The following is a 140,704-nucleotide window of genomic DNA, read 5'->3' on the forward strand; positions in this document are numbered from 1 at the left end:
AATCCCTTAAATAGATCATAGGAGCAGCCTCCTTTTGATTATTTGAACTAGTGTAATAAGTGGCCATATTTGTATTATCTCAACAAATTTCTGCAACAATGTTCGTCTCAAATTAGATGTTTACTGTTGGAGCTGAAAATGAAGATTAATATTGATTTCCAGGCTTCAAGCCATCAATAATTACAAATTTCTTACATATGTAGTTAATTCCTAAACCAGAATCCATGAAAAGTACACAAAGAAGGAGCAATTCATCAAAACAAATTTGAACAAACCGATGAAATAAAGCCACTAATATCCATTATCATGAAAAGAAGATTGTACTAGTGGCTTAAGGAATTCATAATCTGAAGCTTATAATTATAAATCCTTGTATGCATGATTATGAAATGTACATACATGATCAAAAGAAAGAAAATACTTTTTGTATACATCAGGAAAGAGAAAATATCCAAAAACTGTATTAAAAAAAACGTTTCCTTACTTAATTCGAGCCCACAAGACTGATACTTCTTCATTAATCTTATTTCTTCATCAACTGAACAAAATTAAAACAGGAAACAAACCCAGAAATCCCCTTAAGACATAATACTTAAGAAAAATCAAAGAGATAAGAAACAAAGAGAAAACCCTAAACAAAGACAAATCTATAATCTGTAAGCAAATCCTAAGGGGTTTAGAAAAATTTTTAAAAAAAAAGTTAAGTTTACATTCTTATGATCATCTTCATCATCAGAAAATATATAAATAAATAAGAGCTATTCACGAGCAGCAAGCAAAGATAATGAAGAAGAAGTCAAGAAAATAAGAATAAAAAATTACCTGGAAACAAGCAACAGTTGTGGGTGTTGTGGGGAACACAAAAGTTTGAAGACACCACCAGATCCGCTGATAACACAATCTTCACAAAACAAATCGCTTTCTGATCCCAAGAACCCAGTACAAAAACAACGACACAACACTTCACTTTTCATTGAAAATATTGCTCATAATACTACAACAAAAACAACATAAAAGAAGAAGAAAAACAAGAGCTTTTTACTGTGTGTGTGTGTTTTTGTTTTTGGGTTCCAAGAACAAGCTAATTAAGTGATAATAACAGCAACAATAATTGAATTTTCACTTTTGATCTTCTTTTCTAATCATTTATTCTCTTTCCATCAATTCCCACGTGAAAGATTCACACGAACACAGTTCTTGCTTTCTCTGAAAGAGAGTGATGATAAAGTTCCTCTCTTTTGAAAGACTTTTCACTTTTTTAAGTATTTTTCTGGTTCCTGCTCCAAACCCAGTAGCAGTTTGAACTAGTGGTTGCTCAAGTTTCTTCTTCTTCTTCTTCTTCTCCTCCTTCTTCCTTAGTGTTGTTAGCTGATGATTTGTTTGTGGTGATGAAGAGATATGTTTGGTTAAGAGATCAATCTTCTAACCACCAGTTGGTGGACCTAAAACCCTCTCTTAAACCTCCTCTTCTTCTTTAGTCTAAAACAAACTTTCTCCCTCTACGGCTTCGCTGTCTCTTTCACCATACTCAACTCAAAACTCAAAAGCTTCATGGTCATAGAAGGTCTGGTTCTTCTGTTTTGGTTTTGGTTTTGGTTTTGCCTGCAATGCAATATCCACCATAAAACTTTTTTTCTTTTTTTCTTTTTTTTTTTTTCTTTGATTACTTTATTTTTTTTATATTGTTGTTTTAAATATTAAAGGCGCACCAGCCACATTAGGTGCCCATATCACTGTTTTGTCTTTTTCTTCTAACTAATAATTGATCTCATTTTGACCCCTTATCTTTCCTCAAATTTTTTCCTAACAATTTTCTTTTTTCCTCTTAATTGTCCATTATTATCATAATAATCTCACATTAATTTTAGTACATATTTCTAAAAAGTAAAAATATAAATATTTTATAAGAAAATATAATATTAAAGCTAATTTATTTATGGTACTTAGGCAGTGTTTGGTTAAGGAACATAAATATTATTTTTGGTAATCTATTTTTTATTATTTATATTATTTTATTTATTTTATCAGATAATAAAAATTTTTAATAATCTTCTATTAGTAACAGGTAATATAAAAAATAATCTTATTAACACATTTACCTTAAATATTAAAAAATTACTACGGTAATATTGATTTTATTATAATTATATCATTACTTATTAATTTTTTAAGACAAAAATTACCTCATTTTCAATTAATATAATAAGTAACAAGAAGAATATTTTAGAATGATTATATCAAAGATATTTAAGTAAAATAATATTTTTGTGTTCTCTTATTAACTCTAATCAAATACAGTAATTATTTATACCTATTAATTTTTACTAAATATTATTATATAGTAATAATTTAAATTTAATAGTCTTTTAAGTACTCTATATTTATGGTAATCTTTAATTTTTTATAATAAAATATTATCCAAATTAAATACACCCTTAGTACAGTTAAATTTAACTAACTATGATTGTTTTAAAATTTTTAAAAATAACTCATTCTTTTTACCTTTAATGTGAAAAGTCAAAGTTTCTCACATTAAGCATGAAAAAAATTTATTTCATGGTGATAAGTATTGTTTATAAATAATGAGACAAATTGTAAAAGTTATATATAAAATATGTATAAAAACTCTCGAATACAACCCGATATGGTTTAAATTTTTTATTACTGCAGCATTAGTATCTATTGATTTGACTATGTATACAAATTCATCTATTCATTCTATAACACATCAATTTCGATGAAAACGTTTGTATAAAAAATTTGTATATTTAATAACATTTAATTTTTAAATATCATGGACATTTAAGAGAAAATCCGTCTATCAAATTATCGTATATATTTAGCTTAATTTTCCATTATGACGAAATTTGTTGTTCGATAAAAGAGCAATAATAACTTAATATGTTAAACATATTATATTTATTTTAATAAATTTAAAATTTTAGAAAAAAAAAAAAGTAATGGGTGAAAAATTGTGTTGGGGTGATTTGGTGATTGATTAGAAATATAGGATTGGAAGGTAATAACTGGCCTAACCCACTAAAATGACACTAATAATGTGATATTCTTTTCCAGGAAAAATTAATGATTTTACCTTTATTTTTCTTTTCATTTTCATCCTTTTAAAGGCCTTATGCATTTGCTAAAGTGGCTATGTGAGTGGAGGTTAAGATTCCAAATGCAGGCTCACTTTTTTGAAATAGTCATGACTTTTAGGTGATGCTGAATAAAAAATGAAAATTGAAATTTATTTGGTATTTATATAAATTTAAAATAAATAATAATGATAATATCTCATTATTTAATTGGAATAATATGTGTAAGTTGGATTCCCATGCATTCATACAAGGTTGAATCCGAACGGAATTGGTTCGGTCTCAAAAGGTGATTCGTTTCAATTCGACTTATCTTGAATTCGTTTAACTCAAATTTAAATTATGTTTAAGTCAAGAGGGTTGGTTTGATTTTAAAATCGAGTTAAACTCAAGTTAAAGAAAGTTTGTTTGATTTTATTCACGAGTTTGAGAATAGTTCTATTTAGTTTAAACTTGACTCATAACTTAATTTGAATTATGTTAACAATTATCAAAACGACATTTTTTATCCATTGTTAGGTAAAACATATTATTTTGTCAATGAATTACAAAATCAAACCACAATCTAAGCTATAAAGTAAAATCATGAACTCAAAATTGAATTGAGTTGAACTATATTTTATTTGATTTGAACTTGTGCTATATTTAATTTTGACTTATTAAACTTAAATCAAATTATTTTTTATAAGAATTAAACTTAAGTTAGAGGGTATTCAGACTCAATTTGATTCAAATCTATCCCTACATTCATATACAGGGTTAGGTGGTCGGGGTGGATTTGAATAAGGGTATGCTCAAGTACGAGTTGAATGAGTAGGAAATAGCTCAAATTTAACTTTGTTTAAGCTTAATATAATTTGGTTTCAATTCAAGTTGCAAGTCAAATACCATAAAAGTATTAAAAGGAGTAGCCCATTCCTCCCAATACCACATCACAAAATTTTATGCGGTAGCCTAGTTATAAATAAATTTCAGATAGCTCAAATTAAGTCATATTGTTATTGGATGGGGATTAAAGTATTAAAAGGAGTAGGTCCATTTTGAGGTCATTCTATAAGTAAAAAACTTATAAATAAATTAAGAGTAAATAAAAAAAGTATAATTATTAATTAATAATGAAGACTAGTAAAACTATCATATTTTTATTACTAATTTCAAACTAACCCAAATATTAAAGCAATAAATAAGTTGAAGCATGACACACACTCAAAATTTTTAAGTTCCAATTGTATTTATCATTTCTTAACTAGACAAATAATATTATAATTAAATAAAGGGCATTACAGTATTTATATGATAAATTTTGGGTGTATTTGTTAGTATTTGAAACCTGCGGAGGAAAAATGAAAAAAATCAAAGAAATGGTTTGCCTGCTAACCATTACCAACCCCATTGGCTGAAATTTTAAGCAAGGGGGGTGAGAGTAATTTAATGGAAATGAAGGGGCAACGGAAAATGGCTTGAGAGGTGGCACGCGGCTTGACGTAGGGGCTTAATGTATACGTTTGCAGAGACGGACACGTGGCCTTGAGTTTCGTGAAAAGGCAATCTAATGAAAGTAGATTGATAAACTGAGATTATGATTAGGTGATAGGCGTGAAATCCCAAGATTGAATCTCAGACGTACGATTATATCTGTCGTTTCTGATCTACTCTGGTCTGCTGACAAGCCTGTATCTTTTACTTTTAACTTTGTTCTATTTATTAATTAATTAATAGCTACTTTTCCAAGTAGGGACCGGAGATTGTGCCTGTGGTTCTTGAGCCTGAACATCTGTCAAAGAGCAATTATATTTGTATAATTTGTGTATAAATAATAATAATAATAATATATTATTATTTAATTAAATAATTAAAATTTAAAAATAATATAATATCAAATTATATTTATATAAAATTATGAATAAAAATATACATATAATTTTACTGCTTATAAAATAATTTTTTATTGAAGTTTTTTCCATAAAAACTTAGCTAATAATGAAAATAAAAGAGACCAATAAATAAATGAATTAGCTTGAGTAGCTAAAATGATTTTAGAATTAAGCCATGGGGCCTTAATTGGATTATCAATTGTAGGCATGATGTGGTTGGTGTCCAACTTCCTTCCATCGCAAATTAATAATATCTTGATTTTATTATTAAGGTTGACAGACTTTTATGTGTTTTGATGTGTCAAAATTAGTATAATGAACGTAATGAATTAACAAAGTTAAATGGAAATGATTACGATTTTATCTTTGTTTAAACAACGTTGAATTATTTAAACAAAAATGATTTTTATATATCATAAATAAATAAAATATCAAAAAATAAAACTAAAAAACAGAGAAAACATTAAAAAGAGAAAGATATCATCAAAAAAGCACTATAGAAAATAATCATTTATTGGGAAATTGCTACTAAAAAATCAAAACCTTACGAGAAAAATATAATTTTTCAAAACTTAAACTTATGAGAAATTGTTAATTTTTAAGATTTAAAGAAAAAATAAGATAAAATTTTATTTTTTTAGTATTACTGATTCAATAACAATTTTACTCTTAAAACTAACAAATTTTGTTAACTTTAATAGCATATGAATAGGTATTTAGGTTGTATTTATCACTATCCTATGATATACCAAACGTATCATATAATACGATATAGATAGAAAATAATATATATCATGAAGTGTATTAAATTAATATGATATAATAGTCGTATTATAGAAGACAATCATATCTTATGATATAATACATATTACTGATATAGATTGATATACTTTTTAAATAAAATTATGATATAATAAAAATATATATAAAAAATCTTAAATTTTGAAAGAAGTTTATAATATTTTCTAAATTATAATATGTTAATATATTATTATATTATATTATTTTTTAAATATTATATTATATAATATAAAAAATTAAAATTTTAATATATAATAAGATACATAAGTTGAGTATTATATAAGAAAGATTTGAAAATTTTGGAATGAACAAAACTGGAATAAGTCTTTTGGCTAAAAAGGTAAATTACTTGAGATGGCGATTGGCCTCACCAAATCAGCATAGCTTTGGCGACGGTGAGACTGTCGAAAATGAGTGTAGTCAAATATCATCATCGTAAGTAGTGATTTTCTTCCAAACAAGAATCGTTGTTTATTTTAATATGGCAATCAATATAATAATTTGGTAAAATACATTTCATTTAAATATTTCTTCTATTGGATAAAGTGTAGGGTAAGAAATGATGCAAGATCATTACTCATTTTATAAGGGTTAAAAAAACATGCATTATTTACATATAATAACTTCATATTTTATCCAATGTTCTTGCCCCATGTTTCATGCCAATCGATTTAATTATTACTTTATTATAAAACTATGTTAATGGTAGCTTGTGTGACATCTCTTCAAAGGAATATTATATTATATTATTTTAATTATTAAATTTAATAGTGACAAGAGCTTACCCCAACAAGTAAAATACTTCTATTCCATATATAAATGTTTCGTGTTAATAGATTTCATCGAATTGTATTTGACTTTGTATATGAATTCGGTTTGATCATATCTTTTTTCTTTTTTGTGATTCAATAATCTTATATCAATAGTTATTTTTTCTTTTTTTATTTAAAAAAGAAAATAATATTTATACTTTTTTTTAAAGTAATACTATGTGTATATGTTTTTAGTATATAAATAATATGTCATTATATGATTGAGATTACTTTATCTTTGTTATAGTACTGTTTCTTATTTACGTGCTTTGGGACAGGGAACGTGAGTTAGAATCCTTCCAATAAGAGATGACGGTGGCAATTAGGGTTTAGAGTTTGATTCAAAATTATTTAATCACATAATGACACATTACTTGTATATATCAATTATGTATATACAGTTTATTGATTTTTAAACAATATTAAATGTTAGGGTAAATCTTTTGTTACATTTCCCTATCCAAATTATTTTAACTTTTTAGTATGTATTATAACAAACTTAGGGTATATATTTTGATAAAGATTATTTTTTTTGTTAACAATATACTTTTCCTTTAGTCAAACTATTCATTTAAAGTTGAACTAATCATACCGAATAAATAGAACTTCAAATTTAGTGATTGACTTTACAGTTGTATCAAGTAAATTAAGAGTTTGATTTCGATATATATTTTAAATCAATGCTTTCTTGTTGGGGCATCCCTACATTTGTCATCTAAGCTATCATTTAGAGCAATAAAGGATAATATAGTAAAGTAATACAAATTTTGGGTGTATTTGTCACTATCTAAAAGCTTTGAGTGTATTAGTACTATCCTCAAACCATTGGGAAGAAATTGTCATTAACCTTAAATATTTTATGCAATTATTTATTAAAAAAAAATTAATAAACTCAAAATACATCATCGGTTCATTGAAGCAAGATTTTCTTGTTGAGTTGACAAGTAAGCGGAAAATTCTATAATATTAATAGTCGACGAGGTATCGACACGTTGCATTTGCAATTATTGAAATTATCTTAATTTGAAAGGCCAACGGACTTATCCTCGCCCAACCAACGTTGCTTTATAAAGTTTTTACATGTTAATTTTAAAATTTTTATTTATTTATTTATAAATAATTAAATATTATTATTTTAAAAATTAAATTATTATTTTATATATAATATTAAAAATAAATTAAAATTTTATTTTTTTAAATTATTAAAATTAATAATTTTCTTTTTTAATAGAGATTTTTAAAACTTATATTTTCTCCATAAGATTCAGTTTCAATATCTAATCACTTTTTTCAATGTCTTAGCTAATTGTCTTTCTGTTTTAATGGTTCTCTTTTTCTTTGATGATTTATCTCAATAAAACTCTAACTTTTTTGGTGTCATATCACATCGTCTAAAAAAAAGAATCATCAAAAAAGAGAAATGGTTGATGATAGTGTTAAAGACAGTGATTAGATATTAAAAAAAAAATTGAAGAAAAAAATATAATTTTTTAAAATTTAATTTAAAGAAAAAATTATCAATTTTTAAGATTTAAAAAAAAAATACGATAAAATTTTAAAGTTTAGAAATTTTACAACTTCAACTATAAATGGATAAATACGGTTTTTAAAATTAAATAATGCATACTTTGGTGGGACAAAGTCCTTTCGCCAATTTGAAATACTAATTTATCCTTGTGACCAAGCGGGCCCTCTTCTAGCTTTAAAAAATTAGACCATTAGTAAATACAATGAATTCCGGAGCTCCAAATCCAAGACTGGATGTGTAAGCACTGACGTGGCTGGGTCCCATTGGATAATGGTTGTGGGAACCACAAGGAGGAAAGTTTCTTGTTTTCGCGTGTAGTTGTGATGTGTGTGCATATTTTGTTTGGTTGATAGATTCCATTATCACCGCAATGTTTAATCAAATCACTAAAAATCCCTCTATATCTTTTGGATGACAGAAACCCCCTTCTCATTTAGTTTTATGTGTTAAACAAATTCTAATAGATAACAATAAAATTATATATATATATATATATATATATATATATATTATGAATATATAAAATAAATATATAAATAATATTTTTATATATATATATTTTTTATTTAGTTATAATTTATATACATAGAATTACTTGGCGAATAAATATGTTTTAGTGGTGAATCCATAAGCGGGAAATGTTTGTTATTTTAGAAACTATGTGGATACTTTTATTATTCCATCAAATCTTATAGGGTTGATGGGGTAATTCAAATTACAAAGACTCTTTGGCACTCTCGACACTTGTGATCTCTCTTTTAACCTAACCTTAATTTTGACTTTCACTATAATGCATAAAAAACCAAACATGGTGCTCGTCTATGAATCCTAAGTTTGGTTTGTGTCAGCTTCCTATTTATTCTTTATTTGAAATTTTGTTTAATTAGAGAGTGAAAGTCTATTCAAAATTAAAATAGTAATTTATTTGAATTGAATGAAATTTATTAGAAATGACAACGAGACAAATAGGGTTGAACATTTTAATCTTTATCTTTATTCTCATTTTTATTTCTGTACTTGTCTTTGTTCCTGTTTTCATAGAGGAAACTTTTCTTCGCCCCTGTCTCATACTTGATACAGGAAAGATTGAGAATCTCCATCCTTTTCAAGTAAAAACAAATTATATTATCTCCCCTCTTTATACACTTGGGGAGCATTCTCCATACTTTCTCCTCTCCCTCCCTACTAGAAAAATAAATAATATTTATTAAATGTTATGACATATTTATAAAAATTTAAAACTTTTAAAAGTAATTTAATGTATAAGAATTTAAGAAATATATAGGTTAATGGATAAGTCAGGAAGTAGATTGGTCGAAAATATAATTATTCTCGTCTTTGTCTTATCCCTTACTGTAGGGATTTTAGTTGTCTTTGTCCCGATCTCTATTTTTACCGGAAAATCTTCTCTTCGTTTAGAGAAGGACGAGTCAAAGACTTGATTTTATTGACCGAATATAAACATGTTTTCATGATTAAAAAAAAAAATATATAACTTATAAGGCTACGTATGTATATCATATACAGTATAACATATATGTATTAGCTGATTATACATACATTCCTTACGTATAAAACTTTCACCAATTCATGTGAGGAAATTCAAGTTCTATAAAAGCTCCATATCCTTGCAAGTACCATATCCATAGTTCCTCAAAATACAGTCCCCTTCATTAATTGCTTTAACAAGGACCACACACACAGCACAATAAAAACTCGTGGGCCTCTCAAAAAGCTGCATTCAAACTTACCATAGCCAACAACCATTGAACAAAGCCATCAGGCCATCTTTCTATCAGAGTTGGAGTCATTGTCCCCCCAGTGTACTTAAAAAACGCACACACACATTAACTCATGTCTTCTATCAATTCAATAAGGCTGACTTTCATGCACCATCAATTTAACTTTGCACGAGAAAAATTATTGTTCACAGAGAGTAATTGTTTCTCAGTGATCGAAGGAGGACAGAATTTCATCAATAACTTGCTCTGCTTTCTCTTGCTGTATAAAAAAATGTCCATCCTGGATTATGACTACTTCAATAACTTGCTCAAATTTACATGGCCATGGCGAGTTGGTAGTACAAGGTTCCAGGGAAACCAGTTGTGTAGAAGTTGTTAGCAGAGAATTGAAGGTCTTCAATGTGTAGTGCTTTTACTCTATCTGGCCTGAAGAGGCAAAGGTACCAAGCAAGTTAAGCCACCCAGTCATGCATGACCCACCACAAATGCCTTTAGTGCTCACCACCAACCAAAGTATGCGTAAAAAGTTGTAAAATTAATGCTGTGGGGATCTTAAGATTGCATATTGAAAACGTGTTCTTATGTGGCCAAATCAACAATGCTTCTGATTCCCAGACTGTGTTTCATGCAACAATGTCATAATTGTAGTTTGATGCTAAGTTAACACTATAATGGAACTCAGATCAGGTTTGGCGAGAAAGCTAAAAAAGCAGAGTTATAGAGAAAACGATGAAAGAACACCAGCCTTTACACTGATATATCTTTTCCTGATCTTCTCCAAGCTGGAGAACTGTATAAGATGTGATGCGGGGTTCCATGGCAATCTGGGTCACCATAGCCTTACATATCTGGGACAACACCATGAAAACCATGTTCAGCCAAGTGATTAATTTGGTAATCCCAGCAAGACCAAAGTTGAGGAAAGCCATGAATGAGAAGAACAAGAGGACCTTGGCCTTGCTTCGACATGTGCATCTGTTACGCTGACAAAACTCTTTCTCAGTCAAGGTCGTATATGTGACTTCTAAGGACAATGCGTATAAGCATTACTTTAGTCCGCAGGTCGAAGTAGAGACCCTCGGGGAGGACAAAGTTTCTTCTGAAAACCACAAACAGGAAACGAAGACCATAATCTATCAAACATGATATGTTTGCTTCTTTTTTTTTTAATCACTTCTTTCAGTATTCGCAAGTATAATATCACATCGGGATCATAACAACACCAATCAAGCCAACACAACACCACTGGTCAAGCCACCAACTATCGAAGGCAGCTGTACATCTAACTCAAACTTCGTTCACTATAAATTGATAACTAGGAAAATTGTTAGAAAGTTTTTCAAATATGGGTTAACATTAATTATAATTTTGGTTTAGTTAAAAATAAGTAATTAAATAATCTAATAAAAGTTTACAGGTGAATTACATGTGATTAATAAAGATAATTCAATATACTTCACAAGTTATGGTTCAGATCGATAATTCAATATGAGTTTTTTTTTTGTTATTAAATATTTGATGAGATGATACAATATTCTCTTATATATTGGATAGATACTCTCTCTGAAATCCTAACACAACAATATTACTAATTGAAAGTTTTCGTTCAAAAAGGTATAGAAGAAGTCTTTGACATTAAATTTATTAATTAAACCTTAACACAATAACATTAACATTACCCATGTGGTATCTGATCTTACAATTATAGTCCTTAATTAGCTCTAACCACTTTCTTTATCGTATGTTCAACTCTTTTTGGATAAATAAGTCTTGCATGCTCCTATGATAAGTGTAAATATTACTTTTAACTCTATAAATATAGTGTCGTTAGATTTTTAATATGAATACTATAACTGTTAACTCCAAATCATGTACCAGATATTAAATCTTATAGTCATCTAATTGATAAGAAGTATGTGCAATCACCTTCATATTCTTGTGTTTTTTCATATTCTTACACTTGAATCTATCTAAATTCAATGTATATCATGTTGGTGCAAACTCGATTATCAATAACATTCATATTCCATTAATGTTAATCTTTATATACTTTATGTCACTGATAGAGGTGATTGCTTCTTTCTAATTTTTAATTATATTTTTGGGGGTTGCTATTACTTATTTTTAGTAGGTTGAGCCAATGCCAACATAGAGAATCTTAAGAGATGATAATTTTGGACCACCATTTCTAACAAATAAAGTAAAAAGCTAAAGTAAACTTCTCATTTTTCATATGAAGTTGTGCATGGTTAGTAGTTCATGGGTGAACTAGTTATTACAAATGGCAAAATTCAATAATGGGTCAATGGTCTTAGACCAACAAATAAAGTAAAAAGCTAAAGTAAAGTTCTCATTTTTCATAAGAAGTTGTGCATAGTTAGTAGTTCATAGGTAAACTAGTTATTACAAATGACAAAATTTAGTAATGGATCAATGGTCCCCTGAAGTTAACCTTTTCTTTCAAACATTTTTATCATTATATTCAAAAGCACTTTCTGGTAATATTATCGTTTTAGTTTCTAATTTGACCATTATATTGTATTAAAATTTAACGATATATGGGTTGGTCTTAGAACAACTTAGTGGGCTGCAGCAAGCCCGCTTATTAAAGCTAATTAATCGTGTCTTTTAACATATAAAAATTCAAGTATAAGCCTTTAAAAGGTAGTTTAAGTGACAATGAAAAAATTTTAAGTATAAAAGAGTAAGAGTTTGAATCTGCTTTGACGACATTTCAAAATTTTTAACTCTTGACTTATTTAATTTAGTGGTTATAGGGCTAATAATTGACTTTGAAGTTTTATCTATTTGGTATAATTGGATTCATCCGGAAAGGGCAATCTGACTTAAGTAAGGTTTTGTAACCTAGTCTGCAAGCTAAGTTAGACTTCCATTATATAGTCTGGTCTCGGACCGACTTAGTGGGCCGTGGATTGGCCTGTTTATTGACATATATGGGCGAGTTTTAATGGACAAATCAAGCCCAATCCAATACCCGAATTCCCACCTCGTATAAAACGTGCGAGGATTTAGAGGTTTCAAGTCCTTCACTTTCTGGTTTTCCAGACTCAAGGATGGGAAAGAACAAGAAAAACAGAGAAGGAGGCGAAAAGAGCGAGCACAGTCCTTTCACTGTGTTCGTGAATAACTTGCCTTACTCCTTCACCAATTCTCAGGTACTTTTTTAGCGTAATTATTGACCTGTTTGGTTCCCGAGAAAGCTCATCATGTTCTCATTAACATTTTGTCAATCGTGATTTAGTTGGGTTCGTTTTGTTATGCTTTAAAAGCCTGAACACAGCTTTGAATGTTGCGCATGGCAATTTTTTTTTAAACATTGTCTGGTTTTGTTTGTTCATGTTGTTGCTTGGCTAGAAGAGACTTTCAGCGATGTTGGACCAATCCCGAGATGCTTTATGGTTACAAAGAAAGGTAAGTAGATGTAGACCTGTACGTGCATTTACCATTTGGTTGTAATTCAGAACTGTGAGTGTGAGCTTCAATTTGTAAACATAATGTGAAAATTCTTACTTTAGGAGCTTGATAGTAGATTATTTGAAATAACTGCGTTTTTTTGCTATTAATTGTAGCCTTTTAGAACACCAATTAACTCCAAAGTGTTGCTTCTATTTATTTTTATTTTAATAGTAATAATTAGAGTTGCTAGGCAAATTTCAGTTCTAATAATAATGAGGAGATTTTTCTTCTGAGGTAATATTTTAAACTCTGCATTAGGTTTAGTGATGGGGTGATGGAATAGGGGATAACAATTGGTGTTTTCTAAGGTGTGTAAAATTCTTTTGCCCATGGTATGTATGGTTGTTTAAATAATCTATTTCTCCTTTCTGATGTACGCAGGGTCAAGTGAACACTGCAGATTTGGTTATGTTCAATTGTGAGTTGTACATTTTCTCTTTAATTGCAATTTAAGTAAACTTTTCTATTTGATGCTCTTTCTTTGAGTTCAACCAATTCATCAATTGTTATCTACAAAGCATCATAAATTTTTTCTATGGAATTTGTTTTTGATTGTGAACCATTTTTTTCTTTCTGAATTAGTAGCTTTAGTTTCATAAAAATGCTGTACGAAGCAGTAATGAGTACCTGATATTTTTTTGAAAGAGACTTTTAAAAGTTATGAGTGGTTGGACAGAGTTCATGATTTCTTATACCTTATGCAGTATGTATATACTTGTGTCTTTATTCAGTTTATTGCTTTTGGTATTTACATGAAAATTCAGTTAGTTTGTGATGGGAACTGTGCTACTGTTGCCTTGACTACATTTAGCTGGTGTTTATAAAAAATGCAAACATGATATGATATTTATGCTGTAGGATAAACAAATTTGACGACATTGAGGTTCACTTCTTTGTAAAATCAGTGAAAATACTGCTTATTTGTATAGAATTTCTAGTCATTATCCCTTCAGAGTTGATCAGAGACAAGCTTCAGTAAATATTAGTTTGATTCTGGATGGAAAATTACACGAGCCCTTAGCTGCCTGTGTAACATGGCAGTAGCAGTTTTAAATGTTGTTGGTCATTACTTTTTGCTGTTAGTTGATGTGATGTTAGGAAAATATATAATGGTGATATACTTTGAAGGATTTCTCTTTTGCTTTCTTCTCGTGTTCTAAATGATCCCTTTGCAGTGCTGTTATGGAGGATGCTAACTGTGTCATTGAGATGAAGAATGGTTCATCCATTGGAGGTCGGAAAATTGGAGTTATACATGCCATGCATTGTGCTCTGCTAGAGCAATGCTGCTCAAAAGCAGCTCAAGGTTGTTATCTTTTACATTGGTTTTGGACTTTGTGGTATATAGTGTTTTGATATTCTTGTTATCCTAAGGGCAGACCATTTTTTTGGTAAAAATTATCCCACATTTTTACTCAATGAATTAGTGTTTCAGTCAGATGATGCAGTGGAGACGAAGAAAGATGAGGATGGTTTAACCTCTGAGGCAGGGAAGCTTTCTTCAAAGTTGATGGATCCAGGTCTTAAACCATTTACCATTTATCAAAATATGTGGCTTGATTTTTCTTATTTAATTTTTGAATTTTTTTATCTGATTTTTTGCATGAAATTTCAGACAAAACCATGAAACCTAGAAAAGCAGCAAAACTTTCCATTGACCTAGCAGACAAGGAAAACTGTTCAGAGAAGCACAGGTGATTGATTTTTCTTTTTTTATTTTTCAATTTTAATTTTTGAAAGTAAACTAAATATTCTTCAATTCCATTAAGTTGTAGTTGTTTCAACAATACTTATATTCCAGAAAGTCATTTTCCAATTTTTTTTTTTTTTTTAAGGAGGTGGAGGTTTACTCTTCGGTGGAAGTTAAAAAATGTCAATTGCAATGTTCAAGTTTTGAAGATTGCCCCATGACTTATTTTCTTCTTTCTCTTCTGTGTGATGCTATGCAGGGTTGCTAGGACTGTCTTAGTCGGTGCTCTTCTTATCACTAATATGGCAGAAGCTGTCCACTGCCTTGCCAAAAGTGTTGACACTGTTTGTTCTATAACTTATCCTCTTCCAAAGGAAGAACTTGAACAAAATGGTTAGTAAATTCTTTATTTTTATGTTTGTTCTTAATCTGGGGGAAATGACTTCCAGTCTACTATTAAAAAATGAATTGGAATTAGTGTGCATTATCTTTTTATAATTCCTTTGATAAATGCCCCATCTGACACTTTTCCAGGTCTTGCACAAAATGGATGCAAAATGGATGCTTCAGCTGTACTTTTTATGAGTGTTAAATCTGCTTGTGCATCTGTAGCCATGTTACACCAAAAAGAGGTAGAGGGAGGAATTGTTTGGGCATGTCAGCTTGGTGGAGAGGTAAAGATTATGAATATTAGCATTGTTGCTGATATAATTTTGCCCTGATTCCCTAAATGATATATGTTTAATTTCATCAGTGACTTATAAAATTGCGTTACTTTATATTTTGCTTGAGGTTTGGTTGATATGCTATTCTATTATTTGTGTGCTAGAAAATTCCAATTATGTTTCTTTTTTTGTCTTCTTGTTGTTTAGGGCTCCAAGACTCAGATGCGGAATATTATTGTCAGAAACATCCCTTTTAAGGTTGTTCTTAGTAATGGTCTTTTTGCTGTCTCATACTTTTTATTAGAGGGGCTTGGCTTCTGAACTAGTTTGCTCATAATCAATGCTGGCTAAAGCAAATGAGATCAAAGAAAAGTTTTCATCTGTAGGGTTTGTCTGGGATGTCTTTATTCCTCATAATCCTAATACTGGGTATTCAAAATTCCCATTATCTTCAGATATAAAAAAATGTTATGTTATTCACTTCACAATATTTTTGCTTTTATGCAGGTTATCTAAGGGTTTTGCATTTGTGAAATTCACATGTAAACGAGATGCAGAAAGTGTGAGATTCTGAACTATGCTTTCTTTAGTACTAAACTATTAATGTTACTGGAGGGTCAACACACTTTCAATCTTATTTCGATTTGTTACATCAGGCCATTCAAAAGTTCAATGGGTGAATTTTTGGTAAAAGACCAATAGCTGTTGACTGGACTGTTCCAAAGAAAATTTACAGTAGTAGTACTGTTTCATCTGAAGATGATAATCATGGTCCTTAACCAAGTTCTTGGTTACTATATTACTTGTCTGTATCAACTAAAATTGAAGAATGGGTATATTTTTGTCCTTTTTTATAAATTGCTCTGTTACCAATAAAAATTTCTAAGTTGTCTTTTCAAATGATGGAATTATGATGGTAAGATAATTGATTACACCAATAAGGTGTAGGTAATCATTAGTATTTGCTGTTAAATTTTGTATAAGAGGTATCTGAAGCCAAAATATAAAAGAAGATAAAGAAAGGAGTTTCGTAATTGAAAATTTTGCACAAATATTGTCACGATGCTTTCATTGATATAGTTATGTATCTGGTTTCCATAATATGTGCATGAAATTGAGAATTGGTCAATTTGTTGATCGTTGTGGTTGAATTACTCTATGGTTGACATGTTCTGCTTTGCTAGGAGGCACTGCTAATTAAACTAGCAACTGCTATTGGTAATTTATGGCAGTTTTTGGGTTTAATTAATATGTTAGCAAATGATATGTGGGTTATATATCCCTTTACAGGGCTGCAGAATAAAGGAGATGAGGACAGTGACACATGCAGTGATGATGATTTGGAGGATGATGATCTGGATTCATCAGAGAAAGAAGACAAGCATTGTGAAGTTCATTTTGATGAGGAAGCAGATATTCTGAAGAAAGTACTTCAGAAGATCACTTCATCATCCGCCGACTCTGTTCCCTCTGTTGGTGATGATTCTGCACTGCATGAGGAAGATGAGGACCTGGGCTCTGATGAACTTATTCATGTGTTAAGGAAGTTATCTAATGAGTCCAAAAAGTGTCAGAGGTATCTGAACCTGAAAACTCTGGCAAAAGCAAATAAAAAACTCTTAAACAGACAGATAGAGATGAGGATTTACAAAGAACAACTTTCATAAGCAACCTTCCTTTCGATATTGAAAATGAAGGAGTGATAAAAAGGTTTTCTGGATTTGGGGAAGTTCAATCTTTTGTCCCAGTTCTTCATCAAGTCACTAAGTAAGGATTCAATTTTCGGTATGATGTTTTTCTATGCTTTATATTCTTTAAGTTAAGCCAATATGGTTTCATTGTGCTTCCTGCAGGCGACCAAGGGGGACTGGTTTCCTCAAATTCACAAAAAGAGATGCAGCAACTGCTGCAGTTTCATCAGCAAATGCTCATTCTGGCTTGGGAATTTTTCTGAAAGGCAGGCAACTGACAGTACTGAAAGCTTTGGATAAGAAATTGGCTCATGATAAACAATTGGAGAAGACCAAAAGCAAGGATCATGACCACTGGAGTCTTTTTCTGGCAAAAGTTAGTATTCTTAATCCCATTCTCTTTTTACCTGAATTTTCTAATTTATGCTGTTCCTGCAGTTTCAATTTTGTGATGCAGGGCTTGTCTCAACATGAAATGACTCTTTTTTCTCCATTTATCAAATTTTAATAGGAAGGCTTAATCCTTGAGGAGACTCCAGCTGCTGAAGGTGTCTCAGCTAGTGATATGTCAAAACAGCAAACATAATTCTTTTCTCCAATAATTTATTTTATGACATAAATTCAGTTAAATTCTTTTTTATATTTATATTTCCTTGTTCTCTTGTTTTGGATTTTTTTGTTTCTCTATAAAAGTGGTTTTACTTTTTTTTTTTTTTCAAAGTCAAATTGTTTATTTCTCATTGGAGAGAAATGTTAGACATGCGGTTGTTTATTTGCCAGATTTAGTCTTGCATTCTTAGCGCTGTGAAGAACAAAAACAAATCTGTCATTCTCTGTCAACATTCCTGTCACTGAGTGGTATTTTCCCTCACGAAAATTTGAAATGCTTTTTGGGTGCGTTGTAGGTTGCACAAGAAAAAGATGACTAAGATTCAATCTCCTAATTTTCATGTTTCAAGGACAAGACTGGTTATAGACAATTTGCCAAAGTCAATGACTGAAAAAGAACTTAAGAAACTTTTTGTTGATGCTGTTATCTCACGAGCTACCAAGCAAAAACCTATAAATAATTCGACAGGTTTTGGTACCTTCATCTCTTTGTTGTTATGCTTTTTATTTATTATCATATTTATGTTACCATAAGATCATTTTTTTCTTTTAAATACTGGTATGCAGATTCAGTTCTTGAAAAATATGAGGGGAAAGGTCGATACAAAGAATTACTCACAAGGGGTTGCTTTTGTTGAGTTCACCGAGCATCAACATGCACTTGTGGCCTTAAGGGTTCTTAATAGCAATCCAGGTACTGTGTTTCACAATTATACCTTATCCCAAGTTCTTGTTATATATGAGGACTGGTGGCCATTTTAACATATGCATATTTTGTTCTATTTCTGCATGGTTTACCTTTCTTTTTGAGGATGCTGTTGCTATGGTGGAAAGTGTTTATCAAAATGTGGGAATTCTATTACATTTGATCTTTAAATATTCTCTGGCAACTTGTAGAAAGATTTGGTCCCAAACATCGTCCAATTGTGGAGTTTGCTGTTGATAACATTCAAACATTGAAGCTACGGAAAGCTAGGATACACGGTCAGCAGCAACAAAATGATGAGTCATACTCTCTGTATGGCAACCCAAAAAAAATGGAGACATCTAGAAGACGGAAATCCAATGGTGACATTGGAGAATTGAAGGATTTGTACCGCAGTGAAGAGGATGAAGTGGCTAATGGCATTCCTCATGAATCTGCTAAACACAGAGCTGGAAAGAAGCAAAAATGCAATCCAGCTAGCACTAAGGCAGAAGTTCTTTTGAGAGAGAACTTGGAAGGGAAGACAAAAGGCTCAAAAAGGAAACAAAAGGATTGCCAAGATGGCCGAAAGCCTGATGCTGGAAATTCAGACAAAGGTAAAATGACAACCAATGATCCACACAAATCAAGTTCTTCTAAGAAATCAATTTTCAGTCAATGTAAGAGGAAGCAGGAAGACCAAACACAAAAACACAAGGAAGATAAATCAATGAAACAAAAAAGGCCAAAAAAGAGTAAAGATCCACCGGGTGAGATGTAGTAGCTAAACTTGACATGCTGATCAAACAATACAGGTCGAAGTTTCCCCAGCAGAATTCTAACAAAACTGACGGTAGTAATAAGCAAGGTTCAAAACAGCTTCAAAGATGGTTCCAGTAATAATTTCAGGTAGGTTTTGTTCCTTAATAGAGTCGGCTAGACAATCATTTCAAATGCGAATTTTGTTCGAGTTTTGAATTAAAATTTCTGAAGAAGTTGAATCCTATAGCCTGCTGTCTGTTGATTGTAGTGATCTCTGTAATTTTAGTAGGCAGGATTTGAGGTCTTTATCTGTATTTAGCTTGATTCGGTGAGCGTCTCTCACCAAACCCTATAATATTGGGAAGGGATAAATATTTTAAAACCTCTGAGTTTGTTTTATAATTTTGTTATAATTTTATCCTTATTAATTTTTGAAGAAACAAAATCTTTATTTTCAATTAATGTAATAAATAATAAAAAAAATATTTTATAATAATTGTAACAATGATATTTAAATAAAGATAATATCAATTTTTATCATATTAATGGTTTATACTTCATAATTATTTAACTAATATATATATGTTTGTGGTAATATTTTATTTTTTTAATAAAAAACTTCAACCAAACGCAATTTTATTTTTTTAAAATGGTTAAAACATTTTAATTATTTTTTCTTTAGTATTTGTGATCTTGGGTTAAGGATTTCAAATATTTTTTAGTTTTTTTAAAGCTAGTTTATTTTTAAAATGAATTATCAATTTAACTTAGGATAATTAGCAAATTAAAATATAATTAGGGTAATTCCAAACGTGTTTGATCAAATTCAATGAATAATCATTTGTTGGAATCTAAGGGTTGATTTGATCATGATAAAACAAATTTAAAAAACTTGAAGGGAATTAAGATAAATATTAATTAATACCACACAGGATATCTTGGAAAAAGTCTGAAGAGTTTTAGTAGTTATCCCACATCAAAATCACAATTCATGACATTGCAACAACCAATATTTTTGTGATGAAATGAAATCTATGCTTCTCCTTGAATGAGAATATTTATTTTTCCAATGAAATGGATACAATCTAAACAATAATCGTTGGTTGAGATCATGAGTTACATGCATGCCCACACTACTCACCTTTCAATTTCCCATCACATTCTCTCTCTCTTTCTATTTCTTTTTTTTTTTTTTAAATTTATTTGCCATTAATTTGTGATTATATCTTTTATATATATCTCTGCTCTATCACTATCCAATTTACATTTGGTGAGACATATTATTGAAGGTCAAAATCATCTGTCTCAACTTCATCTCTCTATCATTTTTATTTGGTTACTTGAATGTGAAGGAACGAACATGTTATGGTGAAATCACTTGATCACTTTTACAGAAATTTTTGAGTTGCAATTTGTTAGGATTCCATGATAATAATAGTAATTATTATTGTAAGAAATTTGATATTATGATAAAATATATTGATATTAGGAAAAAAAAATGTTTTATTTGGATTTGTCTGAATTTGAAGGTTAGGATGTTGGTGAATAATTAGAGGTAATTGGATTGGGAAGGGAAAGAAGATTATATTTATTATTTGGGTATTTTGAACAGATTTGGCCGATTAGGAGAAAGGGCACGTCTCTTTTTTATCTTTTAATGTTGATAACATTTGTGTGTTATTATCTTTTTAATGTTAATAATATTTGTGTTAATTGCCAATTTTTGAATTACCCAGCAAAAAGTCAAGAAATTTGGGCACCTTTGAAAAAAATAGCCCATTGTTCAAGCATCAAAATAAGCATCCAATGTTAATCTTTTATTTGTTGTACTTATCTTTCAGAACCCTTCTTCTTCACCGTGCAAAAGATTAAATAATGACAGTAAAAAAATAGTTCAAGACAAAAAAGGCAGTGTTTTGCTGCACTATAAAACCCCATTGCATCCTCTACTTTCCACTTTGTTCACATTCTTTTCTCTTCCCACACTTCATTCACATTGTCTGTTGGCATTCAAAATGGAAGCTAACTCAGTTTCCAACTGTTTCTTCCTGTTCTTCCTCTTACTGTTGTCTCTAAGTCTCCAGGTGACACGCTGCAACGTCACCTACGACAAGAAGGGTCTTATCATCAATAATCAGAAGAGAATTCTCTTCTCCGGCTCCATACACTACCCAAGAAGCTCTCAAAATGTAATGCAAGTTTAGTCTGCTCGCTTTCCCATTTCACATTTTCCAAGAAAATGTGTTTGTGCTTGTTGCTTCTAATGGAACATTATGTATATATTGCAGATGTGGGAAGATCTTATAATGAAAGCCAAAGACGGAGGTTTGGATGTTATAGACACTTATGTGTTTTGGAATGTCCACGAACCTTCTCCTGGCACTGTAATTTGCTTCTTTTCTCAGTTTTATTTGATTATATAATTCATTTTTTATGTTTGTTATTATTCTCCTGTAACCATTTTAAGATTCTCATTTTCTCATCTCTGGTTTGAGGATTTTAGTATGATTTTGAGGGGAGATATGACTTGGTTCAGTTCATCAAGTTGGTCCAGAAAGCAGGCCTATATGTACATCTCCGAATTGGGCCTTACATATGTGGAGAATGGAATTTTGGGTGAGAACCATCTGCTCAATCTTCAAAAACCTCTACTGTAATATGCTTATCTTCTGCATAACTTGTTTTTCATTTTTGTTCCTTTCTTTTTTTTCAGGGGGTTTCCAGTATGGTTGAAGTTTGTGCCAGGCATTAGCTTTAGAACAGATAATGAGCCTTTCAAGGTTTGTGTTGTCAGTAAGAAAGTGTATATATATCTATGTTATAGTCTAGTTTTAAGTATTTCAGAGTCTTGTTTTTGCAGAGAGCAATGCAAAATTTCACCCAAAAGATTGTCCAAATGATGAAGGATGAAAAGTTATTCGAGTCCCAAGGTGGTCCTATTATTCTCTCACAGGTATTGTGTCTGCTTCTTTATTGTTATTTTCCCTGTAGATTCTGGCATGCTGACCTTTTCAACATTTTGGGATTCCACTTATTTTGTTTTATCATGTGTACAGATTGAGAATGAGTATGAGCCAGAGAGAATGAAATTTGGAAGTGCTGGTGAGGCATATATGAACTGGGCTGCACAGATGGCCACCGGATTGAATACTGGAGTCCGTGGGTTATGTGCAAGGAATATGATGCCCCAGATCCTGTTGTAAGTTAATTATTTCCCAAAATAAGCTTCAGTTTGAGAGAATGAGGGAAAAATTTAACCCATCTTGTTATAATTCTGGTGACAGATAAATACATGCAATGGTTTTTACTGTGATAAATTCTCTCCAAACAAGCCCTTTAAACCAAAATTATGGACTGAGGCTTGGACCGGCTGGTAAATTGCAACTACTGTTACAATCTAAATTACTCTGTGTTTAAATGAACTTGCTTAACACACTGTAACACAATTTGAAGGTTCACAGAATTCGGTGGGCCAATTTATCAACGACCAGTTGAAGATCTAGCATTTGCAGTTGCACGATTCATTCAAGCTGGAGGCTCTTTTGTTAATTACTACATGGTCGGTTTCAGGTTCCTTGGTTGTCATAGCTAAAAGAGAAAATCCCTTTATGCTTTTCTTGATTCCCCCGAAACCAAAAAGGAAAATATGTAAATGCCATGTGAACTTTTCATAAGGTTTAAGCTTGTATTAGCAACTGTAAAGAAACACTACTTTTTCTTTATGCAATGTCTATGTTTCCTTTTTGCAATTGAGTCAGCTACAAGGTGTTTTCTCACATTGCATCTTTTGCAGTATCATGGAGGAACAAACTTTGGAAGAACTGCTGGAGGCCCTTTCATTACCACCAGCTATGATTATGATGCTCCCATCGATGAATATGGTCAGAAATTTGAGCCCTTTTTTTTTCCAGTACCTTCAGTCTGAAACTGAAAGCCTTAATTCATGAGCAAGACAGTTTCTTGACTTGTGACTCATACATATGACAGGCTTAATAAGACAACCAAAGTATGATCATTTAAAGGAACTCCATCAGGCTGTTAAATTATGTGAAACAGCTTTGCTTTATGCAGATCCTTATGTCATGTCCTTGGGAAATTATGAACAGGTTTGGCATCTTCTCCGCAATAATATTTAGATGAAAAACCTCCATTAAGTATGGATTTGTTCCTGACACTGAATATTTTCTGCTGGCTTCTACTTTATTAAGGCGCACGTGTTCTCTTCAACATCGGGAGGCTGTGCTGCTTTCTTGTCAAACTTCAATTCAAAGTCATCAGCAAGGGTGACTTTTAATAGAAAGCACTTCTACCTTCCACCATGGTCTATCAGCATTCTTCCTGATTGCGAGAACGTTGTCTTCAACACAGCCATTGTAAGGAAAATTTGATAATTTTTCATAGGGAATGCGTTATTTTGGTTGGCAAAATTAAAATGTTTCAGTGACTGCATGCCATGATTGCAGGTAAGAAGTCAAGCATCCAGTGTGCAAATGTTGCCCACAAGTATTAAATTGCTCTCATGGGAGACATTCAATGAAGACATACTTTCAGCTGAAGATGATTCAACAATCACAGTGAGTGGTCTCTTGGAGCAACTAAATATAACCAGAGATACCAGTGACTATCTCTGGTATTCAACCAAGTAAGATAGAATAACAAATTTCAATCAAAATATTGTTGACATATTTACACTGAAACTTTCATTTTACATAATGTTTCCAGTGTCCATATCGGATCGAATGAATCACTTTTGCACAGCAATCAGCAACATACTCTCACAGTAGAATCAAGAGGCCATGCTTTGCATGTATTTGTGAATGGACATCTTTCAGGTTTACTGCTTAATTGCTTATTCTTCAGCAGATACAACTTAGGTATTATTTGGTTTCTTTCAGAAGTTAACAAATTTAGTGCTCTAATAACTGATTAGGCTCAGCTTCTGGGACAAGAGAAAACAGAAGATTTACTTTTACTGGTGATGTTAACCTTCATGCTGGAGTTAACAAGATTTCACTGCTGAGTGTAGCAGTTGGATTGACAGTTAGTTCTCCAATCTTTTATTTTGAATAAAGACCACTTGTTGATGTCAATTTAGCCTAACTGAAAATTTTTCTTGCTGCTGATTTTGAAGAATCTTGGTCCACATTTTGAGTCATATAATGTTGGAGTCTTAGGACCAGTTGTTCTCCATGGACTTGATCAGGGAAAGAGTGACTTGTCCTGGCAGAAATGGGCATACAAGGTCTGTAAATTTCACTTGTATAAATTTCAGTAACTTTCACTTATACAAGGCCTGTAAATTTCACTTGTATAAATTTCAATAACTTTCACTTGTAAGGTCTGTAAATTACACAGATTGGACTTACAGGAGAAGCAATCAGTTTATGGAATTCATTTCAATCTTTTGAATGGACACCATTATCCTTAGCAGTGCCAAAAATACAACCATTGACATGGTATAAGGTATGGAAAATTGAGACCTTTTGAAGGTGCCCACCAAATGAGATGGGGTAGGACAATACATTTATGTGCTAATTGTTGAACTTGCAGGCGTATTTTGATGAACCAGAAGGAGATGAGCCTCTGGCTTTGGACATGGGAAGCATGACAAAAGGTCAAGTATGGATCAACACACACAGCATTGGAAGATACTGGACTGCTAATGCTGAAGGTGACTGCAGAGGCTGCAACTACACTGGCACATACAGGTCAAATAATTGCCAATTGGGTTGTGACAATCCCACTCAAAAATGGTACAAAACTTGTGAACAAAAACTCCATCTACATTCAGATGAACTGCATTTTGCTTTCTTGCTGATAGTTTCCTATATATTCGAGTTTTCAGGTACCATGTTCCTAGATCTTGGTTGAAGCCAAAACAGAACTCACTGATAGTATTTGAGGAACTTGGTGGAGATATATCAAAGATCTATCTGGTAAAACGGTTGGTGAAAAGTGACTGAATCCAATTCCATTCACTATATACAAAAACAAACAACCTGTGTATGAGTGTGACAAAGCACTTTTCTCATAAAAAGTTGGACACTCCCCCCCTTTTATAGCCATTGATGGGAGGGTACCAATGTTATTCATTATAATTAATTATGGCTTGTCTCCTTTACTTCACAAAATATGTTTATCCTTTTATTATTATTATTTTTTGACAAAGAATCCCAATTAAATGAAATTGTTTTTTGGAAACTGTATCAATTACATTGAATAATTCAAATTTTGAATATAATGATATCACAATTACTGTAAAATAAAAAATTTAATTTAAAAATATTATTAAAAAGAATTTAAACCCAGACTTTCAAACAAATTATTTGTAATGATTTTGTTAAGGAATCAAATAAAATTTTGAAGTGATGACGTGGCAACACAGTAGAGAAGCACCTAAGTTACGCGAAAGTAAATCCGATCGTACAGAATCAAACTAGAACTTTCCACAGCGTGAACGCAAACTCTCCTCCCGCTCTCCTTATCAGCTCCTCTACGTAGACGCTGACGTGGATCATTATTCAACCTTCCTTTTTTATTCCTAAAATACCCCTCCCTCTCTCATTTTCAATCTTACCAGTTGTCTCCCCGTTTTACACACGACAAACGTTGATTACGACTCTCTCGCACCTTTCAATTGTACCTCGCAAAACACCTAACCGATAAAAATCCAATCGTACTAGGACGTGTTTGGCTTGCCTTTTTTTATAAAAAAAAACCGAAGAGCTTTTCCGTTATTATTGGATAATATTTACATTAATCACTAGTTTGAAAAAGCAGAAGTGCTTAAGCAGTGAGATGTGGAACCAAACACGGCCTATGGAAGAAATAAAATTACAAGTGTGAATTTTTTATTCTCCATCTCTACTTGTGCTCATCAATGGCCAAGCCTAAGGCTCCTAGGCGAGCTCTCGAGTCTTACACAGTCAAGCACATCAACAAAACAATTAAACGTCAGTTGACACAAACTTATTCTCTCTTATCTTTTTCAATATTTAAGTTTCAAATGTTTATTTTTGTTTTGTTTTCAGCCGGCGACTGCGTTTTAATGCGTCCGTCGGATCCTTCGAAGCCTTCCTACGTGGCGAAGATCGACGGGATCGAATCCGACGCTCGTCGCGCCAACGTGAAGGTACGCGTGCGCTGGTACTACCGGCCTGAGGAATCGATCGGAGGCCGACGTCAATTTCACGGCTCCAAGGAGGTCTTCCTCTCAGATCACTACGACCTTCAGAGCGCCGACACAATCGAAGGAAAGTGTACCGTCCACAGTTTCAAGAGTTACACGAAGCTTGACGCCGTCGGGAACGACGATTATTTCTGTCGTTTCGAGTATAACTCCTCTACCGGAGCTTTCAATCCCGATCGCATCGCCGTGTATGTCGCGGCTCGCGAGTTTGTTTGGTTTTTCATTTATTTGTGAAGATTATTTCATGAATTGGTTTATGCTTTTGTGTATGATAAAGGCTATTTTGGTAACTTGGTGATAAAATTGGTTTAATGCAGCTACAATTACTTATGTGGAAAAAAAAAATGAATTTTTTAATATATAATTTTGTTATAATATTAGGACATTTAAATTACCCTTTTTTTTCGCTTCGTTTGATATGTTTGGTACAAGCATACAGCTTTATACGTGGTGAGAGCACCAGAAAATAATGTGCTTTTAAGTGTTATGATGTTCTAAGATGAGATAACCTTAGTTTTACTGTATTTTTTGGTTACATTTGTAGCTTGATGTTTTAGCTAAAGATAGTTCTAACAGCAAAGGTTATTAATGTTGCAGGTATTGCAAATGTGAAATGCCTTACAACCCTGATGATCTAATGGTTCAGTGTGAAGGATGCAGCGACTGGTAAGTTAGTTGTTTAATTCGTTTCGACCTTTTTATGCTATGAGATTGTTTTGAGTTGTCAACAACTGGTTTGCTTGCGAATAATTTGGAGGTTTTAAAGTCCATGAATCAGGTTTTATTTCCTTTGTCAATTAACAAATACATAAAATATTAAACACCGAATTCATGTCTCATAATTATTTATGTTATGTATTTAGTAGCATTTATCTGATGTTTAGATGTCTGGTAACATGCTCTGCTGTTGACACCAAGTGTGGTGGAAACTTAATCGAATGCTCAACTCTTTAACTCATTAATTATTGAATTTGCTAATCTTGAATTTTGCAAATTTTCTGGTTCAGATAATTCTTAATTTACTAATCATAAGTATGTTAAGGTTTATGTGGGAATAATATGCAGCATTTTTTCTACCCCAAACTGAAGATGATGTGTTAAATGAGAAAGAAACAGAGCTGGTGAACTAGTTGTCACAGTATAATTACACATTATGGGTGAAAACAGCTCAAAATCGTGGTTCCGGCATTTACTGATCTTTTTTCTTGTTTTACTTGAACTTAAGGGAGTTTTGCAAGTTAGGTAGAGTGGAATTGTGCTTCAACTGTTCACCTGTGAGGACCTATATACTATAACATTTTGATTATTAGGTGGCTTTTAAGTAGAAGCACAAAATTAATCTGAAATTCACTGATATTTCCTACATATGTTACTTTTAATTTGATTTTTTTCTTGATGACTGATTGGAATGGACTACCAGTGAAGCAATTGCCAAATACCTGCCTACTTGTCATTTTTTATATTGTTAGTTGTAGTTTTGCATGACTAGCTAATTGGTTGCTATATGAATACTTTGACAATGATTGTATACTGAAACCTGCCCATACCAATGTGGCAGGTAAAATTGGAATGAGCAAGTGCAGTATCATTGGAGATTAATGATTGTTTGGAAAGTTTGGAGGCTATACACGTCTTTTTGCAATTGTATATAAATAAACTGGACTTTTTTCTTCAATATATAGCACCTAGTTACTTGTAACACATAAATAGGATTAAATTTAGAGGCAAGAAGATTGGAAATATGAAATATGACTTTAAGAGTAGAATGGATTTTTAAATTTGATTATTCTAAATTATGCAGCTTTTAGGGATGATTATATCTTTAGTTGAGTCAGTGATATACAAATGTTAATAGGTAAGACAGTCTCTAGTTATACCTCACGGGGTATAGCTTTGGTTAGATGAGACTGAGTTACCATATACTATTTGATTTGTTTAAAGGGAGGGGGAAGTCAAAAGGATGCATCTTTATTTACAATGTGATTAGGCCTATTAGTATCTAGCTTCAAATCTCTTATATAAAATTGGTTCAAATTTAAAGACTATTATATGTGTTCTTGCTGTTACCAATTGATATAATGCTTCAAAAACTTTATATTTATAGGAAAAAGTGTTATGAATTTAGAGTTTAAACCTTTACAGTCTTCAGCATGTTACTGTTATTTCAGGTTTCACCCTACTTGTATAAACATGACTGCCGAGGAGGCTGGAAGACTTGACCGCTTCTTCTGTGAAAACTGTTCTACTGAAGGCCAAAAGATGCTGCAGAATTCTCTTACCACAGCCACTCAGTCAGATACTAAGGTATTCCAGATTACTGAGGTTATATTCAAGTAATTCAAATATTGGGTGCATGTATAAAATAAATAAGATATTCTTTTTTTCAGCATCATCTTGATTAATTCTGGATGCTACACCTTCAGAGACTTAGCTTCTCTGTTTACAATAGTATTCCCCAGGATAATCCAAATCCCCTAAAACCCTACCACTTATTGACTCCTAAGCCTAATGTAATTGGTTCTAATCCTAATTTCATTCTAATGTTAATCCCCAATCCTAATCAAATTCTAATCCTAATTGTTAATTCTTAAATTATCCTTTGTCATCCTAACCATAATCTATGATGGAGGCCTAACATTGGACAAGCTTGCAGAGCCATGCATGGTTTGTTTTACATATTCTTTCTGCAGTTTGTTACACATCACCATCAGTATATTGTCGTTACATTAATATGTTTATTCCGTGTCATACATGTTATTACATCTACTATTCCTGATTAGGAATGTTGCGGAGACATGTAATGTTAACAGCATCCTTGTATGTTTGATAATTTTCATGATATTAAACCATGTATTAAAGGCCAGTTCATTGATACCTGTAGTTCCCACAAAATTGTTTCTTGTTGAATGGTTTTGGCTGTCAGGATCATACTTTTAAGACCCTGGATTCTAAGTTCTAGCCAAGGGAATATGTTGTTGATTCCAATTCACAAGACTAATATGTGATGGAGGCGTTTCAGGTCAATACAAAACGACGACGGAGATGATAGTAGGAACATAACCCTTTTAATCTTCGGGTAGGCTTCAGACAGACATGGAGTAAAAGTAACCTACCTGACAAAGTTTAGTGCTTGTGATTCGGTGGTAAGAGGCAAACTGGTCTGTAAATGCTCTGTGTCTGGGGAACAGATAGACAGACAGACAAATGGTGACCTTGTTTTCCTTTGAAAGCCGATGATGTGTTTGGTTTTCTGTAATTATGTGATGTAAATTCCCCCTCCTTCCTTCCCCGTGGATGGTGTCTTGGTTTATGTATAGCATAGGCTAATGTATAATACAAAAGGATTTTAACTTTGAAGGGCAATAGATAAAAAGGTCATTTCATATGTTTTATTCGGATTCTTTGCCAATTGTAGGAAAGGTATTTCAAGATGGTGATGCCCATTTTTATTTTAAATATGAATTTGAACTTTAAAAAAATGTTGAAGAAGTTTCGTATATGGTAAAATATGGTCACGCTTAGTCGGTGATTGTATTCAGATTTTATAATTAAAATTTAGTTGCGTTTCTAAAATCACAATTGTGTGTTTTAAAAATTTCAAAGTCTTGTCTATTGATTAATTGGAGTTAAAATTTTCTATTAAAGATAAAAATAAAATTATTATTTTATTAATAATATTAAAAATATATAAAATTTGTTATATTTTCTCTCTTAAATTTTAAAAACTAACATTTCATCCTTACCTAAAGTTTGCTAACTTTGAAAAGTAATATTTGCCCTCAAATTTTAGAGGTTTTTTTTTCTTTTCTCCTTCGATCACCATTTTTGGTGTTGACGACTTCTTTTTTTCATCCCAAATCGTTGGTCGACGTACAGAAAATACCTTAGAATGGATCTCTTTATCTCCAACAAAGAGATTCATTTCAAGTTACTTCCTATGTGTAGCCCAAGGGTTTGAACTGGAGAGGGGAGGTCGTCGATGTTGGAGATAATAAATAGAGAGGTGAAGAAAAAATTTGAGAAAAAAATGTGATTTTTCAAAGTTATAAAACTTTAGGTAAGTGTAAAGTTATTAGTTTTTAACTTAAAGGGAAAATAAATGAATTTAATATTAGTAATAGAATAATGATTTTACTTTTGTTTCTAATAGAAAATTATGATAATAATTACGTTATAAATGAGATTTTGGGTTTTTTAAATTTTGTAAGTATAGTTTTGAGAACGTAACAAAACTTGGGTGAAAAATAGTCGTTTGGCCCCTAAAATTGAAAAAAAAAGGAGAGTTATTACATTTGAAATTGTTAAGGGGGCTGCATAAAAAAGGATTAGGTCAATATTTATATTTAAAGTTTGTTGGGGGGTAAGCAAAAGAAACTTTTGGTCATGAATACAATTAAAGTATGTTGAAGGGGCTAAAAAAAAGAAAATTTTGGTAAGGAATAACATTTAAAGATCGTTGAGGGTTTTGAAAAATGAAAGTATTTTCCGTTGCCGGGACTTGAACCCGGGTCTTTCGGGTGAGAGCCGAATATCCTAACCACCTAGACTACAACGGATTGTTGACTTGTATTTCATTTAATATTCATTATTTAGTTAAGTTAATATTTAGGTTTACTCTGAATTGCTGCTGACGTGAAATCATCAATCTCACCTCATAGTTCAGCACGGTCAATTACACAACATTCCAGAAAGGCCTTCTAAAAACTTTCCACAAAGACAATCGTTTTGAAACTTGTCTCGGAGAACCACACGTGTTTATCTGTTTGGTTGTTTTTTTACATCGTGATCAATTGGTTTATCCGTGTTTGTATCTGCCAGACATATTTTCTATTCCCCTTGGGAGAGGATTCGGTCCTTCCAAGAGGAGAGAATGGGAGAAAATTAGGTATTGTTGAGCTCTAATTGCAAACTCTAATTTGTTTTTTAATCCCTAATTTTGAATGAATAAATCTTGATTTAGTTCCAAAAATTTTAGATTTTTTAACATAATACGGTTAGCTATAATATTAAACATACAAAATTTCATATAAATTATAAAATATTGAATTAAAAACTTATAGAGTTATTGGAATACTTTTATGTGTTACTTTTTTGAATCTGTAATTTCTAAAATTCATCACACAATAACGGGTTTTTTCTTTTTTCAAATATTCTTAAATGGTAACTTTTAATAAATAAAATTGTTATACACTTTATTATGTTGAAGTGTTAAAAAGAGGGTTTAACCAATAGGTGGGAGATTAATGGCCCATCACATCAAGCATTCAATAATCCGAAAACATAGGAGAGGGTTTAGTCAACACGCAAGAGATCAATGGACCAGTCCATCAGGCATTCAATAATCCCAAAACATAGGAGAGGTTTAGTCAATACGCAAGAGATCAATGGACCATTCTATCAGGCATTCAATAATCCCAAAACATAGGAGAGGTTTAGTCAATACGCAAGAGATCAATGGACCATTCCATCAAGCATTCAATAATCTAAAAACTCACACTAGACCATCAATACATAACCCAAATCACAATACGTAGTGTGTTGACCATCATTAATGATCAAATTAGTCTCATCCGTTAGATGAAGCATCACCTTTCATCTTAAATTGTCATATATTTTTGTTTAAGAAGTCTTGATTGGATTCATTTCCAAATCATATGTTTTTGACAACAGAACACACATACAAGTTTGAGGGAAGTCCCTTAACTCCACATATATTTGTGAAAGCAGAGGCAAAATAATGATTTTTCCAGTCTTTACAAATAACTGAAATTATATACTGACTTGGGTTTCTCCTTTTATTCCACATAGTTCAGTCAAAATAAAGTTTATGCTGGAGAGTCATCAACTGGATGCCAATGTCTGTTGAAAAAACACATCTTATCTGCTTCCACTGCATATCCATCCTGATTCCGGTGCCAACTATAGTAAGCATGAGTTCGATTCTTGATGTCAAAAATGGCGTGGCCGAAACTGGCTTCGCGATAAGCTGAGTATGCTGGCTGTGGTTCTGTCATGCTGCAACACACAAAAATGCCATCAGTTTTTGACTAAATGCCAACAAATAGCAAACACATCACCCAATACTCGTTCTGTAAAATATGATCTTACTTGTTTGCTAACCCTTCAATATTGCCTCCATCACCGATGGTTATGTATACAGGCGCAGATTGATCCTTTACAGGCGTGCAAATCCCATTTGTGATATTGTATGCGATGTTAGATACACGTTCCTATAGTTTAAGGAAACCGGTATTATTTCGAAATCTCAAATTTTTCTTTAACACACAAAGAAGAAAGTAGAAACTTTGCATACTTCTGAAGCAAGTCCACCATAAAAAAATGTTCATACTTCAGAAGGTAGTACTAGTAAGTTATTTAAGCAACACTCACAGATCGTTCATAGGCATGGACGTGACCGGCAAATACTACATCAACTTTGTACTTAACGAACCAAGGCTCAAACATTACCCTCATGGTTTCTCCTTCCATGTAATGATAGTAGTAACTGTTATACCACGGGGAATGCAGAAGAACAATTAACCATGGTGTCTCACTTCTATTAACTTTTGGTAGCTCATCTTCCAGCCAATTATACTGAGGAGTGTATTTACCTAGAGAAAATGAAAAGCGATGGTCAAGAAAGAGGAAGAAGCAAATACATAAGTTAGATAAAATGGAAACAAAATCAAATCTAGAAGCCAGAGGGACAGAAGATCTAGCAAAGGATTAACATAAGTTTGTTTGAAACTGCTGGTTGAACATGCATTTTGTTGCATACATGGATTATGCACAATTCAGTCTTGACGAGTTTGTTAATATACATGTAAAATATCCTTACCATAAGCTGAGTATGATGACAGGACTATGATATATGCTGAAGCTCTCTTTATTGAGTACCAAAAGGGAGCAGTACTTTGTGATGCTCTATAAGGAACATGATAACGGTTAGTGAAAGGCTTAAAAGGTTTGGTTTCGCCCTGCACAAAGATAAAACCTTTCTGTTGTTAATTTCTTTCACCAGTAACTCTGACAAATTCCAAGGGTGTTTATTGTAGACATGGCAAGCAATGAGAGCTCCTATAAATATGTTAAGAGATGCTTACGATTTCTGGGGCAAAGTCAATTTCATGATTCCCTGCTGTCCATATCCATGGTTGATAAGCAACACTTCTCTCAATGAACCTTCCCCATGTATCCCATCTAACATTGTTGTGATTCGGATAATTATCGGCATAAGAGAGATCTCCAACAAACAATACAGTTTTCCCTTTCTGTGGATTCATCTCATAATGGGTAAGTGTCCTGTTGGAATCATAAGTCTGACCAAGATCGCCTGCAAACCATGTCCAACAGTTTGTCACAAATAAAAGTAACTGTGAGTCAAGTGAGCAAACATTTTGAAGATCATCTGCCAAAGAGTTATTAGACCATTCAAAGGGAAGTTTGCAGCAGTTTAAGCCACTGCCAACAAGAGGCAAGCTAAGAAACAGTTTCTGTCAAATTTGCTGTTACAAATCATATGTAGCTATTCTAACTATACCACTGTAGAATCTATGGCAATCCGCAAATAGAAACAATTCTAGATTTCCAACGAGCTCTTACTTACCAATGAGACCAAATGTATAAGGGGCATCGGGGCCAACTTCAGGAGGAGTTATAAACCAGAACTTCCTTTCAGTTTGTCCAATTCCAACCACATAGTAGTATTTAGTGTTGAACTGCCCAGAAGTAACAAAAACATGAAAAAAATAAAACAAACCATATAAATAAAATTCTCAAGTAATACTCAGTTAACAAATCCAAACCACCCACCAAATTAATACATTGATAAAGATTGCATATACAGAACATAAGCAATGCAGACAGAAAAATTTAAGATAAAATTCACCTCCAAATGTCTGATGGTGCAATGGTGAATGTAACCAGAAGTGTAATTGTAGAATTTATAGGTATAGACTTTGCCCTTGGCCGTCTTATCTTCCTTGCTGTTTTCACTCCAATAAACCACTGAGTTAGAACCTGGCTCGTCCTGGGTCACCCATGACACTATCACACCCTTCCCCTCATGATCCCCTTGTGTTATATGAACCTAAGTATGCCCCAATACCACAAGTCAAAATGATTAAAAATTTAAAAATACCCAAATCCATTAATTCATATATAATAAGAAAAGCCGAAACATAACAACAGAATCTTAATTCATTAAAAACCAGAAAACCCCAAAAGTAAAATTAAATAATGAATAAAAAGGGCTTTAAAAAAGGTACCTGTTGAGGAGCATTATAGCCTGGAGGAACTTTAAAGACATTGCTATCAAGAGGCATATCAACACTCTCCTCAAGACGCCTCACATAACTGCTTGTTTTACCTCCATTACACAACACTGCCAAGCTCAAAACTGAACGCAGAAATACAACAAAACAAGAAGAAGAGGATGAGGAAGAAGATCCGAGCACACCCATTTTTGTGCTTATGCTGTTGGCCTAAAATTCAGGCAGTGTGCACATTGTAATCTTATTCTTCCACTTCTTCACATGTATATCTATAGTAATACTATATGTATAGTAATAATATAATATATATACATATATATATATTTTTTTTTAAAAACACTATTATTATTTTACCATGAAATACTGGGAATATTCAGAGCTAAGCACGAATATGTAGTTTACTTGAAAGGTTTGAATGCTCACAATACTCGTTTTTGGTCAATGAGATGCTAATCTCTTTGAACTCCATTTTAAATCGGAAAATTATGGATTTGAATAAGAAAAACTTGAGTTAGACTTTTGGAAACGTAGTTAGGACAGCGATGGGGACAGGAATGCCCACCGTTTTGACTCGTATTATACAAGTTTACAATACATGGCAGGAATGGTGGAGAACTCTAAAGTTGTCTTTGGTTTGGACTTTGGAACAAATACGAGTACGCAAATATGATTTATTACATGGGCCCCAAATCGATAATAAACTCGGAGAAAACAGAAACGGCTGAGCTCAATATGCCATTATTGAAACTATCAAAAAGTTTGTATTGTTCAAATGCGTAATGTTGTCTTTGACGAGACAAGTAGAACGTTGCACGGCTGTTTACAGAATAATCCATTCTTTATAAACTATTTTACTTCTACGTCATCGTTAATATATACCCAGTGCTGTTCTCGTCCGGGTAAGGTAATGACTTTAAGAGAGAAGCAAAAGAGTTGACCAATACATTGGAGCCAAGTAGTGGGCAGAGTCAACCGGCCAACCCGCCCATTATGCAAATGGCCCCCGGCCCATCCTCGCCAGTGGCCCATTGGGAGTATGTGCACTCTTTTCACTTTACTTTTTTATCTTCCTTCCGCTTTTTGCTGGCCTTTTCTAATCATGGATGCAAGCGTGCTATTATGCAAATGGCCCCCGACCCACCCTAGCCAGTGGTCCATTGGGAGTATGTGCACTCTTTTCACTTTACTTTTTTATCTTCCTTCCGCTTTTTGTTGGCCTTTTCTAATCATGGATGCAAGCGTGCTATTAAACATGTTAAATGGGCCAGCCTAAAACGTGAGATTTTAATCTAGCCCAGGTAAACCCGGCCCGTTATCATAGTGAGCCATGTCATGAGCTTGGCCTTTAGGGCCATGGCCCAACCCGGCTCAAATCTAATACTGTACATAACATTATTAAAAAATAAATAAAATTATAATTATAATATAAAAATATTTTTTAAATTAACGGGTGGGGTCGTGGGCCTTATGTATTTTGTGGACGGTGAGCCACACCAGAGCTGGCCCAATCCACTGAGGCCTCTACATATGATCTTCTTTCTCAGCAAATCTTATTCATTGATTTGTAAACATAACATGTTGGATTTTATGCCAATAATTTTTCATAATTTCCTATACTTTTAATTTTATTAATAAATTATAAACACTAATATTGGTTACTAATCTATTGTAACCAGCTGAGGATAGTTATAAGGGAATCATGGTGATTATGTTTATAATTTTATTATTCATGTTCAACCACACACAATAATATGATTTATTGTTATGTTGATTGTTGGACATTTTTTATACGTTCATTTGTGGATAACGGTTGATTATTGTTTTGTGATGGATTTCATGTTATCAATAAGAAGTTTATATGAAGCTGTTTTATATTCCGCAATATTAAATTATTATTCATGCCAAGTAATTGATAATTAAACAATAATATCCTTTCGATTGGACATTATCCTTAGCGAGCATTACAAACACCCATTCTCCTATAACGATTGGATTGGCATTTGTGTAATGAGTACAACCACGACCTTTTGTCTTCTGTTTGTTGGTTACGCTCTCATTATTTACATATGAAACCTGTCAATGCCGCTCTTGTAATCTCTGTCCATGATATGACTTGATCTCCCTTCAATCTTCGTCGCATCTTGATGTTTCAAATATCTACCTTCTCAAAAATCAACTATCTTCTCTCTTATTAGTTGTATCATACTTGAAATCCATTAAAAGTTTTTTATTGTGAACTCTTTTTATGACATGATTTAATTAATTATTTAATATATTCAATTTCTCTCCAAAATGTGAATTGATTGATGACAATGATAAGATTCTAATCAAAATGGCAATTAAAGATTTAAAGATTGAATCGCATGTTTTAACATTTGTAAAAATATGAAACTGTTATATTTAAAATATTAAAATTAGATATTTAAATGGGTAAATTTTTGATTCATTTCAAAAGTTTTGGATAGTGAAATTATTATTTTGCCATGATAGTATTAGTTTATTTTTAAATAGAATTTGATTTTAGGTAAATGAAAAAAAAGTGATTCATGTTGTAATGGGTAGAACAGATCTTTAGTCCAAACATGGGTGGGAAAATGTGATTCCATCTTTCAATGTTAGAAACTAAACAGTTATTAGAGAAGAGAAAACAACTGAACGACAAAAATGCTTTCCGAATTCTAATCCAACGAACCTTCAAACCGAGAAGTACCCTTTTCCTGAACTTTAAAAACGACACGACATTTCAACATCACAGCCCAATCCCATTAATCCCGCGACTACAGGCCAAGAAGCCACCAACCCAAGTTCCACGTGTTCTTGTTCTATTTGTCCACCTCTTTCCTCGTGCTTATGAAACTTAACTTGTTAGCTCTGTCAGTTTTCAGCCATTTTAAAAACATATTCTTAATTTTAATATAAATATATCTTACTTTTTCATGCTAAGTATCTATGCTTCATTATTAGTCGTCTCTAAAACATGGATGTCAAAGCGGTGTCGTTTTTGGTGTTCTTTTCTCTCCTCCTTGTCTCGGCGATTTCGGCCGACACCTTCTCTGACGATCAGGTGATCAAGCAAGTGACGGACGGTTCCGATGAGCTATTGGGAGCCGAGCATCACTTCACGCTCTTCAAGAGAAAGTTCGGAAAATCTTACGCTTCTCAGGAGGAACACGACTACAGGTTCAGAGTGTTCAAGCGAAACTTGAGACGTGCCGCGCGTCACCAGAGCCTCGACCCGACCGCGAGGCACGGTGTGACTCAGTTCTCCGATTTGACTCCGGCCGAATTCCGAAGGACGTATCTCGGTTTGAGGAAGTTAAGGCTGCCTAAGGACGCGAATCAAGCGCCGATTTTGCCGACTAATGATTTGCCTGAGGATTTTGATTGGAGAGAAAAAGGCGCTGTGACGCCTGTGAAAAATCAGGTTTTCATTTTATTTGATTTGTTCTTTGTCTGTTTTATTGTTATATATAAGATTTTTACTTTGGTTTATATTGCTGGATTTGCTGTTTATGATGATTTTTTAAGTAAACAATTAGAGAGCAGTAGGTTAACCTTTTGATCTTGGTTTTTATGCAGCGATTTTGAATATGGAAAGTTGTTTGATGCTCTTTATTATGTAAAATTCATGATATATTTTATATTGAAAATGGAGATTTTCTGTCTCTTTGAGTTCTTGATGAGTTTGTTACTATTATTTTGTACACATTAACCTCTTTGTATGGTAACTGATTTTAATATTCTTTATTTTATCTTTTTTGGGGATAATTTTCCTAGTGGTACTTCCTATTTATTGCAATTATGATGAATCATGCGTTGATGATGATTATATTGCGGGTTGATTAGGGTTCATGTGGATCATGCTGGAGTTTCAGTACTACAGGAGCTTTGGAAGGTGCTAACTTCCTTGCAACTGGAAACCTTGTTAGCCTTAGTGAGCAACAGCTTGTAGATTGCGATCACGAGGTTCGATTCTTTGTTCCCTTTTTTTTTTCATTGCTCTATTTGCATTTTGTGAAGAAGACTTGTGTTATGTGGTTTATGGTAGATATTATTCTGCATATAGCATAATTGTGAATCTGTATTACACCGATTATCTTCATCCCCCATGAACCTGCATTTATTATTGCTTGATACTGGGCATGATTGTGATTCCTCAAGGATTTTGTGTATGAGAGTTAGCAATTGATTACGAGATATCAAACTTCTGTTGGAACAAATCTTCAATGAAGGGAGCAACTGTTCTGCTAAAGAAGCCTGGTTGAATGTTGTTGTGCTAGAAGTTCAATGTCTTTTTCTTTGATTGTTCTTTTTTACTATGTTAGGGCACCGCAAAACATTTTTTGTTTCCTGCAGTACTGTGTGATGCCTTGTTAATTCTTTTGTGTGATTGTATACACTTATCTTGTCATAAATCCTCTGTTTAACCCTTTGCAATTCCACTGTATTATGCTTACAGGTATATAAGCTGAACTGATACCCATTTTTTTTTTTTTTTCAAATAGGTGCAATTTAATGTGTTCATAAACTTTTGCACACACTGTTTCAAGGGGATCAGCTTTTATATCTAAAGTGCTCATTAAGCTGTAAATTTTTACTCTTCTAATTGATCTTGTATATATCTGCAGTGTGATCCAGAGGAGCAAGGTGCTTGTGATTCTGGATGCAATGGTGGGCTCATGAATAGTGCCTTTGAGTACACACTCAAAGCTGGTGGGCTTATGCGAGAGGAAGACTATTCTTACACTGGTACTGACGGTGGCACCTGCAAATTCGACAAGACAAAGATTGCTGCCAAAGTGGCCAACTTCAGTGTTGTCTCCCTTGACGAGGATCAGATTGCTGCTAATCTCGTGAAAAATGGCCCCCTTGCAGGTAATTAACTGTTAGAGCTTACAGTTATATGCCAAAAGGAATATTTCTTCATTGCTATTGTTTACGGTAATGGTCAATGGCTGTAATTCTCATAACTTTTCCTTATGTGAATGCAGTGGCTATCAATGCTGTATTCATGCAAACATATATAGGAGGTGTTTCATGCCCATACATCTGCTCAAAGAGGTTGGATCACGGGGTGCTGCTCGTGGGTTACGGCTCAGCTGGCTATGCTCCAGTCAGGATGAAGGAAAAGCCATACTGGATCATTAAGAATTCATGGGGAGAAAACTGGGGAGAGAATGGTTTCTACAAAATCTGCAGGGGTCGTAACATTTGTGGAGTTGACTCCATGGTATCGACTGTTTCTGCTGCCGTTCATAGTGACTCTGAGTAGGCTATGAACATTGATGATTTCCATAGAAGTTGTTTTAGATTTATGTGGGCAAAAAAACTTGATTCTACTTTTAATCCATCAAAGCATAAGATTGAAACTTCTTATGCGTGTGGGTTGCTCGTACTATTCAGTGGTCTATTTATTATTACTTTACTGCCTCTTCATCTGACCTGATTGTAAGAATGCTGTATCATTTTATGCAACTGAATTATGAAACACGTGATACCGAGGCATTACTGCTATAATTGAATTAAACTGTCTACTTGTAACATATCTGGGATTTTTTATTTTAAATATATAGTTTATCATAGTTTTACTCTTTAAGTTTTATAATGTGTCTCAAGTGTAGAGATCTTATAAGTTATTTAATTTAATCAATATAATCTTTTCATCTCTAAATAATATAGGATGTGTAGATAAACTTAATATTTCTCCCGTATGGATGTAAAATTTACTTAAGGGACCACACTACTTAAGTATATTTCTATTTTCGCTTGACTGGTTTCTGTGCCCGGAATCAATTTAACCTCCAAATTAAGCACTTATTTGCAAGAAAATGATGGCTTTTTATGCACAAATCATTTTTTTTTATTCTTCACTCTGGACCGGGCCACTGGAATCCAAACCGAATGAGCTAAAAATATCTTATTGTTTCGAAATTTCTGATAAAACATAGCACAAAATTTTAAGTTTTATGCGTTTTTTTTTTTTTTTTTGGGGTTTCATTTACTTTTTATTTAATATAAATAAAATAGAAATCAATTATGAAATTGTTTACAAATGGCACTAACCAGGCTTCCGCATAAAATGCTGCTAGCCTAACAAGGTAACTGCTTATTCCTCCCAATACCATAAAAAACAACCAGTAGAAAGGCACTACACAAGAGCTTCCACCATACATGAAAACATCAACACAAATCCATAGCTATGCGAATTCAACCGCATAAACTTCTACAGAAACGACCAAAATATTTGATGGAGCGGATCATTCATCTACATCATTGAGTAATGCAAAGGAAAATGGACAGAACTTGTAACCATCTCCCTCGTAGAACTTGTTCTGAAATTCCACCCAGTGAAGACGCAAAGCATGTAGGAAAGCACTTAAAGTTTCCATCACTAGCAACACACCAACAGTTGCAAAAATAAAGACAATGATGCCAACAGCAAGGATAATTACGTTGTTGAACCTGCACAAGATATTAACATTACGTTATCAAATATTCTATATCCACTTGATTGCTTAGCTAGAATCCGTAGCCATCTTATTGAGGGTAATAATCCAGAGAGGTACATGAAAACATTAAGAATATCAAAGTCTCAAGATGAGTTAAAGCAGAAGTATGACTTTCCAAGACATGCTTAACTTGGTCGATTTGTTCTAAATTTAACTATAACATATATTCAAAGTAATATCTTAAATTGAACTACAGTTGTTTTTATCTACTGTATAGTTACAATAATATCTTCATTTAGTTATTCTTATAACCTGCAACTACTTTTGACAACATGAAAATGTAGCTTCATTTTTAAAAATGTATCAACTTACCCCCAAGCGAGCATGAGGACCTTCTCATAGAATACACTGGACAGTTCTGAATGGGCAAGACTGCAGAGAGTAAACAAGAACACAGGAAAAATGCATTATCAACCTTCATTAACAAAAGCAGCTCCAATTTAATGAAGTGACTAGTCTATCAAGCGATATATGTTAAAATTTAGTGATCATAAGGGCAGATAAGATAGGTGTCTCTGCAATCACACAAAAAAGGTAGAGCTGATTCCTACTATATTTAATATTCCATTAAGATATGGAAATATTGATCTAATTTAGAAAATACAATTGATAAATCAATCTCATAATTACATACCTCAAAGCCCATAAACGAAGGTATGAAGCTGTGTTTGAAACTGCTCCAAGTACAAACTCGATGGTGTGGATTAGTTGATGTACAAAAACTTCAGTGAACTCAAATTCTTCATGACCATGGGTATCATGGTTAGCTTCTGCTTGAAGAGAATCATCAGTGCTCTGAAGTAATATATACGATTCACCTTGGTGCCTCTGAGGAAAAATGACTATTAGAAGTGGAGGAAAAGGGGGAAAAATCTCTAAAACATATATAAGGAATCAGAGAGCAGAAACCGTCCAGCTTACCTGTTCGTGTTGCTTCTTCAAAAGAAATGGCTTTGGAAACAGCATCCATGGTACAGAAACAAGAGCCAGCAATAACAACACAAGCTGGAAATAGAATGCAAAAGATGGATAAGTGGGATTCATAATATGCAAGTGAAAGATCTTGAAAAGGAGGAAAAGCAACCTGAGTTGTTTTTTGTGCAGGAAAAAGCTGGTTTTCCCCCAACTCGTCAGTAGGGCTCAGGAACATGTATATCATAACGTGATATAAATCAGCTTTTGAACCAGTGCACCACTTTACAATAATAAGGAGTGATAGATAGCCAAACAAGCTGTTTAAAAATATCATCTGTGGAATAAACTGAAACCTGGACAAATGCATAAGAAAATACCAAATTTTAGTCATACACTACAAATCACTCTGACAGCTCAGGAAGATCATAGAAGCCACTGAACCAAGCCGAAAACCAGACTAGCATATCAAACTAACCAAATGTTCAGGCTGTTTCTGAAGAATTTTGCATTGAAATAACTCAATATGATTCCAAGGTTCATCTGCGCCACCCCAAGAAGAATTGACATTTTCATCTTCAGAGAGTTGAGAAAGGGCAGCTCACTGCGGGTACCATGCCATACTGGATCAACACCAAATGGGTAAGTTTCACGTACTTTAATTAAACCAGCAGTAGTAGCATCCCTGCCAAAGAAGAATGCAAAATACTGTCACTATCAACACAAGGATATATTTTGGTGGGAAAATTTTACAAAATTATGCACCAAAAGCTGTTAGACATACCTGCAAGACAGATCTCTGCAGGCATATGCTGAGCGACCAAATAATTCAAATGGGACTGAGAAGAACTCGTTATAGACCAAGCCAGTGTATATTGAAAACAGCGCCATCATCAGAATGACATAACGACCACCAAATGTCATCTCTGTGATGTCTCCAAGCTTCTGCAGTTTATACAATTGTAATTTTACTATAAAGCCGACAGATAACTGTATACTGGAAAAAATTAAACAAAAAACCCGCCAAGCAAAGGGTGAATAACTAATTAAGCAATGAGATTACCTGGCTTGAAAGTTTCTTCTCCCTGAATATAAAAACTAAGGATGCAAGTAACAAACATATTCCATGTCCCCAATCACCAAACATGACAGCGAAAAGAAAGGGGAATGTGACAATAGTGTATACACCAGGATTTGCTTCTTGATACTTGGCCACCCTGCGATTGCATGTTATCATGGAATTTGATAGGAAATCAACCAAAATTCACCCAAACATATAGTTAACAAACACAGAAAATAAAGAAAAACTAAGGGGGATTTACAATAGATAAACCAGCAATTGAAGAGCAGCAGTCTCCCAATTACGGTCATTTAAGGTCGGAAACCTCCCAAATCAGCCCTGAGGCTGCCTACAACCAAAGGTTGCCCAAAACTCTAATTTTCTCCAATCCTCTCAACAACCCCAACTATGCTTTTTATACATTTATTCCACCCCTAGAATTCAGGCATGTGTCCCCCTAAGACACTAGGTCCTAACAGAGTTCAGTCGCTATCAATTTGATCTCACTTGGCAAATAAATATACAGATTCCCATATGCCACATGCATAGAATAAATACACATACTTACAAACACATTACCCAGAAAGAGATTCAAAGGATAATTATGTCCTAAGTAAGATTGAGCTGAGTAGTAAGATGAGAATTCATATAAGATTCTAATACAATGTGAGAATATACACTGGACATCCTCTACACTTCATATAACTTAGAGAGTCATTGTACTAAAATATTTAAACATACACTAATGAATAAACAATATTCTCCTAGACTTCAGCATAAAACAGAAACTATTTTTCAGGAGCTTTCTCAATATATGCTGCCTGTTCTATTAACCTCAATTGTTGTATGACATATACACCCACAAAATGAACTTTACAACAACTATGGGATCCCCCACTGCTACATTCCACAAAGAGGCTGAATGAGAAATATATTTAAGCTTTGAAGAATAAAGTACCCCTATCCAAGAACTTTATTTATTTGTTGGTTTTTGCCTTTTTCAGCAGTTGGTGGCTATATTGGACAAGTTCTTAACTATAGATTACACAATGGGGGAGCAAAAATTTTCTAGAGGATGTTATGATCATTGAACATTTCAGAAGCTTTAAAACCAAAGAAATTCTTATGCTGTGTCTTTTCACAAGCTCAACAAGAATGTGCTGCACCTGATGTGTCTGACCTCCTTATCCAGCAGTAGCTCACAAAGGACATGTGGGCTCATGCTGCAGAACTTTTTTGGGTACTTTTGGAATTTCCCTAGTAGACAATTCCTCAGGAATGGCATCAAGAAGGTGACATAGATTCCTTCATCTGGGCCAAGCTAAGAGTTTACATACTATTGTTGGCAATACCTAGCAACTTAACTTAAGCTTTGTGTTAACAAAATAACAGAACCAGGTTAATTAAATTTGAATCATATTGCATGATCAAATTTAGAACAACAAATTAATTTTTTTTTATAGAGTTCCTGCTCAGATGAACGTTGTGGTGATAATCTTAAAATAAAACTCACCCATATGCATCAACAATCTCCTGAAAAGCAGAAGTAAATTTGTTTGTGCGAAAATAAGTAGCTGGTGCTTCCTTTGTATGCAAAACCTGGAAAATGGCTCCAACTTGTGAGTTGGAGTCAAAAGCAGCCCGGTTCAATGCTTCCTGAATCTGCACAGATGAGGTTGATTTTTTTGTTTGTAAGTAATCCAAAACAGTATCTTTGAAGCAGATCAATATTATTAATTTATTAATTAAGCTGAACAACTATGATCTCTGTTGAAAGCTTGTAGAAACAAATGGAAAGCATTCACCTGCTTTGTGGCAAAAACAGGACTCCACCCCTCAGCCACAAGACACTTTTTTGTCACATCAAGGCTAAGCATGTTCAAAGTGTGATAGATGGATTTCTCCTTCTTCACCTTCATGAGTTCAAGATAAAATATAAACAAACTGTACACATTGAATTGATCAAATCTAATGTAAAGAACCAAAAGATGAAAACTAGCTCAAAAAGTAATAAAAATTTTGACAGACCAAAAGATTCCACTGCTCAAATTGGTCTCCAATAGTTTGCAACAAATTGCCACGGTGAAGCAATCCAGCATCTATAGTAGTCTTCAATTCTAAGAGTCTTCCAGAAACCTAAAATTTTAACAAGTGAAAAAGTTCAGTTCTCTGCTTTAGGAATGCAATTATCATACTTGAACATATAATATTTTCTAATGAGAGAATACTTGGTAAGCACATCACAACTTGATTTCCTGCACTTTCTTAATTCTAAGTCCAACATGATCCTTATTCAAGAACATCAAAAAATGCTATGGACTCATCTTATTGTAAACACTCACTTATAAATAGCAAGTTTCAATTTTAGAAGGAAAAGAATATGTAGAAATTAATGTCCCAATAAATAATAAAAAGAAACATTAAAATAATCAAGCGGCAGTCCTGATCAAGGACTGCATAAAGAAAAAGAAAATGCAACAGCATCAAACTAGAGTGCATTGCATACCTCTGTGATTCCCTGAGCTTGTTTCTCCCAGTCTTCAGAGAAAGGATATCGATTTGCCCCAAAAGCTTCACAAATTTTCAGGATTTTGTTCTTCGCTCTTTCACCAGAATAGAAAATCACAAATACATTTTTCTCAACCTGCTCATTGGCATTATCAAATCAATTAAAAGAATACCGAAAGGTTAAGAAATTGCTGCTTCACAATTCAAATGAATGAAGAAGGATATTTTATACAAGTATGGATGCCCAGCTATCTAAAAATACAAAACAAAAACAAATTTCTAACTACAACCTTTCATCTTTTAGAATTTTATTTAATTAGAACCAAAAATACTTGGTATCTATCAAAATGTTGTCTTGCTGGGACTCACCTTCTCTCCAGACGCAGGATCAATGACAGGGTCCTCAACAGCAACCTGCTTTAAAAACGCATTACCCCTAGTAGCACGAAAAAGAATCCTCTCAAATGCCATTGATTTTTCTCTAGGAACAAGACCAGCAAGAAAACCCAATTTTACTTGCTTCGACGGATCCTATAAAACAGACAGAAAAAATGTTATGATGAAATATAAGAGCATACAGGTGGCACCAGTAATCAGAAAAAAGAGAGGAGGTAAGTAAATTGGTGTCATTACTTTCTCTTGTAATAAAGGTGCTTCAATGATCTCTTCAGCAGTTTGCCGTGATTCCATTTCTCTCTGCTGAGCTGTGGCACTGTGCAGAGCTGAAGAAAAAAACTCACCAGCCTACAAGTTGATAGATTATGAATAATTACAAAATGAGAACATGGTGAATAACTAATCCAGCTTAATTAAGAAAATTAAGAAAACAAAGACATGGCACAAAGAAACATTCTAGTCTCTTTTCCACACACCATAGTGAATTTTGTAGCTTTGCATGACATAAAGATATTAATATAATAAATCTATTAAATCAATTCTATCATGATAGATGTTCATGATCTTGTGTCATGTGTAACTTGAGGCTTCAGAACTACAACAATAATCGATGACTAACAAATCTGTACCTTATGTAAAACGAGCTTATATTCTGCAAGTTCACTGTATGAGCGTTGGAGTTTTTCTCCATTTGCATTAATTTCAACCAGCTCTGCCTCCAGTTCTCCAAGTTTTACCTAGCACACCAAGAACAAAAAAGGAAATCATGTATTACTGATTAAGTTACCAACTTCATTTAAGTAAATAAATAAATAAAGATCATAACACACCTCTAGGTCATCTATATTGTTGTCAGCTCTTGTTGTGGACTTAAATGACAGTGTCAAACCTGCTTTCAGCATTTGATCCTTGAAAAAATGTAACTTGCGTGCCATCTCCCCACATTTTTTTATCTTCAGAAGAAAAATAAATCAGTAACAGATGCCAGTACATCAAAATATTAAATTTCTACCCAATATCATGCCATCCAGAAGTAAGATCGTTAACTACAAAATGATTTAAGATTACTTTCTCTTTTGTTAATCATCGGTACTTTGCACCTCAATCTGATACAAAGTAGCTAGAAGCATAGAAGATGAGAACTAAAAATATAATAAAAAAATGATCACAAACCTGAGCAGCATAGGTTCGTTGAAATGGACTCTTCTCCGCATTAAGCTGAAAGAACACATTGCACACACGACATCAGTCACATTCCAACTAACAAATCACAGTTTCCCAAGTAAAAGTTAACTTCACAACTAATCTCATCAACAAACAAGAACGTAAAACCTCCAACATTTCTAGGTATAACTCAGTAGCATTAGTTAATTACAAAGCAGCAGATCATTCAATTTAACTCTCCCAATCAACATGAATAAAAGAAATTTCAAACAAAAAATAACACCCGAGAAAAAGCCTAGTCCAAAACACCAAATTATTCAATTACTACAAAATTCGAGACCTCAAATAGAAAAAAATGAAGTGAAATTCATAATCATAGAGTGTAAGTACATCTTTGAACTGAACAAGGCCGAGTTCACCAAGATAGGAGACAGTGACGTGAGCGGACTCGATAGGGATGATAATTTGGACCAATTGCATCGGCTCAGATCGGAACAGATCCATCGGCGGGCAGCATCCGCTGCCTACTACTCCTCCGTGCCTCTCCGCCATTAACGCCACAGCGTCTGATGCGATTTAACGTGGATTCGATCAGGCTCTCTCAACTTGCGACGGAACGCGCTGAGCAAAACCACACACGGGTGAAATAGAGAAAATATCGTTGATTGATGATGATACGAGACAGACAGAAAAAATTACAATAAAACTATGTGTGTATATTTTTTATACATAATTTATATATATAAATAAGATATTATTATATGATTAGATATTTTTTTATCATATGAGGACACATGTTTTAAAATCATCCACTTATATGATAACATATCACTGTATACATGAATTATGTACTAAAAATAGGTATACATAATATTGCTCAAAAAATTATATTTGTTAAGTTATGGGTAATTATTGGAAAATTAATTAAATTAAATACCATTTTAACCCATTCCAATTTATACCCAAATCATGATGGGATTGAATTTTATTTTATTTTATTTTTAATTCAATTGCATAATAATATTAAGTTTTTATTCATTATTTATATATATAATTCATTAAAATATTAAAAAAATCAAAATTCAAGCTAATTAAAGAAAGTTGATAAACTTCTATGCAAGTAGCGAAATTGGTAAAATTTTTAAAGTGAAAATTTAGATTTGTGTCTCTATCTCATTTATAAAACTTCGATTATTACGTTTGTAAAATCTTAATTTATCAAATATAATAGTTGTAATTTTTGAAATCTCCCAATTTGAATATACATATAATATCATATAATAATATATTACACATCACACACAGTTTTATTAATATTATTTTGTGGTGTGTTGAATATAAATTATGAATTATGTTTCAAAATGAAGAGTAATATAAAAATGTAGGGTTTATTGATAATTTATCACAAGGGTTATAGTGACTTCATCATGTGAAATAAATTAATACCTGTCAAAATTTATATCAAATTTTTAAGAATACATTTTGTATTTTTAGTTATATCTTTTGATACTAGAGACTTTTAAATTGAGTGTAATGAATATTTACCAAATAAACGAATTTCTATATTTTATCATGCAAAATAGAATGACATTTGTCAAATTTCATATCAAATTTCTTAAAGAGTATATTTTGTAATGTTAGTTAAGAGTATAACTGAATTTCATGTTTATCAATTAAAGAAACAGAGTATAATGTAGTCCCTATCTTCCATGTTTATCAATTAAAGAAAGTGATGTAATGGCTGGCAGTGTAAACACTGAATTTCAGTGATCCAATCACCTCTTTTCTATTCACTTCTCTTGCTGTACCAATAAATTGAACATGATAGCTCAACTGCAAAAAGAAACATATACACTCATATTAACCAAAAGGTACAGCTTACGTGCAGCAGTTTCTTGTCAGCAGGTTAAGCTCTGTGTATATAGGCCTTCACATAACAAGTAATCCGTGAATTCAGATCATATTCTTTTCACAACTTCGCCATGGACAACTACAAATCCCTCGCTTGCAAGAGTTGTAAGTGCACCTCTCAGCTGAATTACGCAGCAAGAATAGCCATCAGTCAGTTCATTCACTAAACTCAGCTTGAGGGTGAGAGAAAGGGTGGTTTATACTTACATCTTGAAGGTGAGGTTCAATTCCAGCACTCAGCTTCTTCAGCTCTTCCAGTAACTACATAATTTAAGTTGATTCAAGTGTGATTTTGTGCTTTTCATGATATAAAATACAATGAGGTTACTTCAAGTAAATTAGCACACCTCCATCAAACGCAGTGCAGGTCCTCCAAGTTGCATCTTCTCCATGATTATGTTGCGTGTTGTTGATACCAAATTATCTCGTCTCATCCGTTCACTTGCCGAAACTCCGGTAGTTATGAGATCCATGTCAATAGTTCCTTTACAGAGAGTTACAAGAACATTATCATATCATGTTTATGTCAGTTGAAAACAAGATCAAACAAAATAGTGATACAAGTGCTTTTAAGAAATTACCGGTAGAATGATCCGTAGCTGACTGTTGCATTGCAACTTCCAGGAGCCGAAATGCCTCCATTACATCACGCTTTTCAACCTGCTTCCACCATAACATAAATTTATTACATTCATGTTGAACCACTGTTGCAGTCAAGAATCACTAGGGCATGAAATACTAACCCATTCTGAGAAATGAATGCGAGCCAAGGCCTCACTAAGGCGTATCAAACTCTCAATTTGCCTAGGTGTTGCTGTTATCACCTGTTAAATTAGCAATCCAAGACATGAAAATATGGGCACTTCTACAAATTTGAAAACTAGAAAGAATTTGATATATAACTAAATCGCATTCAAAGATTTATTAAGACTCTGTATTTGAGAAGCCCCAGAGCATGTGACAGTTATCAAATTGGACAAAGATATTTGCCAATAGATCAGGAAAATATCAAGAACAAAGCCACGTAGAGAGTAAAGTCATATGTGTAGGAAAAAAGACATTCAGTCCACAGATTATTCTCAATGCCCTTAAGTTACTTGATAAAAAAAGAACTCTTTGAGTTTACCAGATTCAATATCAGTTGTGTCACAAAAGCATACATGAGAACTTCAGTAGGAAATGTAATAAATAGCAAGATAGCACCAAACCTTTTTGCTACTGCCCGGGAAATTTCCTCTTCTTCTCATCTCAACATATCCTCGGGTCAACTCTTCAGCAGCTTCATCAGATAACTTTGGATGAATATGCTTTCGGGCATAGCTCACATATTCAGTCAATGTAGCTACATCTAGGACATCCTGTTCTACACTCTGCAAGTAAATACAATATACTGATGAGCAAAAATTGCCAGACATAGGCCCAATAACAAGAGCCTTCTGACAGTTAATCAGACCTCAGGATTCTCAAAGTGTAGAGCTACAATATGCTTGGCAAGACGCCTATCTGTCTGTTCATCAGCTTTGTCAAGAATTAAGTAGATCAAATCAAACCTGCAAAGGATCAGCAGTTGAATTAGTTCTAGTTAGCAATGGGTCATGCAGTACTTTCAATAAGTATGCTGGCATTATTATGTATTGATACTTTACCAAAAGCACAAGTCAATATCCTAACTAGTTGCATGGAATATATATGATTTTCTCACCTAGATAACAAGGTAGGAGGAAGGTGTATATTATCGATCACAGACAAGCGAGGGTTATAGCGTGAACCACTAGGATTTGCACAAGCCAATACAGAAGTCCTGGCATTAAGGGAAGCAATTATTCCAGCCTTTGCTATTGAAACAGTTTGCTGCTCCATCACCTGGGAGAATTCAAGTCAAATTTAACATCCATCAGAAGGTATATGGAGACTAAAATGCTAAAATATGTGAAAAAGAATGATGAATGTATTTCCAAGACAAAATGACAAGACCATGCTTTAAATTCCATCATAAAATAACCTTTGTTCAAACATACTATTAGATCAAGGAAATCCCAAACAAGGACAAGCTTATGAAAAGGACTTTTCTAGATATAAATTATACTAGGCACAAAACTTGATCAAAATTAAGATGAGAACCAACCTCATGTAACATGCTCCTTGCATTCTCAGACATTTTGTCAAATTCATCAATGCAGCAAATACCCCTATCACTCAGAACCAAGGCTCCACTCTCCAGAACCTATGAATTAAGTCATTAATGTTAAAATCTTTCACAATTTCACTATATAGATGATAGAAAAATCACATAAAAGATCTTATCATACAGTCTCCCCGGTTTCAGGATCTTTTGTGACATAAGCTGTCAAACCAACAGCAGAGCTTCCTCTTCCACTGGTGTAAATGCCTCGAGGAGAGAGTTTGTGGATATATTGGAGCAATTGGGACTTGCTGGTTCCAGGATCACCAACAAGAAGGATATTGATGTCACCACGGAAACTAGCACCTGATGGCAACTTCAAAGCATTCCCACCAAAAAGCTACATTGAGGTTAATAAACTCAACATCAGTATTGAAGTGCAGATTTTTATGATATTAATTAACATATTGGAATCTCAAGAAAGAATTCCTTACATTTTGGGACAAACTATAGTAATACCTGGCAAAGAAGACCTTTCTTCACATCATCCAACTCCCAGATATTTGGTGCCAAAGACCTGGTCAGTGTTTCATATATGTCAGGTCGCTCTGACAGCTCTTTCAATTGTTCCACCTGCAACATCAAAAGTGCATGTGCTTGCTATATACAACAGAAATTGAACATTTCACTAAGGAGAAAGTGATATACCTTTGACTCATCAAAATGGATTTCTTCCTCAATTCTAGGCTGGCTATTATCAATGTCCGTATGATCCTCAAACAGCATTCTTGACTTGTCTGTTTTCTTTATATGAAGACAATCAATATATGTCTGCAATAAAAAGAAGGAACTCCTTTACATTCGAACCATATCAATATTAAAAAGATTCAAATTAAGTGGAAGAGCGAATAAAATATATACCTTAAACAACGATTTCACAGTTCTCTGTGTTGGTCCAACTCGAACACTCATAGCCCTGTAAATCCTAGTGACCTGTTGAAACATGAAAAGAAATAACCAGAATTATCTGGCACTGTTTTATGATCATACAACATGACATACTGGGGCTTCACCTCAACTCTGTCACCCGGCTTTCCAGCGTCCACCAGCTTGTCATGCATCAATAAGCTCACAGTATGTGGTGTTCCACCCTCAGGGATCTCATCAGGTGTCTCCTGAAGCCTAAAGATTTGCTTATCTGCAAACCTAAATTTTGAACCAGTAGGAGTCGTTATATTCTCATAGTTATCCTATCAAACCGTAAATTTCTGCCTTCCTTAGGGAACAATTTTGCCAATCAATTCAGCTTTTACTAATAAGTATTGTCCATCCTTACCTCTCATAACATTTCAAAATGCGTACTACTGTCTAATTTTGCAAAGAATTTGGTGTATGGTATGGCTTGAAGCTTCCACATTTGGTATGAAGACTTCAAATTGGTGCAATCCATTTAAATCTAGTACAATAGATAAAATGCTTAGTCTTTCCCAAAATGTGGCCAATAACATTTCATTCAAGAGAGAACATGATGATTTCAGGTAGGAGGTCCGTGTATTGGAAACAAGGGTTTACACCAAGAGAATGATGCCTCAAATGTAATAGTAATATGGCATACTGTCTCAATTATTTGATTTAAAACTAATCAGCAGATTCCCAATTATAAGACAACAGAAAACCAAAAGATAAACTTTTAATAGTTCATTTCAAAGTGACAAAAAGGATTCAGTGGTTTGACAAGATGGTGATAATGAATCCTTCCAACAAATCAAAGATACCAGTAAAACGAAATGCCACAAAAAATATCCTCGAGTACATAAATCATTCAATTGATCAACTAGCTTAGTTCTAGTATCACTGCAATTTGCTCCCCCATTCAGTCAATCAACCTAGGAAAAATTAAAGCTTCAAGTTACCTGCATCGATTGTGCACCATTGTCATAGAGTTTTTAGCCATACACTCTTGCTTTGAGCATTGTGTAGGCTCATTTATTCGTCCTGATGACACACAATTGTCAAGCAAACAATATATGCAACAGAAGTAAACCAATAAACCAAACAGCCAATGAAATTACCTCTATCGACCACAACAGGGTCTGAATAGTACCCACATACAAGACACTGGAATACCGCCTCCCTAATCTCAGGTATTATTGAACTACACCGAATAATCATACCCTTCAATGAGACAATCTTCTCAATATCTAACCAAATATGACCAAAACGAAATCAGCCAAAATCTTCATTGCACAAAATTCAATCATCAAAATACCAATTAAAAAAAAAAAAACTAACCAGATGGGTTGAGATTCCGCATTGAAGTAGAGCTCTTAAGATTAAAAATCCTAACTTGCACATGCTTGTCAAACAGAGGATTAATCAAACTAACAATATCCATCAACACAATATCAAAAATGGCCAAAACCTCAAGAGGGTACCTAATCATTTTATTATACAAATCAGAATCATAATCAAACACGTCATGTGCATCAACATCAATCCACTCTCCTTCCATTTCAAGAACCCTGTTAATAGTCCTCATATACTTTCCTTCTCTATAAACTTCACTCTCACTGCCACTCAACAACTCTGCACTCTCTCTAAAATGCTTCAAAAACATCTGAATTGCCCCCTTCACATCTTGAAAACTAATATTAGTTCCCCAAACGAAGGTAGGGGTAGCTTCGTCCATGTCATCCCCGGCTTCTGAACTAGGCGGGGCGTCGTCCGTTGAAGACGGAGACATGGCTGATTTTCGTCCGCTGGATCTGCGACTGGAACGCGATGGAGTAGTGGTTGGCGTCTCCGCTGAAGAGGCGAAGCGGGAGTGATTGGCAGGTGGAGTAGTCGCATAGGCTGATGATGTCAAGGACCGGCGCCTTCCACCACCACGGCCCCGACGAGGGTGTGAATTGTTGGCGGGTGAAGAGAAAGTGTTGTCGATGGGAGTCGAAAACGAGTCATCTGGAGAAGACGGACCTGATAAAATAAAAATAAAAGCAATTGTTTATTATTTCGAGTTATGCTCTTTGTAAAGATAAAATGGTTTTAAGTATTTACCACCATTGCTGAAATTGGCGTAATCTGAATCGGAAGCCATGGCGACAAATCGCGAGGGGAGAGAGAGGGCTTGATAGTTGGGACGACAGAGTCGGGGGCACAAAGTGCTTGTTGGGACAATTTGGCGGGAAATGACTAATACTTTAGTGCCATGTTAGTATGAAACGGTCTGAAAGCCCATCTGAAATTAGACTGAGGAAACAGGCGGCCCGTCTTGAGGATAACCCAGGCCCAGCTCAGCCAATCTTATATTGTTCTTATTTGGTTTTTTCTTTTTTTTTTTCATAATATTTTTGGTTTTAATATTTTATCGTTTTAAAATATTATATAATTTGATCAATAATAAGCATGAAGTCAAATTATGTATAGAAAATTTCATTTTTTGTATTGTATATCGAGTATTATATAGTATCGTATAACACAATTCTTAAAAAATAAAATAATATTAAAAAAATCTAATTGATATATCATCATTTTAAAAAATATCATAAACGTCGTTGAAAAATTTAAAATTTTTCATATACATCTATATTATATTATTATTTTTTAAAAAAAATATATCGTTCTGTATCAGTATTATATATTATATCGTATAACTTGAAATTTTAAACACACAGATTGGGGAAAGTCATTTTTTCTCATAGGTTTGCCACCAAAGAAGAGTTCACACACGCATTTCAGGCTTTCAACCTTCCACTTCAGTTCAACTTCTTCTTCAATCTTCTGGGTTCTGACCTTTTCTTCTTTCTGCATAAGCCTTCTTCAACCTTCCACTTAGTTGAATTTCTTAGTTATTTGATGGAATTTATTGAACTATAATTTTGGAATTAGGGTTTCTAATTTGGAGGTTTTTTCCTCTATGATTTTCCTATTGCCAAATAGTATATATATTTTCCATAGAAGTGGAAGGAGCATGCTGCTAACATTACAATCTGATTTTTTACAATTTGTGGAACTTCTCTTGGTCGGGCAGGTTTTTACCATGCTGACAATTTGATTTTCTAAAATCTACAGAAGTTCTCTTGGGCAGTTTTTTTACCAAGTTCATGAGCAGCTCACAGACAACTCAGCTCATAAGCGAGTTGAGCTCAAACAAACCATTTTTAAGCTTGTTGAACCTGAGCTCAAGCTCATACTTGTTTGATTAGCAATCGAATTGAGTTTAAGTTTGGTTTGATTTGAATCTAATTTTAATCGTATTATATTATATTATATTATAAAATATATATCATATGTCATAAGATACTGATAACTATAAAAATAATTATAAAGCCATTTTTCTTTTTTTTCTCAACTAAATTTTGTTATCTTTTCGTAGGTCTTCTAGCTAGTTAAGTGGGATTGCATGATGTATGGAAATGAAAATGGTGAGCCAAAAGGAGGGACACAAACCGAATGATTGGCAAGTGTCATAAAAAAAATTTCCTTTATATAGAACAATAATTGCCATTAGAAGCTATTATTGGCGCTTTTGACGGATAACATCAAACAATTAATTTATGTATACAATTTTATGTATAAATAATGATATATTATTATATAATTAAATATTATTTTATTTTTAATTTTTAACTATTTAATTATTTAATAATGTATTATTATTTACACATAAAAATTATATATATAACACTCTGCTGTCATCGAGAAGCTTAAGACATATCATGCCTCAGGATCAGGCAGTCAATGACAAATATGGCAACTTAACTACCCCATACCGTTTGTTTGCAGCAGTTGAACCGCAGACTAAAATTCACCATTAAAATGATGAGTTAGGTGTACGTCAAATCCGTTTGGTGACAACAATGGTCAAAGTTTCTGATTAAGCACTAACCAGAATGATTAAACCCCTAGTTTTTTGGTTATGATAATTTACAAGTTTCATGTTGTTGGTTTAATCATTTTATGTTGAAGTAGTGTTATAGCATTACAGTATTTTTATGAATTCATCATTTCTTGAATTCAAACTCCGAAAGAAAAACACCAACTCAACTATTTATTTTGAAAAAACTAGAGTTTTTGTAAATGTTTTCACCGTTCATTATCTCTCAAATCTCACGTCAAGAAAATATATAAAAAATATTGGGTTTATATGTACATTTTATATCGTCTGAGATTACTAATCTATGTTATTTAATCAATTTTATTTTAGTATTTTCAAACGATATGATTTATATATACAAAACTACTAATTAACAGGTTATTTGATCAGTCTTATTTTAATATTTCACATCACTTGTACAAAAGCGGATGAAAGCATACCCATGCCCACACTAAAAAAAAGTATTAGAAAGGTTGATTAATTAGCTTTCTTCTATATTAATTAAATTAATTAATAATAATTATATTGCATGCTAACTATTTGCATTAGCATGCTTCTATATTTTAACTCCTTGCACTAGTAGATTTTATATATACTTAATGCATAATATTATGTGTATTTATTTTTAATACACAATACATATTCACGGATGATATATCATTATGTGACATAATGTTATTTTATTTTTAATTTAAAATCATTCAATCACATAATAACATATGAGTACGTATAATTTTATTAATAATTAATAGCTTAATCACATTTACAGTAGTTTGGTACAAATTTGGCCAATGATCAACCACTTTCATTACCACACTTCAATTTTAATAATCAAGATTATAATAAATTATATTAGAATTTTAGATAAAAGATCAGAGTTCGAATCTCTATCACATTTATAAAACTTTATGAAAATTACTTAAAAAAAATATCACAATAAATTGAGGTTTAAAAAATAAATTATAGACAAAAACATAGAAAGCTTACTTTAATTTGAACTATTTAGGGTTTTGAATAAGCATAAAAAACTTGGCTTCGCCTTTAACTTGAGTTGCATAGCTTACTTTTGGGCTACTTATACATACATACATATAAATATATATATATATATATATATATATATATACACACACACACACACACACACACACACATTTTCTTGATGACTAAATAGGGAAAGGGTGTATTAAAAACTGGAGAACAATGACTTCTCTGAATATAATTTACCAGTAGCAGCTGGTTCTTTTTTCCAAGAACTGAAGAGGATATATATATATAAATATATATAGATATTCATATTCCAGTGGGTATCAATTATCTTTTGCTCTATAAAATAATAAGCATGGAGCTTACTCAGTGGTTTCCAATTAAAGTTACTGTCATGATCTAAAATTTCACAAGATGCCTAATATAACCAGTCTTTTTTCTGTCTAAACCCTTAAAATATTCAGCCTTGAGAGGCTTAGCTCTCATAGCCCCTATGCTCGGTTCTCCTCAACTTCTAAGTTTTAACCATTATCATATTTATATGTATGTAAATGCTGTACTTTGTGTGTGTGTGTGTATATATATATATATATATATTCAAATCTATTGCATGCGAAAAGCTAAATTGGTAGAAACTAGAAAGAAGAATTTGTTCAAATGCACATGCATGCATCAGAATAACTTAAAATAATCCCATCACCCTAGCTACCAGCTGAACAGTAGGCTACTGATATCAATTATAATTAGAATCAAACAGGAGATTAACTGTTTGAAGCGCTGAAAAATCAATAGAATAGTGGCAACAATATCACGCTTGGAAGTTAAGCAAGCAAAATTGCAGCTGCAGGTTGCATTTCTTTGTATATATCCACACATTTACATTAATATATCAATAAAACTATACATTTGAATATACAAATAGGTGTGCATATAATATGTTATCATATATTTGAATGATTTTAAATTAATGATAAAATAACATTAAATCATATGATGATACTTTATATATATACTCATTTATATATGAAAATTATATATACATAATATTGCCCTTAGCATATATTGAAGAGTTCATAAGGGTTTATGCATAATTGTGTGTTGTGTGTATTCTAGATGAATATTTTGGGTTTGATGCCCATGTGCATTGGTGAAACAACTAAATAGATAAAAGTTCTCTGGAAAATCTTTATAGTTTCTCTCTCAGAAATATAAAAGAGGCTGATATACAGTCAGGGTTCAACCCAGCAAAGGAACGGGAATTCTGGGGAAAAGTTGCTTCGAAGTTGACAAACATTAATTAAGTGAAATAATCTTATCTTAGAAGAGAAAATGGATAAAGACTTCAACAAGAAGACAAACTGCAAAACCTATCAACAGCATATTATATTTTAATCAAGTGCATATATCTCAAAGAAGATCATATAATTCAAGCCTTGAAGACAAATCATATATCATTCTTGCTAGGGCAACAACAATAACAAGAATAAGAAAAAAAATGACATGATGATGTTCTTGATAAAAGATACAACCAAACTTAATAAGATTCAATAAAATTATGTATACACATTTTTGAGTATATAATTGGATAGATAAATGATATATTATCATGTGATTGAATAATTTTAAATTAAGAATAAAGTCACAACCAATCACATAATTATATATTATCTATGTACCAAATTTTGTGCTCAAAAGTGCAGGAACATATTGTTGTATTGCTCGTTGTTAAGATTTCGGGTGTGGGAAAAATTGCGTACCGGTCATGAAAGGGCTGAAAGGGAATGTATAAGGAGGAGGATAGTCATTCCTTGTAGGAGCTGAAATGGTGGTGTTTAGATCAGTAGCAGCAATATTAAATGGATCATGTTGTTGATGTGGCTCACTGGAAGAGCTCTCACCCGCAGTGTAATTGTTGCTTTGATCAGGGCCTTGATCATAGAGAATTCCCTTGAAAATATGTCCTCCAATACTCACACTTGTCTGATATGCATACTGATCAATTGCATCATCAATGGAGCTCACTCTAACACAGTGAAATGTAGCACTTGAGCTCATTTCTGCTGGAAAACTCCCCACTTGTAACCCTATAATTAACAAAACACATCATTAAACTAGCATTAAATCTATGAACTGTTTTTTGTTTTTAGAAATCACATTCTAGTAACAGTAGATCAGAAGAACAGCAGTTTTTGCAGCTAGGGCTATTGATTGAAGTCGCTATTGATGCTGCATATCGAAAACACGCAAATGATACAGATAGATCTAAGAGACTGTATACCTGATGATGAAGAAATATTTTCTCTAAGCCTTTTAGGGTTTTGTTCCTGAAGATGTAGGTGCTGCTGCTGTGCTTCTTGAATAGTAAGAAGCTGTTGATGATACTGCTGGCGCCTTCTATAAGCAGGAATCCAAGTACTGTTGATGTGAGTTTGGCATTGAAACCCTCTCTTTTTACAGCAACTCCTGCATCTCATGTACAGACAGTTTTTCTTCGCTTGGTTGCCACAGTCTTGACATCTTTTACTCCCTCCTAAATCACCTCCTTCTCTCATCATCTTCACCACCCTTCAACACTCATTCTTCTTCCACTTTGCAAGCAAGAGAGGCTTTCTGGTTCTGCAGCTTATATAAATGGAGGTGGGTATGTGTAAATATTTATATATCATGCAGTTTAATTTCAGTCTGATCAGTTTACCATCATGGCTCGTACCTTTTTCAGTCGAAAACTGATAATAATTAATTTTTATATATAACCTAAGACTGGAAGGAATTTTTTTGGTGTTATGCACAAATCAAAGCACTTACAAGAGTATGATATAATAGAATAAAAACAGCACAATCCCTTCAAAACAGCATCAACCTGCAAGAATTTGCCCAAGTTCCGCACAAAACCTAGAAAAATTAACCAGAGAAATAACAAAACACATACACAAAGCAAAATGAAGTCTCTTTTTCCTTCATTTTTTTCCCTTTCTATCTTTCTTTATTAATAATGATAATAATGTTTGGGTGATCACAAGGGCAAGGAGGCAAAGATTAGACTACTATTTTGGCTGTATGTATTTTGTTTAGTGGGGGAATTGAGGAAAAGAGAAAAAGGAAAAAAGAAATTAACCTGAACCACCATGAGTTTTGAGGTGCCAAAACGGTTAGCTTTGCGAGGTAGAAATACCATGTAAAGATTTAAACAGTTTCACTGTAGTGTCGTTTAGAGATGGTGACTGTTGGCCCTTGAGTTGGGATTTCATTTCATTTCAGATATCACATCCACTGGCAGTCAGAACTGACGTTTTTCACTGTTAGTCGTCCTTCAACCCACAATAACCGGGCTAATTTCTCTTCTTTTTTTAATTTCTCAGGCCTTCTTTTTTATTAGGGTTATGAGGTAGCTTGAGCTAGAGCTAGGTCCTCCCCTCTCGCCTACTCTCTGTGTCCATTTTTCTTGTATCCTATGAAAAAAATATATATATTCTAGAGTAAGGGTTTGATGATTACTCTTGCAAATTTAACACTTCGTTTTACTAGTTGTTAAATTTTTAAGGTCAAAATACCTCTTATTTAATTAAAATAATAAATAATTTTAAATAAATCTTAATGGGTAGTTTAATTAATAATGAAAATATTTTTAAATATAAAAAATAAAAGATTAAATTCTTTTGTCAATATTTTAAAGTTAAATTAAAATAAAATCTTATTATCTCATATGGTTATAGATAAAATTGAAGAAAAAGAGATTTATGTAATAATCTCTTACCTAAGATATGAGTTTTCTGTCTAACATCAGTTAATCTTTGTACATTAATAGTTGTCTATATATTAAATAATGGTGAGTTCAAAGTATGAGCAAACTTTTCAAGGTAGGTAGACCTCTTTATTTAAAAAACTATATTCATGTCATAAATTAACATAAAAAGTTTTACATGCAAGAGTTTTGATCTTTTTATGATGTGAATTGTTTATACATTGCATCAACATATTTTAGGAGATATGACACTTCGAGGTCTTTCTTGACTCTTTTTGAAAGGTGAAAGGAGTCTAGAAAAAGATACCTTATCTCACATTGACGGATTTCAAGTTTTGCTCTTCTTCTACAAGGTGTTGGAAGAATGGTATATCAAATATTGATGGGGTGCAAGTAATTTGAATGAGAGCCCTTGTTTTAACATCAAATTATTGATATATTTTTTCTTCATCAAATAGAAATATGTAAATATAGAGTCTTGCACAAGATAAATTATTATAATAGAGATGGAAACTATGAAGTTATTCTGTTATCCATTATATTGATTACAGATAAAAATGAAACAAATGTGACACATCAGAGTTTTTAATGTTATTTGATCCGTTAGTCAAAGATCTATATTTACAATTATATTATTTTATGTACGGGAAAATATATTGGCAAAGTATTAATGGTGTTTATAAAAGTAACGCCTTGAAAATAATTTAACCTTTTTATACCTTTGTATAATCATTTATATAAAGAGGTAAAATTGCATCCGCATCTATTATATTTAAATTTAATTTAAATTAAGAATGATAAGAAATTATCGTTTTCTTGTGTAATCATGGAATATGAATGATACTGTGCTAAGTAAATTTTCCTTGCCATTGAGACATTTACGATCTCAACTCAACACAACAGCTAATAAATGATAATGTTCTCACTGAAGTGGGCAAAAAACATCTCTTTTTCATGAAGCAGTCCAATTCAAGCTGGCTTTACCAAGTTCTCAAGGAAACATAGCAAGGAATTTACAGAAATGAAGTTGGTTTTCCAGGATCATATAGCGGATGATTCTTAGTCGCAAGCTATCATCAGCCACATTCATGGGCAAGCGACTGAGTTATAAGTCTATACTGGATTACATAGAGAGTACAATCCAGATCCGAGGCGAGTTATGATCAAAATAATGCAGCTCAACAAGCCGATGGATGTAGAAGGAAAAAAAAAAGGTAAGTGGTAATGACAGTGTAAGGGCCATGGAAGTGACTGCAAATGATGAAGATAAACAGAGCCAAGCAACCATATTTTCACATGTAAATAACTTGCCAATACAGAAAACAAATAAATATTGTCTAGATAGACTCTGTAACACAAAAAACTGTGTCTCCAAGTGTTTGTGCATTTCTTACACGGAAAAGAAGATGTTAACACACAACTTTGAGAATCGATGAGGCATTTGTAACAAATACAAAAAACCAATAAACATGACAAGTAAAAGAAACCTCACTTGGGATTGGATATGAGCTAGGCTCGAACGAGCCCAAAACCGAGTTTGGCCCAGGCAAACTCACTTCACTAGGGCTGGATTCGACCCAAGTCGAGCTCGGCTCGGTTTATTTATGGCCGGCTCGAGTTCGGCTCGACTCATTTACGGATAGATTCGGCTCGTTTTTTATATCAAAACGACATCGTTTTGTGTATATATATGGATCAAAATGACGTCGTTTTGTATAAAAAAATTTTAAAAAAAATCTACCAAGCCAGTTTGAGCTCGATCGAGCCGAGCTTGAGCTCGAGCTGGCTCGGCTCGAGTCCAGCCCTACACTTCACTATATATAACAATAATAAATAGCTGAACTATTAATCTTATAACTTTCAAGTAACAATAATCTATGGTCAAACCCAAGACCAGATGGTAAGAATAATTTCTGCTCAAACAAATCTCAAGCTCTTAAGATCAGTTCCTCTCTAGAAATTTAAAAGAAAGTTTACCCAATACCGATTATTGAATCCATTATGAGAAAAACATATTATTTAAGTCTTCCTGATTCCAAAATATGATAACAGACAAACCAATTCAACCAAGAATGAGGGAAAAAAAAAAAAAAAAGGCTATAGGAGATTGCATAAACTTCAAGAATTGAGAGAATAAATTAAAGATAACCACCATAAGTTCAATTAACAAAACCTAACACATCATCTAAGTAATTATAAACAAACTACCATAAATACTTACAACTGCCCAAATGGAATTCCTAAGAAATGAAATACCCAAATCAAATTTGAGACCTTTCAGACAAATTTCTTCACAAAATCCCCAATTTTACCTTAAAAACTACGCTTCTTTCCCAGTCCATGCTTGCCTTGAACACAACCCGGCTTCATATACAAGGAAGGCGACTTCTTTGAATATTGCATCTTTGCAAACGGCCTCGTCCCCATTGTCCTCATCCTCTGCCTCCCAAGCTTCCCACTCACATACCACGGCACATGCTCATCGTCCAGATCATCGCCACCATCATCATAATAATCACCATAATTCAAACCAACATAATACTTATACCCTTCATCATCATCATCCTCCTCATCGTCATTATATAACACTGGCTTGTCAAAACACCCAACAAACCGATCTTGATCAATCACAACAAGCTGGGGTTTTTTCGTTTGATTATCTTCCGGGGACGATCTTGATGAAGAGAGCGGAGAACGCCGAGAAACCAACAACCCATCTTGAAAACTCTTTAAGGAAAGATTATCAATAATAGCATCATCTGAATCAGCATCAGATGGGTTAACAAATTCCCAATGAGAGAGATCATTATTCTTTTCCAAAGAATGTTCCGAAGACGAACGGAAAAGCCCATTGGTTTCATTCGACATAATGTCCTCTTCCTGAGATTTCTTCACCATTTCCATTGCCATCGCTCTTTTTTTAAAATAAACAGGAGATAAAAAGTGAAGTAAAACCAGTGATTCAGTGGCATTAGGAGAGTCGTTTATATAGGATCACAGGGGTGAGTCAATTTTTTCCATTTTCAGAAACAGCATTTATCTATTTCAAATTTGAATTAAAAATCATACTCAAACAATGTTATCATCATCCAAGAAAAGAGCAATCCTGATTAACCGTTTGGATGTTATCCAATCGTATTATCAAATTGACTTCAATCATTTTATTAATAAAATTATTTGTATAAATAATATATATAATTTTATAAGTAAATAAAGATATATTATTATATATAATTAAATTATATTTTATTTTTATTTTAAATTATCTAATCATATAATAATATATTATTATTTATATATAAAATTATATATATTATTTATATATTTGATCTAATTCGTGACAGATAAAATAAAAAATTAAAACAATATTCAACAAACAAAAAATTGTTGATAATTGTATGTGACAAATATATATATATTTTTTTGACAATTTGAACCCTAACAATTATAAAATTTTACAAAACAATATGCTATTATCAATATGACGATTTGACTGAATTGACCCATTGATTGAACCGTGACCTAGACTAATTTGTCCAGTTCAATTGTAAATCCATCCGATTTTAAAATGAGTTTCAAAACGAGCATCCATATCAACCTAACTTGCACTCAGCTCAACCCACCCGATTGCGAGGTGTACTAAATCTCAAACCCAAATTCTTTCACTTAGGGATTCCATATACATTGTCAATCAAAGTATGCCTCAGGGCAGTTTGTAGTGTCTTGTCCTTTTGAGAGTCAGATGAAAGAATGGAATCTTGAATGCTTCCATGCCCACTAGTCTTTTCCATCGGCCTTTGGGATGGAAGAAGATAACCTCCCATTTGGCATCTTTATCAGAATCTTGTTGTTTAAAACTATAAACTAAGAACAAGATATTTTCGGCCATACCGCTATAAAATGTGCCAAGAAAATCTTCAGTAAATTGGTAGAAAAAATGGAGATTATTTTAAATGGAACAAATGACTTTTCACTGCCAACCAAGTATAACAGGAAATACGCCTATTCGCCAAAAGGCTTCCACCATACATTGACATGTAAAAGTCTTTTCCTGCCTATGACCTGACCATCATCTAATATAACAAAAGCCCTTCAACTATTCTTGTCTATGAACAACTAACAAGAATAGCCCAGTCAAAATTCTCAAATTGTTATTACATTGAAAATCATAATCAACTAAATAAAGAAGATAAAAGAAAAGAAGGCGCAGAGCCAATATAACAGAAGTAACCACCACAAACAATTGATTCGAAAAGTAACTCTTCTTTAGTATCTCAACTTTTACCTGCAGATAATGAAAATCCATCTCATGACTCCCCTTGCCCCCCTCCCTACCAAAAGGATTGAGCTGAAAAATGGTTGAAAATTTTCCCTGTTCCAGCAGCTGAATCATCGAATCTGGGTGGGAGAACAAAGCAACCCTGAAGCATCTGCCCCAACCACTGCAAGATCACAAACCGTGCAGAGCTTCCCTTCTTGGCTAGGCACAAACCTGGTTGTACAGTATGGGCAGGAGACATCCTTCTGTCCTCGGTAAATCGGCACGTATGTTGCTCCACATGTGACAAATGGATTCCGGAAATCATAATTTAGTTGATTGGCATCTGTCATATTCCTCTCAGCAGCCTGCAGCACTTGTCTTGCTGTCTTTGCTTGGGTCTCAATTGTGGGGTTTGTCTCCAACAGCCGCCTTGCAAAGTTAGCCGCTGTGGCAAGGTTCCTTGCCTTGTAGCAGACAGTCATTGCATTTAACAAGGCCAGCCGTAGGTGAGGCATTTGAAGGCTGCAGTGAGTGAAGTAGGCAGCAAGCTCCTGCTGGCGTACTGGATTGTCTTTCAGTTCCCTCCTCTTAAGCTCCATTTGCAGACCAAGGACATACTCCTTGACAATGATAATTAACTCCTTGACTTCATCAACTTCCCTCCTTGACTCAACCACAATCAAAGGAATTGTGTGGAGAATGCTAAGAAAGAGCCGAAGAGCCTCAGTAAATTTCCCAGTTGTTGTGGCCTTGTAACCAGCCTTAAGCTTCTCTTCCAACTGAGAGAAATTAAACACCAGTGCTGGTGGTCCCCTAACATTTGGGCTGGCAGACTCATTCCAACCTCTTTCAACTGCAAGTGATATTATTGGAGCAGAAGACAATGCACGTAGATAGGTATGGCTCCCAGAGTGAAGATCAAGAAACATGTTCTTCAGAGGAGTAAAATTTCTTATTCCTAGTTGCCTGTGTAGCAACCGCATTGCAGTATCAAAATTGCCAGCTGCCGCATGCTCAGCAGCAAGGGATGACCTCTGAATCCAAATCTGGCTCACAGGCATACCAGGGGTTGGTGCCACAAAAACTGAAGACCGGGCATTAGCAGGGGCCTTTGGTGTGTCTGCTTCAGGTGGAAGCTCCAAATCTTCAAGGTCCCATCCTCCCTCTTCATCATGTTCTTCAGCCACTTCCCCATCCTCTAAAAGTTCTGCAACATCCCCATTTTGTATTCTATCATCATCTAACATATCCAGCTCCTCACCCCAATCAGCATCAGCAGCCTCTTCATCTTCTTCTACAGCACCCCTTCCAACATTATCGAGACCACCTTCAAAGATGCCCTTCATGACTCTCAGAAGAGGCCAATCACCACTACACATAACAGGGGATGGGGGCATCAGAAGAGAGGGTACTTTTCCCTCTGGCAAAGATGGAACATTATCTCCCAACTCAGCTGCTAGTTGCTCAGCAACATCCTGTAGGCCGTGGACAGAAGCAGTAATATAAGCAAGAGGCAACTGACCAGCATTCACCAGAATCTTAATGCGTTCTTGAATGTCACCCAAATAAAGGGCATTATGGAATTGACCCATGACATCATTCTTAACTTCAGCTATTTTAAGCATTTTGGACAGCTTTTCCATGTTTCCAGTGATGAGATACAGAAAAGATAACCTCTCAAAATTTTTGGTCCTCTGGTAAGCATATTCCACAATCCCTGCATTACCCTGGCGAAGAGCCTCAACACCCAATCTGTACCAGTGATCTTTTTCATCTATCTCCTTCGCTGATGCAACTGCAATTTGAATGTTCCCACTCTCCAGAGCCAGGTTAAAACGAGTCCTTTCATCTTTCACAAAATGGAGAGCAACTTCAGGGAAGCCCTTCTGCTGCAGATAAGCAATCATTGCCTGACCACAAAGTTGTGAGTTCCTTATCATGCTCATGACATGGTCATACCTCTTCTTCAGTAGAGAAAGCTTGAAAATATATTCTGTTGCATCAATAATTATAGGCCTGTTCTTCCCATCCCGATCCAAGCAAAAGATCGTGTTCCCAGAAACTTTTGTTATGTAGATTGGAACATCAAGGGTTCTGATAATACCGCTATCTCCATTGGGGAGGCAATATTTAATATGATTTAAGGTCGTGTAAATAAAAACACCATTGTCATCCCAAGCTCCGCTCTTTACACGAATTGTCTCATGAAGAGTGCACTGGTGCACCAGCTTCTTGTTAGCAATGATAATGGCATGTTTGCTGAGCAAAGCAACACTCTCCATATCATTAGACCAAACAACATACTTGACAAAAGGGGTTTGCAGATCACCAAGAACAAGCCTTTGCTGGAGATCAAATATTACCACTCTATCCTCAGCCCTACACAACAAGTTACCAGTTCCAGCATAGAAAATAGCATCTGCAGCAATTGGAAGGATACTCTTCTTAACCACCTCATTTTTTAGGTTCTTGACTAATACTTGGTTGCTACTTTTGTCAAGAACAGCAAACCTATTCCGAGCAATAAAGATGGCTGAACCTCCAAGTCCTTTCTTTGCCTCTTGCACGCTGTCACCTCTACCAAAGCTGTCTTTAGGTATGACATACAGCTCATAAGATCCCCCATCGACATCTGAGCACATAAGAACAGCATTTTCTGTAGGACTGTAAGAAAGAGTCCTTGGACTCTGATTCAGGCTTATAGAACCAGGCCGTCGAATTGGAATGACTTGTGTATCCTTTTGAGAAGAAAATTCATAATAACGCAAAAAGCGATCTTTGGCATAAAACAGGGAATCACCACTCACTGCAAAAGCAGGTCGTTCTCTCTCCAGCTTAAAGACAATCATGCCACTATCATGACCCGCTGCCAAGAGATTCATTTCCGGATGCGATGCTAGAATCCAGAACCTATCATGCTCCCGGCGGAAAGTTTGAACTCCAGTGCGTTTTGTTACATCCCAAACACGAATACTTTTATCCTCAGAATTGGATACAATTATGTCCTGTTTGGCATGGAACATTACACAAGACACGTTATTCATGTGCCCTCTCAAAGTGTCCACTTCCCAAGCCTTAGTTTCTGTGAAAAAGAAAAAAAATAACTTCAATAATCAATTTATGATAAAAGTAAACGTAAAATGATAATGAAATTTCCAAAAGACTTCTCATTTTGGTCATATTAAGAGGAAAAAAAAAGTAGTACACTCGTCCAGCATGAACAAACAACGTAATGTAGTTCAAAATAACCAAAACAAAGTTTTGACAAACACTACATAGCCTGCACACTTACAATCACCATAGAAATTGGCCAACATAATCAAATGCCAAAGCCAACGCAATCATAATGTTTACACAAGCAAAGATAGATGGCATTTACCATTCATGCGCCACAATTTCACTTGACGATCATCTGCTCCTGAAACAATCAGAGGGAGGGTGGGATGGAATGCTGCCCAATTGACTCCTCTGTCATGACCTTCCAAGACATATTTAACAACAGCATCAACACCACCAAAAAGATCTGTATTCATCTGACTCAACCGCAGAATGTCATCTGCAGGAGACACTGTCTTCTTTCTCAATGCACCAATATCCCAAACTCGAACAGTCTGATCCAGCGAGGCTGAAACAACAAGGTCCTCTTTCAGGTGGAATGAGGCACACATGACATAATGATTGTGGCCAGTCAACACAGAAATACAAGTACGTGACTGCCAATTCCATATGCGGATGGTCTGATCATCACTGGCACTCACAATCCATGGGTACTCATGATGAAACTGCACGGTACGAATATAATCAAGGTGTCCAAGAAGAGTAAATAAACACCTATGCAACTTGTAATTCCATACTTTGATCTTGTAATCATCCCCTGTCAAAGTCAGCATGTTAAATGTGCTGGTACAGTTACAGTATACTAAAACATTTATCAACTAACAATCACAATGAGTAGAAAGAGCATCTGATCTCAAGAAGATTAACAAAACCAAAATATGCATTTAGAGTTTTGTCCCTTTGAGTTATTTGACAAACAATATTTCCAATACTACAAGAAAGTTTCATAAGTTTACTTAGTATTCAAAATTCAATTGAAACGGAAGGTGCCAGTTAACTTAGATTGAATAAACAAACCATGAACATGAGACACAACATCCAGGATACAGATTTACAGATAAGAAAGTATTGGTCCAGTTCAGAAATCGATAAGCCTAATTGGCCTTCTAATTGGACCATAATGTTCTCTCCTATCTCTATTAACAAAAATAGAAATAAAGCACATTTTAATTTCCTTCAATTAGGCACTCAACTCAAGTCAGATCCAAAGTATCTAGCAGCACAAGCCAATTATATAGATACTAGTTCGGTATAGTATCCTAAGTTACAAAAATGTTCCAGGGATGAACCAGATTTAAATTCCACCTTTGTCATGATTTAGAAAGCTTGAAGTAAAAGCTTCAGTCAGCTAAGCTGATCCCTGCTAGCATTATTCAACCAAGTATGGCAAGGAAAAATTTTTAACTCCACAATTAAAAAATCATTTCTTTGATACCTGCAGTTCAATTATCATCCAAACAGATGTAATTCCCTAGATCTATCAAAATTCAACAATAACCCACCAGCAGAAATGCTACCCAAAAGACAATGCACGGATCAACCAAACAATAATCAGACAGACAATTAATTGAATTTATAAAATTGACCATGCCTCCAGAGACGAATAAAGGCTGAGACTTGTGGAAATGAACACCACGAACTGGACCATCATGCTCGTCAAACCTATCAATCAGAGTCCCCATCCGATAGTCCCATAGCTGGATCACACCACTGTGAAGACTTGCAAGGATCCACGGTCTCTTACTGTGGAAACTCAGCCCCTTCACTCTATTACTCTTTGTCTCAAACTTGGTCAACATTTTTCTCTAATCAAATCAGCGAAATCTAATCTGAACACACAAACAAACAAATTCAATCAAAACACTCAACAAGAATTTTCAGTGGCCACAAACATCACATATCTTTGATACACTTTGAAATTAACAATTCCGACAAAAATACTAAATTAATTGACAGATATACAAAAACTTAATCTGAAAACGGAATTATCAGTGACCAAACAGAGGAATTGAATTGCAGATAGATCTAGCGAGATCGAAAGCTAGTAATATCAAAATTTGAGAAAAGAAGTGAAAAATTACCACAGATCTGATCAGAACATGAACGTCAAATGATTGATCGAACGAACCACGAAAAAGGAAGGTCGTTACAGCATCTGAAGAAACCCAGAATCAAACACTTGTGATTGAACACTAATGATAATAAATGAATAGATCGATAAACAGAAAAAGAGCTTAAAAGGGTGAGGGTTTTCTTTTTAATTTCAGTTTCTTTCTCTCTTAGATCTAAGTCGCGTTGAGTGTGTGAGCAATGCTTGTCTGCGTGTTAATTTCGCAAGGTGGGGATAGCGAGGGTATTTTTGTTATTTATGAGGGTACCATTCTGAAATCTTTCGTGAAAAGCTCAATTGACCACCCTATGTGTAAAACATCTCAAAATCCCCTCAAAAGTTTGAAAAATTGTTGAAAGTATCCCATTTTGGTGTTATGTTAGAAAAAAAAAAAAAAAAAAAAAGGTTTATGGAAATACAAGAGAATGATTGAAAATATAATAGACGGAAACATGATAGAAAATTCAATTAAGTGTGAGATTTATAAAGATTAATGGATTTACTAACAACAAGATTATCATCAATGACTATATATTTCTATTTTGAATTGTCATTATATTTTTGCACTTAGCCTCGAAGACTTGTAATACATATCATGTCTTGATAATAAATTTAATGGCAAAGATGATACAGTTTGTTTTGTCTTCATATATTTGTATCAACTTAAATTAAAATGTTTTAATTTGCATAATATATTCTTACACACCTTTCAATAATGAAAGTCGAACAAATGGGTGACAACAAGTTCAAGACATAAGTAGTATGTGATCATTCAACATGAGTCTTACTTAACTTTATTAAAAACTTATAATATAATTTGCTTTTCAAGACATTAGTTATTTATATAACATTTGACCCCTCTTGTTTAATTGTTTTAATTAAACAAACCTGCTGCAAGGGGCGATGTGTAATATTTGAAACCTCAAGGGACTTTAATGATTTTTACACGTAGTAGATCTGATTGTTTTTTTCCACGGGTGGTGGCCACTTTGAGTGAATTAGTGGGTTGTATTTAATCCGTGAAATTATTAGTAAAACTTTGTCTTAAAATCGCTAACGGCATGTATACAAACGATAATGATAACCGTTAGAATGGAAGTAGACGGTTGTGATGTTTAGATGCTGCGTGAGGGACTGAGGGGGTATAGCCTTGGATGAGTTCGATCTTAAGCAGGTAGTGTTGAGAGTAAATCAATGGTCAAGATCTGTTATTAGGTGTTGCTCAATATCTATCAAGACCATATAGGTACCGTTTTCATGGAAATTTTTTGTTACATCTTTAAAAGGATTCCGGGGGCACTTTGGGAAGTGCAGGAAGAGAATGACATTTGGCCCTTTCATTTTTCATTAAATTAAGATGCATGAACATATCATAACTTTTGATAAAACTTGACCTACATATTGTTGACTGAAGAAATGTACAACTAGTCCAGCAGCCTCTGCAAAGAAACCCTCAACATTTTCGACCAAAAGATTTCTGTAGAACACATTTCACCAGCTGTTGTTCTTTCCTTAATTTTTCATCAAAGGAGAAACTTCATTCTGCATTTGCAATTCGGTAAATATCTCCTATCTTTGATTATTTTGGCTTTCCCTAGAGAAATTGTGGAAGCTCCTCTGCTCCTGATTGGATGCCTTTAAGATATTTGGTCAGAATGCGCTGCTGGTATGAACCTCCCTCCTACGAGAAAGAAATAATAGATTATGCAAATGATATAGAAGATCTACTATTGTTCATTCGCGAAAAATAACCTAGAAACTAGATCAAAATGACAAAAATGAAATCAACATAGTTGGGAACCTTGTTAAGGGTTGCATCAGGTGAAATATTTTCACTTTCTAGAAGACCCACTGTAGTTCATCCGTGAAAATGATATAACTGCCTTTTTCCTCTGAAACATAATTAATAGGGGAGATGATGGACACCTTTGATTAGAGTCTCAAGAAACAGTTCAGCCTCCAATACCTCCTTCCCTGAACCAGAAACATAGATGAAGATCACTTAAAAAAACAATACAAACAAGAATATCGGGTACCATCTGATGCAGACTCAAGCACTAATAACCTTACCTCAATAACACATTTCTGATACATAGATGAATTAACTAACTGAAAATATTTTACTATTATTTTGTTTAAACAAAAAGTGTATATTTTTAATAACATATGTAAACCAAAAAAGGTAACAAATTACCTTTATTGGCAGTTTGGAGAGAACTCTTGCAGCATAGAGTTACAAAACCTTTTGCAACATAGCCATAGTCCTGGCTTATCCCCATCTTCTTTTGACTGCAAAAAATCAATAAATTTACCAGCAACTATGTTCACAAAAGTATCATCTAAACACAATTCATCTATTGCACTATAATTTTGAGCAAACAATGACACCGAGTTCAACATTCAAAACACATGAAACAAGAAACACCATGACTTATTTTCAAACAAACATCTTTCATTATAGAATAAAACTCCTATTCCAAGACCATTTGAAGATATAACCTCTCTTACTAAAAGATAAAACCAAAAAATGTGGTCCTAATCCAGGTGCGATAAGAAAACAAAAACAAGCTTACTTGTCATAGTTGAGCATTGACTTCTACGAGAAATCCTTCATCTAGTTGCCCTTCTTGCTCCCTTTGGATTATATCCTAATTATCAGAAGGCAAAAAAAGTTACATAGTTCTTATACAAATCAATGAAATATAGTGATCTTTAAAATTTCATTCAATTAGTAGAGGATATAAATAGTGTTGGCACGAATACAAGAATCTCAACGTGAGGAAATTTGAGAGTCAAACTTTCCAGTTTTTAGTTTTGTTCCTGTTTTGTTGTATACTATTTTGGTGTAAATTAGTTGGTTGTTTCAACTATGTATTGTACCTATTGTAAATTGAAGAATACAATTCAAAGAATCAGTTTCAGTATACTTTTATTTCATGATATCAGAACCTCAATCCTAAGGCTGGAATTTTTTTTAGACATCAAAAGCTGTTGAACAATCATAAAAGTTGTCGAAAAGCATAGAACCGCTAGAAAAACATAGACACCCTAGAAAAACACAAACACCACCAAAAACTACACAGACGCCACTGGAGAAGGCACAAAAGTTGTCGAAGGCTACCAATCTACTGTTAGAAGTAGCCAAAAGCTACCAATATACAATCAAAAGCAGCCAGAAGCTTCTGATCTACAATCAAAAGTTGTTAGAAGTTGCTAATTTATATTATGAACCTTTAAATCTCACTAAAAGTTGTCAAATCTACCTTTTAAACCTTCAAATCTCACCGACACCAATCACTAAACTTCACCCAGACATTTGTTCTCATCATGTTTGTCATTGATCAAACATCATCTACAACGGGTTCCTCCACCATCTCACTGATGGATACCTGAGTAGCCTTTCACTGCCACAGCACTCCAGACGATGTCACTCCTCCAGACTCAATCACACAACTGAAGCAACTGCAGAACTTTGTAATTTCCAGCCAAGACAGAACATGCAAATGTAAATAGAGCAGAAAAATATGTATTGTATTGATGAAATTATAAACTTGTTTACAGCAGTCTTCTACCAATACAATGACTATTTCCCAGCTATTACAAAGGATTAACTCAAAATTACAGAACAATTACAGACTCCAGCAAAGCACATCCAAATAACATTGAACTGATTTCCAAAAGAATTCACAAAACAACTCCAAAAACCATAGCCAAGGGCTCCCTTGTTCAGCTTCCGAGAGGCTGACTCTCTCCCGCTCACTCTACTCAAATTTTTCCCTCCTTTTCTCTTCCGCTCCAGGTTTCTTTTTATCTCTCCATTTCCCTGTATTCCTAATCCAGCATTGCTACTTGATCTTGGGATATCTTAGTGGTCCCACATTCTGATTGCGTATCCTGATTTGGAGGCTTCTGCTGTGCTGCATGTTCCCCTGCAGATTGAGTATGTTTTAGTACAAGTTGACTTGCTAGTTGACTGCTACTTGTTATCCTCCTAGCATTGCCACTTGTGTTTCTTCTTTTCTTCATATAAACATAATCCCTAACATTACCCCTCCCATGGAGAGACACCTTGTCCTCAAGGTGTGATTGGGGAAAAAGATATTGAAAGTTGTTGCATGATTCCCAAGTCCACTTGCAATCCGACAACCCTTTCCACTTATTAAGCAATTCAAGATCTCTATGGGAAGAATACTTGTATTCTGATACACCTTCAAGCTGTTCCTTTAGCAAGTCTTCCTTCAAGCCTTTCATATCGCCACATTTTATCAGATCACGAACAAGGCTGCGAATATCACAGTGCACAGAAAGGTTTACAACAGCCCATCGTTCTATCTTTGTTGGCTCCACTAATTTCTTATTATCGAAATTCCACCGCCCATTTCGACGAAAGAAATCCTCACCATTTCCTACTTTGAACCTTGGGGCGGACAGAACACGGCCTTCCACTTTAGCAAAATTAGTACTCATTGAAATGCCACATGAATGTAGCATTGGTTCAACATCACACTTGCCATTTCGTAGAACATTAGATAATGTATTCATCCTTTCTTGCGGCTTCTGCCTTGATTTTTCCACAAGCGAAGCTCTCTGTAGCGTGTTAAGAGCTTTTGTGTAACGTTGTAAGGAAACCAAAGAACAAAGCTTAAGAGGGATATACGTAGGGCGCTTTGGCTTCCCAACATTGATGCAAGGAATATCTGCCGAATATCGTAAATCCATATTGCGATGATTGACAAAGTAGTCATAAACAGTTATTTCCTGGGACTGAACTTCACCATCCTCATCCCTCACATTTTTCTGCTTGAGTGAAAACATCTGCTCTCTGCAGGGTTTCTCACTCAATCTAGTTACCTTGTACTCTTGGTTGGATGGACCCACCTTGATAATTTGCTTAGCTGACATCACAGGAAGACCGATTTCTGAAAGTTTTTTTGTTCCCCAGCTTTCAAACCATTAAAGACCAGCACATTCTGCTAACATGTGAACAACTGAAGATTGGGTGATTATGTTATTAACCTTCCCGTCATCCAAATCAACCAGAGGAATGCTCTTCATTTTGTACTTTGAAAGCAACAAAAGCATAGTCAAGAAGGAGTTGGAGCTTTGCAATGCAAGGAATGGGGCCCACCGGAATGACCCTGAGACATCCCCAACCTTTGTGTTCTTATATAAGTCAGAAGTAGTCAAAGCTTCAAAAAAGTTTCCAGAAGTCATTGCAGCAGATTCAGGACCTAAATTCTCAAGTTCAACAGCCTTGCCTCTGCCATTCACTGCAACAGAAAAAGCTGTGGGGGAATTTGGACTCTTAGGAGAAGGAGGTTCTGTCTGATGCAAAATCCACACGACAATTCCAGCAAACTCAACAATTCCAATGTATCTATCCATCCAACTTGCATCCTCTGATGCATTAACATCTACAACAGGTGCACTAAGAATTTTGTTCTGGGCCATTATTTCAACAGCTTCAGCTAGACTTGTGTCTGATTTTATCTCAATCAATTGAGAGGAAGGTGCAAGAGGAAAAGCAGAGACAGGGATGCCCTCAAAACAAGCATTAAGCTTCTTAGTAGGACTCAACTGTGGCTCCAGCACGTCCCACAGATCCTCCACTTTCACCCCTAGCTCCGCCTCCGGACTCCTCAGACTATCCTGCTGCCGTGGACTACTCTCTTGTCTCCTCAAACGCAAACTCGCCATCGCCACTATTCTCAATCTCTCTCTCTCTCCCTTTCTCCTCCTGTTCTTCTTCTTACTAACGTAAAATTTCTTTGAGGTGCTCATAACAAAAATCCACCACAACTCTTTAGCTATGACAGCCGAATCGACCAACTTCCGCCATTTACGAAAACTCTTGCAAACTTTCTGAAGCTTCATAGCCATCACCTCACTTGACCGAGAAGAGGGGTTCAGCGTCGCATCAAACATTCCACTCACAAACTCGTCAAAAAACTCAAAACTCGGAGGAGAATAGAGGTCGACCATGGAAATGCTGAGGTAAGAGAAGGGAGACTTCGATTGGCGATCAAAGTTTGACAATGCTTGCGTAACCACAACCTCCATTGATAAAGCAAAATGACTCCATGTATGAAAGAAAGAGATGGCTTTGTCCTTGTCTGAGGCATCAGAAGAGTTACCGACAAAGCTCGACCGTTGATTGACCTCTGCCTGAAAAGTGAAGGTCTCAACAACGTCCGCCATTTTTGATTTGGTACCAAGGATAAACTTTTGGTGCCAAATTAGATAATTGTAAAGGTTTGGGCCTGGGTCATATATTTTGGTTGGGTTAGGGGATGGGTTAATGAAAAATTGGGTTGGGTGTTGAGTCAATACTTGGTTTATGCTGGCTGGGTCAGATTTTTGGGGGATGATTTTTGGATCGGGTCGGGTCTTTAGATTGGGTAGCAAATGGGTAGGGTTATTTCCTTCCATTTTTTTTCTTGTCTCCTTCCACCATCCGTTTTCCTGCAACTCCTCACCTCTTTTTTTAATAAACTGCGCCGCCTCCACTTCTACGTATTTCTCACCGAATTTTGTTGATTCTTCAACAGATTTTCCTATTTGGGCACCAGACATAATCGATCTACTCTTTTTATCGTCAGAATTTTCAATCTTTATTTCTGCTTCCCTTTTTTTGGTTTCTCTATCATACACAATTAGAATACCTTCATCATCTGGATCATCCTCTTCCACCACCAGAACAGCCCATGACTTGCGTTTACAGTCATGGTTCAGCTCCTCTTTGCCATCACAACGAGGACAAACTCTGTTAGCCCTCAGTTCTCGAATTTCCCACTGGGTTAGTCGCCGGACAATCCACCAACGCCCACCGTCTTTGATAAAGTCGATTTTTTCCATCCTCAGAATCGTCGCTCTGATACCAATTGATGGATACCTGAGTAGCCTTTCACTGCCACAGCACTCCAGACGATGTCACTCCTCCAGACTCAATCACACAACTGAAGCAACTGCAGAACTTTGTAATTTCCAGCCAAGACAGAACATGCAAATGTAAATAGAGCAGAAAAATATGTATTGTATTGATGAAATTATAAACTTGTTTACAGCAGTCTTCTACCAATACAATGACTATTTCCCAGCTATTACAAAGGATTAACTCAAAATTACAGAACAATTACAGACTCCAGCAAAGCACATCCAAATAACATTGAACTGATTTCCAAAAGAATTCACAAAACAACTCCAAAAACCATAGCCAAGGGCTCCCTTGTTCAGCTTCCGAGAGGCTGACTCTCTCCCGCTCACTCTACTCAAATTTTTCCCTCCTTTTCTCTTCCGCTCCAGGTTTCTTTTTATCTCTCCATTTCCCTGTATTCCTAATCCAGCATTGCTACTTGATCTTGGGATATCTTAGTGGTCCCACATTCTGATTGCGTATCCTGATTTGGAGGCTTCTGCTGTGCTGCATGTTCCCCTGCAGATTGAGTATGTTTTAGTACAAGTTGACTTGCTAGTTGACTGCTACTTGTTATCCTCCTAGCATTGCCACTTGTGTTTCTTCTTTTCTTCATATAAACATAATCCCTAACACTCACCAAGACCCTTAAGCATCGTAACTCCCTTCTTTTTGACAGATGTAATTCACTCACTACGGATAACCCAACACAAGTTAAATGAGTCAAATTTCCATGAGTGGTTTTAGTCAATGCTACTTGTGATTAAAGGGAAATGAAAGACAAGGTATCTTACAGGTGACATTCCTTCTTCGTTCAATAGTGATGCAAATTTGGGAAAGTGGGAGGCAGAAAATTCAATTATCATGGCGTGGTGTTAGGCCCCAAATCATAGTTGATAAGTTAGATTAGATTTCAAGAATCTTTAATAAGTAGTTAATAAGAAAGATTTCAGGAATCATTTATGATAAAAATTTACCTGTTTAGACTGGGATTTAGAATTGAATAAGAGAAAGGATTTACCAATTTAAACAAGCCATTGTTGGTAGGGGAGAACATTAATTAATTTCTTAATATTATTGACAAAGTAACTTTGTTACAGTATGTGGAGCACCTCCATTCCAATCTAGGCACAATGTCTAGGTTATTCCATTTTACCTTTGTTGAAATTTGGGTATTATTTTAATTTTTTTTTTTTTAAATGTCTTTCCATTTAATGAAGTATAAACATTTTCTATTACTCAAACACCCTTTTACAACTCACTAAATAGCTCAGGTATTCACCCAATGATAGTCAAATTACATGAGTACCCCAACTCCATTGCCTCAGATATAGATCAAGTCCTTGTGAGCCAATTTTGGTCTGAATTGTTTCATCTTTCAAGCACAAATCTCAAACTTACCTTTCCATATCATCTGTAGTTGGATGGACAAATTGGGGTAGTTAATCAAAGTCTAGGGACATAGTTGAGGTGCTTTTTGGGGACTTAACTGAAACAATGGCTTCCAAAGGCCAAATTTTGGTTTAATACTACCTACCACAATGTTGCAGGCACGACCCTTTTCCGAGCATTGTATGGCCAAGATCCCCCACCCTTACTCTGATTTAGTAGCGATGATTCTACAGTAGAGAAGGTGAACATCCAATTATGGGAAACAAACTTGAGTCTCTATAAATTGAAGAGCAACTTAGCCAAAGCACATAATCAAATGAAGATATTTGCCAACAAGGGTCAGCATAAACTTCAATAAGAAGTAGGTGAATAAATGTTCCTCAAATTACAACCTTATAGGTTATGTTCCCTAGATAGTCTAGCCAATGAAAAGTTGAGCCCCTAATTCTATGGACCCTTTGAGATTGTGGCTAAAGTCCGCATTGTGGCTTATCGACTGCAACATCCTACTTATGCACACATCCACCCAATCTTTCATGTCTCCCTACTAAAGAAGGTTATTAGTCCAACTGTAACAAGTCAACCACTTCCTCATTACTCATAAAAGATATCGAATTGTCATCACTACTGGAAAATGTGTTGGAAGTTCAAAAGCACTTAGATGGATTGATGGATATACTAATTCAATGGAAGGATCTCCCTACATGGGAGAGAACTTGGGAACAATTTGATGTCATAAAGAAACAATTTCCCTCCTTTCACCTTGGGGACAAGGTGACACTCCTTGGGCAGGATTGTTAGGCCACCCATAACCAAATTACCACAAGAAGAAATTCAAGAGACAAAACAATAAGTATCTAACATTGGGGGAGATGGATAAATCCAACACTACAGGTAGCACATCAACCCCAAAAGGCAAGGTGGACAAATCTACTACCATAGCTAGCAAATCAACCCAACAAAGCAATATAGGCAATATAAAAAGGGAGGCAGTATGAGGAGAAGGGAAGATTTGATTCGGGTGAATTAAGATAGAAGGCATGAGCCTGTGGGACCAATTTATCTTCTTCATTTTTCTTTATCAGTTTGTTATTCCTATTTTTCTAATTGTATGAGGAATTAAACCATATAAAGTTGGTGATTGATTACAATAAACACGACACGAGCAATTGATTATTCCATATACGAATTGTGGTTGTGTTTGAATTATTATTAAGAATATTTACAGTAAGATTGGCAAGTTCTAGCATATCAATATTCATCAACCAGCTTGAGGAAGAGAGTTGGCAAGTTTACGAAAACCTCATACTTCTGTAAATTTGAGAGTCAAACTTTCTAGTTTTTAGTTTTGTTCTTGTTTCTTTGTTTACTATATTGGTGTAACTTAGTTGGTTGTTTCCTAGTTTAGCTCTTAGAATATTTCTTTTTTATTTCGTTCTCAAGCTATATTGGTTTGATTGCAAATTGAAGAATACAATTCAGAAGAATCAATTTTAGTATACTCTAAATTCAAATAGTTTCACTAAGATTTGACTCCACCTAATTCTGTAAAAGAATTACCTAAACAACCATTCCTACATTATTGATAGGAAAGATTGAAAGTGGGTAAACCAATAGGAAAAAGCTGTATAGGAAAACACTATCATCTCTATACACTTGTTTATATTTTTAATTCTAGGCAAGGCTAGATGGCATAACTTAGATTTAAATTAGGAACCAAGATCAGTTTTAGCAATTACAATTGCAGTAGCATAAAAAAGCAAATACTCATCTATAAGTAAAAAGAAAGGAAAGTAAACAATTATAAATGTTTTGTGCTTGGTGCAGACATTAAAATCATGTATAGGATCACACGGAAAGGGACACGGATGCCAAGAGTATAATTCAAGAACCCCATTAAAAGATTTTTAAAACAAGGAAGAAAATTAACTAAATCAAAATGTAAGAGGTACTCACTTTGTCCATTAATTTGAGAGCCCCAAAATCTCCTAAAGGCCAGGTAATCCCTTCTTTTTCATCGAATACTGGTTTTAAAATCTCCTTGAGAACATCTTTAGTTGATTCTATCCTTTCCTGTGTGAGAGCAATAATTAATATTAAAATCAATTTTTGTAGAGAGAGAAAAGGTTGTTGTGGATGAATATAAAAAATGATGAAAATATAAAGCCATTGATTGTTCTAAAGAAAGAGAGAAGGGTACATAAGTGTTATGAACTAAGAGATCTACAATGCTCATTACAGATATTGCCAATTCCTCATAGTCTTCTGCTTACAAAAAACAAGGACTCGAAAAAGATCAATTTCAGGAACAACATCTAAAAATTAGAATTTACCAAGTCAAAAACTGTGCTTTATCATCCTCTGATATACAAGTGTCAGTTCTTATCACTGGCATTATACAAAAACCCTCATTGAAAGCAAGGACATTTTCAACAAGAAGTTGTTGAAGTTGTATACCAAAAATAGGAAAAACCTTTTATGTAAGCAAATTATTAGCAGAACTCAGTTCTGGGCAAGATTTTGTTTCGTGTGAACTGATCCACTATCAATTTTTTAGTCAGACAACTCCATATAGATCTCCCATCAACTTTGTGAGTAGGTCTCTGAATTTCATACATAGCATCCTCTTATCTTAAAACCAAGATAAGCTGACTTGTAGCATCTGCATCATGGAATATTACAACCCTTCCCAAGAAATTCCATTGTAACTGAACAATTAAATGATTCAAATTATATCAAGGATTGGAGCTTTGAGGCATCTCCCAAATGAAATTTTAAACCGTGTGTGGTCTGGCAACGGTGTCAATAACACTAAGCATCAGTCAAACAATGCAAGTGCTACTACAATGCAAGTGCTACTACAATGCCACTGTTAGAAATAATGAACATTCCTACCATATTGATGAACATCAAATAATGACTTCAAAATATAAAATATTACCAATTCAAAAAAGTATTACGGGTTGATTGTTTGTAAGCAATACAGATAAACTTGCAAAGAAGTGTGTGCTTACTTCTTTAGGATTTTGCATCTCCGAGAATATCAATCACCCTATCCAACTCTACGGTCTTTTTGAATGCTTCGTCAGCATCTTTATTGACTGCACATATAAAAATTCTCCTGTTTTATTAGATCCAAACAAGCCATTTCACCATCAATTGCTCCATCCATCACAACAATCAAATCTTTAACCAAAAAAAAACCAACAATTATTACAGCAACGCAAATACCTCCTCTTCCAGTTGATTAAAGCGGTTGAAGAAGGCAGGATGATCCTCGTCATTCGAAAAATCCTAATACTCTGTCTCTTTTGGAACATTGAACTCTGTTTACAAAACGACGATTCACCAATCAAACAATGAGCAAACAACTAAACAAGCAAAACAAAATAATAATAATAATTAGAGGAAAATGTAACCAATTGTGAAGATTAGGGCTTATAGATAACAGTTCCCGATGTTCAAGAGCATAGTAGTGGCCAGGCCAGCATGGCAGAGAAGAGTGTAGCCATTGTTGTGATTGACGCGTACGGACAATGGCGGGAGAGAGAAAGGTAATGATCCAAAAAGCTTAACAGAAGTAGAAGATTTTTGGTTGGCGCACTCAAGTCGTTTGGGCCACAGTTGGTGTAACAGCTTCTGGTTGTTCTGCCTTTATGGATAAAAAGGACTATGGGCCATGGTCCCCTCGTTGCGCATCGTCCCTCCGGCCCCAACAAGTAGACCGGTTTTTCTTTTTCCAATTTGGGCATCTTATATCCAGTATCATGTAAACTGCCGTATTAAATATAGTACAAAAATTACTCAATAACATTATATATAAATAACGATATATTATTATATAATTAGATATTATCTTATCTTTAATTTTTAATTATCTAATCATATGATGACAAATCATTATTTATATAAAAAATTATACATAATAATTATATATATAGTATTACTCAAAATTAAATATCACATAAATACTATATCAAATAGAAGAATAGTTTTAAAAAATGGGTTGTTATGTCAATTACAAAGAGTTGTATTCACTATAGTAATTAGTAGGGGTTAAAAATTATACGTATTATAATATATATCAAATTAATACAACACAATAAATGTATCATTTGATATAACATATATTATCAATATGAATTTATATATTTTTTTAGAAAAAATGATGATTTAATGAGAGTATATATGACATTTTTTAAAAATATTTATGATATTAAATAGATATATTAATTAAAAATTTTTTATTATTTTAATTTTTAAAGTTATATCATATAATAAGATAAAAATAAATAAATTTTTGATACACAATACAAATATCTAATTAGACTACAATTGTATAAGTCATTGTAGTTGTCTCTAAAATTTAAAACAATATTATATGTCCATAAATATATATTTATATATAATAATAATTTCTTGTTTTATATTATTAATTATTTATTTATTTATTTTTTAATGAAAATCCGATTCACAAAACAAATTTTAAGTTTAATTTTAAAACGTTATTTAAAAAAAATTAAACTAGCTGGGGAGTTTTTATGCCATTGTTTAGGGAAGTACTGACAAGCTTTTAACGCATGGTTATCCCGTCCCGTGTTATGCTTTTCCTCACCAATTAGGTCTGGAAAGCGCTTCCATTCCACATGGTTGTCAAGTACTGATTTGAGAAGACCCATGAGCATTTTTTTTATCCCATACAAGCCCGCCCTCTGTCCATGTGACACGTGTATTGGAATACTTAATTGCAATATTCCAAATTTTTTCCCAGCCCTGCCTTATCCCCAGCTACCCTTTTAATGCTCACAACTTGCATATCTTAATGAATTTAATTTTTTTTTTTTTCTGATCTTTGATCCTTTTCAAAGATTATGCTTATCCACCTCTAAAAAGTGTTATTTGTCCTCGTGTGTTAGCTGACTTGTAATTTTATAACGGCCAAATGAGTTATTCTCACTCAAAGTTGCAAATATTAATTTAATATAAAATTAATGTTAAAATTTATTTGTTAACTATATGAGTAAAATTGTTATTAAATAATAATATTAAAAAACTAATATTATATTTCATTTTCTCCCTTATTAAAAAAATTAACATTTTTCTCATCTAAAAATTTAAAAGACTACTTTTTCACTTTTAGAGTTTTATTATTTTTCTTCCTTTTCCGACGAACCTCTCATCTGTGGGCACTCCCTCCTGCAACCTAGATGAAGTCATGACCATCGTTCTTCGGCCATGAATGTGACAAATTGTCGGCCATCGTCTAGATCTAACGCATGACAAGTGTATTTGTGCTCGAGTCTTTGTCTTGTTAATGGGTGGAGAATGGGTCTTCGTCGATAGTCACCCAAATCTGAAGCCAAATCAACAAAAAAGTGATGGATTATCACTGTTTGAAGTGGATTCGACAAAGCCTTTTCTTCTTCTGACTTCGTCGATGGTGCATAACGAGATGCACAAAAGACCAGTGGACATTGGAATCGATTGGCCACCATTGTCGCCGTTGCTAGAGTTTGTAACAAACCTCAGAGATTTACTAGAAAAAATTTACTTTTCAAAATTGAGATTAAAGATGAAATATGAGTTTTCAAAACCTGCAGGATAGGGGAATAATATAAAATTATATTTTTTTAATATTATTGATAAAATAATAATTTTACCTTTAATTCTAATAAAAAATTTTAATAGTAGTTATTCCATAAATGAGTGTTTGAGTTTTTGAAATCCCACAAATATGCATTTGTCTTTGTATTAAAATTTCGGTAAAAAATAATTCTTTGGCCTTTTATAATAAAGTTTTATTCCTTTTCTTGTCATCGTTATCATGCATTTAATCAAATTTTTTTAACAAAAATTTTTATGTAGAATCGAATATTTTTTTAGAGTAAAATTAATTATATTAAATAAATCAAACTTCAATTTAATAATTAATCCAATGATCATATAACCAAATAAACAAAAAAAAATTAATATTAATATATTATCATAAAAGACTTGAATTTATACTTTCACGCACACACACACACATACATATATATATATATATATATATATATATATATATATATATATATATATATATATATATATATATATATATATATATATATATATATATATATATATATATATATATATATATATATAAACCTTTTATTTTGTCAACTTAAACTATCATTTAGGGTACATTTAATCGATTATTGAGGTTAGCCTTGATCACTGAAGCAAACTGGAAATTGATAAAATAAATAGGTTCTTTTAAGAGATTTGCAAAATAATTAACTATAATTAAAGTCAGCAAAACAGATATTTATGAGTATAAAATATTTATAATCACACATTAATCTTTGCCCATTTCCTTATTTAATATGTTTCGTCAACCTCAAAATCGCCTTTTAATAGGTATCGTGCTTCACATTAATTCCTGATTTAGAGCTTAATCAAACTAAACTATAATATATTATTTGTTTTATATGTCAGTGATGACACCATCAATTAATATGATATTGTCAATGCAAATTACAAGCTTTTGTATTCCACATGTATTTCACTTTCTTATTCATAGAATTAATCATTATTGTTATTTTCTTCAAATTAAAGCAATTTTTTTTTAACAATTCATGTGTAAGATTTGTCCATCTATTTGACCACGAAAGCTGTCACGTCAAAGATTATTGGGTTACTCGTGTCTGTCTGGTATTTATTCACGTAAAACTGATAAAATATTAAAAATTTTAAAATAAAAATTTGAGTTTAAACTTTTATTATATTTGTAAGATTTTAATTTATCTGATATAATAATTGTAAATCTAATCATTATATTTTAAATTTATTTATTTAATAAATACAAATTATCCAATTATTAAAAAAAAAAACTATCCTTCAATATAAAATACAAGGAAACAAACCTGAAGGGTAGTTTGAGGTGCGAAATCAGAGGGAGGGAATCCAAATAAAAAAGTGTAAGTTCAAATTCCAACATCAATATATCAGAATTAATTTTTTGACTTGTTTAATTAAATGATTACAACATCTTAAATTTAATGCCATATGAATAGAAGTAGGGCAAAGTCTTGCAGTTGACGTGGATATTTAAAGAGATAACCGGGATGAAATGACAAGTTTGAACTAGATTATGAGCTGTGCCTGATGAAACAAGGGTTAAAAAGTATATCAATCTATATCATAATAAGTATTATGTTATATAATATGTTTATTATATCATATTAATTATAATATATTTTATAATACGTATCAATTTTTTATTTATATTATATCATATCATAAAATATGTATTATATATAATAAGATACTGATAACTATGATCTTATTTATTTTGTTTAATCTAACCTTATATGAAAACTTAGGAAGACCGTATAATCAGTTTTTGATATGCAAGATCCTCACATTGGCGAGCAAGCTTGAATGACGGTTTATGAGCTTCCATGTAAGAGTAAAGAGCTTCACTGGAGTCCAACAAACAGAATACACCAATGGCAACTTCCATATCATCTAGCCCCAGAGGGGAAAAGATGCTGATGGTCAGATCAAGGCAGATTCCGTATCAAATCAAAATTTGATAATTGAGGCAACCCAGCTCTTTCTCATATGCTTTAAATAACTTAAAGTGAGAGGTTTGGAGCAATAAATGGAAGGATAAATGCTAGAATATCAATTGTCTACTTTCTCACTATCTCTACTTATCTTCTTTCTAGAGGCTTCTGCATGCAAGTCAGAAAGAGTAAACAAATCTCTGCTTATCAGACTGCCATCCAGAGTTTGAGCCCATATGCCCATACTATCTTTGTCAGCTACCCTACCTAGTGTTCATATTATTATTATATCTTCATAACTAGCATTTCTTGCTGGACGGTAAGGAGAATTGAGAATGAAGATTAGGTGTGATATGTGTGACAAAGAAGAGGCCTCTGTGTTTTGTTCAGCTGATGAAGCTGTTCTTTGTGATGAATGCGATCGTGGAGTTCACCATGCAAACAAATTAGCCAGTAAACATTTGCGTTTCTCTCTTGTTATCCCCTCTTTTAAAGACTCCCCTCTTTGCGATATCTGCCAGGTATAATATAACAGATTAATTTCTTTGTTTGAATTGAACTTGATTTTGATTTCTTATTCTTCAGGAGAGACGTGCGTTGTTGTTTTGTCAAGAAGATAGAGCCGTTCTTTGCAGAGTCTGTGACATCCCCATTCATAAAGCCAACGAATACACCAAAAACCACAGCAGGTTTCTTCTCACTGGTGTTAAACTTTCTCCTTCTTCTTTATATCCAATCTCTTCATCATCTAACTGCTGCGACACAGCAACAACAACAACATCAAAAAACACAAACAAAAGTCGTGCTTCAGTTTCTAATGAAATCTTCAGCTCATATTCGATGCCATCAACGCCAAACAAGGTTGATGAAAACATTAACATGAGCGACAATTGCTCAGTTTCAACCAGCAGTATATCTGAGTATTTAATGGAGACATTACCCGGCTGGTCTGTTGAAGATTTTCTTGATCCTTCATCTGCAGCTTCCAATGTTATGTGTAGGTTTGCAGTGCACTCTATATCTATGTACTTTTGTAACTAATTTTTCAAGATCTTTTCTAGTTCTCCTTCTGATTACACTATTATCCATATGGGGATTTTTTAATTTCTGCAGATTTCTGATTCTGATGAGTTTTTGTCATTTGGGAATCAAGATCTTGATGTTTTTCTTCAGTCCCCTCAAGTTCCATTGTATTGTCCCCAAAATGGCTTCACAAATGTATCATTTAAGGAGGCATCAGAAGCAAACAGCTTGAAATTCAACGGAAAATGGTTTGATGATGGTTTCACAGTTCCTCAGATCACTACTCAATCATTGAAGGAGTCCAGACTCCGTTGGTAGAATTTCATATAAAATGTTTGGTTCATTCTCTAGGATCTGTGTAGTTGAATATTATATAGGTTTTCTTTGACACTCTTGGCTTTGTTAATTTGGGTAGCATCTTAATCAATTTTAACAAGGAGTTTCTACTTTCTCTGCTCACTCACATTTCTAATATATACGCATCAATAAAATTATATATACAAATAATATAAATAATATGTTATTATATAATTAAGTATTACATTATATCTAATTTAAAACTTCTCGAACACATGATAATATATCATTATTTGTATACAAAATTATACATATGATACAATTTGTAATTTACTTTAATTTAAAATTCTTAATTACAAAATAATATATTATCTATATATTTATTTATATACTTAAAAGCATGTACAACTAATTTTATTGATACATAAAAGTTTCAAAATATCTTTCATCCAGTACTACTAACAAAAGCCATATCTTTTAAATTGGAATATTAAGTGGTTCAACTTTGAAAATTTAGAAGCAAATCAGGGATGAGTTGTCACAAGAAATATTTTTAGCCAAAATGCCAGAGGTAGATTCTTGGCCGCCATGCATGCATCAAAGCTGGACCTAAAACAAGGGCAAGTGGATGAAGCATTCAAAGATTAAAAAGCCTTTTATGCCATGTCAAATTAAATTTAAAGCTCTGATGAGATTAATTAATACAATAAATAAACATAAGCAAATATTATGATTTTAATTGCTTTTAAAATTGGTACGGTACATCTGTAAAGATAGTGGTGAAATTCTCATGGAGGAAATAGAAGAATATTTATACAGACAAAATTTGGCTTTTTACTATACATAACAACAGTTGGAAATCAGATCTCACACAATTATGCTGCACGTTCAAATTCAAAGCAACATTTTGCATCTGCAACTTCGGAATGATTTTTTACCTTTCTTTTTTTTTTTTTTTGGTTGGTTTTTAAACCTTTGATTCCCCCTTATTTACAACATCGGGAGAGCAGCACAACAAACTATTGAATTTTGATATACCTTTTAGACAGTTACAATTGAATACAAGCAAACTAATGAAAGAATTGCACCTGCTATCGCGAGGTAAATGGCCAAGATGTACGAGGATAAGAAACCTGCAAACGAAAAAAAAAAAAAAAAGGAAAAGCATATTAGAACTCTTGTCAGAATTGGGTCTATCAATACATCAAATATTCATGAACTGTAATTATCCATTATTACCTTCATTCTAAGGGCATAATAAATTGCATTTTCAAGAAGTAAATGCAAAAAGCCTATCTGAAATCGTTGTGCGACAAATGGGACACTCGGAGCAAGCAAGCGAACAAGATTTACACACTGAAAAGTGCAAGAGGGGTGTTGAAACTTTAAATAAGGCTACAAACATGAAATGTGGTAAAAGTTGAATTGCTTAAAATCACTTACAACAAAAATGCCGGCAAGGGAGAAGAATTGCAGCAGTCGGTGATTCAAAACAAACTTTACACATGTGGGAGTTGGCATCTCCATTTCCCAGGTTTTTTTGCTCATTTTCCTTAATCTCTTGCATTCGTGCCTGAAAGCAATAAACACAATGTAAGTGGTATTCCTACAAAGCTGTTAGTCTTCATACTTACATTTTTATCAAGCAGACTGCTCCATTTAGAAAATGTTACCTTCAGGCGAGCTACCAGGGGTTCTTCCTTAGGAATTTCATCGACTGGTTTTGGCACATCAATAGGAACTTGCTTTTCTTTCAAGATAGTGTCACCATCAATGTCAGTTGCCTTGGGATCACTGACACGATCCTCTTCATTGCTATGCCTGTCACCACTATTTAACTCCGGGATAGCACCTCCTCCTTTTTTTAACTTAGCAACAAGCACCCACATATTTGCTAAATCATTTTCAAGGGCCTCCTCCCTTTTTTTGGCCTCTTCAGCCTTTTTCCGGAATTCATCTTCTAGTAATTCCTTTTCAGCTAAGGCAGCCTGAAGTGCTGCTTCTCTTTGTTTCCTTGCCTGAAGTTCCATCTTTAAATCATCTGGGTCAAGATTCCATGCATCGAAGTCATCAAAGCCCATCCCTGAAATGTCATTAGACTTCCCAGAAACTAGCCCCTTCCTCCCAAGTCTTGTGCCATCACTATACTTACGGTTGACACCATTCATTGTTTGCATAGCAGAACCTCTAGAATGTGCTAGTTCTCGACCAGCCAGCAATTCTTTTTCTAGTTTTGCATTCTGCAATGAGAGCTTGGTCACTTCACCAGCCAAATTCTTCAGCTCAACGGCAGCAGCGGATGCAAGTTCCTTTGCATAAGAAGCTTCTTCAGCCAATTTTTGGTTCTGCACTCGTAGTCCACTGTTCTCCTCCGAAAGTTGCACATGTTCAAGCTTCAGTTTCTCATTCTCAATTTCCTATTCAAATCAAGATAAACATTAGTCCAATAGTATAAACGCCGATAAAGGGAAAAAATATGCTTTAATACTAAAATGTTGTGAAAATAATTCATGAATGCAATCCATAGATCATTATATAATGGAGCTCATGTTAATGAATGTTTGCCCAATGACCCTTGAAACTATTGGCTGGGGTTAAGATTTTTTTGATAATGACAAAGAAATCATCAAGCCCTCTATGAACACAAAAGCAGATATATACACAATACTTTGAAACTTTAATCACTTTCAATAGCCTTTGAACCAACAACTGGTTGAGGCACAAAGCCTATATTCATGTTCCAAACCCGAAAATTCATGATCAGTTTATACTCATACCAAACTCCTGAAGAGTGTTGAACTATAGAATGTGGATGCACACTAATCCACATCAATATTAGGGGTGGACTAAAGCTTGATTGCCAACTCAGCTTAATCGAGCTTGGCTTTAGCAAGCTAAAGCCTAAAAGGTTTTGAACTGTTGACTTTGAACTCAAGGTTAGAGCTATTTAACACGCTAAGTTCGCACGCCTGAAAAAGATCAATTCGAATCAGCCATAATAACATTATTATAAATAAACGTATCAAAATAACATCTTTTTAGCCGATTTTGGCTTGATTACAATACTGAGCCGAGCTTAGCTTGAACTTTGCTCTCCTAAAATTGAGTCAAACTCAAGTTGGTTTGAGAGAAGCTTATTAAGCTGAAGCTTGGTTCGGCTCAAATCCACCCCTAATTACAATATTTGATTTGATTGACAGTGAAAGAAATTATCCAAAAATAAAAGAGTGCAAATTAATTTAAATTTGTACATCAAATCAAACAACAAAAGGACATAGAAAAAGGAATCAAAGTTAAAATCAATCTAAACAAAGTCAACCAGACCAATGGTTAATTATTTTGACTCCATTCAGTAATGGCCAATGTAGAGCTAAAATTCCCACATGATTAAATAATCACCTGTGACTGAACTTTCCTTCTCAACTCATCAACATATTCGTCAGAGACACCATGTTCAGAAGATCCAGATGATTTATCACTAGTAACTGAAGCCAACCGCTGCTCTAATAGATTCAACTTCTCTTGCAATTCTTTGTTTTCAGAACACTGCAGGCAACCATGCACAGATAAACAGTAGCTTAGACCTTACAATAAGAATAGTTTCATAAGTTGATAAATCAGATAGCATAAGCCCCAAACAGAAGGATATAGACCTTCAATACATATGTAGGATGAAAATAAAATAACTCCAAATACAAAAAATAGAAGAAATTTAAAATAACTGAATTTAACCTTATGCTGAAGTTGTTCCTGGAGAATACGGTTATCTGCTGATTTTAGCTGCAACAATTTTCCAAAAGCAACTTAATCAAATGACAAACGTAAAATTTTATATTAATTGATGAGATATACAGCATCTTTCATCATCAAAGAAAGAGTGCCACTGAATTACTATGATATAGCAAAGTTGGTCCAAGCTTCAGGAAGAAATAATTTGAGGGCGATACCCTCTGAACATTTCATCACCTTAAAATGAAGCACTCACCTCTAGTTCAAAACTTTTTTCATTGCATTGGGTCATCAACCTCATAACTGTCTGTTGCAACAGAAAAAAAAATGAAGAAATGATTATGTTACTAGCAACTGATCATACAACTAAAATAGGGTAAATAATACCACAAAACAAAAAGAGAAAAAAAGAGAGAGAGAAGGAAATGTGATAGTTGACCATAATAAAATGAATGTAAAATACCTGCTGCATATCAACCATTGATTGATTAGCCACTGAAGCCTCTCCACTCTCAATTATGCGTTGTTCTAAAACCTGCATTTGCCTTCTCTTTTCTTGGATCTCTCGTTCCAAGTTCTGGATCTGTATGTAAAATAATACAAAAGATTGATCAGGGCTTTGCCAAAGATATTCATGCTTCCATGGCTATTAACATTCTGCAAAATAAATTTGACATTGCAGCCCGAAATAGAAAGTGTTATAGAAACAAAATGCATTGCAATCTGTTTCCATATTGATCCCCAACCTACTTGAAATACCTAAAAAAAAAAAAAAAGGTTTTTAAACACAAGCAGAGAACATATTTACCAAATTAGCCTGACATGAATTATAACAATTTTCAAAAACAAAGTTAAATGAAATATTATGTAGTACTATTTCCCATAAGAGCGTGGGTAACTCTATAATAACCATAAATAAGTTCATCTTTTCTCTTCATCATGCTGGTGACAGCACTTTCGAAAACATTCATTAGAACATTAAAGCCAAAGTTACATGTCAGAGGGATTAAGATAAAAAAGAACATACTTGAACTTTTGAGTTATCAGGATCATTTGCAGACTGATCCATCAGGCGTTTTAGGTTACTGGTACTGAATGCAATCTCCCCAGCAAGCATCTTTACTTGCTCAACAAGAAGGTCCATCTGGTCTGATGTCATCCCACACTAAACAAGATACACCAACAAATCAATTTAAATTTATCATGTTAAGAGAATGATAGTTACAAAACCTGTGGCCATTAAGGAGAGGCATCTTTCAACTATTAAAGCAATGTGTATGAGATTACGAAAATGAAATATCATAGTAGAAAATATTTGTTGCTAGCAACTGCAGAAATGTTGGTGTAATGAGTTGTAAAATGACCTACTAATAGTCCAACATGAGTTGTTAAATGGAATAAAATTGGGTTAGAGAGAAGTGCTGAGGGCAGAATAGGCAGAGCAAACAGAGCTTGGCTGGACCTGCTTGCATTGCATTACAATTTTTGACAAAACAAAATATATTGAAAAAGACGTGACTTATATCCTAGATGAAGAGTGAAAAGAAATTAAAGCAGCAACAGCAAAGACATACTGCTGGAAGCTTTGAGCCACTGATAAGTTCACCCGCTTGAGTTGAATCCGTAACAGTACTGCTAGCTGGCGAGAATTCTTCATTCCGCTTGCTTGATGATCTTCTATGTTTAAAATCATAAGATAGGTCTGATGGCAGTGCTGAAGCAGATGTTGAGTCCTTCTGACTCTCAGAATCTATAACCAAAGAACCCTCTCGCAACAAATCCAACTATTGACAAGCCAAAGGCAGGAAAGATTCAAATCAAATTTGTGTTTCCACAATGATTAATAGAAAAGAAATGGCAACAGTTTCATCCATACAAGGGCAGAAAAAGATAATTAAATCCACAAAAAGAGAATGATGAGTCATTCATCAAAGGATATTTTTTATCAAGCTTGACTAAGTAAACAAGCCCAAATGCCACATTTCTCAGCTTAAGCAAATCTTGACATAATCATTTTTATTCTTATTGGAATCTTAAGTATATTAACAAATTCAATTTGCTTCCCCAGTTTGGAGTGCAATGACTCTGATTTTATTGACATTATTAGAATAGAATAAGAACTTACATCATCATCACCAACAGAATGACTCCGTTGATGACTGGGCATATCACTTAATCCAGGGATTGTATTCTTTGTAGAAACAAGTATGAGCTTAGTTAGCCTTTGGATTCTGCTCATAAGTGCAGCCTTGGCTTCCTCTTCCTCCTCCAATCTTGACTGCATTTTCACTTGACCTTCCTCCAACTATTGAATGAATAATAACAACAATTGTTAATATTAGTAATCATACCAATACAATATACAATAAAAATCCATTAAAAACTAAAAAGAAGAAGAAGAAGCAAAACCTTTTGTCTTAAGGTCAGAATCTCTTCATGACTAACACCAGCAAGCATTCCCTGCCTCAGTTGATCAAGTTCTTGCTTGAGGGTTGAAATTTCTCTTTGATACTTCTTTATCAATGATTTCTCATCAATAATCTGAAAGAAAATGTTAGAAAGATTGTAAGGCAGAAGGTGCTAAAGATAATTGTTTTGATCCAAACAAATTATAAAGGACACAGTGAATTTATCACACACCTTATTACGTGCTGCATAGATTTCTACTCGTTTTGCCCTGCTTGCAAACTTCAGCGTATTGTGAGTTTCTTCCATACTGCTTGATGCAGGAGTAACCGTACAAATAAGCTGTACAAAGATAAATAATGTAGATCAATTTCTTCACATTGTAATAAAGGAAAAAAAGTTGCATATGGACATTACATAAAGAGGTTATCATAGAAAAAAATTTACTTGAAAGTCAAAAATGAATTTGAAATAATTCAAACTCACCGAAACATGCCCACGTCCACTCAGAGAAGATTGGAGAAGACGAGTTAGCTTGGAATCCCGATAGGGAACATGGGATGCCTTCCCCTCACTTAACTTTCCTATTACCTTCACATTGAAAACACATAATCAAATTATAAACACATAAAATGCTTACATTTAAACAGATAGTTGACAATCTCTGTGAAATATGTAAATAATTGCATAGCAAGTCTCAGCATTCATTTCCAGAATTATCAATTCCTGGAAGATAAGAACTACATCGACACTCAGCCTGTTTCCCCGCCAACTATCTCATGTAGCTGGCAAAAATCAATAATTAACTAAAGTTACTTAAGTGATTAGAGGGATGACAATCAAGACATGATTTCTTCACCCTTTCTTCAAGAGTAGACAGTTTGTCATCAAACATAATTAATCCATTATGAGAAACTTCATTAAAACATAAAACGAATAACCTACAGTTCCCAGAGTTAGAAGGCTTTTGTTTATGTAAGATCCTTCTTTTCTCCTTAGTCCAGTTGTCTCAGTTTTTGAACTCTCAGATCCAGCAAGATCGATCAAATTCTAAAAAACAAAGAAAAAGAACTTGTAATAAGAACCGTACTTTCCAAAAAGGCATTCTATTTTGACAAAAAAGGAGTTCACCATACCAGTTGAGAGAATACCACTCCATCATATTCATCACCATCAGCACTACTTTCAATCATCTGCAAGTGCAACAACCAATTTGAGACATGTGAAGGCAAAGTTAACAGGATCTTCCAATCAATACAGTTGGTCTTATAGCTTCAGTTCAAATAGAAGCATTGAAAATAATATTGAATTCAGGCACACCTGAGTTTCCCATGTTCAGCAGAATGAGTCATGGTCTCATGAAGAAGTAATACTACCAACCTAATCTTTTTCAGTATTCAGTCTTGAGAAACTATAACATTGCAGTCTATTGCAATTTCAAACAGTGTGCATGCACAGAAGCAAAACTTGGAAATCGACACATAATCAGAAGAAAAGCGCATCTCAGAAAATTGAAAAGCTGATTAATGGGACATATTTGTATGTACATAAACGTTTTCAGAGAATGGAGAGAGAGAAATCAGTCCACAAAAAAGACAAAGTTGAAAACAAGAGTAGAAAGTTTCACAGATTGACTTCTCAAAGAATGATTACCAGTGTAAATATGGTGTGACTGCGGCTACTGAACAAATTAAAATTATTTGAGCCAACATGACGATGTTCTGTCAGCAAGACATTTAAAAACATTAGGAATAAGAAATTCAATGTCAACATGATAAAAGAGGAGAAACTGGAAAAATACCGCAGAAGTAAACCTAGTATATACCTTCTCCTGCTGCAATGAAAGAAAGTGCATGCCCAGGAGACAAGACCACTTCTTCTTTAATTCCCTCAACATAAGTGCCCTGATAAGCACAATCAACATATATGGAATGCAATGTCATATACTTTTCAAGATTAAGGTGGTTTGCTACTTGTAGTGGTCGGGAGGAGATTATAGAAGGATTACATATAGAAAACCTCTTTTATGTTATGATAAAAATCATAATGTAAATATTGAAAAGAAAAAAAAAACCTGAGCATCTTCTCTAACGCGCAAATTTTGACCAGTTGGATCAAGCAAGTCATTTATCACCTGATATAAGAAACAAAAACTAGCACATATATTACAGGACATAAACTAAAATAACAGAGACTAGAGCAGACAAAACAACTGAAAACGAAATTGGGCAGGTTTTACATACAGAAAGTTGTAATAAAACATGTATTGAGAGTAAGGTTAACAATATAGATTCTTAAAATTAAGGAGTGAATGTAATTTCCTAGAATTTGTTAAAAAACAAGTTGTGTTCATTGTGATACTTGGAAAAAAGCTAATTCAAAATCACAAGTCATACTAACCTCATTGTAGATTTCGAGGTATGACACACGGAGTAAGAACTCTCTTCCTGGAGTCTGACGGAAAAATGATGTTAGTAAACCAAACTTCATTTAAAAAAAGATAACGACAAAAGATAAAATACTCAAAATATGCTACAATATAACAGCCAAGCAAAATCATTTTTTTAAATAACTAAACTTTATCAACAATTAACCTATGAGATTCTAATAGACCATTAATTATCAAACTAGATGAATGAGCAATGTTAATGAAGCATCAGGATAATACCCACTACCCAGTGAAGGTGAGACAACAAGAAAATTTGAAAATAAAGTAAGGGTGTGGAAATGTAACATGAGAAGAACACTTACATCTTGGATGATGCTGAACACATCCTTTATGGCCAATGGTATAATTCCAGGAGAGGTTTGATCTCCCTGAGGGCATAACATGACAAACAAGTCAAATAATAGACAAGTGAAATATCAGCATACTCTAAATGACATTATGATGGTTAGCTATATCCATAGAACAAAGCTCACATCTAGTAATTAAACCAGAACAACCAATTAGATGTGAAATACATTGATATGCAGATAACACTCTAACGAGAAAACAAGTAAATGTCGCTTGTAAAAGCATCCTGTTGTCCCACAAAAATAACGTGGGCAATTGGAATCCAACTCTCCTAAAATCCCTACATGTAAAATCATCATGTACATAAACACATATATATGATATATATGCATATATATAAGAGTGCGTGCATGCGTTTGTGTGTGTGTTGCTTTTATAGTAAACAAAAGTAGTAATCCAAGTGATTCTTCGAACTAGGGCTTATAAGCACTTGAAAATCCTTCCATTACTAGTTGGTTTCTCTAGCTGAGTCCTATAAAATATGTGCATAACAAATGGTGTGAAATCCAAGGTAGTATTGATTTTATTTATTCAATGACTCTCCCACTCAATTCAGTAATCTAGTTCTCATTAAACATCTCTGATTTAAAGCCACATCCATTTTTACCTCCCAAATTTCTTTTATTAGCTACATTGCCAACAAGAACTAAGTGCCATATGCTATGGTGTTCTGAAATGGCCAAAATAATGACTACAAGATACCTTTTTACATCTGCTAATACAAACTCTCTTTTCTAAAATGTTAATTTGCTTCCCATATTATGTTGTAATTTCTGTTCTTTTTTCATTCTATAATATCACACTGTTTACTTGACAAAACTAACGGTTAAGATAAATTATGGCTTTGCAAAAGGTAGAAATATCAACTAGATAACAGACAACATTCTCTTAAAAAGCCAAGTAATGAAAGCATTAAGTGAAGGTACACCAAAAAAAGACTTGAAACAAATATAATAGGCCCACAATATTTTGCATTAGAACAATAACCCAAAAAAATAATTCCATGCCTGCCAGTTGAACCCTCAGAAAGAAAAGCCGTGTAAATAGAACAATTTACAGGAAATTTCACCAGACTTACATGCATAGTGTGAGTCTTCCCACTACTTGTAACACCATAAGCGAAAACAGTCCCTACAATGTTTCAAACCCATTAATTGAAATCTATGCTCCTAAATTTTACTCCATTTATGAGTAAAATCAACATCAAATCAATCAATTAATACATACCATTAACACCTTCCATTGCAGCCTTGACTACAGGCTTTGCAGCTATATCATATACCTCCTGCGAATTCGCATGCGGTCCAAAAACTCTATCTGCACGTTTATCAATACACAAATACTAATTTAAATTTACTGTAGTTCGCAGAAGATTTGGAAAGCAAAAATTAAGATTAATTTACCAAAAAAGTATACCAAATGCATAAGCAGTTGCTGGATTATACTCGTTTCTCACAATTTTATCCCCATCCGCGTACCATGAGATCTCATCTCCTCTTTGAAACTCCCTCTCACTGATTTTTTAAGCAACAGATAAATAAAAACCAAATAATAAAACAATCACATTATCAAGAATAAACAAATTGAAATTAACGGTTTCGATGTTGTTTTGAAGATCTAACAATATAAACTCAGATCTAACGTTTTACCTCAACGGCCGAAACCGAATCGTCACGGAAATGCTATCGCCGGACCTTTGCGGTGCATCGAACGATTCTGAAATCAATTCCTCGGAGGGGAAGCTCACCGGTGGTGCTGCTCGTGCACTGTAACCGCGCGGACCGGGGTACATTGACTCGGAACGTGAACGATTCGGCGTCATGGATCGGGAACTGAATCCGTTTCCCGAATTGAAGTAAGAAGAAGCAGAGGAAGAGCACGAGCGAGGCATGAGACGGTTGTTCATGAACGAAGATGAGGATGAGGTGGAGGAGTACGGACTCGCAGGCTTACGGTACGAAAACGGTGAACTGCTACGAGTTCGTGACGATGATGCCATTGAGTCCAGTCGTCTCAGCGAGTCGGCAAATGAGGGAACGAGCGAAGAGAGGAGGACGAGAAGAGAATGTGTCAGTGAACTCACATGGCTTGACACCCAAAAGCGAAGAGCGTTGTTTTCATGTCTATTTTTTTATTTTTTATTTTATTTAAATTATCTGCTTCATAGACTTCTCACTTCTCTACGGGGAAATAGATTGTTTCTTCTTCTTTAAGGCAAAGAGAGTTGCAGAGAGAGAACGAGAGCTGAGTTGCGGAGACTTGCAAATGATTTCTCCATAACTGGTGAAAGAGTGAGACCGATGAATTTTTTATTTTTAAAAGTTTAAAAGTTTGAATCTGTAATTCAATTTTATTGGAAGTTAATTTAAATATTGAAGAATGGGTTACTGTTCTTGTGACGTGGACGGTGGAGATGACCCCGCGACGTTAAGAAATTTTGAAAAGTAGAGTGGCTAAAAATGAGCGGGAATAACAGTGGGTGGTGATTACAGCAATTCTGAAATCAACTTCTAATTTGTATTAACATCTTTACTCTCTCGAGTAGTCAGTTGATGTACTCGCTCTGTCAGGCTGGCATATCTGAATGTAACTATGATTATAGTAGTAATTTACGGAAATGCCCTTAATATCAGAGGCGATAATTTGGGAATATTTTCGCAAAAAGACGAGACAGAAATTAAAATGTGAAAAAATGGAGCGCCGTGCGAAAAAGAAGCATTGTCTTCATTTGAAGAGAGGACGACATGTCGGCTTATTTAAAAAATAAAGTATTAGATGTCCCTCATATTTGCAAAATTGTTAATTTTTGTTGTTTTGTCTTAAATTCTCTGCCTCACAAATATGTTCAAATGTGTCTCATATGGCATAAGATTTTCTAATTATTTATTATAATTTTACAATAAATATGTTTAAAGGGTTGAATTGTCATTTTAATATATGAGAGATTTAAACATCAAATTTTGCTAGAGTAAACTATAAATTTAAATATTCACTTTTACATATCATGGGTTTTTTTTTTATATATAAAATTTCCAAATATTCTTTCGTTTGGACATGATAAAACGTTGTCTTGAGATCAAAGAAAAGTAATGACACAAAATTATTAAAGATGATGAGAAAGTAATCAATTGTTAACCATTGTTGCAAAATTTTAAATGGATTTAATAATCAAAAACCCCATAAAAGCTAATTAAAATAAACAAGGAGCGTGTAGGCACGCGCAGGCTTTCAGATCCAAACAAAAGGCGATTGATAGACGGTGGGGATGCAAAGTACTTTCCCATGTGATGGGTTGCTTACCTTGTTTCGCTTTTTACACATAAAATTTAGTAGGCGACGTGACTAACACCTTGGCGGCCATTTTCGTCTTTTCAGCATCCTCGCGGGCCGCAAGTGCAATCAACGGGGCTGCATCATAGTTGATGGTTGGCTCAACAACCGCTACCTGCCCCGGTGCATTTAATATTTGCGTTCATGCATGTGATCGTTCGGTTGCACCAACAACAACGTGCTCCCGCATACACTGGATTAGTAAATTTTCAATATTTGCTTTGTTTAAAATGAAAACCAAAAGTTACATGTTTTCAAAAATACTAATGGTGTGGTAAGTTTGTGGTGGAGCAGCAGGAGCGGAGGTAATATTTAAAAGGCAAAAGATCGCATCATTATTTTAATATTATTGATAAAATAATAAATATATCTTTTAATCTTAACAAAGGAAATGTAAATATGTTTTAATAAATTAAAATTTAAATAAATATTTAGGTTTTTTTATCTGAGTATACAAATCTTGAGTGGCACATTGTTCTTTCCCCTTTAAAATAATCTTGGTGCTTGTGAGAAATGACGGTGCCTGTAATGCAACCGAATGAACAGTTAATTGGTGGGATCCACAAGGAGAATCATGCTGTGTGATATGATGCAACAATCATCACACGAACTATTTCAATTCTCTAAATTGAATGTGGATACCACGTCAGCCAAAAACCAATTTTGAAGTTGTACCCACATCCAAATTAGCATTTGAATTTCCTTTTGTGTTTCTTTTCATATGGCAGTTATCTTGCAGAGAAACGTTAGTTTACATATGTCACGTATATAATTTATTATTTATATATTTAAATTATATTATAAAAATAAATATATATTATTTTATATTATTTTTATTTTCATGTTTAATTACTAAGTCCTTTATAATTAAAATTTTCTTTTATTTTTTAATTTCTCTCAAAATAACAAATTTTAAATATAGTTAAAAATTAAAGATAAAATAATAAAAAACATGCTCATCTTCTTTATTATTATTTATATATAAAATTTTAAATAAAGATATATTATTATTTATATATAAAATTATATATAAAAAACATGCACATAGTTTTATTAATATTATATTGATTTTGATTGAGATTAAAGCCATCTTCTTTAAAGCATGAGGATTTGATTTGAGCAAACTGGTACTCAAACCACTGGAATGCAGCTTAACAAAGACGTGCATTGTACTCACAAGATTTTTGGACAAAATAATGGCTCCTGAATTACCATTCATTTCAGTGTTACAGAAGACAAAAGTTCTAGCGTATATTTGTGGATCACCCTCGTTAACTTAATGCCCGAGACAAAAATAGAATTACATATTTACGTGCAAGGTTTGATTTGAACTAAAAAAAGATTTACTCCTAATAACATAAATAATATTTTTTTATTCAAAACTTAACACCATCATGAAAATTGGTAATTATCATGGTTACTATTAACACCGACAACAATTACCACCACCCATGGCCAAAACCTTAAACCAACGTCAATATCATCATGCCAAAATCGAAATAGAGAAAGTCAAATTCATAATTAAAACTAGTGATTGTCACAGAGACAAACCAAAAACGACTACGAGAGAAAATAAATGAGAGAAATGAAATACATTTCGGTGATTTTATATTAAATAAAAACAGCAAAAAATAATTTAGTAATTTTACTTATTTGAAGTTATATTAACAATGTTATAGGGTGAAAAAATTGTTCTTTATATCATTATAGGGTGGAAAAATATTTTTAAACCAAACCTTTAGTGGGAATATGTTACTAATTCCTTTATAAATTATTGAAAAAGAAAAGCCACTAATAATCTTACTAATTTAAGGCACAATAATTTCGTACAACCAAGACAATTTAACAATTTTATTGTATCGGCCTAATATAGTTGGTTTAAGTTTGATTAAATTGAAAAAATAATTTTAAAATTGATGTAAAATAAGTAATTCAAAACAAATAAAAGTTTTCATTAAGAAAAAATAAAAAGTGTCACCACCAAATTCAATTAGTAACAACTAACCCAATTGAATCTGAAAATGGTAACCCACAAATATTTTTTCTCTATGATATCCAATTAAAACATTTTCTTTTACAAGAAAGTTACCCTTCACTTGTATATGACTTAACCTGTCCATACGAAATGCAAACACTAGTAATTCAACATGTTATCCAGATATTACTTTTTCGAAGAGGATCTGAAAGCATTCCCTATGAAAATGACCAAAAGTGCATATTTTAATCATTTAAAAGACCATCCAATGGCATTCAATATGTTAATCATATATTTGTATACATTAGCTAAAATATTAGAGAAAGGTCAAAAAAGGATCAATTTGATAATCTCATAGAAGAATATATATTTTTCTTTTTTGTTGGTATTATGTACTATTCCTTGATCACTATGTTTGAGATATTGAATCTATCAAAAGCGTGATTGTTAGATTCAGCTCAAAATTTTGTAAATTAAATTACAGTAAACTACATACCCAGTGTTATTTGTTCTATTTCGATGCATGTTAAAAATGATCCGAAATATAGTTATTATCTTTCATAACACACTTTTGCCTCTATACTTCTGCATTCTCTATCAAATTTTGCGTATTTGGGAGAGAAAATTTTGTATGTTCTTTTTGGAGAAGAGAAAGATTTATGTAACATATTAACTGTGACAGTTTTAGAATATTTTATATATATCTAACTATCTCTTCAATTGCTCTTCTAATTGTCCATAATAGTTTATGTAATCGGATCGAATCGATCTATTATGAGTAAACCCAAACCTAATAGAAATTATATGAAAAAATTTCAGGCTAATACATTATAGCTTCATTAACTCCTGTCATTATATGTTTGTAAACTATAATGCACCAGAAATAGGGTTTCAAAGCAATAAGTAATTGTGTCTTTAGAAAGAAATTGATTATTTGGACAATAATTTTTGAGTGTTTAACACTCTAGCAAAGTTTGACATATTCATATATTGTTTATCCTTCATTACCGAACATAACTCACAATCACTCTTCACGTCTTGGCCCTCACGGTCAGCTTTCAACAACAAGAGAAAAAAAAAAAAAGAAGAAGAAGTAGAAGAAGATTAATATACTAATAATTGACTTAAGGGGGTTTACTATGAATTAATGTTACAGCTGATCTTTGTTTGGGCAGCCCATGAATCAATGGATTTAATGTCACTTGTCACATAATTTATATACAATTTTAGATACACATCATATTGAAAGTAACAAGCAAGTTGAATTTTTTTTTTTTTAAATAAAAAACTTTATTTGTATTAGATCATTTTATCAAAATCGAATAAATCATATTAAATATGATAAATTTTGAATCTAATAACTGACTTTATGATAATTGAATTAGGGAAGTTAAATTTATTTATTTTTAGTATTAAAAAAAAAAATTTCAGTGAAGGATGTCTTCATGGGTGAGGTTTGGTGGAAGGATAAATCAAAATAACTCTTTATATTTTTTCCAATTAAAAAAAAAAAAACACACACCCACCAGCATTATCCAAATGTACCCATTGATGCTGATTGGGAGCCTTAAAATTGGGAAAAAGAGTTGAAAAAAAGGTGAGACGTAAATGTAATAGAGCTAACACAATCCTGAAATGCGGATTTGTTCTTACAAACTAATTACAAGAAGAAGAAGGAACCAAAAAAAAAAAAGGCATAAGAGAATTCTGTATGTCTGTTAAATTCTATGTCAAACAAAACAAATTAAGGAGGCCAAATATGTTTGGTATTCATGAATTCTTGGAGAATTTCACTTAACAACCATCTCTTTGGAGTTTTAAAAATTTTCTTTAAATGGCTATTTGATTCAAGCAAATAAAAAATTAATTTCTTAATTTATTTTTTATTATCAGTATTATCTTATCTAGTTTATAATGTTAAAAAAAATTCCAACAACCTTATATTATTGTTAATAATATAATAGATAATATAAAAATGATCTGATTATCACATATATTCTAATTATTAAAATATTAATATGTTAATTTTCTTTATGTTATATTTCAATTAGAGGTGTTTATGGCTCGCGTGGCCCATGGAATGTATAAGGCCAACAACCCAACCTAATATATATGGGGCTAAGCTAGGTTGACCCATGGGTTGATCAATTAATTTTAATAAAAAATTAATTTTTAATATTATAATTATTAATTAATTTTTAAATATTTTTTATATTATGTGAATAATATAAGGGGGGCCTTGTGTCTAAAGCCACGACCCTACTCGAAAAAGGCCCATAGCTAGGCTTGTGCATGCTACAGTATAAGCCGACCATTTTCCAAGACTTCGGGTCAAGCCAGTAATTGACGTCTCTAATTTTAATCCTTATTAAGTTTTTTTTAGTATTCTTTTACAATAAAACTATGTTACCCGCTTTGAGTATACAAACAAATATATATTTAATATATGTTATCATACGATTAAATAATTTTAAATTTAAGATAAGATAATATTCACTCATATAATAATACATATAAATAAATACTTATTTGTATACTTAAAATGAGTACGTATAATATTACTCAAACTTTAATCATATCTAAGCAAATATAATAATTATTTATGATTATTTTTTTATGAAATATAATATTAATTTATATTCAATAATTTTCTAATTAATATTGGGCAAACCTACCGCATTTTAAGAGTTACGTTTCATACTTCTTTAATCTTTAACATCTCAATATTACGTGGTTATTCTAACCTTGACCTTCGTTTCATTATTGAGTTCGTCCTTGATCTACCAAGGCATTTATATTTTAATTAAGCACAAAGGATCGATGAAACCACATGGGAAAATCGTAACAAACTATACGGTCAAACTAACTCTTTCCTCTGCAAAGATCTTACATAAAGTTAACCTGAAAAACATGCAGAAAGAGTAAAAGCAAAGAATTGGAAGGCACATAAATATTGGTGGTGGGTTCGACATCAGAATTTTATTGTCTTTATTTTGATTGGCATGTGCAAGCCTTTACTTTATTCCTGCTGGTGGTCCAACAATGGCGAATGATTTTTGCCAGATCTGGGACGATTAAGTAGAGAGATGGAAGAGATGGGAAGAGTTGAAGCAGTGAAGAAAGTAAACAAGCGAAGCTCTAAGCATAAATGAGCTGTATTTCCACTTTGTGTGTAACATATCCAAGTGGCTCTCGTGCTTCCCTCACCTGTCTTCAGTTCGCATGTGGCGTGGGTGCCACAATTTCAGACCTTTTCTTTTATAGTTGCAAGGAAAAAGAAGCCCTCAGCCTCCGCCATGTGGCTCATCTATTTTAAACAATAGATGCTCTTTGCATGGGCTTATGCAGGATGAATTTAAGGTGGATTGAGATCAAATTCGTCTTAAAGTTGTTTAAATTTGATTCATTTAAAGAGAATCAATTTTGAATTTGACTGAGGTTTGAGACAAATTTTAAGCTCGACTCAATCCTATAAATGAAAAAAAAAACCTCCTAAATGAAATTTATGTTATGCATATAAATTACCCAAAAAAATTATTGTTTTAGTTGATTATCACAAGCCTAAAACTTGAATTAGAAAATATTTAATTTTTAAACTTAAGTTCGAACTTGAATTTGTTTGATCAAATTTGTTCTAAGCTTATTCAAACCGAACTTGTTTTCAAACTCAAATATATTCGATTTAAATATATAATAAAAACTATGTGTAAAATCTATGCGTATAAACAATAATATATCATAATATGATTAGATATTATTTTATCTTTAATTTAAAATTATTCGATTATATTATGCATATAGTTTTATTTCTGTACCTAATTTTTTACTTATTTATTTATTTTTTCTTTTATTTTTCATACAGAGGTCTAGCCGAACTCGAAATGGAATCTCCTGGATTGAGTTTGATACGATCGTGGGATTTGAATTGGCCCAACTAGTTTGTACCAAATGGCCCAAAGCAATGTCTACAGAAACGGTGTCTTATCATAGATGGCTGACAAGTCGGCTCTTACTTAAGCAGCCTTATCCATCCAGAGCCGAAAGTACACTGAACTCGAATGATGCCCGCCCTAGCCCACCACCTTACCTTGTCTACACTGCTTCTTGGCTTGCAGTTACCTGAAAATGGTACTTCTCCGCTTTCTCTCATAAGTGAAATCATAGGAATTCAACGCCATGGTTGTCTTCTGCCTTTTAGTTCAAGGAATTAACGTGAACGATCTTAATTTGTGTCACTCCAGGGCATTGTAAGTCGAGTAGGTTACTTCCAGAAACTGGGTCTTTCAGAACTCTGAACAAGAAGAAACCGAGAAGAAGCATGGCTTTGATGAGTAGTTGTAAAGATGGTGATGGACAAGTGAGTCTTAAAGTGGGTGAAGGTGAACGGCTTTATCTTGGAATGGACTTTGGTACTTCTGGTGCGAGGTTTGCTCTCATTGATCAGCATGGGACTATTTTTTCTGAAGGAAAGAGAGAGTATCCAAAATATACGATAAGTTTTAAGGCAAAAATTGCCTCTGTTTGTTAGAGTTTGGATATTGTGCTTATCAAACTTCCAAATTTGATCACATCGATGATATTATTTGTGTTATTGCAATGAATTACATTGCCCAACAAAATTGAAATTGTTGATTGTGTTGTCTAGATAGAATGAAGAAACAATCGATTGGGTTCGCTCTTGGAAGACAACACTTTTCTCTTTGCTTGGAGATGTTCCTGTCGATCTCCGTCCGTTTATATCTTCCATTTCCATTGACGGCACTTCTGCAACTACCATCATTCTGGACAGGTGGGTACCTCAGCAAATTATGGCTAATTATAGCATCAATAGAACTATGTGCAAACGGTATTTAATTGCGGATTCAAACAATGTGTAACAATGTGATTGAGTTAACATACTCAATTTTAAGGAAAAATTAACACCAATCACACTATAACAAATCATTTGGACTGATCACTATATACATAACATTACTCTTCTAGGCCCTTGGTAATGTATTTTTTGTTAATAAAGAATCCCATCCGAACCGGATAATTTTTTTGAACTAAATCAACTACATCAAATAGATAAAACTTCGAGTTCAATGATTGATCTACAATTAATATATTGAATAATTCAAAATTTTTATCTTAATTTAAATCCAACTAGCTCATAACTCAAACACCCCTGATGCTCTAATAGGGGGTTCTACACTTTGACCAGTCAAATTACCCCATCAGGGGCAATGTTAGGATGGCTTTGATGTTATATGCATCTGAATTTTTCTTAATTTCTGCAGCAACACTGGAGAAGTTTTATGGAGACCTTTCCTCTACAATGAGAGTTGTCCTGATGCGTTACCATTTGTTAAGGCTGTTGCTCCTGCAAACCATACGGTCTGCTCAGGCACCTCGACCCTCTGCAAGCTTGTCTTCTGGTGGAACAATGAGGGTGCATATGAAAAATCGGCAGTGTTGTTACATCAAGCAGATTGGTTGTTGTGGTTTCTTCATGGAAAGCTTGGAGTGTCTGATTACAATAATGCTCTGAAGGTCTTTCAACTTCTTTTAATCATTTGTGATCTTTAACCTATCCAGCTTATTGCCAGAAAACTTCTGTTTTAATACCCTTTTATATGTCATAGGTTGGTTACGATCCTGAACTTGAGTCCTATCCTCCTTGGTTGCTCTCTCAGCCTTACTCACAACTCTTACCTTCGGTCAAAGCTCCTGGAACTGTTATTGGCTTGTTAAAAGATGACATCAGAACAGAATTTGGTATGTTTTCCTTCCATCTCCCTATAATTTGTTGAAAGAGGAAGTTACCTTCATTATGCTGAGGAAATACTGGAAAATAGATGAAAATGACTATTCTTCGAGTTAACTTCATTATGTAATTTTTCAATAAAATTATATATATTTACTTTAAATATGTTAATAATTATACAATTAATGTGTATTATCAAGTGACTGAGTGATTTTGAATTAAAAATAAAGTAACACATGACATATTTTTTATATATATATATATATACACACACACTCAAAAGTGAGTACATATAATATTGCCCATAATTTTTACCTATCATTTGTACAAAATCTAGTTATATTTGTGCCAGATACTAAATGCCAATGCTCGTAAGTTTGAAATTAACAGCCATTAAAGGTGGTTTGAGTTGCAGAGGAGCTAGACAGAGTAATAGTTAAGACGGAAGACTTCCATAAGTTTCTGAGATCATGCTGTTGCATGCACCTTGAATATCTTCAACCTGTCCGGTTTAAAAACCTTGTTAAAAAACATGGATATCCTTGCAGGTTTCTCAAATGATTGTGCTGTATGCACTGGAACCACTGATAGCATAGCCGCCTTTCTTGCAGCAAGAGCAACGGAGCCTGGGAAAGCTGTGAGAATTCTGCAGGACTTATCAAACAAAGCTATCATGACAATTTACTGTTTCTATTTTACATAGCTCTATCATTGTTTCTTGAGATACATGATTAAGTATATAATGTTCTTTCTGGTTTTAGGTCACCTCTCTGGGTTCAACTTTGGCCATTAAATTGCTGAGCACCAGTCGGATCGAGGATGCACGATTTGGGGTGTATAGTCATCGCCTGGATGACAAGTGGCTTGTCGGAGGTGCTTCAAATACCGGTGGGGCAGTTCTTAGACAAATCTTCAATGATGAGCAGTTGCAGAAATTAAGCGAACACATTAATCCCATGGAAGCCTCCCCGCTTGACTACTATCCTCTGCAAGCAGCCGGTGAGAGATTCCCAGTGGCCGATCCAAAAATGCTTCCCCGGTATATATATTCTCTTGTTTCGTTAAATTCATCCCACAATTTTGTTCCCAAACTTGAATTCCTTGGCTGGTTTACCCTTGTATCAGGTTAAGTCCTCGCCCACAGAGCGATGTTGAATACTTGCATGGCATTTTGGAGTCGATGGCACGTATAGAGGTGCATTAATGATTCTCATCTTTCATGTATGTTAACTTATTATGGTCATTACTGTATATAAAGTAAAAACTAGAGATGACAAATGGGTCCCTGCAGTCCAGCATGAACCCAACATGAAAAACCCTGGGTTGTGCTAAGCCAGTTGGTTGAGCGAGCGTGCCCTGGACCATTAGATAAGATCTACAGGCAAGCAGAGTCCAATATTGTTGGGATAATTTTTAAAAATTTTTTCTTAATCTTTTTGATGGACCAATGCATCTGATATGGTCTGATATTGTAAAGTGTTAGAAAATTCAAAAATAAAAAAAATATATTTTTTATTAAAGACATATGAGTGAGCCCGTTAAAAGTCTATGGGGGCTTACGGATTGCGTCTCAGGTCAGATTTTACAGAATCGGCCTGACATAAAAGCTTGTCAAATGACGGGTGTCAATGATAGGCTTCGACGCGGCCCAACACATGGATCCGGTGGGCCGGATCAGGATCAGCCCAGTTACCTTTAGCACTAAATATGTCTGTTAACAATTTCAAGAAGTCCTGACTTTTTTTTTTTAATATATATAATAACCCAGTAAATTTATATATAGGCAAGGGCTTACAGCTTATTAAAAGAGCTTGGCGCAACACAAGTGGAGGAAGTGTTTACCGCGGGCGGTGGTGCGAAGAATGAGAAATGGACGAAGATACGTGAGAGAGTCCTTGGCTTGCCGGTGAGGCGGGCAGCTCAAACAGAAGCTGCATACGGAGCTGCCCTACTGGCATTGAAGGGAAAGCAATCAGTAGCGCCTTGAGCAGATGAAGTCAAATATTATTGTCGGAAGTAAAAGATCGGATATAGATATGGAAGCGGCGCATTTAATGGGTGTATACTCATGATTTTATCTACTGCCGATTAAGTAAAACTTTGCGGTTACGGCAAAATTGAATCAATTTTGCCTCGTGCTTTGTGATCTTAGGGCGACACGCCCTGTCTAATGATTAACAATTCTTTTTATACTAAATGGTTTGGTCCTACCTACAACGTTTCACTTAATTTTGGTTGCTTAAAAAACGGGGGTTTTATACCTATTTAGAATAGTATTTATATATATTATTTTATAATTAAATATTATTTTATTTTTAATTTAAAATTATTTAATTATATAATAATATATATTAAATATATTTAAAATAAATTTATATAATTTTATTGAATTTAATTTGTATTAATCTTGTAAACCCTTATTATGTCTTAATTCTAAAAAATAGAATACGGTTATTTTTATTTTTTATTTATTAAGATAAACTGCCAGATAGGATTATATCCAAAATTCACAAATGAAGTCATTAAAATTAAAGGAAATTACCTCACCTATAGACAAGCGTTTGAATCAATTTTAATATTCGATAACAAACTTTCGTCGGACTCATGTCAAGGCTTGAAAGGGCCGTTTAAGATTTTAACTTTGCTGAAAGTGAATGAAGTGAAGCAATATTATTTTTAATTACATCATAATCAGCTTCAATGTTGAAAAATCAGTATGATATATATATATATATATATATATATATATATATATATATATATATATATATATATATAAAAGGTGTTTGGGTGTAATTCCTTTTATAAGAAATTAGTCAAAACTCTTTTTAATCATAAGTATAAATCCTTTATTACGTGTGATTTATCGATTTTTTATTATGTTAATTTGTATAATTAACATCCATTTATTTACAAATCGTGACCAATCCTTAATAAGATATTACGATTATTCAATTAATAAAAAATCAATAAAAAAGTTAATATTAACATTTTAATTGTATGATTATTGTGTATTTAAAATTTTTCATTAATTAATATTCTGTTATGGCTAAGACACATAAATAATATTTACTTCATAATACACTAAATATTAATATTTAATTAATTAAATAACAATTACGTTAATATTGGAGTAAACATCAATCTATTTGCACTATGTCTGTAGATTTTAGTATATTAGAAACACTAAACAATACATTGAGGAGACATTTGGTTTGGGTAATGTTTTATTACTAAAATATAAAGATTACCTTGAAGATGGATTACTTAGAAGATTATTGGGTATAAATGATTATTATGTTTGATAAAATTTAGTAAGTATAAATAATTATTGTGTTTGGTTAAAGGTAATAAAAGATTACTAGTAAATTATTTTATTTAAATGTCCTTGAATATAATTATTTTTAAATATTTTTTATATTATTTATCGTATTAATTAAAAATAAATTTATTTTTGTCTCAAAAAATTAATAAATAATAATATAATTATAATAAAATCAAGATTACCTTGATAATCTTTAAATACCTAAGGTGAAAGTAGGAATCAGATTACCACTTATATTACCTGTCACATCAGCATTAGTAATAGAAGATTATTATAATATTTTATTACTAATAAACAAAACAAGGGAATAAAAAATATATTACCAAGATAATATTAAAAAACTCAAACCAAACGCCCCTTGAGATATTTGCTTGCGTACTCGACGGTAATGAATTATTTGTTGATCTATCATAGCTTTGCTATAGTTTTATACATAATCAACCATTATTGTTTTAATAGTTTTTCGAAAGAGGTTATATTTGGCTAATGTCAAACTAGAGTAATTGATGTACAAAATGTTTTAATGATCTCAAGTTTATGAATCACATTTACCATCGTCTTTTAGAAGATTTGTTTCACAAGTATTGAAGTTACTACCTATATGAAATCTTCTTAGTAGGTTAATTTGGTGCATATGTAGCTGATATATACCCATGTGTTACACCAAATTAAGACCAACAAACTTGATACGTGAGATTTATTGTTACCTTACAGTAAGATTATTAAATACTATGATGTTCTTATTGTATTATCTATATCATAGGTACTAATACTATGAACATTTTAAAATTAATTATCATATGTGTTTCTATAGTTTTCACGATCAATCTACATATTGATTCCCTTGCTAAGGTTTTACTAACTTATGAATATTTACTCAAACATACATGTAAATATATACACTTACAAATAAACAATATCATTTGAATATTTAAATATAACTTTTTACGAATTTATATCATCGAAATTATTGATGATTAAACACTAACTCTAGCATTATCATTCACTTTTATTAGTAAATTATGTTTAATTTTTTTATATGTAGTTATTTTACTCTTTTTTTAAAATATCAAAAATTTATCTAATTTTAAAATATTATTTTACGGTGAAACTATTATTTTAAATTATCTAGAAATATATTAAAATTTAAAAAGAATTGTTTGAATTTCTAAAAACCCTATGAAAAATTCATGAGCATCTTTAACATTTTGGAAAATTAAAGTTGACATGTAAACGTACGTTATTTTATAAAGGAAAAATAAATGAGAATCCATGAAAACTTTGGATGGTAATTGTGATTTTTAGCAAACCTTGATGGGCAATACTGTTTTGGCTTTGATCAAATGAACCTAACACATACAAAATCATAGTTCTTATATTTCGTTTGCTAGTTTATCCTCTTTCTCACCGTAGAAAACTAGGGCATTGCATGGTCTGAGTAATGGCCGGTGTTAAGTTACAGAGATCCTTAAACGCAGAAGCTCCGGAGTTCTTTCCCTGTAGCCGAAACAACCAAGTCGATGAAGTTTCTTATTTTGCCTCTTATCTTCAAACTCCCCAAATTTTCTCCTTTCAAAACCCTTACCTTCTCTACCACAGGCCGTCGACTTCATATTCAAACACCCATCTTTCTAGAAACAAAACGGGGTTCGGCGATTTACCGCATGCACCTGCTGATGTAGCTACATCATCAGAATCAGTCCCTTTCTGGGTGAATACACCTGATGAAGAAACCTATTTGACAGTTGATGAAGCGGCGGAGGAGCCACAACTTGGGGTTCAAAACGGTTCTAATTACCATAGAAAAGCTAAAAGAGGGCCGTACGGAAATAGGTTTCTCTGGAGACGAAGGTATAAGCAAGAATGGAGGCTTAGGAGACAGAATGGCGAGGAGGGGGGGTGCAGTCGTTATGGGGATGGTGAAAATTTTTCTAGGTATCCGAGAAATTTACATTACAGGGTTGCGCCGCCCAAGATTAAACATCCTGTGCTTCCTCTTGAGAGTGATGGTCTAAATACTACTGTGATGATCAGAAATATCCCAAATAAATTCACGTATATATGATCGTTCTTTCTCCTCATTCCATGTGGGTTTTTTTCCTCCTGTTTTCTACCATTCACGAGTTTGTTTTGTGCTTTTGCTTTTTTCTTCAGTCGTGAAATGTTGATGAACTTCCTCGACGATCATTGCAAGGTGGAGAATGAAAAGGCTCAAGTTCAGAATTCAGTCACAAAAGACGAAGAACCAGCCCTCGTGTCAGCCTTTGATTTCTTGTATTTGCCAATAGATTTCCAGTAATTAATAATAACTTCATTAAATAACATTTATGCAATCTTTTCGATTCTAGTTGTCATAAATTTACTGATTTCTAATATTAATGCAAGTATGAGTTCATTTACTGCCTGTATATAATTCATGGTGGTGTTGCAGAAATCGCGTGAACAAAGGCTATGCCTTCGTGAATTTCACAACTCCAGGAGCTGCCTGGAAGTTTTATCTTGCATCTCACAATCAACCTTGGGGAGCTTTCCAATCAAACAAGATACGCGAGATTGCCTCTGCCAGACTTCAGGTATAGACTTCATCATTCTTTTTACTGTTGAACAGTCATTTCCGTATTTGTCAATGTCATTTCTATCTACAGGGAAGGGAGGATTTGGTGAGGCATTTTGAGAAGATTTCGTTTCCCTGTGGGGAGAAAGAGGAGTATTTGCCGATATGTTTCACACCGGCGCGCGATGGCTCGAGGGAGAAGGTGAACCAACGCACTGTTGGGAGATGTGCAGGCTCCGTAACCAAATCCTTCTCCAGCTCTGACGGTTGACTTGATGCATGCTTGTTACTGTAACTGTCATTTTCGCTGACATGACTCTCCCGTGTGAACAAAGCTCCTTGTTGGTTCAGTTCTGAGTGTTGTAAATTAGTGTTAGTTTGGTTTAGTTTTCCTGTTTCAGTTCAGTTGGCTGAGAGCTGCCCCGTTCGATTAGGAAGCCGTACGGGGGTGGACCCTGCCACCTGAGCCAGTTGATCATGTTTTCGTAAGGACAGGTTGTGAGTTCCACCCTGAAGATTTGGGGACGGTTGTGATCTAATGGGCAGCTTCTTGTGTGTATTATTAATCCTATGTGTAATAAAACCTATGTCTTTTCCTTGGGTGAGTCGCTGTGATTTTCGAGTGTGAAGGAAAAAAAAAAAAAGGATTAGAATGGGGGTGTTGCGAGAATCGAACTCGCGGCCTCTCGCACCCGAAGCGAGAATCATACCACTAGACCAAACACCCGAGTAGATGTTGATTTAAGCAGCTTCAATATATATACGAGAACCCAACAAAAACCCAGTTTCCTGCAGGGGCCCTTGTGCGTGGCCGCTACCCCTTCAATCCTTTTTTAAAATTTGGCCAATCACATCGATAATTATTGAAATTATAAATATTTATTTATAAATTATTAAAATTAATAAAATAATTAATATTATTTATAATTTTAAAGAGTTTAAAAAATTAATAATTTTCTTTAGATTAATTTTGGTAATATTATGTTTTTTTTCTTTTGGAGCTTCTTCTTCCTCTCTTTTCATTGGTCGGTTTTCTTCTCCCTTCGCTTGTCAGTTTTGGAAACCATAACAATTAGTGTTAGCAAAAGAAGAAAGAAGGAAACTGGCCAATAATGAAATGAAAAAAAAAAAAGAGAGAAAAAAAGATATCATAAAAAAGAAAATATAATATTTTAAAATTTAATTTATAAGTTAATTTTTTAAATTAAAGAAAAATTAGATAATATTTTATTATTTTTAATGTATTTCTACTGAAGATATGATTTTTCACCGGTTACTCCTCTCCACTTTTCTCAATCTTTCTCCTTTTCTATTACACCCATTACTATTAAAATGAGGGCAAATTGTGGAGAAACTAAATGCCAAGTACTTAATGGAAATTCTATGAAGTTTTGTTTGTAAGTGCAATAACATAGGGACTACTTGTGTTCTCTTAAAAGATGTAACCGGAACTGTTAAGTTAGTATTAACTTTGACGGTTTCCGTTAGCCTCTATTAAGTGAAAAGGACCAAAAATAGCAACAATTAAAAATAAATTAAATGAGATATTAACCTTCAAAAATAAAAAAGAGTTTTTTATTTATAACAGGGAAAATGACAAAAATACAGAACATTAGAAAAGATTGGCCATTTGGACGCCATAGCCATGCCAAGCGACAAGTTGTTGGCGCCAGAAAGATTGGGGTCATTCACAAGTTTCAACGAATGTTCTTCATTCTGTAATATTTGTTTGAATCTAAAACCAAAATTTAGATATTAATTTATCATTCGAAATCTACAACTAGACGCCAAATCCTAAGCACAATACGAATACCCACTAATCTGATCGACAGTGTTGTGGGCTTCAATCCGTGAAGAGGGTTGAGAGATGGGAACTTTGGGAGCGGTTTTAAGGCACCCAGATGATTTTTACCCCCTGTTGAATCTGAAAATGGCGGTGCACAATGCTGCCAAGCAGATCCCACCTGAGCCTCACTGGGCTTTTTGTTATACTATGCTTCAGAAAGTCTCTCGTAGTTTTGCTCTCGTAATTCAGCAGCTTGATACCGACCTCAGAAACGCTGTAAGTCTCCTTATATGAGTTATTAGTTGTGATTAATATCGTGTTATAATAATTTTTTTTCCATAATTGTGGCAATTAATATCAATTTTGTTTCGTATTGTGTATTTGTGTGTGCTTATGTTTTGTTGTGAGGTTTGGTGGCTTATTGAGAGTTCTGTATTTTTTATACATAAGAGTATTCTTATTTATACTGAAAGGGAAATGCTGCCTTAATGGAGCCCCGGTAATGTTGATTGAATTAGCGACTCTTTTGAGCCACATCAGTACCAAGGGTAACGTTACCCCCTCAGCCTGATCCAAGTCAATGCGAGGGTGGGAAAGGGGTTAAAGTTCCCCTCGGTATCTTAACAATTTCCTACATCATCATTTTGGAAGCCTGCAATGTGATATTATATTAGACTATTTTAGTAGTATTTAATTAAATAGAAGTTGTAATTTTCATTTCTGGAATGTTATGTTTTTTTATTTGCAGTCTTAATAGCCAGAAAGCTTACGTGTGTTTCACTGCTATTGTTTGTTACTGTGGGAGATGTTCATAAATTAGTTTGTTTTTTATCTTTAGTTGCATTTGCATTGCATCTTTGTTTATAGTGACATCTTAATTCTATTTTTCAAGTGACAGCATTTGTGGATATGCAGGTATGCATATTTTATTTGGTTCTTCGTGCTCTTGACACTGTTGGTACTTTTCTTTTATCTTTGACCTTTTTGATTTCTGTGTGATTTCTTGTATTTTGCTGTCTAGTGTATTAGATTTTCCATATTGAATATTTGATTTAAATGAGATCATTTCAGTCGCTTTAGCTTCTACAGTGATAAATTTCATTTATGTGGATTATGTACACTTGGACTATTAGTTGCAGAAATCTGGAAGAATTTAATTTGTTATTATTACTTTTTGTGTATTATTTTTCACTGCTGCTATGTATTTTATTCAAATGTTGCTGAATGCTTTTTACCCCTTTCACTTATGGCTTTCCATTACAGAGGATGATACAAGCATCCCAACAGAGGTCAAGGTGCCTATTCTCTTGGCTTTTCATAGTCATGTGTATGATTGTGACTGGCATTTTTCATGTAAGTTTTCTCGTATATGATTCATCATGTTACTGTGGTTATATGGTATTAGGTGTTAATTGTCTTAATTGAATCCTGACACACTTTGCTCATTTTATTTCTTTTATTTTGTTAAGGCGGTACAAAGCATTACAAAGTTCTCATGGACCAGTTTCATCATGTTTCAACTGCTTTTCTTGAGCTTGGAAGGGAGTTAGTCTCTTATACTTGCTTTAGCCTAGGATAATCAATTTGAAGAAATTTCTTTTGATATGATGCCCATTTGTATTATTCCTTTTTCTTCCCTGTCTGTTTTTCATTACCATGATAGGATTTTCCAGAGACTTGGTTTTATTTTGAAACAAATTTTATTCTAACAAAAGCGCAATGCAATTGAAGTTGCAATTTATTTTGTAGCAGTTCATACAAGTAAATATAAAGAATCTAAGATGATAATGATTCTTTTGGAAATTCTCAAGGCTAGATTGTTTTGTGATTGTATGCATCCTAACTATGTGGGGGAAAATCTTGTTTGTAAGATTTTTCTGCATCTATTTGCATTCACATATGGTTGCACTAATAGTTTTTGACATTGTTCTTTAACTAGAATTCACATTTTGCAGTTATCAGAAACCAATTGAGGATATTACCCAAAAAATGGGTGCAGGAATGGCAAAATTTATTTGCAAGGAGGTTCGTGAATCATGTAACTTGCTAGAGTAAACTCTTCTAAAAGGCTTGATATTCCTTATTTTCCAAACTGCCCGCAACGCAAACCAAGAGGACAAAACCGACTTTACCTTGAAAATGAAAACAAAAATTAAATAAAATTCAATGTGTAAAATTTTATATGTAGTACTGGATAAGATATAATAATATTCTATATATTATGGTAGAAATGTGGGTAATAGTTGATTAAGTCTTCCAGTCTGGAAAATTTTAGAACAAATTGTGAATTTTCTTTAAAGATTACATTGTTCAACTTCTATCTCTGGTTGTTCTCACAATGTAAAATATGCATAAGGTACGTGGCATTTGTGATAATGGTATTTAGGAAATTAAAGCTTCTGTAAATGAAGTGGTGGAAGCTATTGGATATCCTATAATTTGTTTTACCATATTTTAGACTTAATTTACGAGCTCCTTGAGCCAATTACAGAAAAAGCAATTACACCAATAAACTTTATTCTCATCTTGCAGATTGAAACAATTGATGACTATGATGAATATTGCCACTATGTCGCTGGACTTGTTGGATTAGGCTTATCTAAGCTTTTCCATGCCTCTGGGAAGGAAGATATGGTGCCGGATGATCTTTCGAATTCAATGGGTTTATTTCTGCAGGTGTTTCATTATATGGAGCAACAATGTGTTTTTTCACCAGCTTCAACTTTTGATTTAAAATGCTAAAGCTTGACTGTATGGATCTACAATAACAGAAAGCAAATATCATTCGAGATTACCTGGAGGATATTAATGAGATACCAAAGTCGCGGATGTTTTGGCCTTGTGAGATCTGGAATAAATACGTTAATAAACTAGAGGTGTATTCTCTTTCACATATTTTATCTCTATTTGTAGTTATACCTTCCTCTTTTCACTTTGACTGTGCCTTTTTAATGTTTTAAACTTGATTTAGTTCAGCATTTATAGTTGCATTTGTTTTTTCAAGTTGACTTTCTTAAAATGGTTTTTGCACCCTCAGGACTTAAAGTACGAGGAAAATTTGGTCAAGGCAGTGGAATGCTTGAATGACATGGTTACCAATGCTTTGACACATGTGCAAGATTGTTTCAAGTACATGTCTGTATTACGAAATCCTGCTATATTCCGATTCTGTGCTATACCTCAGGTAGCTGGCTTCTAACTAATGTCATGTCTTATAGAAACATCGGGAAAGTGTTGTATTAGTACTTCAAAATGTTATTGTTATTGAATTTACGTATTGTGACTATTGCATCTTCTGAAGTTGCAACATGATGCCATGTTGTGTGAAGACTTTTTGCTTAAATTATAAACAAAATAATCTTTGTTATTTAGTATGAGTTCTAATTTTTAAGCAAAAAGTATTTTACTGTAGCATATTTTGTTTCTATTGTATTTTCTTTCCTATTGTTACCGTCAAAGGATGCATTCACGAATCATGATGTTTTCGAGTGCTACTTATATTGAAAGTGAAGTTAGTTTACTGAATCCGTTGTTGCATGAGCCATATTGTTTACGGAATGTTCTATTGCATCCAAATTTGATAATATTCATCAAGTTCGTAACATTCAGATTCATTAAGTTTATTCTTTTAATGAATTATGAAGCTTTATAGAAAACTTGTATCAAATTTGATTCATGCTACCATTACCAGGTTATGGCAATCGGAACATTAGCATTATGCTACAACAACATTGAAGTCTTCAGAGGTGTAGTGAAAATGAGACGTGGTAAGATAATTTGAACATTTTTGGCAGTTGAAACTATGGGAGCATCTCGCATATGTAACTGGAAAAAATAATTTAGGTGTCTGCATATCACATGTGCATTAAGTTGCTCCATTTTTCATTACATAGCGTTCCATATCATTCGCATAAGAAGTTGGAAAGCTCATGCTATTTGTGGCTTCTGGATGAAATCACCTATTATCTGTGAACAACTTTCATGTCTTAGATTTTTCAATCACATTGTATAAATCATTCCCTGGTGTTTTTCTTTTTCTTATGTAGGATTCCAGTGGTTGGAATAAAACAAGGGCTTTGGTTCGCTTTTGTTGCCACTGATGTGGCTATGATTTTCTTGTATTAAATCCTAATGGTGTGTTTATTATGTTCATGTTTCTAGGTCTCACTGCTAAAGTCATTGACCGAACAAATAAAATGTCTGACGTTTATGGTGCCTTCTATGATTTCTCTTGTATACTGAAGTCCAAGGTATTATGCTAAGCTAAAATTTAACTTGTAGTCGCCGTTAGTAATGGTCATAATTAGCAACCATGGCGATTATTTTCCCCCTTCACTAACGTAGAGATGCAACATTTGTATATTTTAGGGATAATAATATGAGGTTCACTTGCAAAGGGGGAAAGCTTGAGTGCTGTTTGCATCTATATTGTGGTTGGTGTTTCATTTTTTCGCCTTTATGTTTCACTCACCAAAATCTGTTATGGGTGGTTGTAGATCAAGAAGAATGATCCCAATGCAACAAAAACCTTGAGCCAGATTAATGCTATACAGAAAATATGCATAGATTCTGGGGTCCTAGGCAGAAGGTTGGTAAAAGAAAAAGTTATATTCACATTGAATCGAATCTTCTTATGTTCTGTCTGACAACGTTTTCTGTATTCTACCAGGAAATCTTACATAATCCAAAATGGGCCAAAATACAATTCAACCATGGTAAGTTTTAACAGAACTTTCGACCTTTTGTAGTTTTTTCTGAAGAATAATTTCTGATTATATTCCAATTATGCAGATTGTCCTACTTTTCGTTATACTAGCCATCATTTTCTCATATCTCTCTGCCAACCGAGCAACAAATTAGTGTTAAGTTCAGCTACAGGAATACACTTAAACAAATTCTCTCAGGAATTAAATCTAATTACTCCTTCCCATTCGGCATTCGGCATTCACATGAACTTATTTCTGTGTCCATGGAAGAAGCATATGGGTTATCGAGGTTGTCTTTCTATGTTTTTATACAATGTTTTTGCTGGATTCCGTACATCAATGTTTTATGATTGCTGATTTAAGATCAAAAGAATTGATTCAATTTTAAGTAGTGTTTTTGGTGTTTTTGTAGGCTCTAAAATTGTTGCATCCAAATAAGAACAAGGCTACAATGCTAATCTCTTTCGTGTAGAGCATAATCAATACTGTTTGCCCTTAAATATCTTCAGAGCAAAACACAATTCAGGCTCAGAAAATTTCAGGCTAGGAATTGTTTTACTGGAACCAAACAATTTTTGATGTTTTCAGTGTTATGAAGATGCCTCCCTGAAACTGTGAAGGATGCAGATGAAGTGTTCTATCAATATCAAAAGTTCTATAAATAATTAGAAGTGTCTGTTATTTGACTTGAATAACTCGCAAAAATGTAGATAATGGACTTTTTTCTTATTTGAATTTATATATTCTTGTAAGACCATTTAATTTGAATTTAAAATGTGCTCTGAAAACTGTTATAATTATTCATGCGGGTTAAATTAGTGTGACTGGCGAAAACAGAAAAAGACTGAACAGAAAGCTCACTCATCAATCAACAATTTTCAACAACATATCACAAAAATTCTTATCACGCCCTAGTACCAAAAAATAAATAACACGTGAAAGGCATTTCACATACCAATTGGAACAGAGGGATATCCGAGGGTAGCTATACCACATGTCAAAAGCGCAGTCAGAAGATTGGTTTTCTTATATCTGGGATAATACAAGCTCGAACTTTTGAGTACAAAGTTGGGGCAAAACATACACAAAATCTGCAGAGGCTGCTGACCATTGTTAAAACTTTAGACCACTACGGCCACTTTGCTTGCAAGAACACGATCCCTTCTTTCAATGTATCCAAATGGGAACCATCCTGCTTTTCCTTTGCATTCGCCTTCTGCCCAACCATTGTTTGTCACCTGTCAAGATTGTGATCATTGGATCAATTTTCAACTTTATTCAGTAAAGATAGCATATTAAGACATTGAACATATTAAAGTTGTTGCTAACCTTTCGAATCACCACATAGTCACCGACTGACAAAGTCAGCTCCACATCGGATTCAGCTTGATATGGATACATAACCTACAAGACAAGGTCAAATAAGAAACATATAGCATACAAACAGCCATTTTAAGGATTGTGACAATTTCTTTAGTCATATTTGTACGTAGGATCGAGATACACGTAAATACTAACCTCCCCCAGGAAGTAACCCATGCCATCTGTTGATCCATTATTTGTTTGAGAAGCATATACGCCATTAGCTTCTTCATATGCTGGTGGTCGAGGCATGGGGCTTTCCACACTTGGGCTTGGAGCAGCTTCAATCCGTTGTCGCTCTGATATCATCTAACAATAGTAATAGAGAACACAGATTAGAATCATAAGCTGATGCAGACAACTACAGGACAAGTTAAAAGTGAAATCAGATTTTAAGTGCAGGCTAAATATGCCCAAATGGAAAAGATAACGTGACTTAATACCTCGCTTTCAAGCTGATCAAGTATCTGAAGTACTCTCTGATGATATGTGCGCTCTGCTTCAACCTTTATTACAATATTAAAATGACAGGATAGTTTCAAAATGTTTTTCTATAATATATAATCCAAAATTATAAAAATTGTACAAATGACAACAATAGAGGGAAATTTATACTACCATAGCAATAAGTCGCTGGAGAGTCAGCCTTTGTTGCTGAGATTCAACAGCAGCCATCGCTGCAGCAGCTTCCTTCCCCAAGATTGCCATGTTTGACTTCAAATCATGCAGTTTTGCTTCTGCAATTTCCAATTTCATAGCAAGCTCAGGATTGCCTGGTATTTCTCTAACTTTAACTTGTCGTTTCGAAACTTCAATAGCCTAACTAGGTTTAAGAGGTGTAACAACAAGAATGAGGATAATTCTTCTAAGGAAATTACAAAGAAATGAAAACAAAAATTTGAATCAAAATAACATACACAACCAAGTAAATCATAAAATCAGAACAATATTCTTTTTAATAACTAAGTTGCATACTCATAATATAAAATACCTGAGCTTCAGCTTCTTGCCTCATTCTGTCATAACGTTGAGCAAGATGTCGGGCATCTTCCAATGGAGCTCCCATTACCATTGCTCTCAGTGGCTCTGCAACCTAAAAATCAAAACATTCAATGCCACATGAAGAATAAAATTAAAAGGCCTGTGAAAATCGGAAGGAGTTATTAAAAAATACATATAATTAAGTGTAATTGTAAAACAAAAAAGTATTCAAATGTTTTGATTGTTTGGATAAACCTGTGTGCCAAGAGCTTTTAAGAGATTCCCACGCTCCTTCTCCATTTGAGCTCGAGCTCGTCCATAATTCAGTGCAGCTTTTGATAATGTATTACCACTGGTACAGGTATTTTCAGAACCATATTTCCTGCTATCCTCAGACAACTTTGTTCCTGACAAAAAAATGAAAAAAATTACATTGATGGAAAATGTTAAGTCCATGAAATGAAACTCACAGTCAAATATTAAAGATTGACATTAAAGTTTAACCAAAAGACCTATTTCCACTTGTTTGGATCCCGTAACAATATATCCCTCAACACCACGAACCATATCCCTTTGAAAATGCTGATAAAAGAAATTGAACCTTTAGGAATTAACAGGGGAAAACAGAAATAGAAGAGCACTAATCAACAGGAGGACAATGCAACCTTGCCAGCACGTGTTGAGATGTAAAGTCTCTCAAGTCTCTGATGTTGGTGGAGTTCTGCCTCATCAGTTATAACATTGTCTGAACCTCCATAGCCCCCAGCCCCAAATTGTTTGAGGACAGCCTGAAGTAAAACTTTGTCTAATTAACACACTAGTTTCAAGCATAGAAAAAAATAAATGGGAGGAATAAAGGTCATTAAACAAAATATACGTCTTACTTAAGACAGCATATTATTACAGACAGATTAAGTCGTTGGTTGCGAAAAAACAGAAGCAAGGATACTGATCACAGTGGGTCTTCAAAATCATTGGTCAAGATCAACAAACACATGAAAAATGTATTAGGTGTAACATATATGGTGACAAGCATCACTAGCAAACATAAACCAAGATTCAGTGTTTCTATGTAAAATGAGCAGATTTATTACACTACAATTTTTACACAGACGGTTACTAGTAGTCTTAAAACTAATCCCTATATCCCTATCCAACATTACCTGTAATATCACAAAGCCAATTCTTTCACAAATGATGATTTGTTTGTTCAAGTAATGGACAATGAAGCCATACTATAGCTTCCATATGATGACTACATACCCTGCTTCACCACTGGAAATGGCGTCAGTGCTACTGGCTATGGTTGATTGGGCTCAAAAACCAGCAGCCGTACAGAAAGTTTTCATCCAGAAGGGAAAAAATGCTTTATTTGCTGATTATCCCTACTGCAAATCATTACACAAAGAACCTACATTCTCTTACTAATGCCGCAACGCAACCACACTGATAACAAAGTAAATAAATCTCCTAACAGCCACGAAACACAATTGCAACAAATGAATTCTCAGGTAAGAGCATAAATATATCTGCAATAACAAATTTATAATAAAAAAATCTCTGCTTCCACTATTTAAAATCATTTGATAGATCCAAATTAGACCTAAACGATATTCCCCGAAATTAACAGAGCTAAAAGCCACAGCTAATCACAACCTTTTCAAACATCAAATAAATCAACTAAATGGAACTAAAAATAAAACAGTAATGCATCAACGTTTGACAAGATCAGAGATGATAAGCTACGAGACACAACCGGAACTGGATCTAAATGAAATTTTGAAGAAGAAATTAAAGTGTAATAAAACATTAAAAACTAATTATTCGTATATTTGTTTATACGGAGATGGAGAAGGGAAGGAAGAGAGGGACCTGTTGTTGCCTGGCGACTTGTTCTCTCAGCTTCGTGGCTTGTTTTCTGATTGCCTCCATTCAATTCAGAAGCGAACAGAAGTTTTGTATTTTAATCTTAATTATGATTTGAATTCTCTGAGCTCGAGGACGACCTGAGAATTTTAATCTTTAAATTGAAACCAGTTTGTGTCTCGGAGTCGTTCCATTTTTAATTTTAACATTTTGAAAATTAGACGATACAGCTCTGTTATTATGCGGCCGTTCTCATTTATCTTTTTATGAGCTCTTCTCCGCAACATCCATCTTAATAATCTCTATCGGCCAAAGGACCATACCCCTACCAAGGTTTGCAGAAATGACAAATTTTTACCTTTAAGTTTCAAAAAGTCAGATTTGACCCGTTAACCGCTTTTGTTAGTAAATTTTGTTAAATGAAAATATAAAAATGTCATTTTGTATATATTTTTTATTTTTCTTTCTATTCTCTCTTTTCCTCTTTATTCTTTTTATTTTTATTTATTCTTTTTATTTTTCTACTTTACCTTTTCAAAAGTTGTGGGGTGAATGAGCAGGGCACTAAGAAAGATGATTGGGAAGGAGAGATAGTACTAGAGAGGGAGACATATCATTGGAAGATTACCAGAGAAGACATCTGTTTGTCAAAAAATTATCACTAAAAAGTTAAAATTGTAGGGGAAATATGATTTTTTAAAACTTAAACATGAAAATAGTTAGTTTTTAAAGTTAAAAAAAAAAGATAATTATTTTTAATATCATTGATTAAATAATAATTTTATTCATAAAATTAATTTTGTTAACTTTAATAATTTATGGATGAGTATTTGAGTTTTTGAAACTTAACAAGTACAAGTTGCGAATGGGCTAAACCTTGGGGGGGAATTAGTCTTTTGGCCTTAAAACACTCTAAAATGTGAAGTACCAACAGCTTGTTAAGGCAAAAGCATCTTATAATCCAAGAAAAAACATAATGGAAAGAAACACATATTCCATTAAGGGAAATATATAAGCAAACATTACCTAGATAGTGGTTAATTTGGGTTGAAATTGATGCATATTTCTCTAGGGCTTGCTTCAGATAATATCTTGTAAGCTTCGCTATATGTAAAGTGATCAAATTTCCATATTGCGTCTTTGGTGAAAAGTTGTATCTTGCTTTTAAGTTCTTTCTAATTTCATGTTCTGTACTGCTGTACATAATTCTATTGACAAATACTCATGGCTAGTATCATGTGTAGATGTGTAAAAGGCCAAAACAGTATTCCCCACCCAAGTTTTAGCCCAATTTTAAAGATATATTCATAGTAATTCAAAAATATATTCTTGTTTATAAGGTAATTTCTGTTAAAATTTTCTATTAAAGGTAAGAGTAAAACTGTCATTTTAACGCTAATATTAAAAAATATATTATTTTATTTTATTTGTCCCCTAGGTTTTAAAATTTGACATTTCACGTCAGTCCTCAACTCTGAAAAATCATCATTTTTCCTTTAGGGTTTAAAATTTTTAGGGTTTTTTCTCTGGCTACCGGAGTCAACTTTCCCCACCCATCTTTCTTTGGCGACTGAAGAAGGAAAAGACGACCGCCCAGACGCTTGAGTGATGTCATGTGATTCATCGATCTCAACCATGATGACGGGGAAATGAGGTCGAACGACTTTGAGAGATGTTGAGGCGATGATGATAGATGCCAAGGAGACGAATCGCACAAAAGGAGAGACAATTTCCGCGAAAGATGGGGAGATGCTAGCCAAGATTCGTTGCCTTCCAAGTATCGAACAAAAGATAGGTGGTCTGGAAGAAGGGAGAGAGATGGTCCAACAGTGTTGGTTGTCAGAGAGGGAGAGGTTTTGCTAGAATATCAAAACCTAGGGAGAAAAAGTGAATTTTTAAAAACTTAATTCTGGGAAAACAATTTTTACCTTTATTTCTAACAAAAGTTAGTTTATGAATAAGTGTTTAGATTTTTCATCTGTCACGGATATACTTTTGAAATTAGGCTAAAAATTGGATGGGAGATAGTCCTTTGGTCCATGTGTAAAATAATGTTCAACTTGGGTGCATAAATAATTGCAATCTCGAATGCCATTTGTGGAAGGCAATGTGCAATGTTACTGACTGCTACTGTTTCCTCCATGATCCAATATCCATATTTCACTCAAACATAATTATTGTGAAAGTAATCTGAACCAATCCAACAAACCCATATGTAAATATATATCAATGCACTCACTGATTCATTTTAATGGTTTCACCATTTACAGAAATGGTAGCTCAAACACTGAAGCAGATATTCTATGCAGGTCCCTTACATTCCATTAGAGTCATTGCTCATATCAGTATATGAAAAATTTGTAAATCACATGTACAATATATCTTTTTTTATTACTCATGCAGATGTTTTTCAGGGTTTCTCTTGATAAGGGCTACAGCAGGTTCTTGCTGGCTTTTTCTTAGCTTCATCTTTCTTCTAGATGTGTTTCAGCTGACAACTTCTTCCAGAAATGTGGGGTTTCATCCGTGAACTTCTCTTTGGTTCTTGATGTTGTGTTTTTCCATTATTTTAGTGAATGGGTTGTGGTATTTTTGGTGTTTCACGGGTTTACATTGTGTATATGGGAGATAGAAGCTTTGATGAGTCTCAGCTGACTCGGAATTTATACCATGAGATTCTCTCAAATATTCTTTGAAGGATTTTCATCTAACTCCTCTTTGTTATAATTCATCTTTTCTTTACTTCTTCTTTATTATTATTATTTTTTAAATTGTGTGAAATGTTGAATTTCTGCATGGTGAAAACTGGAAAGCAAGTGTATAGTACCCATTTTCAAGAACCCAATTTTCAATTTTTACATGTTTTAATTTCCTTTTCAAAGAGATTAAAGTTTGAGGACTAGAAAAAAACAATAATTAGTGAGCAGGTGGTTCTGGCGCTTCCGTAGTGGCTGATTGGTTGCAGCTTAGTACTGGTGGAGTGGCCTTCATCTTGAATTTGTATTATGCTGATTGAGACCTCATTTTAGCAATAAACACAAATTAACAAATTCTTATATAAATTTGACAGCGATGAAGCTGCAATGGAACCAATTCTGTTCAGCTACAAGCAACATCATATGGCTTAACAGCTATCAAAATATTTTCGTTGCTTAAACTCAACTTTGATGCATTGACTTGCTTAAAGTTATAGTAAATTAGGTGTATTGATTAAGGCTGTGTCTTGGGTGTTATAAGGAGGATGGTATTCGCTCAATAGGTTAGTCTCATAAAGTCCAAGATGCCCCACTTAATCATCGAAATTTTGTGGCTCTTACTTTTGTTGTAAGTTTCAAGGAATCATAAAATCATGCAAGGATTATATTCTATGATGTCCATCCGTGGCCTTGATTAAGCTTGGTCATCATAGACTAACTCTGCATTGATTAGGAGATCTGAACCTAGTTTTCCAGAAACTTGTCTAATTGGGTTAACATTCGCTCATTTTTCTTATCATGAACTGCTTGGGAAGAGGACCAGTTAATTCTAGAACTTTTTTTAACAGGAAAATTATTGGTTCATGCTGGTACATTCAAGGGTGTGAAGCTAACTTTGGAAAGCTGAACACTAATGATAGGGTTGAGTTTTATCTCCTCGAGATGCTGTTGGCCACAGTACTCACACAGCATCTACTGCAGCTGGTGCTCTACTAAAAATTGCGAGCTTTATGGGACTAAAAATGTTTAGGAATGAAGATAATTCAATCAAAGTTATGAAAGTGTCTAAATATTTTTGCAGTAAGATAGTTGTATTCAAATGAAGTCCTGCAGCCGTTAAATTTTAAATCAAATATATATATATATATATATATATATATATATATATATATATATATATATATATATTTGCTTATATATCATTGGGATGTAGAGCTACTCTGTAATCAACTTTGTGCTATATAAACGTATTAATTTTTTTTGTCAAATAGGGTCAAGCATTTTATGCCAGAAGATGGACATGAACAGGTTTTACCCCATTGTGTATGTAGAAGATATTTCAGCCCTTGATGCGGATGAAGACAGTGCCAGGAAAAGTACCTTTCTGTTTTCATCCTGCTGGCACGAAAGCCATGAAAACAGCCTTGTTGACAGTAGAGAATTCATATTCTAATTGTGTGTACTTTTAACAGTACTTGTGATTCTGGAACCCTGAATGCCGCTTCAGCCAGAAGCAAAGTGGTTATTTGTCTTCATTCCACTCATTCCTGATGCTTTTACCACTCTTTCCTGCTCCTCTGAAGGATGAATATGACCAAATTATAGCTCCTGAGGGAGCTCCTCACAGGCAGGCATTTGACTGTGGAGGTGGTCATGTCAATTGTAATAAAGCCATGGATCCTGGATTAACATATGACATGGGAATATCAGATTATGTTTGTTTCTTTTGTGCAATGGCATATAATTATTCTGCCAATAACTCAATGACTAAAGCTCACACCATATGCTTTAAATCAACTAGATTCGTTGTCCATCTTCATTTGCTTTCTATCACCATTCCGGAGCTTACGAAAAACTTAACTGCATCAAGAATAGTAACAAATCACTATCAAAGGATACTTTGAGTGACAAAGAAGAGAGATTTCAATCATGAGAGTAAGAGTTCAAATCCCTTTCAATAACATTTCAGTTTTAAACTTCAGCGGCGGTCTAACTCAAGTAAAATTACCTCCTTACACACTCATTCGAAAATCTGCACTGGGAAAATGTCACTGGCTGTACCATGTTTCATTGATAGTTTAATAACTTTTTGCTGTATTCTTCAATATAAACATGTTGATTGCATGAGTTAGCAAAACAATAAAAATCAGGACATGCTATAGTTATAATAAGAAGCAGCCAGGAACTATGAAATTATTGTACCAATTTCTTTAGCTTTTGACTTCTTGAAGATTCTATTATCTCCTTTATTCACTCTCTGTTCTTCTTTACAAAAGTTCTAGCTTTATATATTTCTCACAATCATATCGTTTTTATGCCACTTGATCAATAATGATGACATATTATTTATATACTTAATCTAAAAATATATATACATAGTTTTATTGTTATCAAAAATACACTAAAGTCAAACTTGTGGATGACCATTGCCAGAAAAAAACAAGGTGTGGATAATGTCAATTGCAAGGCATTGCCAAATTGTCATGCCAGGTGGGTCCTTCGGCTTTGCTTACACCATACACCAGAAGGCAGTTTAGCCCTGCAAGATTGCTTATCTATGAAATAAATAAATAACATGTTGTGTATGAAAGAAGTCAGTTTTTAGATTTTATATTTCAAAGAATCAGCTGGTTTTGTTTGTTGAGCAACCTGCAACCCACACCCACATATTTTATAACAGATTCATTATTTCTTATGCGAGAGTTTAGTCCAAATTCTAAACCAAAAAGCTACCGAAATTTAAAACTATATCTAATTATATGATAATATATTATTTATATATTTAATTATATAATTAAAAATATGTTTATATAATCTTATTGTTGCTGAAAATATTATCAGTATTGAAAAAAAGAAGTTGGGTAGCTTTGGAAACTTGAAAGGTTGTCGATTTCCGGGATCTTTCCTACCTTAATTATGTAACAACAATCAATTAATATTTACTTGGGTCAGTCTCAAGTCATCCTGTTTGTCTGTTGCTTACCTTTTACATAATCTATGTTGTGTAAAATAATGGAACTAAAACTCTAGGAACAACTAACAAGAGCCATGCTCGTGAGTGTACCAAACCATGGATTGTCGTTTTGCTAATCGTAGCATTGTTTTTTCAACGCAAAAAGACTTGTTCTCACCTAAAGGTTAATTTTAAATTTATTTTTATTAATATTTTAAATTTTATTTATAAATAAAATTTTATTAAAATTAAGGATAAAATTATTATTTAATAAAAAATTTAAAAATTAAAGTTTTATTATATTTTTTAATTTAAAATTATAATAATTTCTCTTATTCAAAATTTAAAAAATGATTTTTTTTAAAAAAATTTTTTCTCTTTCTCTCTAGTAACTTTTTTTGTTGTAGTCATTATTGGCTAAAGGAAAAGGAGTAAAAACTAGTAGATGATTGGAAAAGAATGAGTTGTCGGAGAAAAAAAAATAAAAAAATAATTATTTTTAAAATTTTAAATATGAAAATTATTAAAATTTTTAATTGAAAAGAAGAAATATGATAAAATTTTATTTTAAAATTTTTTTATATAATAATTTTACTCTAAATTTTAATTAAAAATTATAATAGAATTTGACTTAAATAAGATTTTAAATTTTTAAAAATTAATTTACATGAGCTTGGGATTACAGTTGAAAACAAATCTTTTGTTTTTTTTTTTTTTTTTAATCTTAAACGCCCATTGCCGCCATGTGCTCTTTCCTCGAGCATCTGTTAGTCTTTATCTCTCAAGCGGTCGGCTTACTAATTCTAAATTTCTAAATATTCATTTAATCAAAATTATGTTATTTTATCATTTAGAAAAATATATAATAATTTGAAGGGTTCAGAGCTAATCATTTAATTTTTGAACAAAATTAATATTTTCTTAAAAAATAAATGTGTCTGTGTCCAGCCAAGCACCATGAATTGTTAGTGCAACACGATTACCATGCTCCATTACGTGGAGCACTTAGCTGGAATATGTATTTAATACGACGTCATCAGACCAAACCAACTTGCACCTACGCGATCTAATGGTTACTTCCTTCTTTCCGAAATATTTACCCTTGGATTAATCTATGTTGAAGTATTTAGCCGTTGGATTTTTCACGTGAAGCTGTAGAGAGTCGGGATGGCTTTCCACTTTGAGCAGGAATGGACGCGAAGGATAAGTCACAGAAGATGGCGAGATTAACGCGGTAAAACAATCTTTTTTTTTGTAATTTAACGGAAACTTTAAGGTCAGTTTTGGAATATCAAGAAGCAGAAAATTGAAATTAACCAAAAAAAAAAAAAAGAAAAAAAGAATTGGCGGCGGTTTCGCGTTCGGTTGACTTTTGAATAATCTTAGCGCCATTTCTCCTTTAATTTAGACGAGTCCGTTTGTGGGACCCAGTGATTCACACGGTCGAATCACCGGTAGGGAAGTGAATGTGACAATCAAATTTAAACGAGCTGGTAATTCAAATTTTGAATTTCAAATTTGTTTTTATAAAATGATTAGACTTGGAAAGTTTCCCCCAAGACCAACAATTCGAATAGATTTTAATATTCTATTAAGAATAAATCCAATCAGAATAAGATGCTTCGATAATAAACCATAGGTAAAATATTGTGATATGCAAAAAAAAAAAAAAAAATTTGATACACATAAGTTTTAGTGTATATTTCATCTATCTTTATGGTTGATATGAATTATAAATTTTTAATTTAAAAGTGTGTTTGATTTAAATGATAAAGATTTCATTCACATTCGATAAATCTTTTGTCATTCATCAAAAAACAACACTAAAAAAAAAGGTGTTAAATATAAAGAGACATCATTATATAAGATAAAGTGACCGTTATTTACTAAAAATTAATCAAAAAATTTTAAAACCCTCAATAAAATTTTTTTTTTAAAATTTAATTTTAAGAAAAATTATTAATTTTTTAAATTAAAAAATTAATATAAAATCTTATATTTTTTAATATCATAATTAAAATGATGAGTTTCTCATATAATGAATAAATTTTAATAATTTATAAATAAATTTTTAAATTTTATAAATAAGAGTTTAAACCCACGTGGGAATAAGACGTTTGGCTAATTTCCAATATCTTCCACTTGTAAGTCTGATTTCAAAGTCAATTTAAAAAAAAAAATAAATAAATAAATTGGTTTTGTTTGTATGGAATAGACTGTAGACCAAACCTGGAATAAGATTAGTCAAGAATGGGAAAAAAAAAAAAAAAAACCAAATGGATTTGGTCCAAACAAACCCAACCTATCAGCCCCGACTAAAAAGACATGCAGATTTTCTATTTTTCATAACAAATAAAAAAATATATTTCAAATTCAAAAGATTAAAAGTTAAATCAAACCATAAAACAATAAAAAGATAAATAAAGTAAAAGTGGTAGATAATGAGGAGACAAGCTATTAGCCTTCATATCAGTGCTTCGTCTCAACTAACTCATAGCCTATCGAACTCTTAATTTTTACTCTCCATCTTCTTCTCCAAAACCCTCAAATTTTCTCTGAAAATTTCCCTTCTCTAAAATAATTCTATTTTGTTGTGGACATCATAGCATGGAGTTGTGCATGGGATTTGAACGAGCTTTGAAATCTAGTTTACGTAGAGAACTCTCCTTGAAATCCACCCACCTTCACCACCAACAAGTTGTTTTCTTTGATAATTTGGGGTGTGTTTCTTGTGATGATTTCTCTGTTGATGATCTTCTTGATTTTTCCAACGAAGAATTTCAAGAATTTGAAAATGAAAAAGACACCCTTTCTGTCGATTCTCAAGACCGTGTTGATGATGATAATAACTCTAACTCTTCCTTTGTTTCTTCTTCTGACCAGTCCCTTCTCACCGATGAACTCGTTGAACCGGTAACTTTTCCTTTTTTTTTTTTGAGTTAAAAATTAGTTTATTTTTTCATTAGAAAATTAAAATGAAAATCCTTTTGTATTTTTTAGGTGGATGAAATTGCAGAGCTTGAATGGGTTTCCAGGTTCGTTGATGATTCTTCACGTTCAGAACTCTCTCTTTTGTACCCAAACTATGGAGAATATGGCGTTGAACCGGTGATAAAACCGGTTTTGGATCGGACTTTGTGTTTTCCGGCGTCATTTCCTTCCAAAGCCAGAACCAAACGGCCTAGACGCGCCACCCGGGTCTGGTCACTCAGCTCATCACCACCTAACGAGTCATCAATTTCTTCTTCGTCTTCTTCCGGGTCAACCATTACCAGCCCGGTTCAAACATCAGAGTTGTACAACACTTTTATCGAACCGGAATTGAAAAAACCGAAGAAGAATCCCGCGGTTCAAAGTGGCGCTAGTGGAGGATTATTTCAACGGAGATGCACCCATTGCCAGTCTCAAAAGACTCCCCAGTGGAGAACCGGTCCGCTCGGTCCCAAAACGCTGTGCAATGCATGTGGGGTCCGGTTCAAGTCAGGTCGGTTGTTTCCAGAATATCGGCCGGCTTGTAGCCCGACTTTTTCAGGAGAAATTCACTCAAATAGTCACAGAAAAGTTTTGGAAATGAGGAGGAAGAAGGAAATCAGTGGACCGGAGGTGGGGTTTAGCCATAGGTCCACAGTTTTTGAAGGTTCTTAGACTAGGCGTAGGCGGAAATAAACCTTAGGTTCAAACCGGCTTGAACCGTTTTAATGTTAGTAGGTATAATTAATTAATGAATTAATTAAGGTTAATCATAGTTTATTAGGCATGTCACGGTATTGTAGGGAGGTTTTTGTTGTGTCTTAAGACTATTTTTGGATTCATTCGTGGGAGTCATGAAGAGAGCTTAATGTATAATATTGATAATGCTTTCTTTAGGGTCCTTTTTCAATTTCATCTTTTTGATGAAGCAATTTGCTTTTGGTAATATTTTCTCAATTTTAATTTAATATTTATAAAATTCAACATTTTTTAATACTGTCTTGACTTTTGAACGGAGATCCATAAAGCATAATTATATTTATTTACACAAATTTTGATTATTTTTATTGGTGTTTATTGGATTTTAACATATAAGGGTAGGTATGTATTGAATAATTTTATACATAAATAAGGATGTATTATTATGATAAAATATTATATAGTTATATTGTGACATATTATTATTTATATATAAAATTGTTATATAATTTATTAAGATATTATAAAATTATATATATTAATGTGATTGAATAATTTTAAATTGAAAATAAAATAATGACTAAATGATTATTTCTCATCCAAGTTTAAGTGCTATCACAGAAATACACCCATGAGGTTTGAAAAACTCAAAATCTTACCTATCTATTAAAAATTTCAGTTAAAGTTAAAAGTAAAACTGTATTTTAACAAAAAAAACTAAAGTTTTATTTCTTTGGCCCCTCTTAGCTTAAAAATCTCAGAATTTAGCTCCCACCTGAAGTTTGAAAAATTAAAATTTCCCCCTTAGGGTTTGCAAATTAAGATCAGAATTGCTGAAGATGGCCGTCTTCACTCTCTCCCGGCTCAACTCTCCCTACCGATCACTTCCTAGCCACCAGATTTCCTAGGATGAAGATGAAATCGTATTAATTGAAGTGTCTTTGTCTCGGACAAAGACGACTGTCGGAGGTCTCAAACGGAGACGACGTGGCCGTCTGAGACCATCAACAATCGCCTTTGTTCGAGACGAAGACACTCTGATGAAGACGATTTCGCCTTCGTCGGAGGAAATAGTTTACGCCAGTGGCTGAGAAGTGATTGACAAAGAGAGTTGAACAGGGAGAGAGAGCCAACACCATTGGAGACAACCATCTCCAGTGATTCCGACCTTGATTTGCAAACCCTAGGGGGAAAATTTTGATTTTTCAAATTTTAGGTGGAGGTTGAATTGTAAGATTTTCAAGTTGAGGGGGGGACATGTAACAAAACTTTAGATTTTTAAAATTTTTTATTAAATAACTATTTGACCCCTAACCATAACTGTGGGTGAGATTTTGGATTTTTCAAACCTCATTGTATATCTTTGGGACAACACTTAAACTTGGGGGTGAAATAGTCCTTTGGCCTAAAATAATATTAAATTATATTAATTCAAATATTTGTTTACATGTCATTGCTCAAAATACAATGGGCATTGACATAGAGTTTGATGATTGAACTGCTCAAATTTAAAGGATGGGAAAGAAGGGGTTGTTTCTATCTTTGAATGTGTTGCTGCTTTCAAGGGGAGGAGCCTTTGAAATGTTCAAAAACAGTTTACAAAGTTTTAAATGTGTTGATGGTGTTGGGTAAAGCATTGAATAACACTTTACAAACTTTGTGGGTCAGGTAAAACATTAAATAATTAAAATTATGTCAGCGTTAAGAAAGTTAGAAAGAACACTAAAACAGCAATGCTAGACATTTTTTCTTTAAAAACTCAATTGGGTGTTGTCATGTTAAACGGTGAGAATCATTTAAATATGGGAAAAGGACTATTTCCCACCCAACTTTTAGGCCATTCTTAAACCTACATCTACAGGAGATGAAAAACCCTAATTTTCACCCATAGACAAACTTCTGTTTATTTTTTCTGTTAAAAGAAAAGGTAAAATAGTTATTTTATTGTTTATATTAAAAAGTTATAAAGTTTATTCTCTCTGCCCCCCCAGGTTTTAGAAACTAACATTTCACCTTTACTTAAAGTTTTTAAACTTTGAAAAGTAATATTTTTACCCTCAAACCTAGGGTTTCCATATTTTTTAAAACTTAGTCGCCCCCTATATCTTTCAAAAATAGCAGTTTCACTCTCATTATTTAACTTCATCTTCCGACGTCGTTTCTGCCCTCATCTTTCTCCTAGTGTGACGACGATGGTGTGATGAAGAGACGAAGATCTCTTCGTCTCACCACCGTGCGACGAAGAGGTCTCTCTTCGTCGCTCCACCCAGACGAAGAAGGATGACACATTGTCGTCTTTGGTCGCTCGTCGTGTCATCCAGACGTGACAACAAAGGACGACGAAGCGTCGTCCTTCGTCTATTTTTCTAGATCTAGACGACTCTGGGCGACAAAGGGTTGTCCTTTGTAGTCAGAGATGGGAGATCGGTGAAATGCGTCGATCGTCGGTGGTGGCCAGAGAAGGAAGCAAGTCCTAGAGGTAAATTCTAAACTTTTTAAACTTTGAGAATGGATTGAGGTGTTAGTTTTTAAAACCTGGGGGGGAATGGTGAAATTTTAAAGTTTTAAAGTTTTAAAGTTTATAAGTAAAATAACGTTTTAAAGTTTATAAGTAAAATAACGTTTTATCTTTGTCTCTAACTAAAAATTTGGACAACAGTTTGGTTATGAGTGAGAATTTAAATTTTTCATCTCTTGTAAGTGTGAGTTTGAAATTAAGCTAAAAATTAGGTGATAAATAGTTATTTTCCCTTTAAATATATAATTGAGTATTTAAAATTAAATATACGTAGTTTGATTGGCACAAAAAAAGTGGAGTAGATTGAACTACAATCAATGAAAAAATATCCCAGTTGCTGAATGGTGGAAGAATTCGGGGGACAGAAAAATGGCAATTCCATCAAACTCAACAGCAAAGGGGCATAGGCGTGACAATGGGGGAAGTTTGCCCAAATTATTAAGGCAAGTGACCACATAAAAAAATCCAAGAGTTGTAGGCCACACAAGAGACGGATGCAAAGGCTTGACCTTGACTTGATCATATTCCTAGGTGATGACACTTGTGTGAGTGTGACCCCGAAGATCAACCTCATCACCCATTAATCAATCCATGTTTATAATTTAATATAGGCCAAAGGACTTCATTGCATGAAAATGCAACTTTGCAATATTATTAATCAAACAGAAATGGTTAGATTTTTAAATTTAAAAAATAATAATAAAATTTTATTTTTTAAAAATATTTTAAATTAAATAATATTTTTATTTTTTACCTTAATAGAAAATTTTAATAGAAAAGTAATTATTTGAGTTTTTGAAGCTTTGTATGTGAGAGTTTGAAAATATACTAAACATTGGGTGGAAATAAGTTTTTTGGCCCTTTAATATATGTATGTAAGCTTTGATGAAGCAAAGAAAAATTGTTACAAATTCTCGTATATGAAGCAAATTAAACCCCTTTTTAAGATACAAGCAAAAAAACAAAAGCAGAAGTGGCTAGGAAATCCCCTTATAGAGTAACATTATATGTACACATTTTAGGTATACAATTTGAATATACAGATAATGTATTATCATGTAATTAAATGTTACTTTATCTTTAATTTAAAATTATCTAATCATATAATAACATATTATCTATGTATTTAAATTATATATAAAAAAATACATACTTATAATTTTATTGTACAGGTAAAGCCATAAGGAATCCCAGAAAAGCTAGAATGGCTCAAAACAAGACAAAAAGCGCTTATAATTTGAATAATTTGTTTCTCATTTGCTTGACATTCCAACACTGTAAAGGATCACAGCATCCCAATCAAAAAGATAAACAAAACCTACAATTTTCTTTTTCATCTTTCAATAACACAAAAGGAAAAGAGACCCTCACAACTAATTTCATCTTATACCCCATTATATGGTTGTAAACAGAAGTCCCCCACCAAAATTAATAAAGGGGTTTTAAAAAAAGAAACCATAGATAGACACAAGAAGAGCAAAAATTTATTCCATAGAATGGAGAGTATAACCTGCTATTCAACTGTATTTATGCTATATATCCCAGCCATCCTTTCTACTGTTAAATTCCCATTTCTGGCCATCTAAGCTTCCATACATCTCTGAAAATTTCATGAGACATTTGCTTCTTTTATGGTAATGTACTTGTGTGTTTCGGCTAATTGCTGCACCGGAAAATTTTGATGTGTCGATTGCCCATGCTGGTCTCACATATTCAACAGCCTTTGAGGTGCTTGCATTCGCGTATAAATAATTCAGTAATACATCCTCACAGTTGAAGCACTTGTCTACCAGTTCTCTTCCAGCCTTTGCTTCCTCGGACCAGTACCTCTTAAAAGCGAGTTGGTGATCCATGAAAGCTGCTCCAGTAAGGATCATATTGTACCCTTTTCTGCTTCTTGCGTATTTCTCACCCTTGTACTCCAATGGCTTTCCATCGGCTAGGCGTGGGTAGAACCCCACTATCCTATCTGGATGTTGGCGCCATACCTGAAAACCACGTTCAACATCATCGCAAGTCATCATAATATCATCATCAAGCTCAAGGACTGCACGAGTCTTTATTAGTGGGTCTATATTAAACCGATTGTTCAAGGAGTTTACATTCTCAACTCTAATCCTCACAGGCACTGCCGAGTCTAAATCACTCAGTTTTGGAGGTACCCCTTTGTTCCACACTACAACAATCTCTTTCACTGAAGCGCATCTGGAGTAATGCTTAATGAATAATTTTAAATTCCAGAGGCGAGCATCATATGTCATTGTTAACATTGTGAACTGAGAATAATGACCTTTCCACAAGTAAGCTTCATCTGCACCATTACCTCCATAAATGTACCTAACCCCTGTGCACATCATTGCAACTCCAGCTACAAATATCACCGCCAGAACCAATCTTCCAGATGTGGTATTTGGTTTTATTCTGCCCTGAAGAATTGAAGCTGATCGGTTCAAGCGGCTACAAAACTGTCTAACCTTTGAACTAAGAAAATTTTCCTTTTCCCAATCCAAGGAAGAATCACTTCTCTTCCCTGAGTACTGTGTGCACCAGTTCAGTGGGATGATGGACTTCACAGCTCCCAGTAGTACACCTAATAGCATGCCGAGTGTAGCAACAGCTGCAATTAATGAACAGCCAAGAAGAAACTCACGGTTTGAGTCTCCTGAAAGTAGTCGGTCTCCATCGATAAACCCAATCCACTCACTGGAACTTAACTGCTGCACATCAAGGTGATGGTAGCGAGCACTATTCCAACCATTTCGACCCTTGTATGATTCCTCAAAGATGAATGGGACTTGAACTTCTTTGTATTCTTCACTAGTAAGAATTTCCACCTTAAAGGTATGCACTTGCCGCCCATATGATTCTCCACAGTCTTGTCCAATGCGATAAAGATTTCCATCATACACAAAAGGCCTGCCTCCGTTTCGTGCACCGAAATTCTTTTCACCATTATAAATAGGGTTCTTCTTGTGTGACTTCCAAGGACCAAGAGGTGTGCTGCTATACCAAAGTTCCAGTTGCCCGTTTCTGTTGGTTCCAAAACCACTGTGATCAGAGGCAAAAAGCCAATACATTCCATCATGATTAACTAGAACAGGGTCAACCAGTGGCTTATTTATAATAACCCTTTCCAGTGTCCATTGTAAAGGAAAGTCAGTTGCTCGATAAAGACGAAGTTCTCCTTTCTTACTGCTCTCAGGCATCATGTATATCTGTAAAAATGCAACAAATGAAGAATCAGTGAACTTTGCCTGATTCTATTTTCCCCTTTAAATGAGGTCTGTAAAGCATATAGTTTAAGCACTGTAAGGACAAGAACCACATTCCCTATTTTAGAAAAACTGACTAGCTGAGTTTCAGAATGGCAAAACATTATACTTTTTTTGGTCCTCTTTACTGCATCAATCGACTTTTCCAAAAAATTTATACAACTTTTTATTATCATATTAGTTCAGGAGAATGATGGCTTACTTGGCCAAGGTATTCAAACACGTATGGGTAAGAAAGATGCCAATTCTCATCCAGAGCTATGCCCAGTATATCCCATGTTGCTCCCTTGTCGACACTTTTTGCAACGCCAATATCCCCTTGCATTGTAATTGAATTCTTAGTTTCATAAAATAGGTAGAGGACATCTCCCTGAAACATAATATCAGTAGAAGTTAACATATGGATTAATTTATGATCATTAAGAGAAGTTGACACAATATGAGAATTTAACATCTTTTGTCAGTAAACTAGCAAGTAAATTTCAGGCTTGCCAAAATGAAAAACACAAAAAGCAGCAGAATTTTCTCTATTGTAAATCGACTGACAGAGTTCCTTAAAAGGTATCCTTCAGGGTGTGCTTGTCGTGTAAGCAACTACATTAAGAGATTTTATTCACATGTAGGGTGAGTGAAATACATAAGGCAAGACATAATTTCTACTGTCTCGTCAAGAAGCTCACAAGGAGAATCAAATGCTCAGACTAAAAACATTGGCAGATTGAAGGCTTTAACAAGTGAAAATCATAAATTCAAGACTCAAACCATCTCCTCCATAAAGTGAATAACATGTGACTGACCCCTTTAATTCTTATTCCAAGACTAAAGAGCATCAGATCCCTAATATCTTTTCTTTCATACATAATATTACAAAATCCATGCCTCTCCGCATGATTAATATCCACAAGAATCGAACTTCAATGCTTACAGTAGATACTCTTAAACTACTGAATGGTTTACGCTTAACAGGAATCAAGACAAAGGTATAGAGATATACGGAGAAAACTTAAACGGATAAAAAGATTCATTAGCCATTAACAAAAACCATATGTTCATATTTGGTATCCTGTGCAAAGACAAGTAATTCTACAAACTGACCTATATGTGCCCTGATTTGCTTATTGTTGAACCCAAATAGCCAACAACATATGCGTAACTAAAAAAAAAAAAAGGTTTATTGAATCCAATTGACTATTTTGCTATATTCAAAATTGTTTATGAAATTTTGATAGAATAAAAGGATTAGTATCCGTTGTTAAAGTCCAGTAAAATCCATGTCAACCCAAAGAA

General features: G+C 33.6%; 17 protein-coding genes, 2 non-coding genes and 3 pseudogenes across 32 annotated transcripts in view; 9 read left to right on the forward strand and 13 right to left on the reverse strand.

The window, feature by feature from the left end:
* The window catches only part of LOC123227451 (BEL1-like homeodomain protein 7), a 4,746-nt gene extending 3,089 nt beyond the window's left edge, over window positions 1–1,657 (reverse strand). The window contains 3 exon segments of the mRNA XM_044652244.1: window positions 1–90; window positions 485–538; window positions 823–1,657. The exon segment at window positions 1–90 is cut by the window's left edge and continues 566 nt beyond it. Coding sequence (XP_044508179.1) covers window positions 1–67 — 67 coding nt within the window. The 5' untranslated portion in view covers window positions 68–90; window positions 485–538; window positions 823–1,657.
* An 11,269-nt stretch (window positions 1,658–12,926) lies between these two features.
* On the forward strand, window positions 12,927–19,830 carry LOC123227801 (annotated as a pseudogene).
* Window positions 19,831–21,335: 1,505 nt separating this feature from the next.
* Window positions 21,336–25,632, forward strand: LOC123227452 (annotated as a pseudogene).
* A 534-nt stretch (window positions 25,633–26,166) lies between these two features.
* On the forward strand, window positions 26,167–30,012 carry LOC123227453 (chromatin remodeling protein SHL-like). 3 transcript variants are annotated; one of them, XR_006504473.1, is made up of 5 exons: window positions 26,167–26,384; window positions 26,463–26,808; window positions 27,218–27,286; window positions 28,179–28,264; window positions 28,789–28,926. XR_006504473.1 is itself a non-coding variant. In XM_044652245.1 (5 exons), the coding sequence occupies exons 1-5, from the start codon at window positions 26,312–26,314 to the stop codon at window positions 29,577–29,579; spliced, it is 660 nt and encodes a 219-aa protein (XP_044508180.1). In that variant the 5' UTR covers window positions 26,179–26,311; the 3' UTR covers window positions 29,580–30,012. The 3 variants fall into 3 exon arrangements, 2 of the variants coding, with proteins under 2 accessions (XP_044508180.1, XP_044508181.1); XM_044652245.1 differs by lacking the exon at window positions 28,179–28,264 and adding an exon at window positions 29,544–30,012 and having other exon boundaries at window positions 26,179–26,384; window positions 28,789–28,924; XM_044652246.1 differs by lacking the exon at window positions 28,179–28,264 and adding an exon at window positions 29,640–30,012 and having other exon boundaries at window positions 26,182–26,384; window positions 28,789–28,924.
* A 1,091-nt stretch (window positions 30,013–31,103) lies between these two features.
* Window positions 31,104–31,176, reverse strand: TRNAE-CUC. The gene has a single exon. It is a non-coding gene; the product is annotated as a tRNA-Glu (tRNA).
* Window positions 31,177–32,193: 1,017 nt separating this feature from the next.
* Window positions 32,194–35,342, reverse strand: LOC123228021 (purple acid phosphatase 2-like). The gene is made up of 8 exons (XM_044653207.1): window positions 34,888–35,342; window positions 34,509–34,709; window positions 34,227–34,338; window positions 33,724–33,953; window positions 33,459–33,597; window positions 33,011–33,231; window positions 32,729–32,850; window positions 32,194–32,635 (listed from the first exon to the last, which is right to left on the reverse strand). The coding sequence occupies exons 1-8, from the start codon at window positions 35,080–35,082 to the stop codon at window positions 32,446–32,448; spliced, it is 1,410 nt and encodes a 469-aa protein (XP_044509142.1). The 5' UTR covers window positions 35,083–35,342; the 3' UTR covers window positions 32,194–32,445.
* A 2,480-nt stretch (window positions 35,343–37,822) lies between these two features.
* Window positions 37,823–40,436, forward strand: LOC123228022 (cysteine protease RD19A-like). Its single transcript, XM_044653208.1, has 4 exons — window positions 37,823–38,317; window positions 38,740–38,859; window positions 39,522–39,768; window positions 39,885–40,436. Exons 1-4 carry the CDS (start codon window positions 37,871–37,873, stop codon window positions 40,163–40,165), a joined length of 1,095 nt encoding a protein of 364 aa, XP_044509143.1. The 5' UTR covers window positions 37,823–37,870; the 3' UTR covers window positions 40,166–40,436.
* Window positions 40,437–40,908: 472 nt separating this feature from the next.
* LOC123228020 (V-type proton ATPase subunit a2-like) lies at window positions 40,909–48,136 on the reverse strand. Its single transcript, XM_044653206.1, has 18 exons — window positions 47,833–48,136; window positions 47,452–47,496; window positions 47,109–47,231; window positions 46,908–47,015; window positions 46,516–46,626; window positions 46,252–46,413; window positions 45,881–46,018; window positions 45,403–45,510; window positions 45,180–45,287; window positions 44,888–45,036; window positions 43,378–43,531; window positions 43,099–43,259; window positions 42,793–42,999; window positions 42,487–42,670; window positions 42,324–42,407; window positions 42,037–42,230; window positions 41,715–41,774; window positions 40,909–41,355 (listed from the first exon to the last, which is right to left on the reverse strand). The coding sequence occupies exons 1-18, from the start codon at window positions 47,992–47,994 to the stop codon at window positions 41,151–41,153; spliced, it is 2,463 nt and encodes an 820-aa protein (XP_044509141.1). The 5' UTR covers window positions 47,995–48,136; the 3' UTR covers window positions 40,909–41,150.
* Window positions 48,137–49,192: 1,056 nt separating this feature from the next.
* LOC123227137 (DNA replication licensing factor MCM4-like) lies at window positions 49,193–54,669 on the reverse strand. Of its 2 annotated transcripts, none has more exons than XM_044651823.1 (18): window positions 54,533–54,669; window positions 53,768–54,451; window positions 53,548–53,676; window positions 53,389–53,470; window positions 52,549–52,681; window positions 52,397–52,468; window positions 52,184–52,306; window positions 51,995–52,108; window positions 51,663–51,875; window positions 51,479–51,577; window positions 51,056–51,216; window positions 50,807–50,903; window positions 50,562–50,723; window positions 50,097–50,177; window positions 49,935–50,013; window positions 49,701–49,837; window positions 49,561–49,614; window positions 49,193–49,475 (listed from the first exon to the last, which is right to left on the reverse strand). In XM_044651823.1, the coding sequence occupies exons 1-18, from the start codon at window positions 54,570–54,572 to the stop codon at window positions 49,401–49,403; spliced, it is 2,535 nt and encodes an 844-aa protein (XP_044507758.1). In that variant the 5' UTR covers window positions 54,573–54,669; the 3' UTR covers window positions 49,193–49,400. The 2 variants fall into 2 exon arrangements, with proteins under 2 accessions (XP_044507758.1, XP_044507759.1); XM_044651824.1 differs by having other exon boundaries at window positions 54,536–54,662.
* A 4,118-nt stretch (window positions 54,670–58,787) lies between these two features.
* On the reverse strand, window positions 58,788–60,726 carry LOC123228327 (protein SHI RELATED SEQUENCE 1-like). Its single transcript, XM_044653681.1, has 2 exons — window positions 59,617–60,726; window positions 58,788–59,422 (listed from the first exon to the last, which is right to left on the reverse strand). The coding sequence occupies exons 1-2, from the start codon at window positions 59,891–59,893 to the stop codon at window positions 59,064–59,066; spliced, it is 636 nt and encodes a 211-aa protein (XP_044509616.1). The 5' UTR covers window positions 59,894–60,726; the 3' UTR covers window positions 58,788–59,063.
* Window positions 60,727–63,393: 2,667 nt separating this feature from the next.
* On the reverse strand, window positions 63,394–63,990 carry LOC123227802. Its single transcript, XM_044652930.1, has one exon. It carries the CDS (start codon window positions 63,988–63,990, stop codon window positions 63,394–63,396), a length of 597 nt encoding a protein of 198 aa, XP_044508865.1.
* A 1,034-nt stretch (window positions 63,991–65,024) lies between these two features.
* LOC123227197 (coatomer subunit alpha-1) lies at window positions 65,025–70,788 on the reverse strand. The gene is made up of 4 exons (XM_044651897.1): window positions 70,540–70,788; window positions 70,050–70,287; window positions 68,721–69,215; window positions 65,025–68,423 (listed from the first exon to the last, which is right to left on the reverse strand). The coding sequence occupies exons 2-4, from the start codon at window positions 70,255–70,257 to the stop codon at window positions 65,470–65,472; spliced, it is 3,657 nt and encodes a 1,218-aa protein (XP_044507832.1). The 5' UTR covers window positions 70,258–70,287; window positions 70,540–70,788; the 3' UTR covers window positions 65,025–65,469.
* Window positions 70,789–71,877: 1,089 nt separating this feature from the next.
* LOC123227933 lies at window positions 71,878–82,551 on the reverse strand (annotated as a pseudogene).
* A 3,983-nt stretch (window positions 82,552–86,534) lies between these two features.
* On the forward strand, window positions 86,535–87,908 carry LOC123227318 (B-box zinc finger protein 20-like). Of its 2 annotated transcripts, none has more exons than XM_044652081.1 (3): window positions 86,535–86,947; window positions 87,012–87,427; window positions 87,540–87,908. In XM_044652081.1, exons 1-3 carry the CDS (start codon window positions 86,762–86,764, stop codon window positions 87,679–87,681), a joined length of 744 nt encoding a protein of 247 aa, XP_044508016.1. In that variant the 5' UTR covers window positions 86,535–86,761; the 3' UTR covers window positions 87,682–87,908. The 2 variants fall into 2 exon arrangements, with proteins under 2 accessions (XP_044508016.1, XP_044508017.1); XM_044652082.1 differs by having other exon boundaries at window positions 87,012–87,423; window positions 87,540–87,682.
* A 228-nt stretch (window positions 87,909–88,136) lies between these two features.
* Window positions 88,137–99,007, reverse strand: LOC123228161 (kinesin-like protein KIN-7D, mitochondrial). Of its 2 annotated transcripts, XR_006504621.1 has the most exons (26): window positions 98,328–99,007; window positions 98,095–98,192; window positions 97,906–97,995; window positions 97,757–97,809; window positions 96,633–96,698; window positions 96,282–96,335; window positions 95,956–96,015; window positions 95,707–95,785; window positions 95,535–95,602; window positions 95,018–95,074; window positions 94,827–94,931; window positions 94,368–94,472; window positions 94,116–94,223; window positions 93,885–94,016; window positions 93,601–93,780; window positions 93,050–93,259; window positions 92,503–92,640; window positions 91,939–92,058; window positions 91,732–91,782; window positions 91,479–91,526; window positions 91,146–91,292; window positions 89,420–90,163; window positions 89,190–89,319; window positions 88,986–89,102; window positions 88,835–88,879; window positions 88,137–88,355 (listed from the first exon to the last, which is right to left on the reverse strand). XR_006504621.1 is itself a non-coding variant. In XM_044653440.1 (25 exons), exons 1-24 carry the CDS (start codon window positions 98,675–98,677, stop codon window positions 89,017–89,019), a joined length of 3,279 nt encoding a protein of 1,092 aa, XP_044509375.1. In that variant the 5' UTR covers window positions 98,678–99,007; the 3' UTR covers window positions 88,557–88,879; window positions 88,986–89,016. The 2 variants fall into 2 exon arrangements, 1 of the variants encoding a protein (XP_044509375.1); XM_044653440.1 differs by lacking the exon at window positions 88,137–88,355 and having other exon boundaries at window positions 88,557–88,879.
* Window positions 99,008–105,995: 6,988 nt separating this feature from the next.
* On the forward strand, window positions 105,996–109,939 carry LOC123226995 (D-ribulose kinase). Of its 3 annotated transcripts, none has more exons than XM_044651594.1 (9): window positions 105,996–106,111; window positions 106,225–106,487; window positions 106,633–106,772; window positions 107,263–107,515; window positions 107,608–107,740; window positions 108,278–108,366; window positions 108,491–108,768; window positions 108,855–108,924; window positions 109,513–109,939. In XM_044651594.1, exons 1-9 carry the CDS (start codon window positions 106,042–106,044, stop codon window positions 109,714–109,716), a joined length of 1,500 nt encoding a protein of 499 aa, XP_044507529.1. In that variant the 5' UTR covers window positions 105,996–106,041; the 3' UTR covers window positions 109,717–109,939. The 3 variants fall into 3 exon arrangements, with proteins under 3 accessions (XP_044507529.1, XP_044507530.1, XP_044507531.1); XM_044651595.1 differs by having other exon boundaries at window positions 106,225–106,475; XM_044651596.1 differs by having other exon boundaries at window positions 108,855–108,950; window positions 109,513–109,649.
* Window positions 109,940–112,495: 2,556 nt separating this feature from the next.
* Window positions 112,496–113,879, forward strand: LOC123227803 (protein MEI2-like 2). Its single transcript, XM_044652931.1, has 4 exons — window positions 112,496–113,109; window positions 113,209–113,349; window positions 113,486–113,627; window positions 113,700–113,879. The coding sequence occupies exons 1-4, from the start codon at window positions 112,496–112,498 to the stop codon at window positions 113,877–113,879; spliced, it is 1,077 nt and encodes a 358-aa protein (XP_044508866.1).
* A 384-nt stretch (window positions 113,880–114,263) lies between these two features.
* Window positions 114,264–114,335, reverse strand: TRNAP-CGG. Its single transcript has one exon. It is a non-coding gene; the product is annotated as a tRNA-Pro (tRNA).
* An 876-nt stretch (window positions 114,336–115,211) lies between these two features.
* LOC123227889 (squalene synthase 2-like) lies at window positions 115,212–120,900 on the forward strand. Of its 7 annotated transcripts, XR_006504568.1 has the most exons (14): window positions 115,212–115,670; window positions 116,293–116,352; window positions 116,658–116,747; window positions 116,864–116,939; window positions 117,350–117,432; window positions 117,927–118,070; window positions 118,166–118,270; window positions 118,432–118,578; window positions 119,086–119,161; window positions 119,556–119,644; window positions 119,891–119,982; window positions 120,064–120,109; window positions 120,186–120,389; window positions 120,513–120,900. XR_006504568.1 is itself a non-coding variant. In XM_044653013.1 (13 exons), exons 1-13 carry the CDS (start codon window positions 115,476–115,478, stop codon window positions 120,252–120,254), a joined length of 1,272 nt encoding a protein of 423 aa, XP_044508948.1. In that variant the 5' UTR covers window positions 115,212–115,475; the 3' UTR covers window positions 120,255–120,488. The 7 variants fall into 7 exon arrangements, 6 of the variants coding, with proteins under 6 accessions (XP_044508948.1, XP_044508950.1, XP_044508951.1 ...); XM_044653013.1 differs by lacking the exon at window positions 120,513–120,900 and having other exon boundaries at window positions 120,186–120,488; XM_044653015.1 differs by lacking the exon at window positions 120,513–120,900 and having other exon boundaries at window positions 116,310–116,352; window positions 117,350–117,419; window positions 120,186–120,488.
* Window positions 120,901–120,945: 45 nt separating this feature from the next.
* On the reverse strand, window positions 120,946–124,516 carry LOC123227890 (SH3 domain-containing protein 2-like). The gene is made up of 10 exons (XM_044653020.1): window positions 124,316–124,516; window positions 123,109–123,231; window positions 122,956–123,025; window positions 122,699–122,850; window positions 122,454–122,555; window positions 122,081–122,281; window positions 121,906–121,968; window positions 121,619–121,771; window positions 121,430–121,504; window positions 120,946–121,338 (listed from the first exon to the last, which is right to left on the reverse strand). Exons 1-10 carry the CDS (start codon window positions 124,373–124,375, stop codon window positions 121,222–121,224), a joined length of 1,116 nt encoding a protein of 371 aa, XP_044508955.1. The 5' UTR covers window positions 124,376–124,516; the 3' UTR covers window positions 120,946–121,221.
* A 7,901-nt stretch (window positions 124,517–132,417) lies between these two features.
* On the forward strand, window positions 132,418–133,874 carry LOC123227191 (GATA transcription factor 5-like). Its single transcript, XM_044651889.1, has 2 exons — window positions 132,418–132,871; window positions 132,959–133,874. Exons 1-2 carry the CDS (start codon window positions 132,566–132,568, stop codon window positions 133,601–133,603), a joined length of 951 nt encoding a protein of 316 aa, XP_044507824.1. The 5' UTR covers window positions 132,418–132,565; the 3' UTR covers window positions 133,604–133,874.
* A 3,613-nt stretch (window positions 133,875–137,487) lies between these two features.
* LOC123227323 (glucosamine inositolphosphorylceramide transferase 1-like) overlaps window positions 137,488–140,704 on the reverse strand; it is a 4,818-nt gene continuing 1,601 nt past the window's right edge. Inside the window, exons 3-4 of the mRNA XM_044652087.1 lie at window positions 139,620–139,787; window positions 137,488–139,360 (exon numbers count right to left, since the gene is read on the reverse strand). Of these exons, the coding sequence (XP_044508022.1) occupies window positions 137,678–139,360; window positions 139,620–139,787 (1,851 nt within the window). The 3' untranslated portion in view covers window positions 137,488–137,677. The remainder of the gene's footprint in view (window positions 139,361–139,619; window positions 139,788–140,704) is intronic.

This window comes from Mangifera indica, chromosome 10 (genome assembly GCF_011075055.1).
Source record: "Mangifera indica cultivar Alphonso chromosome 10, CATAS_Mindica_2.1, whole genome shotgun sequence".
NCBI lineage: Eukaryota > Viridiplantae > Streptophyta > Magnoliopsida > Sapindales > Anacardiaceae > Mangifera > Mangifera indica.

Coding starts and splice junctions, on each gene's coding strand:
- LOC123227453 (XM_044652245.1), top strand. CDS start 26,312: ATGGCCAAGCCTAAGGCTCCTAGGCGAGCTCTCGAGTCTTACACAGTC. Junction 26,385..26,462: donor CATCAACAAAACAATTAAAC/GTCAGTTGACAC, acceptor TTTTGTTTTCAG/CCGGCGACTGCGTTTTAATG. Junction 26,809..27,217: donor AATCCCGATCGCATCGCCGT/GTATGTCGCGGC, acceptor TTAATGTTGCAG/GTATTGCAAATGTGAAATGC.
- LOC123228021 (XM_044653207.1), bottom strand. CDS start 35,082: ATGGGTGTGCTCGGATCTTCTTCCTCATCCTCTTCTTCTTGTTTTGTT. Junction 34,710..34,887: donor GCTATAATGCTCCTCAACAG/GTACCTTTTTTA, acceptor GGGCATACTTAG/GTTCATATAACACAAGGGGA. Junction 33,954..34,226: donor TTATACATTTGGTCTCATTG/GTAAGTAAGAGC, acceptor CATGGTTTGCAG/GCGATCTTGGTCAGACTTAT.
- LOC123228022 (XM_044653208.1), top strand. CDS start 37,871: ATGGATGTCAAAGCGGTGTCGTTTTTGGTGTTCTTTTCTCTCCTCCTT. Junction 38,860..39,521: donor TTGTAGATTGCGATCACGAG/GTTCGATTCTTT, acceptor ATATATCTGCAG/TGTGATCCAGAGGAGCAAGG. Junction 39,769..39,884: donor GAAAAATGGCCCCCTTGCAG/GTAATTAACTGT, acceptor ATGTGAATGCAG/TGGCTATCAATGCTGTATTC.
- LOC123228020 (XM_044653206.1), bottom strand. CDS start 47,994: ATGGCGGAGAGGCACGGAGGAGTAGTAGGCAGCGGATGCTGCCCGCCG. Junction 43,532..44,887: donor GAGATTGTTGATGCATATGG/GTGAGTTTTATT, acceptor ATGCAATCGCAG/GGTGGCCAAGTATCAAGAAG. Junction 42,408..42,486: donor CTGCACAAAAAACAACTCAG/GTTGCTTTTCCT, acceptor TTCTATTTCCAG/CTTGTGTTGTTATTGCTGGC.
- LOC123227137 (XM_044651823.1), bottom strand. CDS start 54,572: ATGGCTTCCGATTCAGATTACGCCAATTTCAGCAATGGTG. Junction 54,452..54,532: donor CGCCAATTTCAGCAATGGTG/GTAAATACTTAA, acceptor TTATTTTATCAG/GTCCGTCTTCTCCAGATGAC. Junction 52,307..52,396: donor CTGTGAAATCGTTGTTTAAG/GTATATATTTTA, acceptor TTTTTATTGCAG/ACATATATTGATTGTCTTCA.
- LOC123228327 (XM_044653681.1), bottom strand. CDS start 59,893: ATGATGAGAGAAGGAGGTGATTTAGGAGGGAGTAAAAGATGTCAAGAC. Junction 59,423..59,616: donor AAATATTTCTTCATCATCAG/GTATACAGTCTC, acceptor TGTTAATTATAG/GGTTACAAGTGGGGAGTTTT.
- LOC123227802 (XM_044652930.1), bottom strand. CDS start 63,990: ATGGCAATGGAAATGGTGAAGAAATCTCAGGAAGAGGACATTATGTCG.
- LOC123227197 (XM_044651897.1), bottom strand. CDS start 70,257: ATGTTGACCAAGTTTGAGACAAAGAGTAATAGAGTGAAGGGGCTGAGT. Junction 69,216..70,049: donor GCCTTTATTCGTCTCTGGAG/GCATGGTCAATT, acceptor TGACTTTGACAG/GGGATGATTACAAGATCAAA. Junction 68,424..68,720: donor GAAATTGTGGCGCATGAATG/GTAAATGCCATC, acceptor TCTTTTTCACAG/AAACTAAGGCTTGGGAAGTG.
- LOC123227318 (XM_044652081.1), top strand. CDS start 86,762: ATGAAGATTAGGTGTGATATGTGTGACAAAGAAGAGGCCTCTGTGTTT. Junction 86,948..87,011: donor CTCTTTGCGATATCTGCCAG/GTATAATATAAC, acceptor CTTATTCTTCAG/GAGAGACGTGCGTTGTTGTT. Junction 87,428..87,539: donor GCTTCCAATGTTATGTGTAG/GTTTGCAGTGCA, acceptor TAATTTCTGCAG/ATTTCTGATTCTGATGAGTT.
- LOC123228161 (XM_044653440.1), bottom strand. CDS start 98,677: ATGGCATCATCGTCACGAACTCGTAGCAGTTCACCGTTTTCGTACCGT. Junction 92,641..93,049: donor GTGGCTCAAAGCTTCCAGCA/GTATGTCTTTGC, acceptor TATCTTGTTTAG/TGTGGGATGACATCAGACCA. Junction 91,527..91,731: donor AAAAAAGTTTTGAACTAGAG/GTGAGTGCTTCA, acceptor AAATTGTTGCAG/CTAAAATCAGCAGATAACCG.
- LOC123226995 (XM_044651594.1), top strand. CDS start 106,042: ATGATGCCCGCCCTAGCCCACCACCTTACCTTGTCTACACTGCTTCTT. Junction 106,112..106,224: donor CTTGCAGTTACCTGAAAATG/GTACTTCTCCGC, acceptor GTGTCACTCCAG/GGCATTGTAAGTCGAGTAGG. Junction 107,516..107,607: donor ATTACAATAATGCTCTGAAG/GTCTTTCAACTT, acceptor TATATGTCATAG/GTTGGTTACGATCCTGAACT.
- LOC123227803 (XM_044652931.1), top strand. CDS start 112,496: ATGGCCGGTGTTAAGTTACAGAGATCCTTAAACGCAGAAGCTCCGGAG. Junction 113,110..113,208: donor AATATCCCAAATAAATTCAC/GTATATATGATC, acceptor TTTTTTCTTCAG/TCGTGAAATGTTGATGAACT. Junction 113,628..113,699: donor TTGCCTCTGCCAGACTTCAG/GTATAGACTTCA, acceptor TTCTATCTACAG/GGAAGGGAGGATTTGGTGAG.
- LOC123227889 (XM_044653013.1), top strand. CDS start 115,476: ATGGGAACTTTGGGAGCGGTTTTAAGGCACCCAGATGATTTTTACCCC. Junction 118,579..119,085: donor GATTCTGTGCTATACCTCAG/GTAGCTGGCTTC, acceptor TACCATTACCAG/GTTATGGCAATCGGAACATT. Junction 119,983..120,063: donor TCTGGGGTCCTAGGCAGAAG/GTTGGTAAAAGA, acceptor GTATTCTACCAG/GAAATCTTACATAATCCAAA.
- LOC123227890 (XM_044653020.1), bottom strand. CDS start 124,375: ATGGAGGCAATCAGAAAACAAGCCACGAAGCTGAGAGAACAAGTCGCC. Junction 123,026..123,108: donor TCTCAACACGTGCTGGCAAG/GTTGCATTGTCC, acceptor TTCTTTTATCAG/CATTTTCAAAGGGATATGGT. Junction 121,505..121,618: donor TGGGTTACTTCCTGGGGGAG/GTTAGTATTTAC, acceptor CTTGTCTTGTAG/GTTATGTATCCATATCAAGC.
- LOC123227191 (XM_044651889.1), top strand. CDS start 132,566: ATGGAGTTGTGCATGGGATTTGAACGAGCTTTGAAATCTAGTTTACGT. Junction 132,872..132,958: donor CCGATGAACTCGTTGAACCG/GTAACTTTTCCT, acceptor TGTATTTTTTAG/GTGGATGAAATTGCAGAGCT.